Source organism: Mizuhopecten yessoensis, unplaced genomic scaffold (genome assembly GCF_002113885.1).
Source record: "Mizuhopecten yessoensis strain PY_sf001 unplaced genomic scaffold, ASM211388v2 scaffold7647, whole genome shotgun sequence".
Taxonomy (NCBI): domain Eukaryota; kingdom Metazoa; phylum Mollusca; class Bivalvia; order Pectinida; family Pectinidae; genus Mizuhopecten; species Mizuhopecten yessoensis.
In genome coordinates, this window is record NW_018407152.1 from 29,092 (window position 1) to 169,578 (window position 140,487).

Sequence of the window (140,487 nt, forward strand, 5' to 3'; positions counted from 1 at the left end):
TGTAATGACTGTAGCCTTTTGTATTGGTTTGTGATATCCTCAGGCAAGATGGAATGGTTTAAGTCAATGTATTTGCCACTTACCTTGCGTGTTAAATCGCATGTCCCGGACCAGATCGCGAGTAGAATAGCACCGTGTGTTTTTACAAGCAGGTCTACATTTTCGAAGATGAAATTTACAAGGTAACTGGTACCTTTTCCTGGTTTGATGTTCCAGTTAATTTCTGAGACACCGTGTCCCTTTTGTTGGTCACGTAGTTGCCTCCCTTTGCTGTCCGACACAAACACAAGATGGCGGGAAAACTGACTATTTTTGAACAGTCTTTCGACGTCTTCTTCGGTTTTGTCCAGATATTTCGAGAGCCTGGATAGACTCATTTAATAGGTTCTACTGTGTCCCGGATATATGAAGTTGTTGATTTTTGGTAATTTACCAAGTCCCGATCGTAGTATGCACCTGACTAGTCTCCCGCGACACGGTGCTAGAAAGGTAAACAATGGTCCCCTACACCTTATCACGTCGTCATCTTTATTTCCTTGAAGAGCACACCTTACAATGACTTGATGTATCTCTTTATATATGTATTCTCTACATTCTCACCAAACCTGACGTTCGATCAATTATATTATATGTAGTTAAACTACTTTTCTGATGAGAGTCGTTGCCGAGAATTTTCTTTCAATCCACCATTTCTGCGTGCGCAACCGGAAGTCAAAACGTTGAACTACCCTCAACGGCCCAGGTGTAACTATAATTTGCACTACGATGTTGAATGCCCAATACGCAATACGGAAATGACGACACGGTGTGCATGCACATTTCGATGTTTTAAAATGTTAATATGTTCCCATTCCCGGCAGATCAGACCATTTCGGGCCGGCCCGGAAAAGGTCAGTCAATTGTTGTTTTTCAATCTTTTTTGTAAAATTGCGAGATAGTAATTGATTTTATATTAATTATCAATTCAGTAAACTTTTCTTGTGTTATTTTGTCATAGACTATGCATAAACTGATCTGGTTTAAATATTAATATAGACGTATCATTGTTAACGTAATTGATTATACCGTCACAGCATGTCAGTGAAACAATGTTTATTTGCATGGCATTGTCACTACATAGCCTCTTTGAAAGCTGTGTCGTTGATGGGACTTTAATTACCATGCATCACGAGACACAATTCTTAGCGTATTAATAAAACACTGACCGGAACTACAATCTCCAATATAAATAAACATGACGGCTGCTGAGATATCGCTGGGCATTGTGAGATTTGACAATGTCATTGTAAATTTATGTGCAAAATAAAAATAAAAATAAAAAAACACTTTTATTACAACGAAAACAAGACCAAGTTCTGCAATATCGTACAAAATGCACATCGGTTGAAATCACTAATGCCGGCAATGGAAACAATTAAAACGCTCATGCAATTACTTTCGATCTTTCGATCCATGTCCGACATGTGTGTGAAAGTGACGATTTGTTTCTAAAATATCAGTTTGAAGTGCGCTCTGGGCGCGGGGCACATATTTCCCGCATATTATAAAGGGCGGAGTTCTGACGTTAATCGACGACAGACCGATATGAAAAAAGTCGATAAAACCTCAGAATAATTCGGACTAAAGTTAATGGTAATCATTTTCACTTAATCAAGATAATGTCCTTAAAATTAGTGTCATAGGTTTATCAATATAAAACTGCTTATTACCAGAAAAAAAGTAATGATCGTAGATTAGCTCACCTCTGAGTGAAGGACATGGAAGTGTCTTTTCCATCTCCAAAACGTCCTTTCAATAGTGATCATTGTCCTTGTGTGAGCCATGTTGTAACGCTGTTGTTGAGCGTTCTGGAGGTTATAAGGTAAGGGGTTAAAAGGAAAGCTCGGCAGGGATAGCCAGAATCTCCTAAAAGAACCCCATTCTCCCAATATTGGTGCTGCTCAAGTTGCAGGCAAACCTGTAGAAATAAAATATAAATTCAAAATCTTTATTTAAAACAAAATTGCAAACTTGATCGGCCGGATAAAAACTTTGGTATACCACTAGTGGTATATGACTTTGTGGAGTTTTGATTGGCTGAACTTTGACCAGAATTATGTCACTTCTACATGTTTATTTATGAAAAACTGGATGTCAAATTTAAAACATGTTCATCTAGAGTACTTCACATTTGTTATGTGACTGTTCATAAATTAAAAAAAAACTTCTCTGATGTTATTTATAATCTTATTTCTATCAGTATTCCTCTTCTCTGATGTCACTCAGTGTCTTACTTAAATTAACCATTAAAACCATCATTTTCTTTCATGTATTTCATGTAGACCAAAACTTTTTCTCATGGAACATTTTTTTGTGTCAAAGGTCAACTTTCATTCTTCATTAGGAGTCAAAGTTCAAATTGGCTTTTTGGTTAACAAACTTTGAAAAGCTTGTTCTCAAGTTCTTTATGGGTTAGGTTTTGATATTTGCTTTCAGATTTGAGTAAAATAAGTGAACTTGATTAATTTTCAAGGTCACAATGTTAAAACATGTGCGAATACTTTAACAACCTCTCCCAAATAAGGCAGAGGTCTAGGTCCATGAGGTTTGACAATAAGCATTCCTGAAAGGAAGGGTTTAAATATAGTTTAAATGAATGACCTTGACATAGATTGAAAGTGTTTTGAACTGTAACTTCCAAAAATCCATCTTCATATTTTGACAAGGTTGGCATTGTATCAGTACTTTCAGTACTTTGATTTATATCAAACTAAAAACAAAAGAATTCTTTAATTGAAGTTCTAATCCTGTGGTGACATGACGAGTATTGTATTTCACTTTGTTAACAAGTTGATTTCCACATCACATTGCAATAATGAAATTGAGCTACCAGTTCCTATAATATAACTCGGGTGACTGCTTAAAGGGACTTGGGCCTCTTGTCTATTGGGGAGCTGCTCATTTTTAATATGCTGTAAATAATGTTATTAATATTACTGTTTAAAAAAGATGTAAAATGTTTTCTCTGTTTGTGTTGTTTGTTATTCAATTATATCATTTGGCTGAGGTCTATATCTGGATTTATCAACCCTAGAAGAGATATATTGAGTTTATATTAAAGGGAAATAAATATATTTTCAACTATTTTTCTTTTATATCAATTTGTATTACATAATAAACTCCCATATCTGATCGTTTCTGAAGACATGTGCATCATGTGAGCAGCCAGGCCATGCAGCATTAATGTTGAGGAATTGCCTATTAAAGAAGAAATATTGAAGGGGATTAAAATGCTACAAATGATATTTGGTAGTTATTGTATTCATTACATAAACTATTTCTCAGTAAAGTCATCGATATGATATAATCATTGCTAAGATGAAAGGAAAAAATATTTGTTTCACTGGATCCACATCACTTTTGCATAACAGAAAACATTAAAATTTCATCAAATATAGTGCCAGAATAAAACAATGTTCATAAAATAATACTTGTAGGAGGTTTACATGTGAATAATATAGTCACTGATTTTAAAACACCCCCATTATAAAAAAAAAATGTGCAGGAATAGGTAATTGAAAATGTTATGTTTGTTTTTTTTATTTCATTATACATCAGAGTGTTCCTGTAATTGAATGTGATTTGATAAATTTAATTACATATGTACTCAAGTTTTCTGTACATGCAGCTACATATTAGCATGTTTACATGTAGGACTGCATGGATATTCTGAATCAGATGTCACAGGTAACTCATTTTGATTTTAACACTACCTGTTACAAACTATTTGTTCTCTTTCAATGCTTTTTTGCTGTTTTGAATCAATATATCAGTTGTTAATGTGTGTGACACTTGAATAAATTAATCATTCAATATATAACAATTTTAATATTTATACCTTTGATTTATGTGTCCCATTTAAAAATTAACAGAAATTATTCCACAGTGAATAAGTTTTTGGTAAAATTATACCCAAATTCAATTGCTATAGGGCCTAGCTGAAAAATAAAATAACCCAACTATGTTTTATTTTTTGTAATTGATTAATTTTAAATATGAATTAATCAAGCTGTACAATTTCCAATACTAATGCAATTATAGACTACTTATTTTTGTTATTTTCATAAACAAAAAACTATGTCTGGACAACAGTACTGTGTCTTTGAGAGGAGTTATGGACTTTTTGAAACAGACTGTAGGTCAGTTTTTATCAATGTTCTTATCGCCATAAACAAAGTTTAAGAACGCTGAGTACAACATGATAACTTACCATCAGCATCACTTACAGCTTGCACATTGATGCTGTGATATCCTTTCCTATTAAAATACGATGGCTCATCCACGTGAATAGAATAGAATTATGTGGTGCCTGCAATTTGATGTGGGTGCCATCCACTGCCCCAATGACCGAGGGAAAGCCAGATATGGCAAAGAATTTTGTCTTCCCTCGTTGACTGTCGTCCAGGGAAGGCCACCTAAGTACATGGTCTTTGAACTGGCACAGAGCTGCGCACACATCCCTGACACATCTAGACACTGTGCTTTTGTCCAATCCTTTCAATGAAATGACAAAGTTGTTTACAGTAAAACAATTGAGATTTTATTTAATGAGATTTTTTTTCTGGCAATGCAAGGAAAGTATAGTCAATACTGTGACACTTAAAGTGACTTGCCACTTCCTTTTAAAACAAAGGAGTGTAACCTCAAGTTAATAAGTCAAAAGTACTTACTAACTAATAGATCTAAGTGATATGATTATTGTAAATTGGTTATTGTTGGCACTGTTGGCAAGAAGTATTGTAACACTTGAATACATAGAGTTTTATTCTTATACTTGTTAAAGGGGCTGGTCGGGGAAAAAAATACAAAATAAATGGGTCTAAATGCGTTCTCTGGCCTTCCAAAAGTTATCCCAAGGCAATATGATGGTCGAGTTCTGCTTGCAATGTCCAGTTTTGACCACTGAAATCTCGGGGAAGCCCCGCGTAAATTTAGCGCAGATCTATTTATACATGTCACGTGGTTGTTTCGAAAGTGAGGCAGTGACGATAGCAACAATAGCACGCAGTCATATGCCATGTCGGACTCAACTAGCGGACAAGACAGCAATACTATACGTAAATAATTGTTTTCAAAGGTCATGTATGATACAAGTGTAGTATTCCTACCTATATGTTGTTGTTATATATAACAGTATTGATACCTCGTACCTGTCATGACTTTTGCATGCATCTTTTTCTTTCGGCGCGATGTTTACATTTGGCCTTGTTGATGACGCGCGTGCGGTAAAATTACATCACTGATCTGGGTCAATTGAGAGTTTTAGACTGTCAGGTGACGATTTAGGATTTCTTTAATATAATTATAATTTTTATTCTTAGGGAGTGAATTTCAGCAAAATTTGAATCGGTATATTTCATAAGAAGGTATTTTAAACATGTGTATGCCATTTTAGCAAATATGACATTTTTTCCCCGACCAGCCCCTTTAAGCATTCAGTATAGAGTAATAACAGATGAGAGCACTGCTGTATTGATGAAAAATATAAGCCATTTAAATAAAGAGAAATTAAAGTGTACAAATATATATATACAAAATTAGTACTTTAAGTACTTTTAAGTTTTATATCCAAGTTTTAATGTTTATATAATTAAATACCTGTAGTGTGCCCAACAACTTGCAGGAAGCTGCCACTTGCCAAAAACCTCAGGCTGCAGGCTACCTGCTGCTCAACGGATAGAGCATGATTTCGCCTGGAACTTCTGGTTAAGAATTGTCTTAACAGGCCATGCCGGCCAGACACAATCAAAATGGATCTAGGATCTGCTGGTGCCTATATATTCTATTTTTCCTCTGAGGAGGCACACTTACTAGCGCTAAAGCGGCCATATTTGACGACTCGTTAATTATTTAATCATGGATAAGAGAATGATTAAAGTTAACGAGTCGTTAAATCTTAACTTTTTTTAACAACAGTTCACGACTCGCTAACCAGAGTTTAACGACATCGTAAGTCTAACGATAGTCTTTAACAACCGGGCCCAGGTTGTGATGGGGCCTAGAAAGCACTTTAAGTTGGAGCCTCTCCTTGGGCTGGCTCTCCATGTTCTGTCCTACGCAGACTGGTTTACTTCTGCGATCCTGGCTGCGAGCTGCAAGCCGGTGGATCAGCTCCCCAGCAAGGTTGGACTGATGGAGCGCCTCAGCCAGGCAATTTGCAAAGCACATCTTGATGCGATTGCCTTTCTGTCGGCTGCCATATCACACCTTGTTGTTGCCCGCCGGTTGTCAGCCAAACCTGGACTGCCAGTCGGCGATTCCTATCGGGCTTCCCTTTGGAGGCTCTCTTGACTGGCGAGGATTTGTTTGGCGGGGTCCTTCCATCAGTGCAATCTGAGATGAGGTTGGACCCGTTTGCGTCTGAGGATGCACGCCACAGTTCTTCATGCAAGGGCGCTGGCAGGAATAGGCAGGCTTCTGGCTCTTCCATAAGTAGGAGGAAGAGGGTAAAGACTGCTGCTTTTCAGCAGCAGGCTACCCCTCCGACTTCTGCTCCGGCGGAACGTCGGAAATCTTCCTTCCGCGGTAGGGGTTCCCATAGGGGTCGAGGCAAAGTGAAATTTTCCATAGGTAGGAAGGGTTCCTGACTCTTCCTTGCCCTTGATAACTTCTTGTCCACTGTCTGTCGCCGCTCCCTAGCCCTTAAGCGTGGGAGGCTCCGCCGATGTGGTTTAGGAAGGGCTAGATTGGCCCCTTCCGGACTTACCAGTCGGCGGTCGGCTATCCCATTTCGTATCTCAGTGGAAGGACATCACATCAGGCAGTTGGGCCCTAGGGGTTGTGTCCAATGGTCTCTGCATCCCGCTTCTTCGGGATCAACCTCTGGCGCGAGAGCGTATCTTTTTTCCCTTCTCCGTCCGATCCGGGAAAGGTGGAGGCTCTCAGGTCGGAGGTTCAGGCCATGATCGCGAAGGGCGCGATCGAGGAACTTTCACCGGGCCGGTGGTCTCCAGGGTTTTACTCCCGGGTCTTCCACGTGAAGAAGAAGTCCGGTGCATGGAGGCCTATTATCGACCTTAGTACGTTCAACACGTACGTCGATTCCCCGCACTTCCAGATTGAAACGCTACGACGCATCATTGCGTCAGTGCGTCCAGGGATGTGGGCTATGTCCATCGATTTGAAGGATTCTTACTTTCACATCCCTGTCAGGAGGTCGGCCAGGAAGTTCTTCAGGTTCACTTTCGAGCAGAAGGTTTACCAGTTTCGCACTATGCCCTATGGCCCTTTATTTTTCACCAAGTTGTTGCAGGTAGTAGTGGGGCACCTCCACAGTCTCGGGGTAAATGCACACATCTACTTCGACGACTCCCTGTTGCTCCAAGTGGACCCAGTTATCCTGTCCCGGAGTACGAGGTCGGTTCTTTGCATCCTGTGCCGCCTAGGATTCATCCCTTCTAGGGAAAAGTCAGAGGTTCTCCCCTCCCAGGATTTTGTTTTCCTCGGTTTTCGGTTCAGAACCGATCTTGGGTTGGTCCTTCCACCAGCGTCCAAGTTCTAGAAGGGCACTCTGTTGGTCTCCGTTCTGGTCGGTGTTGAGCGGATTCAGGTTTGACGGTTCCTTCGATTCCTCGGCTACCTGAATTCACTGGCGGATGGTGTTCCCTTGGGTCGGCTTCACATCCGTCCGCTCCAGCTGTTCCTTCTGTCAGTTTGGTCTCCGGTTTCTCGGCAGAGGGATGTGTACATTCCTCTGTCGGAGTCGGTGAAGGAATCAGCTCGGTGGTGGACTCCCGAGAGCAATGTCTTGGCAGGAGTTCCTCTGGTTCGGGCATCTCCTTTTATGACCCTTTACACCGACGCGTGAATGACCGGTTGGGGTGCATACCTTTCCGGTCAGTCGTCGGGTGTGGTCGGGGGAGCAGCTTTCAGAGCACATCAATGTTCTTGAGATGCAGGCTGTTCTGTTGGCCCTTCGGGGCCTTCGACCCTCCCTGCAGGGCAAGGCCATTTGTCTGGTGACAGACAATTCCACTGTGGTGGCATATCTGCAGCGCCAGGGAGGCACCCATTCCCCGGCTTTGTGTACTTTATCCACCCAGGTCCTGTTGCTGTGTCAGGAGATCAGTTCTCACCGAATTGACCCTAAAGCGTTCGGTGTTCCTGTCTCGTTGCCTGGTTTGGGACAGACCCCATGTGGATCTGTTCGCCACGGCTCTGCAATTTCGACTCCCTACGCTTGTGTCTCCGGTTCCAGATCCTATGTCCATGGCGGTGGATGCTATATCCAAGAACTGGTTGGGAATGTACGCGTATGCGTTTCCTCCCTTCAATCTTGTGGGCAGGGTGTTGGAGAAGATTCTTCTACACCCTTGTATTGTGTTGCTGGTTGCACCGCTCTGGCCTCTACAACCTTAGATTCCTCTGTTGCTTCGGCTTTCCGTGGACCTCCCACGCATCATCCCACCCCTGTGGGATCTGCTGTCTCAACCGAAGTCCCGGCAGTTCTACTCGGGACCAGAACGGCTCCACCTTCACGGTTGGATGCTATCTCGGGAAGGCTCACTCAGACTGGCTTTTCTCGATAAGTTGCAACTCGCATCCCAGGATCACTAAGACCTTCGTCTTCCATTCTCGATGGTTGGCCTTCGGTGATTGGTGTGTCGGACGGTCGATTGATCCAGTCTTTGCCTCTGTTCCCGTTGTAGCCGACTTTATTTTGTCTCTGTTCCAGGACAAAGTTCTGTCTCCGGGCACTATTGCAGGCTATCGTTCAGCCATTGCTAATCTGTGGGCTCGGACGCTCCATTGTCTGCTTTCATTAGGGGCTTCTATATTGAGAAGCCTTCTTCGCGGCAATTGGTTCCTAGATGGAATTTAGCACTTGTGTTAGATTCCTTGTTGAGGGCGCCGTTCGAGCCCATCCAATCAGTCATTGTGGGTGTAAGGGGTTAGGACTCATGAGGTTCGCACTTTAGCTACTTCATGGGCATTATTTAATGGTTTTTCTGACGCTGAGGTTATAACAGCTGCTGTTTGGAGGGATCATTCTACGTTCACGGAGTTCTATTTCCGATCTTTGTCGGGACAGTCTGACGGGTTGTATTATTTGGGCCCTCTTGTGGCTGCCAAGTCCGTTGTCTGTCCCCCATCTTCTTTTGTATGAGCCTCATTATGTGTTCTTCCGCGTGATCCGGAACGCTGGTCGTAATCAGGCTGTGTCACAAAAGAAAAGATGTTTTGAATTTTTCCTCTGGGGGTATTGGTCCCATATTTGGAACCATTCATCGCTCTACGGAGACACCACTGCGGTAAGTCGAATTCGCATTATAATGACTGTGGTAACGTATTTTGAAATAGAATTGTGAAACCAATTTCTATTAAAAATACTTTCCACAGTCATTAGGTGAGTTCCCTCCATCCTCCCCTTGTCTCATTGGCTCTCATTTTTTGGGGCTTTGAAATTATGAAGTGGGAAACAGATCTTCGTGTCTGATCACGTGCGTGAATACTGCCGTCTGATTGGTGGAGTTCTCCAGGGGTTCTCCTGAGGGGGGATTCTTTATTTTACGTATGTAAAGAGCCAAGTTTGGTTGAAATATGCATTATAATGACTGTGGTAAGTATTTATAATAGAAATTGGTTTCACAAGAGAAACCCCAAATTGGTGCGTCGTGGACCTCCTGCTGTCAGCACTGGACACAAGTGTGTTTAGTATTATTTACCTGTACTCAAATGTCACACCTAAGTAGCCTAAGGGAGTGGATTGAGACGATTTCCATTATTGAACCAAGATGATAAGATATAACTTTGGTATATTACATGTTTATGAAGAGAAAATGTTTGAATCTCATAATTCAATTATATTTTTGAGATAAATATAATCACGGAATTAGATTGTCTTAGTCCGTGATATAATTTAGCATCGCATACAGAAGTACTGTATTGTATAAAAATAAATGTGTGTTGGTATTTTGCTGTTTATTTGAAGTGTCGACCTAACCAGAGACGTATATACTACTGGCTTTATATGTCTCTTACCTAATATAAGGAAGACACAATAGCGTCGATTTGTCATTAAACGGTAATACTGAAAATATGACATACATTTTATTGACTTTTAAAAACAGCACATGCCAACGTTGAAGTTATTTTGTAAGCATTTTTCAATGATACATTTCCGGTGGGTTTTTTACCGTAGCGGTGCCGCAGAATGTGACTGTAGAGCAGATATTATAAAGTGTATACGTCTGTGTAGAGTATAGAAAATAATTGCAAACTGACTTTCCAGCTAAAATGTAGAATCATTTTTGATCGACAACATTGAGAGTATTTGCGTTTATTCGACAAATTACTCGTCAGTGGTCAGAATCAGGACACGCAATGCTTCCAGGGTGTGTTAATAATAATAATAATATACAGCATTTGATATAGCGCTCTATCTAGCTATCATATAAGCCACTCTAAAGCGCTTTACAGTACATAGATATACAATTAATACAATTAGCATTTACATTACTCAATTCAACTTTGAGGAATTCGCAGGAGCCTCCTTATCAGGCGCTAGCTACTAGTCCTATGCCACCTGGCCAATATCTCCCTATGTTTGTATACCTGCGTGTGTGCTGGAGATGCGATGTGTTCTGTTTGTAGTGGGACCGTGCTTCCAACGGCATCATTTAAAGTGCCACCTCACTTGAATGCTACAGCAAAGATACCGCAAAATCCACCCCAGACCATTTTATACTCCACCTGGGTTGTCGGAGTTGTGTGGGTAGGAGAAAAACCCTTTCTCTAATATTCCATGCGTGAGACGACTTCGAGGATCGAACCCCGGCCGCCTGCGTGGAAGGCCGAAGTAATTTAATTTTTTTAATTGTTTGTGTGAAGACGTATTCGTTTTTAATGGTGATTGTTTTAAAGCATTTCCCGCAAAATAGCAAAGTATGTAAAGCAAGTATAATCACTTCGAAAAATAGACTTGTCTACTGATAAAAAATATACAACAGGTTCCAACGAATTTCGAACCCGTGACCTTCTGCGTGTTAAGCAGATGTCATTTGTTTTTTCTTTTAAAAAATGATCTTTTATTAGTCCCAGCAAATAGGACCTCCGGGGTTGGGTCCCCGTAAGCTCCTCACAGTTCACATAAAACACATATATAAACAATAAAAAATCACAGAAGTACATTCCTACATGAAATAAGCATGGTAATAAAAAGTATGTCAACGCTTATTTACAAATGAGTGGAAAAAAGACAACTTAATCATAATGATAATGCATCAGATGCGTTATTTTCAGTGCCTAGAGAAATATCTACAGCCTTCAACAGTTTATTGTCAGCAACAAAATATTTCTTGAATAGAACACATTTCTTCTTCATGAGGTAGTAGTGTTTGATATAATCAAAATACTTACAAATGTAAACATAAGAAAACGTCTTTATAATCACTTTGGTCATTTTATTTACCACCAGATTACGCCTTTTAAGAACGCAAAAAAAGCACTACTCCTAGAAAGAAGTTGATGAAAAAAGCATTCGTATGTTTAATCTTCCTGGTATAGCCCAGAAGAATAAGTTTTCCGAGAGAAAAATCAGAAAGGTAACTCTGATCAGCATATGAAAAAAGTTTCTTTGTTAACGTATTGATATAAGCCAAAAAATCAGAAAGTTCTGAACAATCTACAAACAAATGCAGTAAAGTTTCCGTCTCAGAATCGCACAACAGATGTGTATCGCTATCTACTTTGTTCTTTAACTTCTCCATCGTAAAAATGGAGTTATGTGCAATACGATAATGAACATAAATTATATCAGAAGGTAGAAATGGCATATACATAATTGAAAAAACATGTGGAAGATAAACATTATGAAAAATCTCTCACCAATATCCCGATGATTTCGGACTTTTGAAGCAATAGCGAATGAAACAAGCGTAAATATCCCGAGTAGTCCTTGGATTTAACTGTACAGTAGTCCCATTAACATCTGTATAAGTAGCATATGGCCTGGACTCTGTTCTGATATTTGTATGTACATTAGTTTAAATCACTGCTGGAATGCATCCCATAACAGTATTAAAATCAGATAAAACCACATCTGTAGAAATATCACAATTGGTTTCTTTAACAACATCAGCTACAGCATTTGAAGAAAGAAACTTGGACACAACTTCTACTGTCAGATGTTTAACTTTAGTTATACCCGCTTTTACGAAAGACTCAATACAAATAGGCTTGTAATTGTTCAAAAAGGTGGAGTTAAAAAACAAAGGCTGTTCATAAACAAAAAATGTGTCTATATTATAACAAACTTCATTCACTGCCTGAAAGGCATACTAAGCCTTCAACATTTCACGATAAACAATAGGCAATGATCTTAAATACTTATCTGGAAACTTGCAATGAAGTACTTCAGTGTCAAGATTTAAATCGAGTATTTTGTTGAGAAAATAATTACACATATTCTTCCAGTCTGCTGTACATGATATGCCCAATCATCTAAACAAAAACTTTGATCGAAAAGATTTCAGTTTTAATTCAATATCAGGTATATTAAACCACCATCCTTTCTTTCACCAATAATAGGGTCATATGCCACCAAATGAGCATCACTATGCCATAAAACATCAATACATAACTTCTTAATATCCCTAATAACTGTCAGAGGTACAGTCTGTGAAGTAAGACAATACCAACATCTGGACATCAATAAGGAACTAATTACAGTAGCTCTTCCTTGAAGAGTTAGCTGTCTTTGTGACCACATTCTTATAATATTTCTGATAGAAACAACTTTATTTTCCCAATTCTTTGCATTACACATATGTAAATACATATATCTTTGTCGCATAATTTGATACGTAATTTTTCAAGTTCGGCAATTGTAAAATTTCCTTTACCAATACATAGTATTTCTGATTTATCTATATTTATCTTGGCACCAGAACCATTACTGTACACCTTCAATAGGTTAAAAGCATTTACAATAGACGCTTTATTCCTAAGTGTCGAAGTTGTATCATCTGCATGTTGATACACCTTTGACTCAAAGTCTGTATGAGGAACCTTAATACCAGAAATATCTGTAGACTTTAAAATCATTCTTCCCAGGGGTTCCGCGGCTAAAACGTATAGCATTGCCGATATTGGACACCCCTGCCGAACTGATATTTGAATGGAGATAAACAGCTTTAAGTCTATCAGACATTACTCGGGCTAGAATTTTGTAGGCCACATTGAGAAGACTAATTGGTCTCCAATTCTTCAACAGAGATTTATCTTCACTTTTCTTATAAATAAGGTTAATAACACCCTTGTCTCATAGTTCTGGTCAATTCTCTATCATCCCAGATACTTTGTACTGTATGAGGAAAAATATATCCTAACTCATCAAAAAAGTGACAATAATATTTAACAGCCAACCCATCCAGGCCAGGAGTTTTACCTTTAGACATAGTAGACAATGCATTTTTTATTTCATCAAAAGTCACAGCCGATTGCGAATCATTAGTAAGTACGAAGAATAGAACTGAAATAACTCGGTATATCCCTTCAAATCACTGCAAGTTCGGGGCCAAAGTTTGGATGTTGGCGGAGTCTTTTACATTATACATTCTCCATATGACCGTCTACAGGGGTCGCAGATATGATCCCGTCCCGGGGTCTTCTGCTGTGTTTGCGTTATTGGAAGCGGCGGGGTTGCTGCACAAAGGTTATCATTTAGTAATTGACAGTATCTTTTCTTCACTAGATCTGGCAAAAAGACTATGTCAGGTTGGTACGAACTTTACTGGCCCTTTACGTGCGAATAGCAAGGAACAACCAAACACAATTAGAACACCAAATGTCAACGCCGGCCAATCTGTCTACATGAGACAAAGAAACATATTACTTTGCGCATATAAAGAACGTCCATACAGAAAAGCCGTTCGTCTTGTATCCAACTGCATGGCAGTAAAAGATGGAAGACGGAAACCGGACATTGTCGAGTTCTACAACAAAAATATGGGCGGTTTAGACTTGAACGACATGCTGACTCTAACGTATGACGAGAGCCATAAAACTCTTAAATTGTGGAAAAAGATCGTGTACAACGCATCCATAGGATATTGTTATTCCCAAAATACACATTATTTCATTCAGGATATCGTGTACAGCCTATGTAGTGACAGTTGGATGAAAGGGAAACCGAACGACACCTGGGACGGTGTCGTTTGATACATCTACGACCACATCAGCAGAAGGAGTGTGTCGTCTGCTCGCGTTGCAGGGGCAACGAGAGGCGCCGTGCGAGTACAGCATGCTCTACGTGTTTCCGTGGAGTACATGCGTTGTGTCTTGCAAGACGCAGATGTCGTGAAGACTAAATAAATATACAATCATTATTACTATGCATGTTTTCTGGTTTTCTGTTTGGACAAATTAGTACATGTAATACGAACAAAAATCGTTGTTTCCAGGATTAATACCATTCCATTAGGGAGCTTTTGTAATAAAACCTGAAATTTGACAAATAATACATAACAATACATGTTACGCATACTTTCATTGGTTATACATTGACCCATTAACCAACGTAAACAGTTGAAAAACAAATAACCATTTTGTGACGATTTTCATTCTAGATACTTCAGGTTTACATAATGACATGACGTCATCGCTTGGCCCATTGTTCAGTTGTTCTACGTCATATATTTTCAAATTACATTTTGATAAAAATTTGGCTTTGTACTCTCTAATGAGATTCCTGTGGCACTCAAAGGGAATATATATATTCTGCATTAGCTGACAGAAGCTACACAATGACGGAATAGCGCCCAACATATTATCGTCATTCCGGTCATTGTACTATTATAGCTTATAGACCATATATATATTAGCTTGTACAATAAAATAGGATTAAATGTCCATGTGAAGTAAGTAATTACAGAAAAAATAAGATCTAACCACCGACTAAAAAAACTAGCTCTTTCACCCTTCACAGGGCTCATCAGGTTTATTTCAAAAGAACAATGACGTCACAATTACATGTCATCACACTACAATAGTAACGTGACTTCACGAAGTAAAAAGATTGGTGGACAAACTGACGTAAAATTTTACTGTGGTCTGTTAAAACTTTGTTTTTAATATTTTGATTGGTTGGTCTTCTTCCTTTTCTCTTAGAATAGTGTTTTATGAAAATAATTGATTGATACAAAGGTAATACATTAAATTTATCTCCGGTACATTCATGAATATGTTTGTTAACATGCAGATTTCGTAAAGATTCAGTTCTAGTTTGTTTTCTATGTACATTAATGCGTGTTCTGAGTTCATTGCCAGTTTGACCGATGTAGAAGTCACCACATTTAGAACAAACTATTGCATCAATTACATTTCTTGATTTACAATTCATATTAACCTTCCTGTAAATTTCAAACCATTCTTGACCAAAAAAGTATTACATTCGATAAGCATAGGACATGTACCACGTATTGGTGTCTTACATTTGGATATTTCTGGTGTTACACAATACTAATCAAACTTAGAGCATGACAATATACATTTTAAGTGCTTACGTTGGCGTATTCTATGTAAAATATCATGTTTAATAAACAGGTTTCTCATACGCCTGCTTTTTTGCTTTAACTCTTGACATTTGTTATTTAGCACAGGAAAAATTTGAAAAGCCGTGGATTGGAACAAAAGGAACTAACTTTGATTCATCCTTTTGATATGATTGGTGTTATTTTAAGAAATATTTAGCAGTTTCTGCTATTCTAGTAATCTATCAAGCCGTTCCACTTTAGCTGTACAACTGTCATGTTTGTTGCAAACCTCACATGAGCATGGAAATGTCGTCACCGTGCAGAAGATGTCATTTCACATTTTCGCGGCAATGATGTCGACATCCAAACTGATTACCAACGTTATAGTCCCGCAGCTGGAGTACAAGGTTCTAGATATCGTCATGGACACAATCGTATTGAAAAACGTCGATTGGAAGGTGGCAAAGAGAATATCTATAAATAACGTTTGCAGTGTATACATGTGTAAATATTCTGTAATTACGCTTGGTTCCAAGAAAATACGGACCGGATCACGGGAACGTCTTCAAAAGATCAGAAATTTCTAAAATCTAAAATTTCAAATATATGGGCCAGATATACAAATCTGGATATAGTTCACAATTGGGTCGTCAACAGTGTGAAACAGTTTGGGTGTGGTGTTTTTAGCAACCAAAAGGACCAAAGCTTTCAGTATTCGGCAATGATAATTTTGCTTGGTCCAAACAGAACAGAAAAATAATTTTGCCTACGCAAGAATGAAACAAGAACACATGCTTGAAAAGGATTAAGTGACCATCAAATGAAGAAAGTAATATTTATTTCTATATACTCAGTAATGCTTACTCGATCTTCATATGTCATCCAACGGATCGATAAGGTATCAAAAACTCAAAATAACGAGATTGTTAAATGAATGTTAAAAACATACACCGTAGCTTATCTCTTTTATATGTACAAATTTATTAATCCTTGACTTCGTTCGTTTCAGTTGAATATATTTATACTCGTGTTGATACATAAAAACATTTACCTAACTTAGGTTTACTGACGTTGAGCATCACTAGATAGTCCTGTGCCCGTTTACATGAAACCGTTCTCATGCTCAAGCATGGATTTTGTGCTCAAGCTTAATTACTTGGTCTGGTTATAAATTCATAAACAAATCTTATTTTGCAACAGATTTCGATTTTCTTTAAAGAGACTTGAACCCGAATACTGTTTTCAATGTTTACATTTGACATTTTGATCGGTTGACATGATTTAAGTGAGTAACAAGAAAGTTGGTTTGAGCACAGAATCCATGTTTGAGCATGAGAACGGTTTCATGAATACAGGCCCAGATCACGTTTTGTATTTTTGCATTTTGATAAGTAAGATTTAAATTCCATACCTTGCGCTTCTGGGTACACGGAATTCAAAACCTGCCATGTTCAGTAATATACATGATTAGCTACACCCTCATACGATTGACAAGTATAGGGTCACTCAGCTGTAGGTTATGAGGTGAGATCAGGATAGATAAAGAATACAAGTTAAATCTAGAAAAGTACTGTAAATACGCTAGGCTTCGTCACACGTCTCCCCCACTCCCCTCCCCCACGTCAGGATATTAGTATGACGCCTTCCCAGATGACTGCCTCAATATTCTAAATCGAATACCACAGGAAGAAAACAAAGCTCGTTTCGTTACAAAGAATGTTACAAAATCACACAAAACGACACATTTTTGACTTGTAGTTTATTAATATGAAGGTTTTGTATGTTTTTCTCCGTTAGGAAAATGTCCTGAACGACTTCCTTTAGTAGTACCTACATTATACCGCCATACAAATGTATAGCAACTGTTAAATACATAGAGGCCTAATTAAAAAAATAAAACTTGCCGAAAAGATCCAGTCCGGTATCACTCCAACTTCGTGAATACAAAACGTCGAGTTCGGAATCTCTTTAAAGTTCACTAACTAGATCGAAGTTTAAATGTGACCGGGTGACAGATAGACGGAGTCAGTATGTAGAACGTGCTCCAGTTGATCAAGTTGTTATCACTATAGTGGTCTTATTATCCTTATTTACTGCAACAGACGAAATTTGACTGCGTCGTACCTCAAACATGGAAGTGTTCCTATCTGTTTTGTTTGTAGTCGTAATCGTTCTGGTTTTAGGCTGGATTAAACAAAACCGTGGCCTTCCTCCTGGCCCGGGAGGTATACCAGGTTTATCTGGAATAAAACTAATGGCATCGGACAAAATACCTACGAGAACATTCCGGAAATTGAGGAAAAAGTACGGAGACATTTTCAGCATCCAGGTCGGAACTCGACTGCTTGTCGTCCTAAATGGTTATGACGTCATCAAGGATGCTCTGGTGAAAAGGGCAGAAGAATTCTCAGATCGTCCTTGTTCCCTAGCTAACCGTATGATTGTCAAGGGCAGAGGTAAGGGGCTATTACTATCTATATACTATCGTTACCAAACACTAAGATAGTGTAAACGCACTCTCTTAACTCTTATCAGGCACAAATAAATTACACTTTGCACCATATGATATCAATGTCAAAATTGATGGTCCATTTTCAACAAAGAAATCGTAATAAGTGTGAGTCTCACAAACGTTTATCTCTACGATGGAGTCAGATACAAGCTGGGGACACCCAGTGATGAGGCATATTCCTTACGGCTTTTTACAGACCGTCTACTTGGCGGCGTTATTTTAACATGTGATTAATTGTATGGCTGATTTAAAGTACGTTATAATACAGCTTACGGCTTTCAGTAGAGTGTGTTATTAACCTTACGTCTTATTGCAGACGACGCTCTCTACACGATGGAATGATTGTTATAGTATAGCTTACGGCTTTCATGAGAGTGTGTTATTAACCTTATGTCTTATTGCAGACGACGCTCCCTACACGATGGCGGTTTTTTTTTTATCGACTTCATTAACATTATCCAAACGGCTTATTTCAAAGAATGTTTTCTATAACACTTCACAAGTGCAATCCCGTTTTCCTACGGAATGATAAATCTGTCTTTACCTTTCTGTGGAAGAGACAGCTGACATGCGCCATTATTCTGAAGATATCACCATCGCGTCATCACTTGATGCAGTGTAAACAGGGTACCAGGTACAGATCAGACGTTTAGGTGTATCACATCTATCCGTGGAGCCAGACCTAAATAACAGACAAGTAAAGTTGGACAGTTATTCGCTATTCATCGTTATTAGGAATAGGTTACACAGACAGAGGGTACAACAGAGATCATTTACACCGAGCTTAATCAATCAACGTCATAATTACATTAATGCGTATTACTACCAGTAAGCACTCTATTGACAGTTTTGGACAGATACATTCCGTTTTTCCTGTTTGCTTACGTTTTTTGGTGATGTCCTCCCGATAAATGCTGTATATTCACCGGCATTTCTGCTGGAAAATAGTTCCGTTTTGAGCAAAATCATGTGACCTACCAACGTGTTTTCATAAAAATTATAAACAAAACATTGTCTTTATTGGTACCAGTCTTCTCAACAAACCGATAGCGTCTTCAGTTCGTGACTCAAGAAGTTGTTTTCAATACCTCCACTAAAATCTCTTCTATTAGCGTCTCTAATCGTGTTTTCTTTTGGTAGACGAAAGATTGTCCATCCCAAATTAAATTGATGTAACGTCAAATGAGTTGGACGTATTGCCAGGCATTGATTGCATCGCAATGATGACGTGGCATGGAGTCGTATAGCGATGAATGAAAGGGAGATAGATTTTGTGGTATTCTGTTGTTTTGTTTTATTTACAGGACGTTAGCACTACATTTCATGTGGACTTTATACAGTGGTCAATTCTTTATATATGTAGTTAGAGGATGAACGTTTTCGCATATACGGTAAAATAATAATCAGAAGATTATTGAAAGATTAGGCGACATCGCATCGTGGAAAATATATGGTGAATCTACTACGCGGTGATTTGTTTTTAGTATTTTCGTTGGACAACCTCAGGATGCTGCAAGAATAGTTTACATTTTACATATATTATCGACCTAAATCGGAATAAACGTATAAAGCTCTTAAGAAATATAAAACTATAAAACTGTTACTGACGACCGATTAAATTTAATAACGATTCGCCTAGTGTAAACAATGTTTGTCAAGAAATGCTAATCACTTATGCGAATACTGCTGCTAGCAATTGAATGTAATTGTCATTGAAGTCCAGCGGACAATAACTGCATTTTCGAAGTTTCATTAAATTATATCTATTTAAAAATTAACTTTATCGTTACAGGTTTACTTGCAAGTTCGGGAGAACACTGGAAGCAAACGAGGACATTCTCATTAACAGCTCTCAGAGAATTAGGGTTCGGCAAGAAATCACTAGAGACAAAGGTCATGGAGGAAGTCGATGTATTCTTGGATGTCATTGGACATCAAAATGGAAAAGCATTTGACATCAGCCCTTTGGCACATTCGAGTGTGTCGAACATCATCTGCAGTATTGTGTTTGGACAACGGTTTAACCACGACGACAAGGATTTTAAGTGGCTCCTAAGTAGGATTGATGTACAAGGAGCTAGCCCGACAAGTATTGTCTCCACGTTCCCTTTGTTACGCTTCCTACCAGGAGATTTGTTTGGTATCAATAGATTTTTGAAAAACTTTGAACATCTCAGAGACTATTTTCAAACGTTGGTAGAACTACACAAAAAGGTGTTTGATCCGAACGCATCGCAAGATTTAATAGATGCTTTCATTAAGGAACAATCGAAACATGACAAGGACAATCCTGCCTTCAGGTGTATGTATTGCAATCTATTGGTTTTTTTCAATAGGCGGTTGGGCTTATTACTATCATTTAATGTTGTAAGCCATGTATGTAGCATTATTAATTTACAGGAAGTTGAACTTTCACTACGTTTATAAAACAAGTAACTCCACCAAAAGTTAGTCAATATACTTTACAATTGTAGATAAAGGTTTTGTTTCCAGAACCAGCTCGCACACAACTATTAAGGTAGTTTTGAATCAGTGTATTTTTGACGCAAATATATACTAAATAATATGAAGGTGAATGGTTGTTAAGGTCGGTCCTGTCTCATCCATATGTATTCTTTGTATCATTAGAATATTAAAAAAACAGTGAAACACATGGCCACCTTGGCAAACGTATCCAGAACATATTGCCTCTCTTGCCTGTACTAAAACAACTACAGTTTATTCTAAAAGTATTTTAGGACAAGGAAAATGAAGATTTAGTTACAGTAAATCACATCAAGAAGCAATTTTGCAATTGGTGTAGTTTATTTGTATGTGGACATCCATATATATCTCCCTGTCTCATTAACAAAACTAAGTAGCACCAAAAAAATAATGTATGCACTTTTATTATAATCTATATCATTTGGAGCTCTAGATCGGATTAAATTAAAGATAAGTGTCTAATTGTCTTTGCCAAAATAAATTTCAAAATCAACTTCACCACACATATGCTTTTCATATTTCAAAAATAATTGATCAATTTAACATTGTTGCCATGACTTACTAGCTGATAACGTCATTATATATTTGTTACGGTGTTTCGTTGAACCGCAGATGAATAATTTAGTAGATTACAAAACCACCTTTACGTCGGATCCCAGCTGATGAGCCTCGGCTTAGCTCACATTTACAAGTGTGCTCATCACTATGGATTTTATTGGAAATGTTTTACTGGTTTTGCCACATGAACATGAATAACGCATATATTTAAGAATATGAAGAAACCTGTCCTAAATACCTACAGTGAAACATTGAGGGATTACCTGATTTGTTATGGTATTTGTGTCTTCATGAGCATGATATTATGGTCATCAAATTAAACAAATATTACAACGTATAAGGTATAACTCCGACGAGTTGAAATATTATTGAATTGATAATGTTGTATTATCCTTGACTGAAAAAAACGAAAATATCACAATGGTATTTTACCAATTAAATTGTGATACATTCAATCAGTACGTCAAATAGTGTTGTTCGCGCCTTGATAATTGAAATCCTAAAACAAGAAAAAACAATTGATGTTATTGCATAAATTGACATAATGTTCTAAGAAAATTGATGAAATTTGAACCGCAGTCATGATTATTTTAATGGGATAGTTAAACGATGGCATACGTTCTTGTGTAGTTTCGCAGATAGTTTTTTTCATTTAAATTATAGACAAAACTTTATTTATAAAGCATACTTCAAACCAAATACGTATTTATATTTCAGATGATAATTTGGATTTCATTATTCTTCATCTATTTCTTGCTGGAACAGAAACAACGTCTACAACTATTCGCTGGGCCATTATTTACTTACTTCGAAACCCGGATGTTCAGGCCCGGATGTTCAAAGAAATAGAATCAGTTGTTGGCTCGTCACGCGCACCGATCATTGCTGACAGACCTAGCCTGCATTATTGTGATGCAGTCATCACTGAAGTCCTACGCATTGCCAATATAGTTCCCCTGTCGGTACCCCATGGAGCCCTGAAAGATATTTACTTTAGAGGATATCGTATTCCAAAGAATGCAACCATTCTTCCCAATTTGGACTCCATTTTAAGTGATCCAGACCTTTTTCCTAACCCAGAAGTATTTGACCCAACCAGATTTTTAGACAAGAAAGGGAAATTCTGCGGGGCTGAAAAAGTCGTTGCTTTTTCTCTTGGTAAATATTCTTTATTTCACACTTCGGAAATATGATAAGATTTTTCCAATGGAAAATATTAAGCATTTTCTTTTTCACATTGTCAATATGTTTATACGTCAATCGAAGTATTTGCAAAAAACAACCGAAGTATAAGAAGAGTCTTACATGCTTATCGCACGAAGGCTTTCGGTGTATATGTAAAATGCACCCACTACCAATACAAAAACAGACCCAATTGTTATGCGTAGGAAGCTATTAGAAACATATGTAAAATACAACCTCTACTGTTGCATGATTAGACTGAGATTAATGTACTTAAATAACCACTATCTACATACAACAACGTGTTATATCAAACTGGGAAGTTTCCATTACAGTTTCTTACAGTAACGTTTACAAAACAAGTTTGAAAAACGTATCCATGTGTTTGGGCTTATAAACTCAAGCCAAACGAGAAATAGTACAAACACCTGTTTACGTTTACGGGTTTTCATTTTTGTCTGAAAATAATTGTAAAGATGCTAAAAACGAAATTTAAAGATGATGATGATATCATTGGTTTATTTTGACCCACAGGGAGACGGGTGTGTCTTGGAGAGGCCTTAGCACGGATGGAAATGTATCTGTTTCTAACCTCCCTTGTCCAAAGGTATGAAATACTACCCGAGGACCCAGATAATCTACCTTCACAAGAGGGCATCTTTGGAATCACCTATGGTCCATATCCTTACAAGTTCCGGGCTGTGGCCAGAGTCTGATATATCGGTAAGCATAGACAAGTGCGTTATGATGTAAACAGTAGTTAACTTAGAAATCACAAACACTCTCTAGTATATTCATGTACGGCTTTACTGGAAGGTGTTTTGTTCTTTCACTTGTTTTAATATTTGAAGTTTGAAGAAACGGTTAAATGGCGAATCGATTGATTTCATTATGAATAAATTGAAACGGTAATTGTCGTCTATTAAATACAATAGTGACACATCTATTCTCATAAGCTGTATAATGTCAGTATTATTTCCCATTTCATAGGAAACATATTGAAAAAATAACCACTTCATTTGGGTAAGGTCGAACAGCAAAATTGCTACGATCTACCTGAACAACCTAATGGTGGATAATGACATTGACAGAATTTAGTTTGTCATTTGAAACTTGACTGTACAACGACAAAACACATTCAAAAAGTATAACTGAATGTTGTTTAAACCTGAAATTGTATAATTCAGACACCCGTTCCATGGAATACGTTTCCATACGATCATGTGCATTCGTTAATCATTATCAAACTCGAAACATGCTCACGCGTTAGATGCCTTCAACAGCGTTTTTAGTAACGACTTGATGCATCTTCGATACCTTAGGGATTCGCTCTCTGTACACATATCTACTCTACTCTATTTGAATTGTCATGAATAAATCAAAGGCACGCGGCTAACTGTTTGATTGGTTTCAAGTATAAAATATGGACCAATTACTAGGCTGATACCTGCCCTTTGACGATTACGGATAAGCGACACCTGACTTCGAAGCTGATCAATGTTGAAGTAATTAGGCTGTGCAATTCTTTTGATGTACATCAACATTTCATAATTGTTTACTTATTTTATGCAATATTGCGCCGATAGAGCTTTCAACTCTACCATGACATATTGTGATGGTGTAGAGAAAATCGAGAGAGGAACCTCTATATTTTAAAATTGACATTGGTGACGATTTGTCATATCTGAAAACATTGCGTAGTGACATTATTATAAATGAAGGTAAGCTATGATCTCCAAATGTCATGTTTCTATTATCCAGAAATTTTGAAAATGCGACCATTTCCTTAGGAAGTTGAGTCGTTGTATTTAAGAAGATTCACCACGGGGTTGTTAACTTATATCTACACAAAGTCAAGCACTATTTAAGCACCTACCTGCTTCAGTTAGCGTTCAATACGAAACTCGAAAGGACAAATTCTTTAAGCGTGCATTTGAATGTTTATTTAAAGCAGCTATAAATGCAATTTTATATCTATTTAGATTTAAACACGATAAAAGATTGAATATTTATAAAAAGTTAGCATTGTATTACATTTATATATTGGTATGCATGTAAAAAATATATAAAACAGGTATCTTCCCGGCATCTTCTTTTCCAAATCCCAACTTTTCAATAAGCCATTATCGTTAGAGTTGTCTCCCATTACATAAACCAAACTCACCGTAAAAAGACAAAAGATCAAGTTGAATCCAGCCAAATCAACTTAATTTAAACTGGTATCGTCGTTCTCAATGTTTATAATTAAATAGATATCAATATCAGTGTAGTAAATGTTCGTGTCCGACAAACCCTTACTGATTAAACATTATATTAGAAAACCCTGGATGATATCAGTTCCTGGGCAAATGTAAATATACGTATTATTAATCAGAACTAATCGTCTTTCAAGAACTGCATCGAAATTATGCACATTCTCTCTTCGAAAAAGTATCATCCATGTCGTGAAATGTGTTATCATTTACACCAGATATTTAGGAACCCATTTCACATTCATGAGGTTTAAATACTTCACGATTGTACGTTTTTAGCGCAGACGTTTGGTTAAAGTGTTACTATAAACAGTCTTGAAATAATAATATTTCTCCTTATATTCACACGATGATCTTACAGATTCTATAATAAATGTTTAACATTACCTATTTACAGGAACACAAATTATGGAGGAAAACGTTTTTGTTAAACTGACAATTTGTGGCACAAAATCGTTCGCCTGGCCGGCCGAGGAATATCTTCAATTGACCATTATACCGCCGCGGTCTCCTTAAAAAGAGGTTTTGATGCTGCATTGGTCAAAAGGCCGACACTCTGGACATGGCCATAGTGACAAAATGTCTAACGATGACACGAGTACCTGGATCACAATGTATAATTATCTACACAGATACGAATTTCATAAATATTTTAACCGGTATTACAGTTAATGTAAAATGCATCATTGGGGGTTTTTTCGCTGTGGAATTGCATAACTCTGCAGCTGTTCAAAACTATTATCTACGGATACTCGGTGTGTTATTTAATGATATATTAAGCAGTTTTGGCTATTTTCGCAATTTTACCAAATTCAGTTTTTTGTTTGCTTTTGTCTTTAGACTATAAGGTCGTTGCACTTTATTTGCAAAACTGCTATGTTAGTTTGCAAACTTACATGCGCATGGCAATGTCGTCACAATGCATTAGATGTCAGCTGATACTTTGGCGTCAGCGATGTCAACATCCAAACCAGTTACCAACGTTACAGTCCCGCACCTGGAGTACAAGGGTCTATTGTCAGGTCAAAGGTATCATCTTGGATACGAACTTTTTAAAAACGGCAATTGGAAAGCGGCAGAGTAGAACTTCTTTAAAAAAGATTGTATTGTAACGTGTGCTACTATTCTGTTATTACGTTGAGAACACAAGCATGATTTCCAGAAATAACGGACCGGACTACGGGATTGTCTTCAAAAGATCGGAGTGGTAGATATTAATACTTGAATTTCAAGAATATTGGCCCAATATATGTTTCAGGCTGACACAAGATTGAAAAATTAAATCTACTTATAGTTCATCCATGTGTCGTCAACGTTCTGCAAAAGTTTGGCTTTGGTGTTTTTATCGACCAATAGTACCAATGCCCTTAGTGTTCGGCAATGGTGATTTTGGTTGGTCCAAACACAACGACTTTTGCCTACATAAGAATGAAACAAGAACATGTGCCTGAAAAGGATAAAGTGACCATCAAATTATCAGTAATGCTTACTTGACTTTAATATGTCATCAAATGGGTGCATAAGGTGTCAAACAAAAGTATGAAAAGCGAGATTGAAAAAATAACTGTTAACAACAAACATTTTAGCATTTTTGACTGTTTAATATGAGGATATATCAATTATTGGCTTCGTTTTAGTTTAATAAATCTACTATACTCGTGTAATATATGAAAACATTGACTTAACAGACGTGTACTAACGTGGGAGCAACACTGGATTGCTCAGGCCACGTTTTTATGTATATTGATAAGTACACTGTAACACCCCAACCTTGCAATTCCGGACGCACGGAATTGAATACTGCTGTGTACAGTAATTTTTAGCTATAGTCTTATACAGTGTACCAGTAAAGGGACTCCCCGCAGTAAGTGAAGGGGTGAACTCGCAAACTTAACTACAAGTAATATTATGTATAAGTAAGGAGTACAAACAGTACAATACGGTAAAGTACTGGAACTACGTTAAGGTTAAAGATATAACATTCTAATCAGAATACCGCAGGAAGATAAAACATTCTAATCAGAATACCACAGGAAGATAAAACATTATAATCAGAATACCACAGGAAGAAAAAACATTCTAATCAGAATATACCACAGGAAGATAAAACATTCTAATCAGAATACCACGGGAAGATACAACATTCTAATCAGAATACCACAGGAAGAAAAAAGCATTCTAATCAGAATACAACAGGAAGAAAAAACATTCTAATCAGAATACCACAGGAAGAAAAAACATTCTAATCAGAATACCACAGGAAGATAAAACATTCTAATCAGAAAACCACAGGAAGATAAAACATTCTAATCAATATACCACAGGAAGATAAAACATTCTTATCACAATACCACAAGAAGATAAAACATTCTAATCAGAATATACCACTGGAAGATAAAACATTCTAATCAGAATAACAAAGGAAGAAAAAACATTCTAATCAGAATACCACAGGAAGATAAAACATTCTAATCAGAATACCACAGGAAGATAAAACATTCTAATCAGAATACCACAGGAAGATAAAACATTCTAATCAGAATACCACAGGAAGATAAAACATTCTAATCAGAATACCACAGGAAGATAAAACATTCTAATCAGAATACCACAGGAAGATAAAACATTCTAATCAGAATACCACAGGAAGATAAAACATTCTAATCAGAATACAACAGGAAGGAAAAACATTCTAATCTGAATACCACAGGAAGATAAAACATTCTAATCAGAATACCACAGGAAGATAAAACACTCTAATCAGAATACCACAGGAAGATAAAACATTCTAATCAGAATACTACAGGAAGAAAAAACAAATAGTTGAAAGATGTTACAAAGCACAGCTAAAGACGCATTTTAAAGTGTATAAATATGAACGTATTGAAACTGCAACGTTAAGAGGCCTTATCCCTATCCCGCGACTATACAAAGTACCTCAGTAAGTTTGTCTACAGGTGAATATAAACAGCAATACAAATAAATATAGTATTACCGATTATTCCTTGAATTATAAACCCCTATATTTTGAATAGCAGCCTGTCTGATCGAATCTGAACTCTCCATCTTTTGGATAACAAACAGGCTGATCAAATCTTAACTCCTATATTTTGGATATCAACCAGGCTGATCAAATCTTAACTCCCTATCATTTGGATAACTTTGGTAACTCTTACATATTAATGGAACTTGAAAATGTTAATTCAAATAGAGATAAATTTAAATAAATTATTTCATATAATTTGGTAATAGAGATATCTTAAAATGTAATCGAGCATGGTTTTTAGGGGAAATAAACATAGTATATCGCTTAATAAAACAATATCTCCTTATTTCATAGAAAATTGCTGTTTTGTATTTTTTCGCGTTTATGTTATGCACCAGTGTAAATATGTTATAAAATAACTCATAATTGAAAACCTAAAGAGTAAACCACTTCAGAGTTAACGGTATCTATAAAATAGCCATCATAAGTGGATATCCTGTACTGTGACGATTTTGAGGAAACAACTAAACAGGGGGTATTGTAAATGCATATCATCCAACATACAGATTATGTGTGTGTCATTGTTTCTGTCAAATAAGGAAACAGAGCGAGTGGGTTACTCAGTAGTGTTCACCGCCCTCGATAAACATGGCTGCGTTCGAATCACTCGATCTTACGGTGGTGTTGGTTGTTTTTACTGTGTTAGTGTTAAGTGTGAAATGGCTGAGAAGACAGAAGAACCTTCCCCCGGGACCACGCGGATTACCCCTGTTTGGAAGTATTGGACTCATGAAGACAGGAAAACCAACAGAAATCTTCAGGAAACTTCGTCGAAAATACGGGGATGTGTTCAGTATCAAACTGGGCAGCCTAACAGTAGTCGTCATCAACGGATACGATAACCTCAAAGAAGCCTTTGTGAAAAGAGCTGATGATTTCTCCGATAGACCTGGGACTTACGTCATAGTAGAGCTTTCTAAGGAAAAAGGTATACGTTGACACTATAGGTCTAGTAAGTTAATATTAAATGCAGATTTGACATATTTATCACAGTTGAGATTTTATGAAGGCTTAATACAGTTGATGCTACAGGTCTGGTACAGTAAATATTAAACATTTATTAAATATCTAATTCAGAAATATTATAGTTGAGGCTGTATGCTTTTTTAATACAGTGGAGGCTGTATGCTTGTTTAATACAGTTGAGGCTGCATGCTTGTTTAATACAGTGGGGGCTGCATGCCTGTTTAATACAGTGGAGGCTGCATGCTTGTTTAATACAGTTGAGGCTTTATGCTTGTTCAATACAGTGGAGTCTGCATGCTTGTTTAATACAGTGGAGGCTGCATGCTTGTTTAATACAGTGGAAGCTGTATGCTTGTTTAATACTGTGGAGGCTGCATGTTTGTTTAATACAGTGGAGGCTGCATGCTTCTTTAATACAGTGGATGCTGTATGCTTGTTTAATACAGTTGACGCTGTTTGCTTGTTTAATACAGTGGAGGGTGCATGCTTGTTTAATACAGTGGAGGCTGTATGCTTGTTTAATACAGTGGAGGATGCATGCTTGTTTAATACAGTGGAGGATGTATGCTGGTTTAATACAGTGGAGGCTGTATGCTTGTTTAATACAGTGGAGGATGTATGTTTGTTTAATACAGTGGAGGCTGTATGCTTGTTTATTACAGTGGAGGCTGCATGCTTGTTTTATACAGTGGAAGCTGCATGCTTGTTTAATACAGTGGAGGATGTATGCCTGTTTAATACAATGGAGGCTGCATGGTTGTTTAATACTGTTGAGGCTGCATGCTTGTTTAATACAATGGAGGCTGCATGCTTGTTTAATACAGTGGAAGCTGCATGCTTGTTTAATACAGTGGAGGCTGTATGCTTGTTTAATACAGTTGACGCTGTATGCTTGTTTAATACAGTGGAGGATGCATGCTTGTTTAATACAGTGGAGGCTGTATGCTTGTTTAATACAGTGGAGGATGCATGCTTGTTTAATACAGTGGAGGATGTATGCTTGTTTAATACAGTGGATGCTGTATGCTTGTTTAATACAGTGGAGGCTGCATACTTGTTTAATACAGTGGAGGCTTTATGCTTGTTAGGGTCCCGTATCGGAGATACGGGTGCCCTATAGTAATCACTCTGTCTGTCTGTCTGTCTGTCTGTCTGTCCGTCCACAAATTTTGTTCCTGGCTGATAACTTAGTCATTTATTGACCGTTGTACATGAAATTTGGTCAAGATGTTAAGTTCACAAAAATACACATTGAGGTAAAAAGTCAAGGTCAAAGGTTAAGGTCATTAGGTTCAAAGGTCAAGGTCAAATTTTAAATATTTTCACTGATGAACATTTTGTTATGACATTATGAAGCAAAGTTGAGCAGAATTAAACAAGGAGTCAACTGACTAAAGTTCAAGGTCATTGGGTCAAAGGTCAAGGTTAAATTTTGTATCTTTTCACTGGTGAACATTTCGCTATGACACTTTGAAGCAATGTTGCTCAGAATTAAACATGGAGTCAATTGACCAAAGGTCAAGGTCACTGGGTCAAAGGTCAAGGTTAAATTTTGCACCTTTTCCCTGATGAACATTTTGTTGTGTTATTATGAAGCAATATTGTTCAGAACTTAACACAGAGTCAACTGACCTTAGGTCCAGGTTACGGGGTTTAAAGGGTCAAGGTCAAGTTTTGTATTTTTTACTGATTAACATTTTGTTATGATATTAAGAAGCAAAGTTGGTCGGAATTAAAGAATAAGTCAACTGACCAAATATCAGGGTCACTTGGTTAATGGTCAAGGTCATTTTGGTCCAAAGGTCAAAGACAAAGTGGATCTCTGACTTTGACCCTGGCTCTTGATGGAGGAGGTATATAAGGTGAAATAAAACAAATCAAAACTAACAAATGGGTATTGCACCGGTATTTCATTTCTGTTAGCCCAGCAAATATGGAGGTGGAAGGAAACAAGGCTCACATCATAGTACATGTAAAATGGATATTTTGCTTCCTTGCGATTCTTTTTGAAGTCAAAATGTCAAACGTCAAGCTCAGCTATATGGGCAGATTGCTTCTTGATGATTATGGGGGATATATTGTCACAAGACGGGGCCCTTACTGACCTGTCAGTGTTCTAGTTTAATACAGTGGAGGGTGTATGCTTGTTTAATACAGCGGAGGCTGCATGCTTGTTAAATACAGTGGAGGCTGTATGCTTTGCATGCTTGTTTAATAAAGTTGAAGCTTTTTGCTTTTTCAATACCGTGGAGGCTGCATGCTTGTTTTATACAGTGGAGGATTTATGCTTATTTAATACAGTGGAGGCTGCATGCTTGTTTAATACAGTGGAGGATGAATGATTGTTTAATACAGTGGAGGCTGCATTCTTGTTTAATACAGTGGAGGATGTATGCTTGTTTAATACAGTGGAGCCTGTATGCTTGTTTAAAACAGTGGAGGCTTTATGCTTGTTTAATACAGTGGAGGCTGTATGCTTGTTTAATACAGTGAAGGCTTTTCTGCTTGTTTAATACAGTGGAGTCTGTATGCTTGTTTAATACAGTGGGGGCTGCATGCTTGTTTAATACAGTGGAGGCTGCATGCTTGTTTAATACAGTGGAGGCTGTATGCTTGTTTGATACAGTGGAAGCTGTATGCTTGTTTAATACAGTGGAGGCTGCATGCTTGTTTAATACAATGGAGGCTTTATGCTTGTTTAATACAGTGGAAGCTGCATGCTTGTTAAATACAGTGGAGGCTGCATGCTTGTTAAATACAGTGGAGGCTGTATGCTTGTTTAATACAGTTGACGCTGTATGCTTGTTTAATACAATGGAGGCTTTATGCTTGTTTAATACAGTGGAGGATGTATGCTTGTTTAATACAGTGGAAGCTGCATGCTTGTTAAAGACAGTGGAGGCTGCATGCTTGTTAAATGCAGTGGAGGCTGTATGCTTGTTTAATGCAGTGGAGGATTTATGCTTGTTTTATACAGTGGATGATTTATGCTTATTTAATACAGTGGAGGCTGTATGCTTGTTTCATACAGTGGAGGCTGTATGCTTGTTTAATGCAGTGGAGGATTTATGCTTGTTTTATACAGTGGATGATTTATGCTTATTTAATACAGTGGAGGCTGCATGCTTTTTTAATACAGTGGAGGCTGCATGTTTGTTTAATACAGTGGAGGCTGTATGCTTGTTTCATACAGTGGAGGCTGTATGCTTGTTTTATACAGTGGAAGCTACATGCTTGTTTAATACAGTGGAGGATTTATGCTTGTTTAATACAGTGGAGGCTGTATGCTTGTTTAATGCAGTGGAGGATTTATGCTTGTTTTATACAGTGGAGGCTTTATGCTTATTTAATACAGTGGAAGCTGCATGCTTGTTAAAGACAGTGGAGGCTGCATGCTTGTTAAATACAGTCGAGGCTGTATGCTTGTTTAATACAGTTGGGGCTGCATGCTTGTTTAATACAGTGGAGGCTTTATGCTTGTTAAATACAGTGGAGGCTGTATGCTTGTTTAATACAGTTGGCGCTGCATGCTTGTTAAATACAGTGGAGGCTGCATGCTTGTTTAATACAGTGGAGGCTTTATGCTTGTTAAATACAATGGAGGCTTTATGCTTGTTTAATACAGTTGAGGATGTATGCTTGTTTAATACAGTGGAGGCTGCATGCTTGTTTAATACAGTGGAGGCTGTATGCTTGTTTAATACAGTGGAGGCTTTATGCTTGTTTAATACAGTGGAGGCTGCATGCTTGTTTAATACAGTGGAGGCTTTATGCTTGTTTAATACAGTGGAAGCTGCATGCTTGTTTAATACAGTGGAGGCTGCATGCTTGTTAAATACAGTGGAGGCTGTATGCTTGTTTAATACAGTGGAGGATGCATGCTTGTTTAATACAGTTGAGGCTGCATGCTTGTTTAATACAGTGGAGGCTGTTTGCTTGTTTAATACAGTGAAGGCTGCATGCTTGTTTAATACAGTGGAGGCTGCTTGATTGTTTAATACGGTTGATTATACATGATTGTTTAATGTATTTAAGACTACATGTATGTAAGAACGTAAGTTATATGCGGTTGATGTACAAAGTGAATTGGTATTTGTTTTTCTCATTTGCGATCATCGGAAACATAATCTAGTATTGTTTCTCTCTATATTTTACACTTGTCCCACCTTCATTTTTTCAAGGTCAAGAGTATCAGAGCATGACAATGTGAAATAATGTGTATTATAAATAAATGTATTGACAGGTTTGCTGGCAAGCTCAGGGGAGCTCTGGAAACAGAACAGAACATTCGTCCTCAAAACATTGCGAGAATTTGGATTCGGAAAGAAATCTTTGGAAAGCAAGGTACGGGAAGAGGTCGACGTGTTAGTAAACTACGTCATGGAAATCAACGGTCAACCGTTTGATCTCAGCAAAATTGTTCATGTCAGTGTAGCGAATGTGATCTGTAGTATTGTGTTCGGCGACAGGTTTGATCACTCTGATCAGAAATTTCTTCAGTTAGTCTCTCTATTGGATGAGGCTGCAACGATAAACAAACCGACAGGATTGATCAGCTGTTTCCCTGCCCTACGACATTTACCAGGCGACATGTTCAAGATAAAAAGATTCAAGAAATTATTCGGCGAGTTCTTGGAATACTTTGCGAAACAGGTTCAAAATCATCGCGACACTCTCCATCAAAATGAGACGAGAGATTTCATAGACGCTTTCCTTCACGAACAAAACAAATGTGGGTCAGATACTCAAGTATTCACAGGTAATGTCAATATATATATATATATAAGTGTGCTCCAGTATATGATAAGCTCACATGCATTGATAATATTAAACCAGTCCATATATTCAGAAGTATTTTTAAACATGTAAAGCAGGTTTCGTTAAAGGCAAATCGTATAAGGTGTTATTACAAATATATATATATATGTGTAAAAAGACTAATCTGTGATATAAATTGAACTCAGTAAAAATTGTACTTATTCAATCTTCTTTGTCTTCACCAGATGACAATCTGGTAATAACCCTGTTACATCTGTTCGCTGCCGGAACTGAAACAGTAGCCACCGCCATCAGATACAGCGTCCTTTTCCTCCTCCATAACCCCGATAAACAGGAGAAAATGTTTGAGGAAATCAACACTGTTGTCGGCCAATCACGTCCCGTGACTGGGGCGGACCGATCCAAATTACCCTACTGTGAAGCGGCGTTAACTGAGGTTCTCCGATGTGCCAATATAGTCCCACTTTCCGTGCAGCACGGAGCAAAGAGAGACATTCCATTTAAAGGATTTGTCATTCCCGAAAATGCCATGATAATCGCAAACCTGGACTCCGTTTTGGGAGATCCGAAAGTATTCCCTAAACCGGAAACCTTTGACCCCACCCGATTTCTTGATGAGGACGGAACTGTGCTAAACGACAATCAAATGATAGCCTTTTCCATAGGTGAGTACGGTCTTATTTTTTTTTATTAAATATTTGATTATGAGAATACGATTCGTAAAGGTCGCGGACAGTCATCACCATAAACTGCAGCAAATATTTTACTGGTTCCTTGTCGCACATTGTGTTAATATTTTACCGACTTTACTTTTCCTTAACTATAGTGTATTGCTTGTTTGTACTGGACTTTTATAAATTTCTTCAATTAATGAAGCTTTTCTTTCCTCAAACAGCCAATTGGTTTCAATATACTAGACCAGGGGGAAAGGAGTACCCTAAATGTATCATATAATATTGACAGGTTGGTTTATTAAACTGAATTTCAGGCGCGTACAGCTGTCATGTAAGCAAATAAGCAGATGTATGTACATTTAAATTCTCAGAAGTACTATTGAATTTGTATTCATTGTTTGAGGTCAGAAACAGTGTATAAATATTTGTTAAGTTTAAACCGGCATATATGTTCATAGCGACTGTCAACTATCAGTATTGCGTATTCGGAATCGAAGGCGCTGGATGCCTATAATACTGTTACAAAATGTATCCTAGAATTATTTTTGTCATGTCAATAACAATTCACCTTCTTTTTTCTTTCAGAAATTCTGAAAAGGGGCGACTAAAAATTTAATAAACTAAACACTCAAACATTTACAAAGCCCCTAGATCATACCATAGAACTTCTAGATTCCATTTTGCATGATGCACATAGATAACATAAATGCCGAATTAGTCTGTCGTGTAATAGTCTTTTATTTATATTATACAGGCAGACGAGTGTGTCTTGGAGAATCCCTAGCCAAGCTGGAGATATTCTTATTTGTGACGTCACTGGTTCAGAAGTTTGACCTTCGACTTGAGCACAGTGGTGTGTACCCGTCATTGGAGGGACGACTGGGATTAACGAGCAGTCCACTGCCGTACCGTTTCCGCGCTGTAACTCGTAATTAGGCCATCAAGGGGACTATACTGAACTTCATCTTTAAAACTACTCCATATTAATTTGTGTAGCTTTCGTTTGCTGTTTTACTCTATATCACGTGCTATTCCATTTAACACCACGTTACACCACTCATTAATGGAATGTCTTATATATTACATATTCGTTCTACGTATATCAGAAAGGGAGTTTGTCATGTTCTTTATTCTCATCTTGTCAGATTCTCTTAAACTCGAACTTCAGGCAAGTTTGTCACCAGAAAGAGGCTGAATATCAAGGTTCCTAAATCTCAAATAGCATCATACTCCTTAAACGCAGCCGGTCCAATTGAACTGAATTATTTAATCCCAAAGTTAATAGAAATATAAATAATGAATGCTATATTAAGTGAAAAGTGTATACCGAGTGGGATTGAGATATTTAACCGTAGGGGAGCCTTACATAATGATGACTGCCGCGAAGAGGGAAGGGTATGTTCGCTTCTAATTGTCGTGATTTGGCCGGAGTTGGCCTGCCTTCTCTATAAAGCATTTACATCTAGCTTCATTGTCATCATGTGGCAATGGACAGGTTAAAAGGTAGGCAGTTGATTATTTTGAAATAAACACATCGAAAAAGAGCCAGTTGGACATTATTGGATAGAGCTGGGACTGCTTATTTTTCAGTCGTGCCGTGTGGATAGCAGGTTCGCAAAATGTTGTCGCCCAAACTTTGGCAATAGTTGATGAGAACAACCTGCATCCCATGTCATGTATGGCATGACATGTTAAAACGTCTTCTGCTTGATGGAGCAGCTGTGGCTGTCATTCCCGAGATAAAAGGGCGTTTAGGTCTCATCGACATACTGAATTTGGCACAAATCACAAGTGATCAGGTATATCACATTGCCTGACTGACATGACGTAAGCGGTTACTTTGTCCGGTGACTTTGCATTGAAATGTGTTTGTGTATGTACAAAGTTTGCATATCGCAGTGACATGTTAGGAAACAACCAGTAGCAACCGTACTAGTATGGGTATGCGTTGGTAGCTTACCGCTGACTAACATATCTGCAAGATTTTTTATGATTTGTGGTAAGCAAGCACCGGTGGTTCTGGAAAGGTGTTTCTTACTTAAATGCAAGACGTCATATAAGTATATCGACCTCTCTTTTTTCTTCACTCTGTCGACCAAAGTAGGTTTGAGCCCCGTGCAAAGAAGGTGGGGCCTACAAGAAGGCATTATTATCCAAATCCAGTTATCTTATTTAGCGTTTGGTGATCGGTGTCGGTAGGTTTTCAACACAACCTGTTGTTACCATGTTGGTGTACATGTGTGTGGAGCAGCTGTACAAACACAAGCTTTTTTCTCCACCGAGATCTGCTGCTGCTGTTCATAGGATGGTCTAGTAAAATTAATTCCCAATACTAACGGATAAGTCAGTGGAGTGGTTTTGATTAGGTATCTGTAGGTTGCTTTGATTCTAAGTGGCCACTATTATACATCGACGTATGATTAGTAATCTTGGTACCCATGGCTGCACCAAGGCCATGTAGGTAGTGTTCTCCATTTAATATAAAATAGTCTAACGTGAAAATAAACCTGAAAAGTTCTACATGTACCGAGCTCTCTTTGGAAGGACATTCGACTTCATGTATGTCTCACGCAAGCACGACAGGCTAAGATGCCGTGTTCGTGTGAGATATTGGTGTAGTGGGAGCCAGATCTTATAGATAGCTTGGTAGAACTAGACAACCTTTGAGGAATTAACTCAAGAAAATCTGTCCCATTGGAGGAAAAAACCAGATATTTTCTTAAGTTTTTGTTTCTCGGAAAATACGGAAACTTTCCCTCTAGTTTGTTTTGGATATAGCAAGTGGAGATGGGCTAGGGATTGATCGCTGGCCTAGTAGTATACTTTGTTAGAGCTCGTGGGGATGGGCTAGGGATTGGTCGCTGGCCTAGTATTATTCTTTGTTAGAGCTAGTGGGGATGGGCTAGGGGTTGATCGCTGGCCTAGTAGTATACTTTGTTAGAGCTCGTGGGGATGGGCTAGGGATTGGTCGCTGGCCTAGTAGTATACTTTGTTAGAGCTAGTGGGGATGGGCTAGGGATTGGTCGCTGGCCTAGTACTATACTTTGTAAGAGCTAGTGGGGATGGGCTAGGGATTGATCGCTGGCCTAGTGGTATACTTTGTTAGAGCTCGTGGGGATGGGCTAGTCCATCCCCACTATCTCTAACAAAGTATATTACTAGGCCAGCGACCGATCCCTAGACCATCCCCACTAGCTTTAACAAAGGATACTACTAGGCCAGCTATCAATCCCTAGCCCACCCCCACTAGCTCTAACCAAGTATACTACTAGGGCAGCGATCAATCCCTATTCCATCCCCACTAGCTTTAACAAAGGATACTACTAGGCCAGCTATCAATCCCTAGCCCGTCCCCACTAGCTCTAATAAAGCATACTACTAGGACAGCGATCAATCCCTAGGCCATCCCCACTAGCTATAACAAAGTATTCTACTAGGCAAGAGATCAATCCCTAGCACATCAACACTAGCTATAACAAAGTATTCTACTAGGCAAGAGATCAATCCCTAGCACATCCCCACTAGCTCTAGCAAAGTATAGTACTAGGACAGCGACCAATCCCTAACCCATCCCCACTAGCCCTAACAAAGTATAGTACTAGCCCAGCGATCAACCCCTAGCCCCTCCCCACTAGCTCTATCAAAGTATACTACTAGACCAGCGATCAATCCCGAGCCCATCCCCACTAGCCCTAACAAAGTATAGTACTAGGACAGCGATCAATCCCTAGGCCATCCCCACTAGCTATAACAAAGTATACTACTAGCCCAGCGATCAACCCCTAGCCCCTCCCCACTAGCTCTAGCAAAGTATAGTACTAGCCCAGCGATCAATCCCGAGCCCATCCCCACTAGCCCTAACAAAGTATAGTACTAGCCCAGCGATCAATCCCTATTCCATCCCCACTAGCTATAACAAAGTATACTACTAGACCAGCGATCAATCCCTATTCCATCCCCACTAGCTATAACAAAGTATTCTACTAGGCAAGAGATCAATCCCTAGCACATCCCCACTAGCTCTTGCAAAGTATAGTACTAGTCCAGCGACCAATCCCCAGCCCATCCCCACTAGCCCTAACAAAGAATACTACTAGGCCAGCACAGAATACAATACATTAGCGCTAAGAAAGTATAGTACTAGGCCAGCGCTCAATCCCTAGTCAATCCCCACTAGCTCTAGCAAAGTATAGTACTAGTCCAGCGACCAATCCCTAGCCCATTACCACTAGCTCTAACAAAGCATAGTACTAGGCCAGCGATCTCAGCACTAAAATTTTAGTGCTGAGATCGCTGGCCTAGTAATATACTTTGTTAGAGCTATTGGGAATGGGCTAGGGATTGACCGCTGGCCTAGTAGTACACTTTGTTAGAGCTAGAGGGGATGGGCTAGGGGTTGATCACTGGCCTAGTACTATTCTTTGTTAGAGCTAGTTGGGATGGGCTAGGGATTGATCGCTGGCCTAGTACTATACTTTCTTAGAGCTAATGTATTGTATTCTGTGGTTCAGGATTCGAATCACGATTTTACAAGTTTCCGATTCGCTGATTTATTTTATTTTATTTTTGTTATGGAGATTTTTAGACGCAGTTTCTTTCATTTTAATGAAGATAATCCTTTGAAATTACTCAAGATAGCAAAACAAATATATTCAATTGAGAGGAAATTACCTACATTTGTATGTTTTTAATTCTTTTCAATTTTGTTGACATAAACCTGATAATCGGAGCTTGGAAACACCAGAAATGGACACTACTAGAGTTATTCAAAATGGTACAATTGGTAGGTTTTCACTTTATATTGTAGCATTGTAGAGATCAATGAAATATTGTTCATGATTAAAAAAAATCATAAAATGTTGTTTATTGTTTATTGCACAAATCCCTTAATATACTATTTAGTATATCAAAAGAAAAATCTCAAACATTTCATGTACATATTGTGCCGACATCTATAACATGTACATACACAGGGTAACTGGTGGGATGATATATTGTGAAGACATCTATTAAGGTAAAGGGTACCATTGCATTAGTTATAATGTGAAGTAAGAGTTCCACAAAAGAGTAGTTTACTGAGAGTAGTCTCCCTTCTTTATATAAGATGAACAGAGAAATTTTCCCCTAAACAAATGTATCTTTCTATGTCCATTGATTTCATAGACTTTGCAGCTTGAAATTGGTGGACACTCATTTGATCCCGTGTATTTATAACTCCTAGATGGCAATGTTGGTAAAGAGTAGGCTTTGAAATTTTATTTCTGATTTCAAACATTCAAATTTAAATTTCAAACATTCAAACATTCAAATGTCAATTTCACACATTCAAACATTCAAATTTAAATTTCAAACATTCAAATTTCAAACATTCAAATTTAAATTTCAAACATTCAAATTTCAAACTACCAAAATTCTGTTATATCATAGCAACAAGTAATATTTATGATTTATTAATAAATATTTAACAACAGTGACAATGGTAGTCCATGTAGTACAGTTTAACACACTGGTACCCTTTACTTAAGAGTCTCAAAACAAAATTCAAGTAACATAACAAACACAGTCCTCTCCAAGGAGCCAGAAACACATAATTGGAATGTTAATTAATCTGACGGCCCCAAAGCAGTTATATACAGGTACTCTAAATATCACATTGTGTCAAAGAAGAAATAAATTAACCTGAAAGTATTTCTGTCGGGAATGGAAATAATTATTAACACAGAAAATCGTCTACCCAAGCTTATCACAGGATTGGGACATGTTATACTAGGGACAGCAATATACATGTGGTTCATCATAGTTCTATACCACATTTGTAAGTATTCTCACTACCGGCTCCCATAATGTAGTTATTCTGTATCAACTGCTCAGCCCATTTGTCTGTTAAACCAGTAGTTAATATAATACATTTGTAAAAGTGGAAATTTCACAGTGGGGAAATGCTCCCACCTTTTTGTATTATATAAATTAGCATGAAAATCCACATGCGAATATTGATCAATAGATTATGTAGATTTCAGATCCATTGTCACCCAGCCATCAGTTTCAGGAGCCACAACCCAAAAATGTCCACTTTTACAGTAATCTGACATGCTTTACTGGAGAACATAGTTTCATGGCATTATTTTGATTTCAGCACTCGATACAAAAATATTGTGTAGTACATTGAATATTTTCGCAAACATTAATAGTACATCGTCACATCTAGAAAGTCTTTTGATTTAAGAAATCTATTATGACCATCCAAAATCAAAACATCCATCTGGTGACAGATTGAATATTGACCCATGGCTATTTCCTAGGCAGTCAACTGCATGAGTTCCGCTTTTAATAAAACAAATTGGACCATATCATTACACAGAATATATGTATACAACATAAAATACATAGTTATGAAATGTTAAGGGCGAAATTAACACTGGAAGAAAAATTGATTTCTTGGGCAAAGGGCAAAAGTTCGACTGGGTAAATAAATAAAGGAATAGCATTTCAGAAAACCGCTGAAATAGGATTACCAATAAAATAAGTACCATATACAATATTTGATCGTGGCAATACAGAATTACTGTCAAAAGCTACATCATCTGCATAAAGAAGATTTCCATTGGATATCCAATGATTGGTGTAGAGTCCAGTCGTTGTAAATGACATGGGAGATTAAGCCAAATCAAGTTAAGAATCAAGAGCCACTGAATGTAGGTTAGATCAGGGCTAATTTGGGACACACTTGCTGTATAGGCGATAGAGGGTCCCGAAATGTTTTGATGATTGCTTGGAATAAAGTTCACCAGAACATATTGACAAAATCTCCAGATTTGAAAAGGGTTAAAGGACTTAAAAGTGATAAATTAAACTCTTTAATGTTGCCATGACAACCATTACCATCATAATGTAAGGATTTCTGTAGAGGACGATGGTATCTCCATTTCATTCAGCTCTGGGCATATTTCCATCAAAACTACTTCTAACAGAATCTACAAATGAACAAAAATTAAAATAAATAACTGTGAGCAATCAAGCATTCAAAGTTATTATAAATCACAAAAAAAATAATTTCTATATCAGTACAAGTTATTAAAATCAAACCAACATGATTCCTTTAAGTTTTGGTTTGTACGGATTTCAAATATCAAAGTTCATCTATTAAAGTTTTCTCCACAAAGTTTAAGATTCTCAAGTTATTCTCATTATTTTGATAAATGAAGATATTACAGCACACCTGTTATATTTATACTTACATAAAACAGATGTTTATTTAATCTGGTATCCTGGAGGACTTCAAACACTTTGATAGAGCCTCTTCGAGCATTGTTTTCACCCAGCAGAGACTTCAGAGCATCTGAATACACAATTTCGCAAATATTATCACTTCTACCCTAGTAATCCGCTTGTAAACCTACGCTCAAAAGAAAATCTCCAAAACATATTTGTTTTTGTTTTTAGAGGAGACAATTGTTTTATTTAATAGAATATTTTAAACGTCATATACTGGCTGTACACATTGGGGTCTCCACAATCACAAGGCAGTTGGCATTAACTCCCTTGTGGCATACATACAATTATTAACACGGCGCTAATCTGTTTTAAAAAAAAATCATTCCCTTGTTATTGGAAGTTATATATTAGGTTTTCAAAAATTCACTCTTTAAGCTTGTCAATGAACTAATTATAAGCTAATGTGAGGAAGTTTCAAATCATTCAATCAATCAATTAAATACTTATTGTTTTAAACTTACCCCCAGATTTATAAACAGTATTGTGTAGCCCACCAGTTCAATTTCAGTGGATTTTACAGTTCGAGAAATTGTTTTCATTAAATGTGAGTGCTTTAGCTTGATATACTTTCATTTTGTTTTTGTATCTGTAATATTTATTTATCAACAGACTGGCAACACTTTTATCAGGCTGAAACCAGTTTGATTAATATTCTTTTTAAATTATTGTATAAGTGCACAAATTCTGAACGTCCCTGAACAAAAATACCTGGAATATTGGTAAGAAATTTCTCCTTGGCCTCCATCCGTGTCCGAAATTTCTTCTCTTCACTTTTAGCCTCAGCATAAGGAGCCAGCTTGCCCTCTGGCCACATCGAGTCCTTGAACATGCGTACATAGTAGATGACCATTGGCTCAGAGAAGATCCAGTCCACAGTATCCCTCAGCTGTCTAATGAAACAAAATATTCCCTACGGTTATTACTGTCATAGTGGTCAAATCGTATTTTTGAGTTACTGTACATCTACTAAATCTGTACTGATTTTCTTGACTGTGACCGATTTTCAAAAAAAAAAAATTCAATTTGATGTTAGTGTTAACAACTGATATTAAAACACTCAAATTTTAGTGCTGAAGTGAATATCTGCGCCCACTTGTATAAAACATCTCAAAGGTAAGGGAAATCTCAAGCAATGTATTGTCTATGGGAAATCGTAGACTTGAGGAAATCTCAACAGTTGAGATGTTTTATACAAGTGGGCACACTGTTTCCTTCAGCACACATCTACATCACATGTACTTCTATGGCAAGTGCTATTTATAAATTGGTGATCAGAAATACTGTGAAAGGCATCATGGTATAAATACTGATAAAATAGACGCAATTACAGTGTTGTATAACAGATAATGTAAACATACGCTAAGTTTGTTTTGAACACAATCAGTAACTGAAAACTTATTCTGAAGCTTTCGAAAACAGTTTAACTTCCACCTCTATGATGACGGTGAATTGATCAGTTCGACCTCTTTGATGACGGTGAATTGATCAGTTCGCCTGAGTATCTGAGTTTATGTGGTAGATGTAACAGCTAACCTGAATACCCCAGTTTATCATATGTTGCTTACCTGTTAATAGATCTACCAAAGCTGACTTCTACAAAGGCTATGAAGCTTTTCCTCAGCCACTTAAACATGCCACGCAGCTCAAACACTTCATTCACCAGATTGTAGAAAGGTTCTGCTATGGAGTCTTTGCTTCTGTCTAGCTTAGAGCTGTAATTATGAGTGAGAAGATATTATTTTTTCAAAATGTAATTCACTATGAAACCTCTTTTACGATAGTACATTCCTGTTAGAACACAATCCATTCCTAGGCCATCCTCAATATGAAATATAACACTCTTGAAATACCAGGTAATAACTATTCATAGACGACTAATTTTAAAAAGTTATTATGGGATATAATTTACCTATTAATAAGAATCTTTGACTGCTACATATAGCTTCTTCATGAGACATACTCTGCATCATGTGAAAGGTTGTATACATGTATATAAGTTTAATATAAAAATAAATTATTATAGGAAGACACTCCATAGAATCTAAATTTTATATGTAGAGTTGTGCCGTTAATGTTCCTGGAACGCTAGGCATGGCCCTTTCTATGGTCTATGCGCTGACCAGGTTGCCAACTTTAACAAACTTTAATACAAACAAAAACAAAACTTAAGAGTACAAACACTATGACTGCATCAATTGAATTGCAGACTCCTGTAAAAGACTCCAAAGTCCCTGTTTCCATCAGTTTATTATTTTCATCCTAATGATAAGTTTCGAAAAAGTTTAATAATGAGAAAAGCTAGTATATGATATGGCAGACAATGGTGAATTCTGTGTAGGAGACTTTTGCTCAGGTTAGGACTATTCCATAATTTATTGTATAGGGGAGGCGGGAGGCACCTGTATTAATATACAGTAATCCCTCGGTATAATGCCCCCCGTTATAATACCAACCCTGGATATCGCCAAGTTTTCCAATGGAACGGATTTCCACACTATATAAACCCCCCGTTAATAACGCCATCCCCTGCATACCGCCTTCCCCTGCATACCGCCATCCCCTGCATATCGCCATCCGCCAACCAATTTCAAATGCAAAACTGTTTTATCCACAGACAATACCCCCATTGTTTACGTTTTGGTCTGATAATTGGTCAATCAAATATTATCATTAATGATTCAGTGATACCTGTACAGGTGAACGTGAGCATTACCCCGAGTTTACATAGTAAACACTACTCACCTCAAATGCTTTTATGTGTTTTGTGGTTGTTGTTTGTACATTTTATATTTCATTTTCGTAATTTTACTGCTATGAGCACACTGCGAAACATAGCTTCTGACATTGAGACGGTTTGTTATACGTCATCAGAGATACAAATTGATCCGATACTGGCGGATTGAGTGAAATAAGAAGTTTTCAATCTATATATTTCTTATAACTAACGCCTAACATGAGTATAATATTAGCAAATAATGCATGATCGTTGAAATAACTGAACTGTACTGAAATCAAACAACTACCGCCATGCCAGATCACGCGTGATGTTTTCTCAATTCCTGTTAATTTATATGGCCTACATCACCAAATATGGTATTAATACTTGTGTCACCATATTTACTTCACTTTCAATGTTTGGTCATGGCGCTCATATATAGAATTCTGACCTATATCAGAAGAGAGGCGGAAGTTTCCATCATGGCGGTCAATTCAGATTTCAATTACCACTGCTACATAAACTTGATAATTTTACAAATTCATACACGACACAACGAAACACGACATTAAATGTTTGAATACACTGACAGATAAAATGGTTCCCACAAACCAGTCCACTCAGGTGGGAGGCGCCCCGATCTAAACATGTAACGACCAAATGTGCCCATACTCTGCATCCCAGATTGTGTTACAACTCAGTGAATTGTACAAATAATATTTTTTTATTAACTTATAATGTCTTAAAGCTACAAATGATATACATTATGTGTTTGCATTCATTTCAAAATAAAAATATGTGTATGTATATGCAGTGTTAGTTAAACGGTAAGATTTTATGGGTGAAGGGGTCTCTAAAAAAGTGCCTCCCGCCCCTCACCTTTGGTTAAATCTGGAGTACTCTTTATACTGTAAGATATGTGTGCATATCATGTATACAAGGACACTGATACACTTTATTACAGTAACAAAACAAAATGGTAGTTATTTACTGTATACCTATCTTCCACAGAAAACAGCAGTTCATCCTCATTCTCGTGGGATTCCTGGCCAATTTTAGGAAGGCTTAAATTAGAAAATAACAACATTGCAATGAAATAATATTCATTTTACAAACGTTTTCCTGAGTGTACCTCAGACCAATAATTCAAAGTCAGTTTCTGTGAAATCATCCAAATCTTTTGCAGATATTTTTTTTTGTCTCGAAACGTCATTCAAGTATGGGATCACCCTCTTTTTAAAGACTGTTCTACATATCCAGTACTTCATAATAGGTAGTAATAAAGGGTCAACTTATAAAAGATAACAATTCAACAATTCATGTTTTATGATTCGTGTGAAATAGGATTATATAGAAAACAAGTTTTGACATCAGCGTGCTGCGTTGTAATTCATCAACTGACATCAAGAACAATGACATCTTCGTGAAAACAATAAAATAAAATTGATTGTTTAACTGGTTTAATGTCTAATCATGACATTGGTATATGACAACAAAATAAAAGAATAGAAGAAGCTGACGATAACACATAATGATTGCTAATAAGAAAGTTTCTCTAAACAGGTTCTACAACTGTACTTTACATCCAAACATACTTGTAGACAATACCTTTTGAGCAAACTGCCAAGGAAGAATGTATTCTTTTTTGCTGCGGTCTCCTGTTGTTTAAGGTAGTCAGGTGTCGGGGTCAGGAATCGGCACAGAACCTCACTCTGAGCCATCCGCTCATCCTTTATCACTGCCTGGAATCACATCGGAGCAAAGACATTATTCAATACATGCTTACTTATATCAATTAAGTTACACTGATTAGCGATTACCATATGCTGTCTTGTTTGGGTCCAACATATAAGGTCATAAGAATACAGGTGCGCTGAGAGACACCACAGAAAAGGGAGTATAACTCATGATCAAATACAGAAACGTCAATCACTTTCATCCTATTTCAGGTCTTGAGGTACAAGAATTACAGGTAAAGTTTTGTCAAAATTGAGAAGACCGAGAATTCAGCTTCAAGAAATACTGGAACAAGAAACTGAAAATAAAGAGAAGAGAGAACCAACAATCCTGAGATGGTGTTTTCAAGGAATATCATCAAGAATTCATTAGAAATCTACATCTTCTGAAGATTATCCACTCCTAGATCACTTAATAATGATGACTTACACTGAGATATTCATTGATGGCCACTTTGCTCTCCTGTATAAACTTGTCATCTACTGTTGTGAACCTTCCTATGGTAGGCAGGTCCTTCTTCTTCAACCAAGATCCAATCTGTGTACAAATAGGTGTTCATGATAAGTAAATATAATGAAAGTGGTGGCATTAGTGTCGTACATGCAATACTGCATTAAGCTACACCGGGTTTACTGGGTTACCTAACACGTGTGTTAAAAATGGCATTGGGGTGTTATGTAATGCTGCTTGCAATATACAACAGTAGCTTATAAATGTATGATGTTACAAGAGAGGGTGTCAAATCATTTCTGTAGGTTAACACCTAAGTTCTGGTCCCAGTTGCTCAAAAGTTGGTTATCTCTAACAAGTGGGAAGTGAAAAAAATCGAATACCAGGTAATTGCCAATAATTGCAGTGAAATGATATCATATATGTTCTTGATTTATTGTACTTATTTTCATTTTTATTTTTTTTTCTAACCCGGGGCCTGGAGATTTAATTAATAGTTTGATTCTTGATGGTTACCATTAGATTTTAGAGCGTTACTGGTTGATTCTTAAGGATTGTTAATTTACTCTCAACAGTAACCAGTTAATTTTCGAGGAGTTGACAGTTAATTTGAGTGAGTTAATTACATGTTAATTTTACAGAGTTACTGGTTGATCCTAGGGGGTTAACGGCAGGTCAACCCTAGAAAGTTATTGGTAGATTTTAGAGGAGTAAACTGTTTGATTCTAGAGGGTAACTGAAAATGGACTACCGACATACACCTACACAATTAATGATAATGAATAATAATTACCTGTATGAGCTGTCTATGCATCTTGTGAAATTCCGGCAGTGTACGGGAGACAACCCATCCATGACTACTCTTCTGGAGGTTTTGACTCATACCGGCCCCCACCAGGTGTATGATCAGAACAAACACTGGTGTCTTCTTCTCTCCCTCCTCAAATGTCTACAGGGACCGATTTTATGGAAATGCATAATTATCTATAAAGGCAGTTTCTTTTTGTTCACATAATCACAGAGTTAAAACAGAAATATAACTACATTTTCCCCTACTTTAATCACTCATACCACGAGTATTGAACATGCATGTCCTTAGAATTCCTAAACTGCTGTTAAATATTGAATATTTAATACCCTATAACTTTCACCAATGTATGTATTCTACGGTAATATATATATGACAGTTCTTTTTCACAGACGTAAACTTGACCTATAGATTTTTCAAAGACAGGATACACTATATACTGTACTGTTTCTCACCTCCGTTTCGTACACATGGGCTCGCCACTTGCCCTGGTTCTCACACCACTTCTGCATGCGGAGGATATGAGCCTCCAGTTGTTTCTTCTCATTCATTAAGTTCTCTCTCTCCTTCTCCATATCCTTCTCTACTTTACCAATCTGTCAAAATAAGAAAACGCTGTAATATTATGTCCCTCAACTGTATTTTATCATATGTTCTAACATTCAATGTTGTTTTTTTTATTATATTTATTGCTGAATGACAATATTTTTGTTTTTAAAAGAAAAAAGAACACTTCATTTTCTGAAAATCTATTAAGGTGACGATATGGGGTGTTAAATGTCCGAAGTTTCATGTTTAGTATAACCTCAACATCCAATCCTCAGAATTATCTTGAAAATTTAACATCAGAACACTGATTTTAATGTGATACCAGTATTTAAAGTTTTCATGAGGCAAAATCTGTTTTGTTTATCTGCACAGTTGTTGTAACTGAGATTTTGTTGGGTAGAGAAGAATCTGGTTAAACAGGGTTTCACAGTAGTAATTCTACGCTAGATGATTTGACTGATCGTAAATGGCTGTCTTAGTTTTCTACAATAACAACATATTGCTACAACTTTTTCACAGAGTTATTATCAGATGTAATATATTACATATCATTCTTTTAATGTAGACCTAAAAAAAAACATAAAAAAAACAAGATTGTTGGTAAGGGCTGTTCCAGAATAAACCATAGGGGAAGGTGGGAGGAACTGTTTTAGAGACCCCACCACCCATAAAATCTGAATAGTGATCTAATATAAGGACACCTATGCAGATCATACATTGTATATTAATGGTTACCTCCCATCTCTCCGGTACAATTAATTAGGAATGACCCTAACTTAAACAATAAAATTGAAATAAGACAAAAACACTAAAAGACTCCAACATCAGTGTAAATTTGCATTAAATTTCACCCTTGCATCCTCTGTGATAACAAAAAATTTCATCATCTTCCACTGTAGGACACTCATTTAAAGGGAGATAATAATAGGCCTCACCTTTGCATCGTCGGTTTTCTTTGATGTTTTCACAGCCTGAATGGCTTGTGTCTTGTTGCGGATCTTTTCATCCAGCGTTTCCAGTCTTTGCTGAGCTGCGTATGACTCACTAGCAAACAGATCTCCATTTTCAGAGTCGTCCTCATCTTCTGGTTCCAGGAAACTTTCAGTGGGTCCAAAAAAGAACTGGTCTGTTTTAAAATTAAAACACATATGTAGTACATTTTTTTTTATATATGTATAACAATGTCACATATCACTGATAGATAAGTTTTGATTATATGAATTCATTCACAGAATGCCTCACATTTAGAGGTTTAGTACAATATGCAGCATTTGATATAGTGTCCTATCAAGCGAGAATAAGCCACTCTAGGGCACTTAATAATACACAGATATACCATTCATACAATCAATATAATTTGATAATTATGCAGGAGCTGCCTTATCAGCCACTAACTACTGGTCCTATGGCACTAATTTCATACCTCCACATTATTGTGTATATGTGCTGGAGGTATATACTAGGTGTTCCATTTTTCCATAGTGCCATCTAACTTAAATGTTACAGCACAGACACTGTACATCCACTCTAGATTCCACACTGGTTATTTGAGTATTAGTTATTAATAATAATTTCAGGTTTTTATATTTATTGATTATCACACTTTGTTTTCAGAGTTTGTCGTTCGAACATTTTCTTATCGCGATCGGTGGACTCGAGACTTTATCCACATGCTCATGATGAGAAAATTGTTCTCACAACAAACCCTAAAAATACTGTGTGATAACGTATTTATCATTTATATACTACCACCTTATGTAATTCTTCATTTTTAAAAAGTCAACTAAACACCATATTTTCCAAACGACTTCTAGGCTCAATGGTCATTGATCGCAAATCCTCGGTCTGTGACAAACGTTAACAAATGAAAGATTTGCGCAACAAAATACAATGAACCTTAAAAAGATTTTTAAAACAGTCTTTTCGTCATTGGCTTTTCCATATGCACACTTATGCTTAAAATGGTGTTGTTTTTCTCACAGTATTTTTTCGTAAATTTTCATTGATATGTTTATGACAGATAATTTTCTTACATGGATCACTTTTGTGTGGATACTATTTCTGGTTAGGACATCATCCGGTGCGAGCAGCATTCTTTTTTGAGAAAATACGTTCCCATATGCTGGGAAATGGGAAAATCTTTTCTCAAGTTGTTATCAACTTTTTTCATACGGACAACCCACGATAATAAATTTATCATGCTACCAGTAGGTGGTATAAAGTAGTATATAGATGATAAACCGCTTTATCACAACTTAGTTTGTAGGTCATCTCAAAGCGGTTCACAAATTATTATCCATGGTTATAGGGCCTTTGCAGCCAGCCAATATCTTTCTCAACTCCCTGGGGAGCATACAGCCGGTGCTGCCATTTCGGCGCTCACAGCTAGCATTCTACAACTCTAGCACTGCCAAACCATGTACTCATTTACAGCTGAGTAGATTGGAACAAGCGGAGTAAAGTATCTTGTTCAGATACAACACAGTGCCGTGACGTGACTCCAACCAGCAACCCTTGGGTCGCAAGCCAGGTATCCTACAACTAGACTTCAGTGCCTCCTATATTGTGGGAAGGAGGAAACTTAACTCCAGAAAATCTGGGCAACAACAACTTCGCTAATTGATCCTGGCCATTTTGGTGAAAGGCTGAATGTTATCCTATGGGCCAGATTTGCATATTATTAAGTCTACAGGAACAGCCTACATGCATTTAATACAAGATGCTTTAGTGGATACAAAAACAGCCTCTGGACCATCAACATTAAATATTACATGATATTTTGGTCTCACTTTTAGAGGGTACAGAAGCTGCCTCGTGACCATCAACATTAAATATTACATGATATTATGGCCTCACCTTTAGAGGATACAGAAGCTGCCTCCATACGTTCATCATCGTCACTTATTATAAATCGGTAATAGATGTCACTCACAAGGAAAGAAGGGTAGTGATCTTTCTGAAGCACCTGATAAACTTGGTCCTGAGCTTCATAGAAAGCATCTGGGCCCTGATTGTGGACACAAACAAAGAATCAACTACATTTAAGACCCGACTGAATAATGTTATCTGAAATACTTGTACTGGTACAGGTAATTACAGGACTTTGTGGTACCACCTGTAAATTCTGTCACAAAAAAAAGGTGAATACTTAAGTTAATATCTTCAAATATTAGATTTCAGAGCTTGAATTTGGCAATATCTTGTCTTGTTTCGACAATTTTAATCCTATAATTAGTATTCTACAGAACTATTGTTATGTACACATGTTTTCCTTCAGTTCCTTCTTGAGTGTAAATTCTAATCTTCATTGACTATGGACCATTAAATTTTACTTTAAATTGCACCATGTGAATCCTTCTAATCTAAAGACCCTTAAAAATCAGCCCCTTCTTGAGTAAATATCACTACTTATAAATTATTTTGTCTAATTTTTAAAGAAATGTCTTATTTTTCATTTTACAATAAACAAGTGTAAATGAAGTTGACACTATCGACACTACACTGGATAGGTACTTACTGTGTCCCCCTTGAGGAAGGTCTCCATAGTTTTGACAAGTGACCGGTCAGTTTTGACCACAGTGGTGGAACTGGAGATGTACTGGTAGAAGATATCGCTGCCAAGCTGGTGGTATTGTCTCTGTGGTAACAATCAACCAATTAAAACTAATATCTATTACTTCATACGAAATGTTCTACTGTTAGAAATCAGTACCAACTACATCCTCTATCAGAACACAGTAATTATACAGAGCCTCTGTATAATTTCTGTGTACTGTAGGCCAGGTTATTTTCATGGCAGTGTTATTTTGTACTCTTCATGATCAGGAAAGGATTCAACCACAAATTCAACAATGCAGCAATTTGTATCAGCTCTAGACTTTATTGTAGGATGTTGTTTGAGACTAAGAGACCAAGAGTACCAGTTTAAAATATTGGGGTATAGTTACTCAGCAATTTGTATCAGGTCTAGACTTTATTGTAGGACATTGTTTGAGACTAAGAGACCAAGAGTACCAGTTTAAAATATTGGGGTATAGTTACTCAGCAATTTGTATCAGCTCTAGATTTTATTGTAGGACGTTGTTTGAGACTAAGAGACAAAGAGTACCAGTTTAAAATATTGGGGTATAGTAACTCAGCAATTTCAATTACCATAATTTAACTAAAACTGAGCAGGTGGCAGACACATACATGCATATCCTAGTCTTAGGCGATATCTAAATTATCTTAAGAATTAAAACACCACTTATTCTTGTAACTTTCTCTGTATATCTCTGTCACAGCAGGATAAAATTCTTAGGTAAAATGTTTCTGTTAACAAGTCATCATCTTATGGCAAAATTAATATGCTTTCAAGTACAGCCCTTGATGTTCAATAAACTAACAAGAAATACTTTCTAGACTTTCTTTAAAATGACACAAGACATATTCCAGTAGCCTTTCTGATAGCATTTATAATACAACCAAAACATTTAATATAAAACATGATAATGAATTGCCAAAAAAAAACAATCTACACTTTAGATTTGGAATATATTTGAGATCACTGAATCAGCCATTATCATATAGGTTTGAAATGATGTTCACCAGTAACCATTATTATCTAGGTTCATTTCTTACCTTGTCAGCAGATCGGAGCTTCTCAACAGCATTCCAAAATCTGGATAAAACAAAAGTAAGAAATATGCGCCTCTTTGAAATGTTAGACAATTCTGTCTCAATTGTCTCCTTTTTTCTGAATCAGTACAATACATGTAGTTATATTTTCAACAGGAGATCCAAATAGGTTTTAAACTACTGATCATGCCAGTTTTATTTAGATTTTTCTATCATGATTCTTTTTGTAAATCAAGTGCTTTTGGAAGACATGCAGGTTAATTCTGCTCCTGAATATTGAGAGTGGGGAACAAATTGTCTTCTCTAACACCAGTGAACCCAAAGCAATACACTTGTGGGAAAGCAACCCTAGAAATTGACATGTAATACAAAAATATGTTTTGGGTGGTCTTCACTTCTCTTAATATAGATTTGACTGTAGCTGAAGTTTGTAAGTTATATTTAACATCTTAATCGATAATCACTCGCTGTATATACACCATATAACATCATGCCAGGTAACGTATATATAAATCTTTAACATCAAACATAATCTTATCAACCATGTTAAATTTTTAATAGCGACTTGATTATTCAAATTTCATACCCTAATAAGGACTCATTATCATCTCGTTTGAGGAACTTGAAGAGCTCTTGTCTAGCCAAGGGAGAATCCATCACTTCGCTAAAAGTCATCACCTGAAATAGATTAATTAGATTTCTTCCTATTTTTTTCTTCTTATATTTTTGTCTCAATTCATTGCTTAAGACCGATGAATCTTTTAATATGGAAAAAAGTGCTTTCCTGCTCTCCAATATACAGTGTGTTTATAGCTAACAATAATAGCTCTAAAGTTATTGGATTGTGAAACAATTCTGAATACTAATAAAAGATTAATTAAATATCAGAAGGGAATTCTGACATCCTACATACTGGTTGAAGATTAATGATAGCTTTAATTTAATATTGGGAACTAACTGTATATTGTTTATATATTTATCTTAGGAATGTGCATATCCATTACTGTAACTAACACACTGTGACAAACATTGTTTGTTAAAGCTTTCAACAAAAAGGATAGAAGAGAAAATATTAAATAAATATATCTTTGTATAATTTAGAAACCTATGATCAATGTGGCTTTTAAACTGACACTTACAACTTTGAAAATGGGTTTTGTGTTACTCATGATGAAACGAAGTCACAGTATGTAAATACAAACCTTCTCGACCTGACTGTCACCATCAGCATTGTCTGTGTAGTACTTGTAGTCTGGACCGCCTAGGGAGCGGATCCTCTTCTCACACTTTGACTTAGCCACGGTCAGCTAAAACATGACCATTAGCAGTGTTAGAGAATAACATTAGGCAAGTCATACAAAGTTCTTATAGTGACATCTGCAATGTCATACACATCATATAGTTATGCCAGAAGTGTCAAACAAACTTATTGTAGTAACAACAGTGTCATAGACATCTAATAGTCATGCCAAAAGTGTCATACAAACTTCTAATAGTAACACCAACAGTGTCATACAAACATATTGTAGTAACATCAGCAGTGTCATACATACTTTTTGTAGTAACATCAGCAGTGTAATACAAACTTATTGTAGTAACATCGGCAGTGTCATAGACATCTAATAGTCATTCCAAAAGTGTCATACAAACTTCTAATAGTAACACCAACAGTGTCATACAAACTTATTGTGGTAACATCAGCAGTGTCATACATACTTTTTGTAGTAACATCAGCAGTGTAATACAAACTTATTGTAGTAACACCAGCAGTGTCATACAAACATATTGTAGTTACATCAGCAATGTCATACAAAGTTATTGTAGTAACATCAGCAGTGTAATACAAACTTATTGTAGTAACACCAGCAGTGTCATACAAGCATATTGTAGTAACATCAGCAGGGTCATACAAACTTATTGTATTAATATCAGCAATGTCATACAAACATATTGTCGTAACATCAGCAATGTCACACAAACTTATTGTAGTAACAACAGTGTCATAGACATCTAATAGTCATGACAAAAGTGTCATACAAACTTCTAATAGTAACACCAACAGTGTCATACAAACATATTGTAGTCACATCAGCAATGTCATACAAAGTTATTGTAGTAACATCAGCAATGTCCTACAAACTTATTGTAGTAACATCGGCAGTGTCATAGACATCTAATAGTCATTCCAAAAGTGTCATACAAACTTCTAATAGTAACACCAACAGTGTCATACAAACATATTGTAGTAACATCAGCAGTGTCATACAAACTTATTGTAGTAACATCAGCAGTGTCATAAAAACTCATTGTAGTAACATCAGCAGTGTCATAGACATCTAATAGTCATGCCAAAAGTGTCATACAAACTTCTTATAGTAACACCAGCAGTGTCATACAAACATATTGTAGTAACATCAGCAGTGTCATACAAACTTATTGTAGTAACATCAGCAGTGTCATACAAACTTATTGTAGTAACATCAGCAGTGTCATACAAACTTATTGTAGTATTATCAGCAATGTCATACAAACATATTGTAGTAACATCAGCAATGTCATACAAACATATTGTCGTAACATCAGCAATGTCACACAAACTTATTGTAGTAACAACAACAGTGTCATAGACTTCTAATAGTAACACCAGCAGTATCATAAAAACATATTGTAGTAACATCAGCAGTGTCATACAAACTGATTGTAGTAACATCAGCAATGTCATACAAACATATTGTAGTAACATCAGCAATGTCATACAAAGTTATTGTAGTAACATCAGCAGTGTCATAAAAACTTATTGTAGTAATATCAGCAATGTCATACAAACATATTGTAGCAACATCAGCAATGTCATACAAAGTTATTGTAGTAACATCAGCAGTGCCATACAAACTTATTGTAGTAACAACAACAGTGTCATAGACTTCTAATAGTAACACCAGCAGTATCATAAAAACATATTGTAGTAACATCAGCAGTGCCATAAAAACTTATTGTAGTAATATCAGCAATGTCATACAAACATATTGTAGCAACATCAGCAATGTCATACAAAGTTATTGTAGTAACATCATCAGTGTCATAAAAACTTATTGTAGTAATATCAGCAATGTCATACAAACATATTTTAGTAACATCAGCAATGTCATACAAACGTATTGTAGTAACATCAGCAATGTCATACATACTTATTGTAGTAACATCAGCAATATCTTACAAACATATTGTAGTAACATCAGCAGTGCCATAAAAACTTATTGTAGTAATATCAGCAATGTCATACAAACATATTTTAGTAACATCAGCAATGTCATACAAACTTATTGTAGTAACATGAGCAGTGTCATAAAAGGTTCTTATAGTAACAACAACAGTGTCATAGACATCTAAAAGTAATGCCAGAAGTGCCATACACAATCATTGTAGTAACATCAGCAGTGTCATACAGACATATTGTAGTAACATCAGCAGTGTCATAAAAGTTTCTTACAGTAACAACAACAGTGTCATAGACATCTAATAGAAATGCCAGAAGTGCCATACACAATTATTGTAGTAACATCAGCAGTGTCATAGACATCTAATAGTCATGCCAGAAGTGCCATACACAATTATTGTAGTAACATCAGCAGTGTCATAGACATCTAATAGTCATGCCAGAAGTGCCATACACAATTATTGTAGTAACATCAGCAGTGTCATCCAAACTGATTGTAGTAACATCAGCAATGTCATACAACCATATTGTAGTAACATCAGCAGTGTCATAGACATCTAATAGTCATGCCAGAAGTGCCATACACAATTATTGTAGTAACATCAGCAGTGTCATCCAAACTGATTGTAGTAACATCAGCAATGTCATACAACCATATTGTAGTAACATCAGCAGTGTCATACAAACTTATTGTAGTAACATCAGCAGTGTCATAGACATTTAATAGTAACACCAGTAGTGTCATACAAACTTTTTTTTCTTATTCCAGGTAATCACACCAGCAGTGTCATACTTATTTCTATTGAAATAGTTACACCAGCAGTATCATACAGACTTCCAATCGTAACACCAGCAGTGACAGTCAGTCCTTTCAGTAATGAGCAGTACTAATTATAACTGTAATTTTCTGTACAGAATGTGACATTCATATTTACCTGATTAATATATCTTTTCAAGTTTCTGGATTTTAACAACTCTCCCTTAGCCATGCCTTTTGGTGACCCAGGTTTCCCTAGAAATGCAAAATACAGTGTAAATAAATACAATTGATACAAGATGTTGAGAACAGTAATATACAGTGAAGACAATACAGTCCCAGAAACTGTTCAGTTGTTGGAAGCTCTTAAAAAAACACTTATGATCTACTGATGTGGGTCTCTACATATTGTGGTATTCAAATTAAACAGTGCCTGAATGTCGCCATTGCAAAGTGCTAAGTCTGTATCATTACAGTGTGTGAAAGTAACAAGCAATGGTAGACTGATAGACGTTGGCTATATGTGAAGACGTGACGGTCTATGCAAAACGCCAGTATGATAGACCTAATGTCTATTCAATTTTATCAACATGAAATATCAAGCACAATTTGACAACAAGTGTAATTTTGATATCATTGTATCTGTCTTTGGGACATCCACCATGCATGTTGAATTATATAAATATTGCATTTCCTTTCCTTCCCAAAAGATTGGAATCATCAGTTTTGATGGGTTACACATTTTTGGTCGAATAAAGTTCCCAAGTCCTGTTTTTATACCATCACTGATTTAAAAATATTTTGTTATATCATCACAGAAGGGGTAAGAGATTTTCTGTTTACCAGTTTAACCTGTACCAGCTCTGTGTACCCGTCAGTGACAACATATGTTAGCAATACCAATACCGGTTCTGAGTACCAACCAGACTTACCTGTACCAGCTCTGATTACCAGCCAGTTTTATCTGTACCAGCCAGAAATACCTGTACCAGCTCTGTATATCCAGCAGGACTTACCGGTACCAGCTCTGTGTACCAGTCAGATTTATCTGTACCAGCTCTGTGTACCAGCCAGATTTACCTGTACCAGCTCTGTGTACCAGCCAGATTTACCTGTACCAGCTGTGTAATAGCCAGATTTACCTGTACCAGCTCTGTGTACCAGCCAGATTTACATGTACCAGCTCTGTGTACCAGCCAGATTTACCTGTACCAGCTCTGTGTACCAGCCAGATTTACCTGTACCAGCTGTGTACCAGCCAGATTTACCTGTACCAGCTCTGTGTACCAGCCAGATTTACCTGTACCAGCCTGTTCCTGCTGTAGGTTCTTGATAGTAGTAGCCTGTATAATTTCTGTTATAATGTTGTATCTGAAATAATCAGGACATGCAATGTACTCCAAAGGTGGAATATTTTATGTTGAGATATTAACATAACATTAACATAAAAAATACTGACACAATGTCCTGGTGTAATTGATCTATATCTATAAACAATGTAAGGGTCAAAGAAGTAATATAGAAGGTAAAATCCCATATAACACTGGATCCTAATGGAGGTATGTCCGTAGGATACGAATTACTTAAGGAAGTAATTCCAACAGTGTGGACAAGTTTAGGTTGTCAAATTTTCGTAGCAATCATATACAAGAAGATAGAATTGATATACTATAATTGAAAATATAGCTATGTCCTCTACATCAGCGTTCCTTGTCCGCGATGCTCTCAGCTTAATTGCTGCCTTCGGCTGTCTTTAGCCGAGAGGACTATTGGTTTTATATAATAGCTATATTTTCAATTAAAGTATATCAGTTCTATCTTCTTATAATATGATGTATATGTACATGTAACTGTTCTGTTTCACTGTGTCTTGAAGAAGGAGCGGATTGCTCCGAAAATTTGACAACCTAAACTTGTCCACACTGTAGGAATTACTTTGAATTAAATCCTGAATTAAGAATTGGGTCAAATGAGTAAATAACCAGAGAAGCGTACCTGATTTGCTTTAAATGCTCAATGTCTTCACATTTGCCAATCATCTTGACAAAGTCTTCATAGTTAGCAGCGTACAAGTAGGTACGTCTAGTGTCCTCTGAGACCTGGCGCCGGTAATCAATGTAAGCAATGAGCTTCTCATTGATGTAGTCTGGGTCACACACCATGTCCACCATTGGCTGCAATCCTGTTATCAGGGTTATATAAACACTTGTAACTACAGACTATATCATTATCATGATCATTTACCAACACCATTGGCTGCAATCCTGTTATCAGAGTTATATAAACACTTGTAACTACAGACTATATCAGTATCATGATCATTTACCGACACCATTGGCTGTAATACCATTATTAGAGTCACAAAAACACTAAAATTACTAGCTGTAAGTACTAGCATCAGACACACAAGACTTCACAATACCAGTGATAACACAGACATAAGTTACACAGACACCACATTGTCAGCTAAAGCAATGATTCCGAGAGACATACAGACACTTAACAAATCTACCAAGCTAAGAGCCAATTGTATGGTCTTTTTTTGTAAACACAAAAACATTTTGATCATTTTGAAAGCTTCTTACTACTTAAAATAATTTCAGGACAAAAGCGTTTTTATGGATTTGAGACCAAGACAACATTTATTCAGATACCTGAGGAAGTGATGATTTCGCGGAGGATATGTCGTATCGTGGTACAGCCATGGTAGGAGTCGGGGAGGAAAATGAGAAGTAGTACCTCACACAGCTGGCTCAGGAACTCACGCTCTGATGCCTCACTAGCCAACCAGGGGTGTAGATTGAATGCTTTCCCATCCCCAACACTGCTGTCACTACCGCTGTCAAATATTACCATAATAACTCAATACCACTACATAATTATAATACTGTATAGCGCTTTAAATTTGCGGGCTACATATATTTTACTGTGCACCCAAATCCCATGTGTCATGCAAAGTATTTTGAGTGTCCTCAGTTAAGGGTTAAACCACAAAATACAGGTTAACCGTTTGAAAACACTGATCCTGAGCATCATCAATCCCCAGTCACTTCACTCGCCAGAAAATCAAATGCGTATGTACCTTTGTAGGAGTAAACCGTAATCAGTTAATCACCGACTGTGTACACATACATAGGTTGTGGCCACTTATGTGTAACTGTTGCTTTACCATGGACTGGCCAGTTGTCCAGTGATAATCTGATTTGATTTCATTAAGCTTGCATAACAGCGTTGGGTTATAATTATAAGTATTTTCAACATGTTGTGATAAGGTGTCAAAGTGGTTAACATTTTCGATAATTTCGCTGGTGTTTAGAATTCGCCGATATGAGTCAAAGCACGAATATAGCAAAAAATAAAAACCCCGAGAAATATAACCGCTATACAGTAACACAAAATCATTTTGTTACTTTTATTTACAGATTTTAAAAGTGTCAAATGAAAATATAATCCATTTTTATCAACTTGATATCTCACAATATCATATCACCTGCAGAAGTTGATGTACATCAAACAACATCATCCTATTTTTTCAGACCCACAGGCTTTGTGTGTTACTATTTTATAATTAAATAAGCCTAACTTATTTTGCAGAAATTACTAACAAGTTTTTCAAACTCAATTAATCACTCTTGTTGGCCTAGATGGAAGTGTGCAGGGGTTCTGAATATGGGAGGAAAGCGTAGTACTCAGAAAAACTGCCGGAATACTCAGAAAAATTCTTATGTGGTAGATGTTTCACTCCGAAAGGCGAGTGCACCATCCAGTGTGCCACCTGACATCATTGTGGTATTTTTATAAGGTATCTAAGTGTTTCTCTGTATACTAACCTCTTGGCTGCAAGCCGTATCTCTGTGAAGTGAGCGTGAAGTTTATCCACCACATCCTGTGTAATTATCTTCATGGTGTCTACCTTAGATAACCTGGTGCTGAGTCGTTTGATCAGGATCCACACATCACCCCTGTTAACAAGAAAACCCCTGGTACATTGTATTACACTTAAAAAAGCATGCAGGCACTATGTTAATAGACACCACAATCAAAACACTTACACAGCCTGCAGCATCAACAATACTGCTCTTATGCCTTTTTTTCAAATAAGTCGAGTAAAAAAAATTCTCAATGTTTAATTTGCATAAAACAAATTACACCTGCACTTAAAACATGTGTCCTTTAATACCTGTATAATCTAGATTTTTTTTCGTGCAGGAATTATTTTTCAAATACTGACAACCTTACAGAAACATACAAATACATATCTCACACACACACACTGTATTGTGACGTCTAGTAACGAAATACAAACTGAGAACCCCATTACAGTAACAGTAACACTACATAGTAAAGGTTTGGGGGACAAATTTCTGTCCCTTTCCTAATGGAAAGCAATTGCGTTTATTTCACAATAATTCTTCAAAATTTCCCATTTGTTTAGAGAATGATGCAACATCTAATAAGAAACAATATATTTGTCAAGAAGGGCGTTTCAGTATAATTCTGAAAATTGCTAACTCGGATTGCTGCGGCACAATTTTCCCAATTATGAAGTCACATGCTCCTTCACAAAAAGTGAGAAAGAATACCTGGTAAATGTTTTTGTATAAAACAATTTCAACCAAAAAATCGTTTAAGTGTTCCCTGTCCCTAAAGTAGTCCTGCTCCATGACAACTTGATATAGCAAAGAGAACTGCAGTCTCCAGACCTTGGCTGAATAGTTGTACTTACTTGACAGCAGTTAGCAGAGATTCCTGGTCTCTAGACAGGTCTTCATACCAGGTGAGAACGAAATCTCGCAGAGCCAAATCAATAACCTCCTGTAGGGCAAGGTCAATGTTCCTTGATACCACAACTTTTTTTGGCTCCCCTCTCTTGTCCGCTTTTCTTTCCTGTTAAACATAATCCCTAACATTATAGTGACATTTACCAATGCAATGTACCAGTAACTTATATGGCCTGTATAACAAAGCTTTTATACCATCCATATGTACACGAGTCATAAGTTTTGTCAAGCAAGCATGAATGACATCAGATTTTGGTACAGTTAAAAGATGAAGGACATTCATCATGAACCTTTCACACGTTTATATACATGTATGTACCAGTTAATAAAATTTAGCTTCCTTGAAATTTTCAAGGTATCAAAAGAGAAATTTGTAAATATATCTATTTTTCAATGGTTCCTTGCAATTTATAATAAACCACAATAACATACACTGTACATTTTGTAATCGCAAAATATGTACACAAGTTTGTATCTAGATGTTCACAATAGTTCTGTAATTATATCATGGGAGCAATTCAAGAGGTGAAAATGTTTGATGAAAATGTTTTATGTAAATCAAAGTTAAAATCATATTATCTACAAGCAGGTCTTGATAGATTGTATTACCATCAGTTTTTGTATCAATGTGTTGACCATCAATTCTTCGGGAGGAGCTGATGTTGGTTTGTACTGTTTCCCTCGCACCAGTGACCATGATGTCCCAAGAAATATACCAGCCCCAATTACAACTAAATGAAGGATTACAAATGCAGTGGTAAAAAGGCAATCACACTGGTAGAGGACTGCCAACACCAGTCCACCACACCCCAACACTACACTCTGGACTGTATTCATCTCCTGACTCAGCTCCTCGTCATTGACAGGCCATGTCCATTACATTATCCACAACCTAAAATTATCCATAAAGCTTGGATATTAAACTTCATAAAACTGCAGAATACAAAACAGCATTGAATCATACATATAAATTTCTTTTAAGTATTACTGATAATTAGGGGATATTATTAATTAAGAGATGCCACGATAATTCAAGTTTGGCATTTGACATGAGAAAACTATAAGTGGCAAAGAATTGATAAATTCCATCGTGCTCAACTTAAATTATCATCTCATTTATAATAATCCTATACATAATAAGATCATGTAACGAGGAACTTGAAAAACTGCACATGCATTTGTAAGGCCTAAAAAGAAATAAAGAATACTGTTTTTTAATCGGAATATTACAATACAATTTGTGTCATAATTGTAATGCATAGATCTCCAAAAATAATCGCTTAACCAATTCAGGTTGTCAGATAACAGATGTTTGGTTCAACAATACTTGTTGTAATGCGCTGGTCTTCTTATGTAGTTTTCAAAATAAAGGGGCAATAGCATCATATTATAAATAAGGCAGGATGTTGGAATTAGTAACTTGCAGGTTTGATGAAATTAAAGATTCAATTCACAATCACTAGATGTATACGTTTCAACTTTTAAATAACATATTTTTCATATCACTTTATTGACTAATATGAATGATAGTATTGACAACATTTCATTACTTCTGATTCCATAGTTTGGTCAATTATCAAATTTTCCACAACAAATGAACCTTTTATCAGTTTATTGTGATACTGAAGCTGTCAATTTGCATCGATGAATCCTGATGATGAAATATAACTAGCTATAAGAATTGTTCTTGTCAACTGATTATATATGCAGGCCAACTAACATTCCAGAAAGGTGGCATTAACACCTCAGTACCTGCTAAAAATACATATGGCGAGACCGGGGCTAACAAACTTCAGTTTCCGCCAGGGTTCAATGATCTTCATGTGGGCATGTTTATTATTATGTTCTCGCCCAATCACGTTTGACAACGAGATGTGAATAAGTAGTTGGAGTAAATTTCAAAATATCACCGTGGCTCCAGGTTATACAAAATGTATATGCAACAGATGTGAAATTTGTTTATTGTATACGAATGTTTATTTAAATACTACTGGCTGGACTTTATTCAAATTTTCGACCAGAATGCACTCATTTAAATTCAAACAATATCGTTGCTTTTCGTTTGAAATATCATTTTGCTTATTGTAAGAAAAGCCGGCTTTTGGCGTGAAGACGAATGTTGATATTTGCAGTGGCGGGTGAAAATAATCGCTCGATTCAAGCATTAACAAGTAACTTCTCAACGACTGGCACCCACCACCGAGCACCGACATCATTCATGGATGAGGATCGCGAATACGATGATATGTCTTTCTCAACCGATGAGCTGTTAAAAACACAATTTCCATTGCACCACGCTTGTCGAGACGGTGACCTAGAAACAGTGTCGAACTTGCTATCGTCTGGCGATTTCAATTTATATGAAGAAGACGGTCTATATGGATGGACACCCGTACATTGGGCGGCCCATTTTGGGAAGGTAGGTATTTTGCTTGAAATTGAAATTCTTATATGATAAGTGTTGCGAGGGTCAACAGGTTTCTTTTGTGTCACTACCCTCGTTTTCAGTTTTATTCTATTAATAGCAGACAACCTTGGTTATCACGTGATTTGACTACTTTCGATTTGTCTAAAAGAGGTTTGGACAAGGGGTATTTTCTAAAAAATATTTTTTATTTACGATATAATATTTTACAAAACACTTATTTTTATTTTAATTCCATAAAAATACTCACTTTGGCAGCTTGCTTAATTAATCAAACTACAAAGGTGTCCATGCCATATGAAACTGGATTTTAAAAGCAAATAGACATCTTATTGGTTTTAAAAGTGATACAGCAATGTATCAATAATTTTGCTTGAATAGCAAATTTCGTAGTAATTAGTTCTTAACTCCAAATATATATATATATACAGAGGAAAAACTCAGTATTGATGAGGGTATACAGTACATATGTACGTACCTCTGTTTTTTCGGACTTTGCCACTTAATTTGAATAAACTTGTGAAATTTCACACTTTCCATAGTAGTATGTCTCAAAGAGATAAAAACAGATAATGTTTGAATTAGTTCCAAAAGCAAAATAAAGTCCTGAAAAAATCATCATCAAAATCAGCATTTTTTTACTCCTAATTGTGACATTGAAGCGAAGCTTAGAAAAAAAACTTTCAATAAATCACAGTGTCCTATTATTATGCAGAGAATTAGAATAATACAATGTAAATAAAAGATATCAATGCATGTTCTGGAGTAATAAAATCATACATACTCACACAGAATGAAGAAAAATATGACATTGAAGGAAGTCTTTTTGTTCGTAACTCTTCGTGTCCCTTTTCCTGTTCATATTCTGATAAATCTTGTTTATGCAAATAATGATAGTTTCATACAGAAGTTTACACAAACTGCATCATAATCACTAATAAAAAGAAAGGAGGAGGCATTCTTTTACTGTCAATTTCGTTAAACTTAAGACAATCATGCAATGAACATCGGCACCCTGATTGCCATCCAAATCAATACGAACAAAATGTGTCTCTGTCTCTCAATAAAAGTAACTGGAAAACCTAAAATTTAAATATAGATCGACCTAGATGGCGCCTGCAGTGGGTTTTTTCCTCTGGCGGGTTATAGACCATGCCCACTTGTTTGATATTTTGCGTACTGGCTTGAATGACAACCGTGTCCTGTCCAGCGGTGATATGTTACGTCCGTGACGGGATGTACATGTATTTTGAACTTTTAGGTAATTTTTCTCGTGATTTGAACTGACCAATTTATGCTATCTCACACGAATAGCAAGAAAGTGTATGACACTGTTTGTTTGCATTGATATTTAAAAATGACATCCGCTTTTGATGTCTCCTGGCGGTAAATTTGTGATGGTCGTAATGACAACGACATTTTAAACATGGTGTCTTTCAGCAACGAACAAATATTATCTTACCGCATGGTGAACACCATGATTTGCGATCTAAATCTATCAAAATTACTTTATTTCGTGAATTGATGAAACCTGTGGCATGCTTTATTAGCACAACATAAAACTGGCTACCTATAAATTTACAGTTGTGTTACGATCGTAACATGCATGTACAGGACACACACTTTCTCCTGTTTTTGTTACGATCCAATATTAAACATGGTCCATGCATACCCTCATCAAAAATTGGTATGAAAATGTATTTTCTCACTGTGAACTCAACCGCAGCATCTGTTTTCTGATTGACAAGATGGTGGTTGTATACTAGCTTCTGCATGATTGGTAGAAATTCGCATACCTTTTGATTTTGCTCAAATTTTGTATATTCATGTAATCTGGCACTGCAACTTCCGTTCTCCTATTTGCGTTTGTTTTTCCGAATACAGGAGTAGGTTGGGGACATCTGTAATGGCCTGCCCCCATTACAACTACCACTTGTTCCTTTTATACCTCCATGTTGATGTATTGCCAAACTTGTTTATAAAATGTAAACTTCCCAACTTCTGCTCAGACTTAAAATGCTTGACACATTGAATCTTGTGCTCAAATCGGGGACAGGCGAGACATCTAATTACGCGTAATTCTTGTATATTACCTGTAACTGTTGATATTTTGTTGTTGGGTTATGTACTTTTTCAATGGAATTCACAGATAAATAGAAAGGTCCTACTGGGTATATGATAATTATAACACATCTTCTGTATGGTACAATTTAATAATAATGTTTTTTGGTCAAAATGCATGGATTTTTTTTGTGTAAAATTATTAATATGAATTAAGTCAAGTTTTGTTCTACATTTCAAGATACCTGTTTTACACCATAAAATAATTTTAACACATTATTTGCAGATGTTTAGCTCGCCTGCCTCTGGAATAATCATTAGGATAAAAATTGAATATCAGTAACCAAGATTTGATCTGTCCTTGACTTGCTCTTTTGTTCTTTCATTTGATCTGGATGAAGACCTTTGAAGGGCAGCTATTCAGGCCCTTTGACATCTTGATTTATGGCATTTCTCATATTTTCTCAAGAACAAATTAAGAACTTGAATATAGTTAACTAAAACATTTATGACAGCTATAGGCAGTATAGGCTGCCAGAAGTTTCATTATCTTTTTTAATAGAAAGTACCTTCTGAAAAGCAGGAGGTACTGTCTTATGTGGGCCGCAGGGCCACACAGAGGCTGTAGGCCTCCGCCGAGGGCCACAGGCCCGAGTCAGGGGGAGGGCAAGCAGGCCCCCACACCTCCCTCTTCTCATAAGTGAATTGAGGTTAATAGGAAAACAGTCCGAAAATTGAAATACTTTTGAATGTCTTTTTATTGCTATTATTGTTGGCCGGATTACAAATGTTTTTTCATTATTTTTATCAGACTATTCATCTATGTGAGTTTGATTTATTTCTGTATCAGTTAATAGAGTGTATGTCTGTATTCAGTTAATAGAGTGTATTTGAATTTTTAGTTGACTTGTTTGATGCGGCTTTTAGAACATGGTGCAAGTTTTGACTCGGCTACCAATCGCTTCAATCAGACGCCTTCACATATTGCAGCATTTGGTGGAAAGGGTCATTGTCTAAAATGGCTGCTACACTGTGGAGCAATGATAGATCGTCAGGTAAATTTACTAAATGTTAGAAAAATAATAAAATTCTTTTTGTGATCGGACATTAATATGCTTCTCTTTTTTCTCTATTGCCCTTGTAGTTGGCTTGTTTGAGAAAGCTGACATCTTTAAGTAATGACGGTAAACTCTGTCACCTCGCTACCTCACGCTTCCGACAGAGTCCTCTGCATTTGGCGTCTCTCAGAGACCAACCTCATTGTGCTCAATGGATAATTCAAAGTGGAGCTAATATTGAAGTTCAGGTACATTCAACTAGACATTCATATTGGTAAATGAATTCCTGGTAAATAGGATGTTCAACCCTCCACTACACGTTAATCTACGTGGGATTATATGCTGTTTACCATGGTTAAGAATAACATAACCTCATAATCTCATTTATATTTGATGTAGGTCAGTCTTCCAAAATCTAGCTACTTGAATAATAGAACAAAAAACATAATACATGTACTTAATATATATTACTTGCTAAGAAAGTATAGTGGGTGTTTTTTTTAACACATTAGTCATAGATGTTATATTCTTTAAAGCCAACATTAAAATTAATGCTAAATTACATAATTATGACTGTCACAAATTATAAACTATATGAGGTTAAATGTTACAATGTTTGTATAATTCCAGGATTATCTAGGTGAGACACCTGTTCACAAAGCTGCCAGAACAGGTAGCATGGAGTGTGTCAGCCTACTCGTCTCACAGGGATGCAACCTTAGGTAAAACCCAGATACTTGTTTAATTTTCTTGCACTAGGAAGATTTTGGCAACAAAGCACATATTTACATAAACATGTATACAATTGGATAATAACTGACAGGGAATCCTCTTGCTCTGAAATGGAGATGAAAGGCCCTGTTCAATCCTGTATGAAATTTTGGTGTGTTTTTAGCTCACCTGGTCCGAAGGGCCATGTGAGCCTATGTCGTACTGCGGCGTCCGTCCGTTAACCTTTTCTTTTGAACGACTTCTGAAGAAGAACAGGAAGACCTAGGGTCATGATATTTGACCAGTAGGTACCTGGGATGGGGTGCTATAAAGTTTCCTCATAAAAATGACCTTGACCTACTTTCAAGGTCACAGGGGTCAAATATGTTAAAAACTTTAAACAATAATATCCTAAGAACCATTTGGACTAGAGTCATGATACTTAGGTATGTTATGAAGACCAGCAGTGCAAATATTTTCTTTAGCTACAGTAATGAGGTCAAAGGTCAACTTTAAGTGCTAGTCGGGGGTCAAACATTAACATGGGTAAAACGCTTTAACAATTTCCAGAAGGCCCAGGGTCATGATATTTGGCCAATAAGTACCAGGGATAGAGTGCGATAAATTTCCTTATTAAAATGACCTTGACCGACTTTCAAGGTCACGGGTCAAATATATATGTAAAAAACTTTTGGTCTAGAGTCATGAGACTTGGGTATGTTATGAAGACCAGCTGTGAATCTTTTTATTTATTACAGTAATGAGGTCAAATGTCAACTTGAAGTGCTAGCCAGAGTCAAAGGTTGACATGGGTTAAATGCTTTAAAACTAAAATTTTAAATTTCAAGCAACAATATCTTCAGAAGTTTGTTTGTTTGTTTATGTTTAATGGCCCATCGACGGCTGTGGTCATTTAGGGCCATGGTGATTTATTTATTTATTTTATTTTTTTAACAAACATGTGAGTAGCCAAGATAAAATCAGATAAAATGGTTCATTTCAAAAGCATTCGCATTGTATGTGTAGATAATTAAAAATAAAAAAGGAATAGTTAAATAATGCCTTCGAGTCCACGGAACTGAAAAGAGTTTCCATATCCGGGACTCGAAAGTAGTTATCACAAATGTGTTTAAAATCGGTCTGAAGTTACCTATATGTCTGTTTCATGTAACAAAATAAACAGGTGAGCGGTACAGAACCTCTGGGCCTCTTGTTTGATATTTCTTATTTAGAATAATTAACCACAAATACTGCAACACTGTTGTGCTCAGGAAAGAAGTTCTAAGTCTAAAACAAAGTCTCAAAAACATAATATACAGTGACTTATTTTACCTAGTTTTACAGCCAAATACAGGCTGCTACCCTTTGCAAAAATGTTCCTCTATTTTCTCAGTTCATGTGGAAACAAGCTGTTGTAAAATTAAGGAAGACAAAAACACTGATATATACATATTAAGTTCATTGAATTACCATTAAAATAGAAAGGTCTTACATACTTTCAATGCCATTAAGTCATTTCCAAAAGAGTGTGTTTTAATGAAGAATTATATTTCTAACAGTATCAGAAACCACAATAGCCAGACCCCTAGCCAGTTAGCGGCTGAGTGTGGATACCATGAGTGTGCCAACTACTTGGAGAGAGCTACCCAGATCCAGCAGCAAGCCCAGGGTGTGTACAGTGAACTGAGAACGCCCGTTACCCACACCAATCCAAACAGTTCCAACATGATTCCAAATGGTGTCGGTGGAAACCGGACTGAAATTGTAACAGATCCTTGCTTCACTATGCAAGGGTTGAATGGGGGCATCGTACCGGGCGCTGCAGGGGAAGGCAGCACCATGGCAACAAACGACTGTGATATGGATATGGCCGAGTCAATGGGGGATGGTTATTTACAAGGAGAGGCTGCCATGTTCTGTAGAGCAGGTGTTAAAAGGGCACGGGATGACTTGGACGAGGAATGCTTCAAGAGAATGAGAAGGGCTGGTAAGTATTAGGGGAAACAGTACTAAATAATTTAGATGCTAAATTACTGGTCATTTTCAATAACTCTTCTTAATTAAGTGAAAGAACTTAAATATGTCTTGATAATATATCAGAAAACTATGTCAAGTTTTATTCTTGTGTCAAATAGAAAATATCTTTAATTCCATGTATCACCAGGAGTAGTTTTTGCCATCAGCCCTTCAAAGCAAGAGATATTTTTACTGGAAAAAGAAAAAGTGTTTCATTTGCAAGGGTTACTTAGATATATATAAAAATAGAATGGGCCTGATCTAATATAGGTTATTGTGAGAATTTGTTAAAAAAATTGAAGATGGATTTAAACCTTGTGAAATTACAGTTTAGATCTATACAAATTGTAAGGTATACAATAATTTCACAGAAATTTAGTCTATCATTCAGGCACTTTTGTTTCTTAGATTGTCCAGGTAGATCTCTTGTAGCTACATTGAACATTAATATTCAAACATTTACTTTGGAATGTTTGGTGGAATTTTTAAACACAGATTAAGAAAGCATCACTTTGAAATTTTATGATTTACAAAAGTCATGACAATTCCATTTAAATATATACCCCTACCCTTGATGTCACATTTTGAAAAAGGCCTTCATTGGTCAACGAAAGTGTTGTTTTTTTTTTATATTTGACCTTAAACATTAGTGGTTTCTAGCATAATATGACCTGGAACCAAAGTCATTCTTTTTTGGCATCATATGACCTTGAAGAGAAGATACTCTTTTTGGCCAGTTTTAGTAACTAAGTAGTGATGATGATTGAAATAGCTATTCTTGTTTAATAATTCTACACTGTATATAATTAATTTATTAAATACACTTTGGTTAATAATCATATTTTTTGTTTTTAATTAAATGAGATAAGGTTTACAAAATATGATAATGTATAAATACATATATAACCTCCCCTAGATCAATATTAATTCACCACAACACAAGAGGCAAGTAATGCACCAAAACTTGTTATAAATTAATTTCAAATCACAATACATGTATATATATATTGCCACTTAGTTGGCAGCATGTAAAATACATGTAAAACCTGGACATAAGAGATATTTTTTTAGAAACATAGGTGCTTGATTTTTCAATATTTGATCTGAACAGAAGTGATTTTATTTTGACATCATAGATGGGGTATTAATTGCAATGGAATAGTCATATTAGGCTATCAACAGAATCGTCAAGCCATTTAAACAGTAATTTTCTCTGGAAAAAGTTCTGGTAAAATTGAGGGCTGAAACAATACATCAAATCGTGTCATAATGTGATCGATATGTACTTTATTGTGTATCAAATGGTTTTGCTTGGCTTTATCACAAACTTTGACAATATTGAAATTATATATCCTTCACTTAAACACTATAAATTTGAGGTTTTTAGCAGATTTATGTATCATGCTATATATCCTACTGTAGCATTATGACCACAATATGCATCATATTGTGAGGTAGGCGTATCGTTTCAGCCTTGGTACAAAAATCATAGGTGTAGTTAACTGAAGATTTAATGGTGACTACAAAATGGTACCAGTGTTTCTTGCAGACGATAAGCTATATATTTATAGAAGGGTGAACTATTTTTTGGTTTTCCTTTTGGCTTCAGAGCCCATACACCCCATAGTATGTGATGCTGGTAACCATGGCAACAACATTATCAGCTCGTATAATGCTATTTTGTCCATCTCCACTGAACCCTTGCGACTGCCTGATGCTGTTCTCGGCAGTGTTCAGGGTCAAGGTCACACAAGTAGCGGACAGTCTCTATTCTTTTAGACACAGGTTAGTGTAAACATAAACGACGTTGCTGCACGTTTTGTTCACTTCTTTCCCTGTATTTTCCTTCTGTTGCTTTACACAAAAGACAGGACTATATAAAATCAGAGACTCAATCCGATATTTCATCATATATATAAATCATCTTGTACAACGTTTTCATATGAATATAAAGCCTAGCTACTTCAATGCATAATCATATATCTTATTGGTATATAGCTCTAAACAAATTGTTTGTTTCAGGTTTTGTCTATATTGTTTTTCCTTAGTAGCTATATGATGTGGGGTATTAGGGTCAGTAACATGATAAGGAGTATATAAAACAAGCTAAATGTATAACGAAAAAAAATGATGGATTAGGTAAACAGGATATCAGCTGAAATGTGAAGTTAAGCAGCCTGACATGGAGTAGAATCCATTTGATTATGGTAAGCTTTCAGACATCAAAATGTTCCAAGAGTTGCATATCTTCTAGTTCTTAACTTAAAAATGAATTGATATTAATTGTAAAACAATAACACAAAAATTGTTAAAACCATCAAACAGTTCCAATGATGAATTAATGGTAGGTTTTTCTTTCGACGGGGGACCATAATTTGTTCTTGGTTTAAATAATGATCATAATATTCAAGTTTGTAAACTGGTTTTATTATATTTATACATGAATGGTGTTGATGAAGATCTGGTAGTGTACATGGTGATGGTTGCAGAATTAACTTTTTTGTCAGCTTTTTAACCTTGACATGATTAAATATAAAAGAGGTGGGGGGGGGGGGGGGGGGGGGGGGGGGCAAGAGTTGTAGTATAGCAGACAAGATAGTGCACTCTTATGCAGATTCATATAGCACAACCAGTGAAATGTGTTTTTTGTGGTGTCTCAATGACAAGGTTGATATGGACTTCATTACCGTCATCAGTCAAATAATCAGTAAAGTGTATGTAAACAAAGTTGTAAATAGAACAGACATGATCAGGACATTATTTAATTATTTCTATAAATCATATTTTGTCATAGGAAAGATGTGCTCGATTTTATGATATGTTGTTGTCAGATTGTTATCAAGCTTAATCATATATAATATGGATCACATAGATTAAAGATTTTTGTCAAACCAACCATCGATTACAAGACTTGAACTAATCCTCACTACCATTAAAAGCCTGTTTTATGCTTATTGGCATATCTGTTAGAATTTGTAGTAATTTGCAAAGTTAAACCACCAAGCAGAAAGAGATACATAAAAATATTTCCGATATATTGTGACAGCCCTAAATAATATGGAATACACTGTACATGTGAGGACCAAGACCGTCACAAGGGAGGTTTTATAAGTAGCAAGGGAGATGCATGAATACAGGCAGGGGTCGACACTAACGGTAGACCGGAGGACCGGGTCCACCAAAATCTTGGACGGTCCACTTAAAGCTGGTAGACCGCCGGTCCACCACAAATTACTTGATTAGTGTATATATATTTGAGAATATTATTCAGAAATATACTAATAAAGACTTTATTCAATAACATATATATATCAATTTGTTTTGAGCAATTTGATGTGATTTTACCAGGGATCAAGCTATAAGTTGTGTATCTTACTATCTTACTATCTTACTATCTTGCTTCTGAATTCACATTACTTTATTTATGGATGGTGTATAATTGTCTAGAGATCTCCTCCCTTAGTTTTCTACCAATTATCATGTTTAGTTGTGTTTTCGAACTAAGAGTGGAGATACAGCAACTTTTCAAGGAGTTATAATGTACTTTTAGTTCGGCATTTAAATCTGGTCCTGAAATCTCCTCCCTCAGATTTGACCAATCATTTTGAAACTTGCCTGGCTTTATCATTATGATATGTAGTTGTGCTTTCATATTTAAAAGTCTTGATTTAGATGTTTTTGAAACAGTTACAGCACTTGGATATATATTCCCACCATTCAATTTTGATTCAATTTCCTTTATGAAACTTAGTACTGGCCATGGTAAGCTTGATCTAATTGTTAATCATCACAGGAGATTTTTCCATTGTAATTCAGTATTAAATGTCAACATTTGCCAGCTATATGCATGTGCTCATTCAACTTTGGTGCATTGTTCCACCTCTTCAGTGCTCTTGTTTATATTGTATTGTGGGAGAGACAGATCTGAGTAGTGCTAGACTGGCTTACAGAAGAAGCCAAGAGTCATCTGATGACAAACTTTACACCATTCCAGATTTTCTGATGTGTTGCTTTCTGATTAATTAACTGTTGATATACACTGTTTATAAGACTTTTTTTGACTGAATCAAAAATTTGAATATAATATCTATGATAGTGGGTTTTTATATAATAAAGGAATTTAGAAATATGCTTGGACTGAAACATCTTATAAAGGTTAGCACACCACCATGCGTCGTGATCTAGGTAATACCTTTGATTAATATTTTATAGAAATCTCATAATTCAAAGGTCATGTTTCCGTTTCCTTCCCCAGAGTGCCATTGGAATGAGAGTGATGCAGCCTTGTTCTCAATGTCAGACAGTTTCCAAATGAATGGTCAAATCTCCCCTCTAAAGACAAAAGATTCAAAGCCAAGGGAGATCACCTCTAATTCCTATCAACAGTTTCATACCCATCATCATTCAGTGTCCATTAAAGCTCATGAGCTTCCTTCAAAATGCATGGCATTAAGTTCTCACTATATATGACTTGATTGGCACATGTAAGTATAAATCACCCATTTTGTTGGTATATGCCGAAGTGCCAACTTGGATAATGTGGAATATTTATTCCTACATGGATTTTTTTCAACATTTTATGCCAAGTGCATGGATTTCAAACTTGGAGTAGCAGGTCTTATTTTACCAATCAAGATGCATGGCCTTGCATGTTAATTGCATTCAGGTCAAAGTTCAGAATGTCACAAAGCATGATCAGTTGACTAAACATGTGTAAAAGGGGCTACAAATCATTATGTTTTACCAGTTAGACTGCTTCTGTTATAAACAGATTTCCACATAGAATCAAAGCCCATGCTCCATTGGAGAATGTTGAAAAACTGAGATTGACTGATGTTGGGTTTAGTATATTCTAGAGTGGTTTTATTTTTAATTACACCAGTGATAAATCTACATGAGAGTCCCAGGTCCAATATTCATAGAATTTTGATAGGACACGTAGAATTTCCTGAAATACTGAAATCTTACATTGTGGGACCTATTGTTTTTAGCAGTACAGTTGAAAAGGACCCATGAAAATAAACTGTAGATTGATGGCTGATAACACGTGACCTTTGTCTTGAGCTGTTTCATTTGATTTCACCAGGGATCATGCTATTACTTGTGTATCTAGCTTCTTTGTTGTGATACTTTTGTTTTTTTGGTTCGTTTTCTCTTTTGTGTTGGACGACTTATATATATATATAAATATGATTTAAATATGTCTGACGTTGCAAGTTTCAGTATTAACTATTTATTATTATAATTAGAAATAAAAATGAGAATTTAAATATGAAATATGCACTGCTGTCCCGTATGAATTAGAGTAAGGCTGAACCAAATTGTAAAACCTTCATGTTTTATTGTATTCCATATCAACATCATTATAGATTATAGAATTTATCTCTCTATGTGTATATCAAATAGATGTAGTCATCTGGCCGTGGAAAGGGCTTCATTTCACATGCTAATTTGTCGAGTAATCCTTACAGTTTTGAACGGTGTTATAGTATGCTTACTGATTAGTGCTGTATCACATTCATTTCCGAAGAAAAAAAAATGATGTAAAATATTTAAGACGTAGAATCTATATATATATATAAAACTAGACATTCTAGATCAAATTGGATTTCAGATAATTTTCAGTAACAAGTTTGAATCCCTATATACATTTATACAAATATATAAAGTTGATTATAAAGGATTGTTAATGTCAGTGTCTCAGTCTTAGTGATGATAGTTGTCAAGGTGTTCATTGCCTGCTTACCAAATTAATATAATTACACATGACACAAAATTATTATAAAATACTTTAAAAGGCATAACATCATTAGACCTATATACTGTTGAGTGTTGAATTAATTATTTTTTCATCTATGTGAATGTAGGTATATTGTACATGTACAGAGTATAGCCAAGATAAGACTTATCATTCCTGTTGTGTTTACCGTGCGTGATATAAAGAAGACTATATGTTGAAAACATCTGCATTCAGTCTGTCATCAGAGTAAAATTTATATCGGATTGTTACTTCTGTGCGATATATCCTCAAAATCTGACATAATGTTTTTCTCTTGTTCTTCACTACAAATCCATTCAGGACTTTGAGCTAGTTATAACAAAAATTGATTCAATTAATATAAATGTTGCTTGATAAGTTGATATCATGAAGAAATCAATCGCAGCGAGTTGAACTATGCAATTTTATGTAATACTTTTATCTGTATAAGAGTGAATGTGATATATAAAATTCATGCCTTTCTTATTTCTGACTAACCATGTCGTTGTATATAAGAACATTTTGTATGTATTGTAGTTCCAGTGCTGGACAGTGCATGCAGCAGTCACTCACCGGAATCTATAGCAAAGGGCACTTGTAATCCTGCTGAAAAACATTTCCTACATCTGGATCCTGAAAAGATCGCGCAGGGAGTGAATAATAACTACGCCAGCTCCATGGTCAGCTCCAGTGCGTTTGAACACTATAGCTCTGTATCTGTGCAGCAGGGATACGAGACCACCTTTTTGGAATCACTCATTTACAACACCCACGGGTCATGACATGTCACAGTTCTATGACTCACATCAGTGTTTAATGCCTGCCATAACATTATTTCCACATTTTTGGTTTGAATTTCTAGTAAGAAAATCAAGACATTATGATAAGACAGATATGAAGATTAAATCTAAATGGACACCTGTTCTTGTAAAAAATTCAAATCTGTGACAAAAGAATCTATTTGATGATTTTAATTCAGTGTTTAATGTGTATCGATACACGCAGTGCTTTTGAAGTTAAGATATTGCATTATATGCATGTAGTGTACAAGTTTTTTTGCTGGATTATGAAACACATTTACCACACAGCGGTTCATTTGCACTATGTAACCAATGCTGTGAGTTTCAGTCCAAAAGCAGTTGGCATTTTCACTTTGATAAAAATAAGTCACTATATCCAGATGACCCATTCCAAATTTGGAAACAGATAATGACCTGCATTTCTTCATGAGCTATAACTTACCAAATATATAAACAGGATATTTTTGTCCTGCTCTTGGATGCAGGGTCAGTGCTATATCTACAATTACTGTACTTTCTCAGTTCTGAATGGCTGCTGATCGTTCTGGACAATAGCTACCACCCCCTGTCCTCCGTCCCCTCCACACACACACACCTATGCATGGAAAGTAAGGGAAAATGTTGGGTGGGCTTATTATGAGGCATGGGCTTATCAGCAGTAAAAAAAACCAGTAAATATGAATGGATTGTGACCTACATAAATAGGAATGGCTGCCAAAAAAAAGTAAATAGGTATAAAATTATTAGTTCATATTAAGTTACACAAATATGATTGTGATTGTTTCAAGTTTTCCGGGAATGGATGTGTATAGAGCTGCAGGGCCTTTGTATTATAACACTCCTACAACTGTCAGACCCTCAAATGTTCTCATTTAGGACTTTGAGTGACATTTGTTCTATATTTTTGTTCTCATTTTGGTAAGAACTGTTTAAAGCCTGTCAAATTTTCATTATTCAACATGAATTCGTAACATTCCATTCTTTACAAGTACAGTACTTAAACTCGTTTTTTTTTATATTGTCAAGATTGCATAATATACAGATGTATATTGGATGCTTTTAAAAATCAAACTTTTTGGTGTGATAAAGAACAACGTGACTGTACTGTAAAGTTTCAAAGGATCAGTTTTAATTTTTGATGTTGACCTTGATTTCTTATTGTGTGTTTCAGAAGAAATTCTTTATTAATATGTTTGACAATGAATGTTTTTCTAACATGTGAAACTTTTTTTTTTTTTTTTTTTTTTTTTTTTTTTTTTAAAANTTAACTGAGATACATCATAAAATACTGATATTGTACCACGCGTGATGATCAAACAGATGTTTTACTATAAATCAAACTCATCTCAACACTTTCACAGTGGCTATGATCAATTCTTTACCACCTTGACATGTTTAGGGATCGACTGTTTAGAGTAGGCAGACACATCATGTCATAATAGTATTTTATATACATGTATAAATGATAGTTTGGAACAAATGAAAAAGTTGTTTTAAAAAGAGATCATTACACATTGAGATAATAACAAACTGCCATTGGCAATAATTATATAATATATGTATGAAAACTGTCATTAAAATCACTGCCAATGTTTACATTACTATAGATTTACAGGTTATAAAGTGTCTAGTTTGATTGATGTATCGTTGTTAACCACATTTACTGACCAGCTAAGCAGCTTTATTGATTCTCCTGCCATGGTTTTATTCTGGTTACATTTGAAATCAAATGATGACACTATTTATAACACTTACTATATTTGTAAAGTGAAGGATTTGAATTGGTTTCAAAAATAATGTTATTGACAATCTGACGTGATTTCCATATTTATGTTAACATGTTTTATTTCATTAAGGTGCTACATGTGTGCTTCTAGTTTAGTTTACAGAATCAATATTAACACAAAACCATATTTAAAGTAACATTACAGAACAAGCGTCTTGGCACGACTTGACTGGGTCGGACACAGTAATGCTTTATACTTTGTATACGTTGTAGCTTTTTATAAATGTTTTATTTCTATTAACGTTTTTAACCAACATCTGAAGCCTTTGGATTAATTGTTTGTATTATCTATTACCATAAGTTAATACTTCTACATGTGTTTTTTCTTTTTTCTTTTTATCTAGAGTTCACAAACGTTCAAACCTTTTGAAAATCCTTTGAGTTAATTGTTTTCTGGTGGAGTAAGAAGAGTATTACATCCTTTTCACTGTTCTTTTAGAAATGTTTCAGAAAAAATCATATTCATATAATTAATTTTCTAGAATCTGTCTCAATATGTTTATTTTGATGGTACACAACAGTATTGTCACTGTGTGTCCTGTGTTACGCAGGTGTTGAATATGTGTATTACCCATGTTAACACTTCATTCTCAGAAGTTTTTTATGTATACATTAAAACTTATTTAATACAACTATACAGAGAATTTTAAATGATTTTACACGTCACAAAGTGTTTTTATTGTTATGGCATATCATTTAATTTACAAGTTAATGTACGGTAAAAAATATTAAATATATTGGTGAAATTCAATTTCTCAATTTCTTGGATCTGAAGAGTTTATTTTAAGATTAATCTGCTGGGCAGATATGCTTGTTCTTCTCACCATGTGAGAAAGGAGTTTTCTGTTGGGTGTGAGAAATTTGTTTTCTGTTGGGTGTGAGAAATGAGTTTTCTGTTGGGTGTGAGAAATGTGTTTTCTGTTGGGTGTGAGAAATGTGTTTTCTGTTGAGTGATATCAACTGTTAGTGTATGGTCAACCTTTTGGTTAACATAGAAATCTCATTTTATCAGATATCAAATGATATTGTTTTACAAATGAAAGTCTGTGGTATATAGCTGCCTTTGCTTTGTTTATATGTACATATCTTAGGACTAGTAAATCTCATATTTTATGTAGAGGTGAATCAAACACTACAACAAATTCCTTGGTTGTCCAACAGCATTTTGGCATTGGGGGAGGGGGGGGGGGGGGCATAAAGGAATTGTTAAGAAGAAAAATGAACCGTGAAAATATGTGGATGGTTTGCAAGGTGACAAATTGAAATAAGAAAAGAGGTATTACATCAAGGGTTTACTGTATAACCGACTCACCATTATCTCGGACAGTTCTTTATGTTGTTATGTACATAGTACACAAGTACCTTGAGGTGTCTGTTAGCTGTTTAGTAGAAGTATTACATTTATAAGTTTGAGATATTTATTTCCACTTTATAAAGCTGTGAACAGGGTGTCTTTTTTTATCCATCTTCTTCAATAAATATTTATGTTTCATATTTTTTTTCGTAATAACCACAGGGCCCGACATGTAAAAGCTATCCATGATAAGGAATAAGTTGGAGAGTTGTATATGAAATAGTCCTGTGTGATTCCACTCCTAGATATTTGCTTTGATTTTTAGGGCACTTTTCCTCCCCCACACCATTTCTTGTTGGCACTGTTCTTCCTTTGGGGGTTTTCCCACTGGGAGATACCTTATGTGAAAACATGTTGCCCCATCATATTGCATCAAGCATGAAACGTCGGCCATTGCTTTCTGTTTTGCCCTGTTGACACAAACAATGGCAGCACTCAGAACAAATGTGCCATTCTGGTGAGTCAGTGCTAAAATATATTCTACTTAATGGAAAATTGATTTACTCAAATGGAAATCATTTGTCTCTACTAGCTATACTCTTTGTGATTTTATGACCATTATATTTAATATAATGATCAGTGGATTCTAATATTGATTTTAATGGTTACAGGATTGGAAAAATATAATGTATAATATTCTTTATATGTTTTTAACATTTTCAGCAACATTTTGTATACATTGACTTAAGTTAATATTGACCATGTACCTAGTATGGTAGTTACATGTCTGGTCACTCTGCTCTTTCCATATTGTTGATCAAATTTTACCTTAAAATTTTCAATAAAAAATAATAACAAGGTTTAGAGCTAATAAATATGTGCATTGAACAAGTTTATTTACTTCAGGATGCTGAATCATTTGTCACACTTCAGATCAGATTGACCATAAAAGATTAAAAAAAAAAAAAAAAAAAAAATTCCTCTTTTATCCACTGCTTCATATACAATTTCAATAGATTTAGGATGATTCATAGAGAAAAAAATTACATTGGTGTCTTTTTGAAATAATTTTGGCATGAAGCGCTACCCAAATTTTGATCGGTGACGTACAAAGCAAGACATTATTCATTTTGTACCTATTATATTTATAATGTGTTACATATTGGCGGGTTATTAAAAGTAACGCCAACAGTGACCGATTTCTACATTGTGTTAATGTTCAGTCTTTTCTGCTGTTTTATTATGTTATTATATCTTATTATGTTATGAAAAAGTTAAGCAATGTTGTAGTAAAGTACGTGCAATTTAGTTCTTTGATATGCTGTTCTAGTTGTCATTTTTTAAACATCAGAACTGTCACTCTAAGTTTATTCATCTCACAAAGTATATGCTTTAACCATACAAAATTAGCTACTACAACAAAACTTAGGTGTTCGGAATAATTTTACACGTTTTAGGGGTTAAGATCAACTCTCGGTGAAAATACCACCCGAAATGATGGTATATCTCATTATCTGAAACCCTAAAGTCCAAATATAGCTGTAACAACTTCACAGGTCCCTGTGCTTCTCTATACACTGACGGACTTCTTAATGCTGCAAACTAAAGACTAAAACCCAATATTTACATTCGCTCCCATTGAAGCTGTGTAAACCGTGACTGCGTATACATTACCGTATACGCAGTGAGATTCCTTGGAGACCATTGTTTCCTATTGATGACGTAATTTACATTGTGACATCATAATGGTAACGTTGGAGATCCATCGCTGCTCGCAGGCTGTAGGCTGTTCATTTGTTTGGATTTACGCACGTTACGGAGGTTTTGTACCATTATAAAAGCAAATGTATTGGAGTTAGCTTTATTCTGAGTGTATTATCATAGTAGGAAAATATGTAAATATAAGAATTGATCTTCAGTTTGACTGCGTATACGGTAGTATGAACGCAGTTGGCAACGAACATATTCTTTATGGAGCGCTTACGCGCTCCATAGAATATGTTCGTTGCCAACTGGGTATTTCGGGGTTAAGATCAACTCTCGGTGAAAATACCACCCGAAATGATGGTATATCTCATTATCTGATACCCTTAGCTCAGTTTGACTTCGTATACGGTAGTATGAACGCAGTTGGCAACGAACATATTCTTTATGGAGCGCTTACGCGCTCCATAGAATATGTTCGTTGCCAACTGGGTATTTCGGGGTTAAGATCAACTCTCGGTGAAAATACCACCCGAAATGATGGTATATCTCATTATCTGATACCCTTAGCTCAGATTGACTTCGTATACGGTAGTATGAACGCAGTTGGCAACGAACATATTCTTTATGGAGCGCTTACGCGCTCCATAGAATATGTTCGTTGCCAACTGCGTTCATACTACCGTATACGCAGTCAAAATGAAGGTCAATCCTTAAATGAACAAGGCGGCGATCAGTTGGTCGAGAGTAGATCAAGGAGGGTTACAAAAAAGTATGGCATTATCATACCAACCAAGGATTAGGCCACATAGTGCTAGCATACGCCTGTTTGACGTATAATCGAGAATAAACTAAAAGGAAAACCTTCGTTGCCCGCGGTGAGTAAGAAAGACCAAAGGCTGTTCCGCAAAGACTTGTAAATAAAACAATAGGCAGCCCAATTTACGTTTCATCTTGATCGGCTTTGAATGGTTTCCTGATGTTCTAAAGACCCGAATGTGTCCTATACAGCGAAATCTACCCAGCATGGACTTGAATATCATTTTATTCCGTGGTTCCATCTAGTTTTGCATACTTAGGTTTGTCCAAATTATGAAACACCCGTGGTGTACCAAGTACCGTTGTCATTATTTGTCGAATATCAGGTCCGAAAATTAAAGGAGATTGAACAAAGAGTGAAACCTGTCCAATCATGTATCGTGATCATAACTGGCAGTCATTTAAAAAGACAAACACGTACAACTCGTAATGATATGTAAGAGGAAGATCTAGAAATGATGGAGAGGAGAGAAGTGTTCATGTGGTGGCGCACAGAAAATCAAATGTTTCATACAAAAATACGGACACAATCCATTCGTCTTTCACGATTTGAGGGGTTACGATTCCTATATCACCATAGGTGATAATCAAAATGAAAAGAGATCAAATGCATACCGAACAACAAAGAGGAATGCACCTCCTCTCATAGGAATGAAACGATTTCATACAGCTTGCAATTTCTCTGTACATCTTTGAAGAAACTGTTAAAAGATTTAAGCTAAGTAATTACAGGTTAAAACTTTCACAATAGTGAACCCTATCTCGAATAGCCTGGTGAAGAGTTTCTCAATTGCAGTTTTCTACTAGCGCTTACCCCTCCTCCCCCTACTTTAGAACTCTTAGAATCAGGTCAGACACGAAAGTGAGCAAACTTAATAGTTATTTTTAATCGTGTTATTTTTCTAAAAAATCTAGAGACTGGTGCGAGTCCATATCTCGATCTGTTGTGACAGAAACAAGCTCTAAAATATACCCTTTCCACGACTTTAACTTACAAAAGTATTACATAGATTCCATGAAGATCAGTGAAACCCTCATTACAATATAAATAATAGTTAGTCTGGTATGTCTGTATGACAGAGGAGTTTATGACCTTGACAAATGTGTTTAGTGACTTCCAGATTAAGAATTTCGCAGAAAATTCCTCGTGGATATATTTGAGAATTTCAGAAACCAATGTCTTGGTTCATCCGGTGTAGACGTGGTCCAGGTTTTGCGTCTCCGAGCTTGACATGCGTCCAGCTAGAGCCTCTCTCAAGGACACTTAACATGCCTTTGTTGAGAAAGGTCCCTTACGTGGTGGCATATCAATGATGACCCATTGACGCAACGGCCAATACCAATAACGAGTATGTCACCAAAAAAAAAATCAACAAGTACATCACCAAAACCAATAACGAACAGTACGTCACCAAAACCAATTACTAGTATGTCACCAAAACCAATATTAAATACGTCACCAAAACCAATAACAAGTACGTCACCAAAACCAATAACAAGTAAGTTACCAAAATCAATTACTAGTATGTCACCAAAACCAATTACTAGTATGTCACCAAAACCAATAACAAGAACGTCACCAAAACCAATTACTAGTATCTCACCAAAACCAGTAAGAAGTGTGTCACCAAAATCAGTAAGAAGTATGTCACAGAAACCAATAATGAGTAGGTCACCAAAACCAATAACGAGTACGTCACCAAGACCAATAACAAGTACGAAACCAAAACCAATTACTAGTATGTCATCAAAACCAATAACGAGTACGTCACAAAAACCAATAACGAGTTAGTCACCAAAACCAATAACAAGTACGTCACCAAAACCAATTACGAGTACGTCACCAAAACCAATAACAAGTACGTCACAAAAACCAATAACAAGTACGTCACCAAAACCAATAATAAGTACGTCACCAAAACCAATAACGAGTTAGTCACCAAAACCAATAATAAGTACGTCACCAAAACCAATAACGAGTACGTCACCAAGACCAATAACAAGTACGTCACCAAAACCAATTACTAGTATGTCATCAAAACCAATAACGAGTACGTCACCAAAACCAATAACGAGTACGTCACCAAAACCAATAACGAGTACGTCGCCAAAACCAATAACAAGTACGTCACCAAAACAAATAACAAGTAAGTTACCAAAACCAATTACTAGTATGTCACCAAAACCAGTAAGAAGTGTGTCCCCAAAATCAGTAAGAAGTATGTCACCAAAACCAATAACAAGTACGTCACAAAAACCAATAAGCAGTACGTCACCAAAACCAATAACGAGTACGTCACCAAAACCAATAACAAGTACGTCACCAAAACCAATAACAAGTAAGTTACCAAAACCAATTACTAGTATGTCACCAAAACCAATAACAAGAACGTCACCAAAACCAATTACTAGTATGTCACCAAAACCAGTAAGAAGTGTGTCACCAAAATCAGTAAGAAGTATGTCACCAAAACCAATAACAAGTACGTCACAAAAACCAATAACAAGTAAGTTACCAAAACCAATTACTAGTATGTCACCAAAACCAATAACAAGAACGTCACCAAAACCAATTACTAGTATGTCACCAAAACCAGTAAGAAGTGTGTCACCAAAATCAGTAAGAAGTATGTCACCAAAACCAATAACAAGTACGTCACAAAAACCAATAACAAGTAAGTTACCAAAACCAATTACTAGTATGTCACCAAAACCAATAACAAGAACGTCACCAAAACCAATTACTAGTATGTCACCAAAACCAGTAAGAAGTGTGTCACCAAAATCAGTAAGAAGTATGTCACCAAAACCAATAACAAGTACGTCACAAAAACCAATAACAAGTAAGTTACCAAAACCAATTACTAGTATGTCACCAAAACCAATAACAAGAACGTCACCAAAACCAATTACTAGTATGTCACCAAAACCAGTAAGAAGTATGTCACCAAAACCAATAACGAGTTCGTCACCAAAACCAATAACAAGTACGTCACCAAAATTAATAACAAGTACGTCACCAAAACCAATTACGAGTACGTCACCAAAACCAATAACAAGTACGTCACAAAAACCAATAACAAGTACGTACGTCACCAAAACCAATTAGGAGTACGTCACCAAAACCAATAACAAGTACGTCACCAAAACCAATTACTAGTATGTCACCAAAACCAATAACGAGTACGTACGTCACCAAAACCAATAACAAGTATGTCACCCAAACCAATTACTAGTATGTCACCAAAACCAATAACGAGTACGTACGTCACCAAAACCAATTACTAGTATGTCACCAAAACCAGTAAGAAGTGCGTCACCAAAACCAATAACGATCGCGAGTACGTCACCAAAACCAATAACGAGTTCGTCACCGGATATGATCTGAACAAGAGGAGTGAAACAATAAAGGAAAAGAGATTCTAGTAAGATCTTGGCGCCCTCCATCAAAGAATATGTATTAGATCTACAAAAGCTGATAGTTGACCTCTTTTACTCGCCTTTTCCTTTACATGTACTATTACCCATTCCCATGTTGGAAATATGAATCTTGAACACTGACTTAAACCTTGTAATGCCACAATATTATGTTATTTGCCTCAAAGACAAATGTTATTGTATAAAAATTGCATGTTCCTTTATACATGTTATCTAAAAATAAAAATATGCAATTCTTGCATGATAAAAAATTCTGTCAGTGACGGATGAATTCTGACCAGGGCCATGGATATTTCTAACAAGGCATTTTCGATATCAAGGGGTTACGCTCACTTACGCTCTCTGTAGAAAGCGTAAATGAGCGTAACGTCTGGATATCGAGGATGCTAATTAGGGTAGCAGTGTACAGTAGAAATGGCTTGACCCTAAAAATAAAGGGCATGTCTCAGATAAACATGGATAGTGAATTTCAATCTGCAAAAACTATTTTCCCCAGATTTGGGACTTGTGAAAACCATGGTTAACACATAAAAAACCCCACCAAAATATGCAAAATAACAAGATTTTAACCCAAAATTTGACCCCCGCAAGTAGTTTTTTTCCCCTTAAAACCCATCTGAAGTTAAATACCGCCTACTCGGTAACAGAAATACTCACGTTTTAGCAAAGGTCATACCGGTGGATTTTTCACAATATTTACACATGTGCTGAGTACAAAAATAAACTACATGAAAAGCTAGCTTTTGTTGTGTAGACACAGATTTGTAAATGCCCAAAACTTTAGTCTCAAACCAAATTCGATTTTTTTTTTAAATTATGAAGCCCACATAGTCCACTTCATCATGTATATGCCAATTTGAGTGCTGTTTTTTTTTAAATTTTAATACATGCTATATTACAGGGGTTATTCATGGTATAAAAATATCACCCGTGGCCACCGTACGCTACTGTACACTGCTACCTAACAATGGGACCAAGAGGAAAATTGAACTGCAAAAATTCAAGATGGCTGTCTGGTGGCCATCCTGTTTTTCCAAAGCAGTCCCTAAAACCAACATGCATAAGTATGGACCATTGGAAACCTTCGTGTAAATTTGAAAAATATCTCTAATACTTTCTGAGAAATAGTGCTGAAAATCTTTAACTCGATCTTAAACTTCAAGAGGACTGCCTGTCGGCGATCTTGGTTTTCCGATCAGTCTTGAAATTAAAATATGCATAACCACGAAATTAGATTAGTTATCTAAGTCCGTGGCATAACTAAGGACCATGGGAAATGTTTATGTGACATTTGAGAAAGATCCCTTCAGCGCTTTCTGAGAAGTAGGGCTAACAAACTTTAACTCTAATAATTCAAGATATCCGCCTGTCGTCCATGTGTTTTAAAATGTAGTGTTTTTGCGTGAACTTCTATGTCTTAGTCCGTGGTCAGACACATGCTCCATTGGCGTACACAGCTAGACAGAAAGATACGTATAAATCTTCTAAAGTCATCATATGACAAATGCAAAGGTCACGCACTGTTTAATGATCGTTTACTACAAATCTAGTGTTTCGGGATATGAAGGATTAGACTTTTGGTAATAAAATCCATGCCTTCGTTGGATTAAAATCTAATATGTGCAAGTGTAGGCCTACTTTTATGGCATTATAACATATAACAGTGCATGGACAGGATCCGTGAGGTATAGCAATCATATATCCGTGTCGGAACAAAAACTGCAAAAGACGCCAAGAAAAGAAAAACCGTCATTAATACGAAGACATGAGCAGTTTCTCTTTGACCGAGAAGTACAAATATGAAAAATTACACAGATCCACAGTTACGACCACCAACTATAGAAGCATGAACAAAATTGAACAATAGTCCTTCGACGGCAATGCTATCTGCTCCCCGAACCAGCCTATACAAGGTATCGCCTTGACATCTAGGAGGAGCTACATGTAGTATATGAATGCCAATAGCCAGAACATCTTCATGGCGGGAATCCGTCGGCTGTTTTATATCCACTGGTCAAAGATATTGGTAACGTGACGTCATTATCCGTCCTGGATGTCGTTTTGACCAATTTGTTGTTAGGGGTCTAGGGCAACTCCAACCATACACTTGCCCTCAGGCGAAATTTTGGGTGTTTCCAATTTGAGAGAGCAATTTAGCATTATAATTCCACCAAATCTTACATATATTTTTCACCGTAATATATGCATGTTCAGTGAGATCAGTAACTTAAATCAAATTCCTATTAAATGTTTATTAAGCATTGTAGAGCGTAGCAGGGACGTATATACTGTCCCTGAGCGTAGTAAGACATTGTATTTCTCCCCAGTATTGCGCAACCCAACTAAAGACAGGGGGGACCCAGGAATTAATTTTGGGTGTTGCCCAAAATTTTAAACTCAGAAAAAGACTAAAAAAAACCTAATAAATTATATTTGTCATGTCGGTGTATTTTTTTTACATCACAGATACCGCAACATCCACCCCAGACCATTTTATACTCCACCTGGATTGTTGGAGTTGTGTGGGCAGGAGAAAAACACTTTCTCTGATATTCCATGCGTGCGACGCAATGGTAAAAATGTAGGTTTTTGGTTAAAATGTTGATGTTTGTGTCATGCCTTTCATGTGCATGTAGTTTAGGCGAGCATTTTGGCAATTGAATATTAATTTATTTTGTCATAAATATGAATTATGATTTGACTATCTTTTATTGTGAATTTGTATGCATGCATATGTACAAGGGCAACACCTGTTAAAAAGGATATATATATACATGCCAGGCTTTTATGCTAACATTGGTTGTTTTTCACCTGATAACGTGATGCTAAGGTGGATGCTTTATTGTCTTTGAAATTTTTGAAATTTACATTTTTTAACACTCCTGGTGATCATGTGTACATGAAACCACAGGTGAAAATACAGGTTTATCTATCATGAAATGGACTCTACCTTTGAGATAACAATTAACATATTTATACCTTATTCCAACAGATGGTTTTATCCTCTCTCATCAGTGGACAGCGTGATCACCACACCGTGACATTAGAACAATACAATTAGGCAGACAGTCCGGTGAGCCTTCACCACTGACCTGACTGGAGACCCTACTAATATATAAACAAAAGAGGATTAACCCCCTATTTTTAGAGTTTAAGTAGTGGACTCCTTGTTTGGGCAACTGCACCTTTAAGCATATATAGATATTCAAACTGCTGCTTGCCATAGAAAATCATAGTTCACAGGATGGTTGATATTAGATGAAAATCCCATATGAAAAAGAGGAAAATATTCAAAAACCTAAGTCCAGATTATTTTTGGACACAGAAAAAGGGTGTTTTATGTTGTGTCAGATTTTTATTAGTTTAAGTTATATACCAGTACATATACCTACATATAATCAATTATATACTATTTCTGGCTCTGTAAGGGAGAGAGTTCATAAAGGTGGACAGAGTTGATATGACCAACACCGAATCAGAACTTTTTCCAAATACAGCTCAGTCGGGGTGTATGTTACTATATAATAGGTAAACAATCTTCAAACTATTATGCCTTTTACCTGAATAAATATTATTATTATTGTTGCCCGGGCAACTAGGGCAACACCCCTGGGTCAGCCGCTGAAAGATGTGAAGTGTCCAACTACTACAACTGTCTTTTTTATTGAATCCAACTCCCTTGCAATTATGTATACGATAATGTCCAGGTTCCGCCCAAGCACTAATGATTTAGAAAATACTCGTGTCAACTTTTAATGGCAAGTATTTACAAGAATCTAATAAAAAAAAATAAAAAAATTAAACATATACGATAGAAACGAAAAGGCAAGAAGGAGATGTCTAATTCATGTGGTATTCAAAATGAAACACATTTTTTAAAATTCTTATTTGTAGTTATAATTATCATCACGGACTTGGATCTAATTCCGTGTTATTATAAAGATTTTTCAAAAAATTAAACAATTTAGATGCTTAAATTTGTCTTTCAGTTTTGAGTGTTTATTGGGCATTTAGACTAGCTGAGTTGATCAGGTTCACTTCATTTGGACTTCGTAGATCTAATTAAAGGACGAGGGTACCTACTAAGGGAACACGCAACTCGATCATATCATATTCCAGTGGTAGGACGCCGGGCTCGTGAACGAAGGGTTGCGGGTTCGCGCCACAGGTGCTCGGGTTCTGGAATATATGTGATATAATCGCACCCACTAGATATCGCACCCCCTTATACTAATAAGTCATTTATTAGTATAAGGGGGTGCGATATCTAGTTATTAGTATAAGGGGGTGCGATATCTAGTGGGTGCGATTATATCACATATATTCCAGAACCCGAGCACCTGTGGTTCGCGGCACGGCACGGCAATGTGTTGTATTAGTACGTGGTTGGGCAGTGCTAGAATTGTTGAATGCTAGCCGTTAGCGCCGAAATGGCAGCTCCTGCTGTATGCTCCCCAGGGAGTTGAGAAATATACTGGCTGGTTGCAAAGGCCCTATAAACACGGATAATAATTTGTGAACCGCTTTGAGACGACCTACAAACTTGTTTGTGATAAAGCGGTATATAAGAACCTCCAATTATTAATTATTATTATTAAATTGAATCAGAGACGTATATAACATATAACACGTGTTATATACGTCTCTGATTGACAGCACTTTGACCACGGTCTATTTTCTTTGTGTATTTTTTATAGTTAATGAGCATATGTTGAGAAAGGCAAGTAATATTCCGTAAAACCAGACACGTATAAAGCCATGTTATATACGTCTCTGGTAAAACTATGATTAAATTTGTGTATCAATTTTAATTTAGAAAAGATACGTTCGTACAGTCAGTTAAATGAAAAGTAGATCACTTTAGTTAACGCGTAACACTGAGGTTTATATAGCATTTATGATTAATCTAATCGAATTTTCATATATCTCTAACTGGTATGATCTAGAATCTTCTCCCGAAACGTTAGGATCCGTCACTCTTATTTATAGACCATGCATGAATCCCCCCTAATGAATTTTCCCCTTTTCCTAGATTTCATCATATCAAATACACTACCATAATGGCCTGTCTAGAGGAACTCCGATAAGGTGGTATTCCGAATTACGTAGAACCCCGGATGTAAACGTCACAGATGGAGAGGTCATAGTCACATAATAAACATTCACCACTTTGTTGTTGAAAAGTACTTTGATTGGGAGGAATCTGTGATTGTATTTTCTCTATTTTTTTAAATCAGAAATGTCAACACCAGCAAGGAGACGCCTCATGCGGGATTTCAAAAGGTATGGGCATATATTTTACTGTATTTCTACTCGTACTGGAACAGATGATATCCAAAATGGCTACTTTGTAAATGTTTTGATACTCCTCATACTACTTAAAATGTGACACGCATTAGTATCACGCATGTCGTATATATTATCGTTATGGTTCGATATTGCAGATTACAGGAAGACCCACCTGCTGGCGTAAGTGGTGCACCAACAGATAATAACATTATGTTATGGAATGCTGTTATATTTGGGTAAGTTCAGATTCTTCATAACAAGCTGTTTGAACGTTCCAATGCTTTGTGTTTATTTGGCTTTCGTTCAATACGTTATTACAACCATTTGTCCATATATACAAGTTGATAATACATTATCAATGCTTGGTCACATGAATGATTGAGATTCAAAATTTAGCTCACTAGTTAAAACTGACAATGTTGGTTTTGTATTCTGTATCATGTAGCATGTGTACAGGGATTTCCATCGAGGTACAGTATGTTTCGGTACGACGGTAATCCCTGTTTAATCTCCGTGACCGCTATGTCGACACATGAAGCACTGCTATTATTTTTCGTATACATTGTTTATATTATCAATTGTGACATCATACATACGTGCCATTAGTGATCATATGATATACTATTCGTTCCTGGTCGGTTTGCCCCATTGTATAACTAGACTGTTTTGGATTGAAAATGGATCTCCGTCGAATTCTTCAATTGTAAACAATGAATACAGTAATAAAAAAAGAGTAACAACAGGTGATGTATGAAACTTCTAAGTTAGACAAACATGTATAACCTTTTTTTTACTTTCCCCTTCTTTTATAACAAATGAGAAAATCACCTGTGCACAAACATATTTCAAGTTAATTCCTGGTAGATTGAAGAAGGAACAACATATATTTTAACTAGATCAGAAAATGTGATATACCATATGATGATGTTACAACAGTTCAATTTTGACAGATTATATATATTGTAAATATCCTTTTTCATTATTCATTAATGATTCAGACTCTTCAAACTATGTTCTGGTTTGTTTTCATAATCAACGTTCAGTAATTCACCAAAAATGACCATATACATATTGTATACCAAGCCATTATCATACTTGCCAGCTCTCCCTAATTTAGAGGGTGAGTCCCAATATGGACCCTAAAATTAAGAATTTCAACCAGTGAATTTGCTAAACTTTTCCGATTTTGTTAGATCTAATTATTTCACCTGAAAGAACAGCTCGAAAGATGCCATTTCAAAGTGTTATTTTTCTTATGGTGTAACACATTTACTTTGTGGTGTTAGTTCTGAGCATGCATAAACTCCCCATTGGAAATTTCCAAAAGTTGGCATGTAGCTAGATATACATTATCCTGAATGGTTCTGTATGTATGTGTATACTGAAATGAAAGTGAAAATAGTAAAATCCAGAAAATCCAGCAGTACAAATATGTATGTCAATAAAAAATTGATATGCGATTAAGTGATAAACAATGGTTAAATTCATTTATAAACAAATTGTATTGAAAGATTGGGAAAATTTTGACATGAGATATATAATATTCAAAATTTATGAATATGTCTATTAGAGTCTTACAATATTAACCCTTTCACCACTGTAGACCATAATGGACTCATCCAGATCATGCATGGTAGAGTCTACTAAAGTTACATAGGGGTGAAAGGGTTAATGTAGATATATACTTCCTTTTAGAATATGCAGCTCTTGAATCTGATCTGCAGAAGATTCTAGGAAAGTTGGATGGTCAGAATATATGACTGGATATATACATGATTGTATATGATCATTATAAACATTTCGCATCATAATTTGTGCTGTACTGGTGTATTTGGTGTAAAAATGTTTAATGTATATATTTATTTTCACTATTTCAGGCCTCATGATACACCTTTTGAAGATGGAACCTTTAAATTAACTGTAGAATTCACAGAGGAATATCCTAATAAACCACCAACAGTACGATTTGTATCAAAAATGTTTCACCCAAATGGTAAGCAAGAAAAAAATGGATATCTTGACGACAAAATAATACATTTTATAGCATATTTCAACTTAATAACTTAAGAACAATTAATTGGCTTATAGCCTAAAGTAGACAAGACAAGGTTTATCAAACAGGTTTTTGGGGAAGGCTCTAATGTAGTGAAGTATTAGCAATAATTAAAATTAACTTTTGAGTTATTGTCATACATTGCATGTATACAGTATCACAACTTTGATGTATTGTCCATGTCAAAATACTGTATGGTTCGTTAAAATCTGTTTCAGTCTATGCAGATGGCAGTATATGTTTAGATATTCTACAAAATAGATGGAGTCCAACATATGATGCCTCTGCCATATTAACCTCTATACAGGTAAGTCATCTGTTAAAGTTTTAGGGGATCTTCTAGCAGTCACTTGACAGTTAACTATAATTTAAAGGTTGTTACTGTTATGTTCAATTAATGTTCCTGTTACGTTCATTGTAATATCAGAAACATATGATTGAAATCTAACATGGCAGTAACTTGTCGTAATGGATTTCTATCACCAGATATAAGACGTTATTAAAATTTGTCGTAATGGATTTCTATCACCAGATATAAGACGTTATTAAAATACAGCTACTGTTGAATCATGTATTTGTGTACCAGTATGTTAATCCTAAACTTTTTTTATCCTAAGAAGTTATACCCCGGTAGTGATAGAATGGAAAATAACAACAGTGTAATTTGTCAAATTTTCAGACTTCAATACATAAACTAATTTACTATAAAACTTGTCTTCAAACATACGTATAAACCCAGCTTTGAGCCAAAGACTGTTGAATTTGTACGCTCCAAAAATGGATTTTGTGATATATATTGTTTTTTTTGCTTGAAACCTGCTGCGAGCAGAATATATATTAAACACCAGTGTTACATTTATAATGATTAATAATTAATATACAGTAAAACCCTGTGTAAAGCCACCCGTTTAGCCGCCTAACCAACATATCGCCATTAATTTACTCAGAACGGATTTCCCCCCAACGTTTATGCACACGTTGTAATGCCAAACCCGCATACGGCCATCCTCCATCATATTCCCACAACAAATGCTTAAAATGACACTATTTTGACCTCGGTAAATACTGCCAATTTGAGTTGAGTATATCCGGTGACAGGAATGTAACATACATGTACATTGTATTGTTACATGTGACTGCCGACTGACCAGATACTGCTAAACTTGTTATACCGCTAAAATCACAGAGGACAGAAGGTGGCGGTATAACAAGGTTTTACTATTAGCGTGAACCAGTTCTTCTTTATATAGAAGCTTGTTTTGGCTGTAACTTTTATAAACCATAAATGATATCTTTATGAAACTAGAAGTAGGTCAGAGGTTACTTAAATTGAAGATGCCAATCAAATATCAACATTGACTATTGAGAGGAGATATATATACAAATGTATATGTTTTAGTTCACACCCCCAGCCCACTTCAAAGCTTATTTACATTTATATATAATATGTTTCCCAAAAAACGTACAATTTTTCAGAGTCAGTTTTTTGTGTTGAAGAAAAACTATCAAATACTGTCACTAACTTGTTACAGTACTTATAAAACCTATATCATAAACTATAACCTGACAAATTGAACCTTGTATCCTAAAATTATTTCTTTACAACACTTCATATATATAAACTCCTGTATATAAAGAATCTATACCTAATACAAAAGCTAGTTTGTTTGACTGGCTGCTAATTATTTCAGTTTTTTAAAATTAAATTACCCATGAATGTTATGTTTTTATTATTAAAAAGAATTATGTAAAAAAATAATTGAAATACAAACTATATGTACAATTAGTTATGCATTCAGGTATAATGCGATGTTAGTTTTGGCAAATTGCGTTGATAAAAAAGTATGTGTGAAGAATGTTTTATCGCGTAATGGTTTAGCCATTAAGGCAACACCCGAAACAATAACAGTCATTTCTTTTGCATTTTAGTCTTTACTACATGATCCCAATCCTAATAGCCCTGCAAACAATGAGGCTGCACAGTTGTATCGAGAAAATCGTCGGGAATATGAGAAAAAAGTTCAATCTATAGTTCAAGAAAGTTGGACGTCCGATAGTGAAGATGAGGAGGAACCTGATAAGAAATCATAGCATTTCATGAAAAATATAAACAAAAACTTTATTTGTGCAACTTACAAGCATGTTCTCAACTTTGAGAATCATCATGCCGATTTCGGAGGCCTTTTCCCCCCTCCTTTTTTGAAGTTGAAAGTGGTTTTTGAGCAACTTGAACTGTTGGTTTGAAGGAAGGACAGTTTTTTGCTGACAGTTAAGATTTTTCATTTGAATAATATGTGCACATGTTAATGTTTTTGAAAAAGAAATTAGCATGTCTTATAGATTAAACAATATATTACAGATTGGTGATATTTCCTTGCACTGCATTAAATATTGTTGAGGAGATCGTTTGTATAATATCAATATCGCAGTAAACTTAATACTTACATATAATATGGATATGTAGTTTTCTTTTTACAGTTATTTTATTTATTGTTTTATCTGCTTAACTTTTTTCATTGTCTTGTTTTTGTGTTGTTTTTTCCATTTGTTTGAAAAATTGATCATGTATTTACCATGCAACATTAGTATATAGATGTCGTACAAGAGTTTTGATGGAAAAATTGTCATTCCGTGATGAATTTTATGTATTACATTTACATTCATGTCATGGAATTGCCAAAACAAAGAACCTGTGATAATGCATACAGTTTACACGATTCCATAGTGTACAACTCTGAAAGATGATTTTCTCTGTCGAAAGTTTAGATACAAATACTGTAATCATCCTGAAATATTATACCAAATTTACAGATATAAAGACTTCAAACTTGAATTATTAAAATTGACTTATTCTCTGGAATAAACTTTCTGAAATTTAAGATCCAGTATATTGACTTTAACAGAATCTGATAAAAATACAGATGTATTGTAAAATGTTTTGATACAAATTTGCATCACACAAGTTTATCAAGTATAATCTACAAGAAAATGACCAATTGAAAAAAAAATAACACTCTCTGAAATTAGAACCTGAAATTAGAACCTGAAAGTAAAAACCTTCAAGTTTATATACTCTACAATCTTTGACTTTGATAATGTTGCATCGATTTGGATCGACGAAAAAGTAAGAGAATGCGATAACAAATCTTACCAAGGGGAAAAATTACCTTTATTTCTGTTCCTTTCAGTCTTTGTTAGATGAACCCAATCCTAACAGTCCTGCAAATAATGTCGCGGCACAACTGTATCGGGAAAACCGTCGTGAATATGAAAAGAGAGTTAAAGCAGTGGTCGAGGAAAGTTGGATTTATCTGGGGGATTAAACACCTTCATCGTCATCACCTTTCTCATCATTTTCATTTCACTTGTACCTTTGCCATTTTGTGATGTACATGTTCTTGTCATTTCAAATTGTTTTGTGAAATTCATTGTTAAGATTTGTTCGAGTTTCAGGAAGCTTGAATATTGTTGCAAAATTATAGTTAATGGTTGGGAAATGTTTCTGTGGCAATTTCTTTACCTTTTGCATAAGATTTACCAAATATATTAGTAAGAGGACTTCCAAAAGTGGAAGCATAAATAATATTGCTTAAATTTGAAAATGCTGCGTGATGAAAAGTGTGCTTTAATTGTGATGAACAGTGTATAGGTATCGGAAGTAAGGTGTGTTATTATATTTAAGTAAGTATATGTCTAGTTATGCTAGATTTACCAACTTTCTTAGCTTGTCAACCAAAGTCAAAGTTGATGAGAAATTATTTCAATGGATTGATTGTTGACCTAATTAAGAATGGCTTGTTACTATATAAATTAGTGAAAATCCACTACAGGGCTCATTTTGTTGTTCAAACAGAACCTGCATTTGTTTTAAGCCTTCTTGCACATTGTGTTTTAATCTGGAGTCTGTACAACAAGCAAAATATTTAATAGGGCTGCAACGAAATGCATTCCTCATGATATGATACAAATCGCGGTGTGATGCTTTCAATACGATTTTTATCACAATACAAATATCTCCTTAAAGGTCAACTTCATAATGATTGCGTGCAGAATTTTGTCAAAGACTAAAATAGTAAATACATGTACTATTGAAATATATTTTTGTATAATTTCTAGTACTTTTGGGTATGACTGCACAGTGGACCACATCTTTACTGAAGGATTAAAAAAATATAAGTTCACTTTTTAGGAGTTTGATAAAAATTATTGATAATTTATGTACTGTTAGTCTATCACGATACAGGAAAACAAAACAATTTGGTACGAAACACAAGAAAGTATCGTGATACAATACAATTTGGTATATTGTTGCAGCCCTAAATTTAAGTGTTGCATACGCTGCTATTACTTATCTGTATTTGATTGTATACATGTCCAATGCCAACTGATGTATGTACTGAACATCGGACTCTGGCATTGTGCTTGGATGTCCAATATCTACAATTTGATATAATCTACCTGTATTGATGTATTAACACATATTTCAACAAATTGGTTGCAGATTGAAATCTAAAAGGAGCACATGTATGTCAATTTGTAATACATGTAATAAAATCATGATTTTGATTAATGTTTTTTTTTTAATTACCCGTAGCATCTGGTGTGGATTTGAAGAGAAACCTCTTTGTAAGAGAATGTATGGTTAAATTTCATTTTAGAAATAATTCAGTTTCATGTTTTTTTTTGTGCTGAAGTAATTTTCCAAGAATGCAGCCAATTTATAATTAATACGAGATATCATTACATTTCTACCTGTAATAAATGACAGATTGATAATTTTGTTTTTTCTCCCCAGTTTTACATGGAAAAAGACAATCCATTTTGACTATTTCCTCATTGTGTCACTACAGCATACCGGTTTCCTATTTCTGAATCTCGGTCTCGGGTGGTCATGATTGCATTATTGCAAGAGTCCCAAAACGTAAGATCATTTGATTGAGCTGTTGGGCCTTGGCAACATGACATGTTACAAAAGCTATGAGCATTGATGTACAGTGTTTTCTTACATTTTCACTCTTGTTCATTGCTAGATTTTTAGACTGGGAAGTTCCTTCTTTTTGATGTTATTGTAGAAAGAGGCTGGCCAATTTTTGTGCTAGGTGCACTTAAAGTGTTGGATTGTGAAAATCCTTGTTTTTGTTTTAATCTTGAGATATATAACAATAACTTTAGTATAACATGATTTTGGTTATTTGAATTAAATCGGTGCAAGAGAGATGCTTTTTTTGTGTTTATTTATCAGTGTTTTCACTACTGTATAACTTGATAGACATGTGTTTACACGGGAAGCGCTATTGTAAATGTAAGTCATTTAGCAGCACCAGCCTTCACATAGTTCTGTCAGAAGAACAATAGATAAACGAAAATAATTTGCATAGCTTGTCAAAAACAATGAAATGCATCCAATTTTCTTGACTGTCATGCATAGATTTGTCTAGTAGAAACATTTGTTCTCCAATTTTTCATCTTGATCACTGTATTTTATCATATATTTACACTGCATTTGTCTAGTTGACATTTTGTTAAAAAAATGCATCTGCATGATTTTAAAGCAGTTTGTAGATTCTGTTATTCTGTGTGAAATCTCCACATTTTGTATTTGAAAGAGATATTGAGAATAGCATATGTATGTTCACAGTAGACATCAGACAATGATATATCAAGACATTTCTAAACAGTATTTTATTCACTGGATCTTTTCTTTATTATTGTCAGCATTGTAATTTTCTTTGTTAAGTTACCGTTATCTACACAGGAAAATCAAAGAACAAAGGTGATATATGTGTAAAGAAACATCTTCCTTCCTGATCGGGTGACTGCCGTTGCACGTCATGTAAATGTAGTGGTATGTATAGCCAATGTGTGGATGTACAGACATCTCTGTTTATAACAGAAAGTAGCTTTTGCTAATACTTGTTGTCTTGTCATATATTCCGTCTTTTCGTATAGCAGTTATCTGCTCTTGTGAGTAGGTATTGATTGTTATGTCATTAGTTTGTGAGAGTAACATCATCAATTTTTGAGAAAACAACGTAATTTTCTCGCACACCAATGACATCACAATCAATACCTGCTCACAAGAGAAGGTAACTCTGCAATATGCAAAGGCAGAATTGTAAACAGTATGACAAGTGTACTACATCATATTATCAAATGTAAACAAGTCACTGCCGACAAGTTCTAAGCCTGTGAAGTTTAAGTCCACCTCTATTCTAAATACCAGACATTTATATTTGAAAGTCCTATACGGATCAGTATAATAAATGTATGTTATACAGATAAGAGCCTAGGTTACAGTTTATCAATGGGCATGCTCGTTATCCTGGATTCTACTGATGACGGGGTATGATGTTCCTACTGTCCTATAAGTAGCATGTCTGTATGACATACATTAAGCTTATATAGGCAGAACATTATAGGTAATGGTTCTGTGATCTGAGAGTGTGAACTGATTAGGCTTCCACTGTCCGGATATTACTATGTATTTGTATAGTAATTGCATGTATTATTGGACATGTTATTGATAACAATCCACTCAAACTAATCATATTGTATCAACACATTGTCTAGTGTGATCATTGTCAAAGTGCAAAATGAAATAAATTTATTTAAATACTTATTTGGAGTGATTTTTCTCTCTCTTGATAAATATACTAGTTGAGCAGATTTTGCACAAAGGAGTTTATCAAATAAAAACAAAAAAACAGGAGTTCACTTGTGTAAAACTCCCTACCCCCAGAAAGTGGAAAAGTGTGGCCTTCGACCTTTTAATCTTGACCAATGACCACCAAATTTAATCTGACATAGAGCTGGAGGTGATTATACTGTGGTGTTAATTATGAACTACTGTAAAAGTGGAAATTGATTCAGTGTTGAAAAACTTGCATCCAGTAAGTTAGCATGATAATATTTACGTGATAAATATTGTTTTAAGAACCATTGCCAAAGTGAAAACTACCACACTGCGATCAACTTAAAATTTCCACATTTCCAGGGATTCATGACATCTTGTACACAGACTTCTTATTTAACAAAATTTAAAAAAAGTTCAGGTAGGAATGATGATTTCAAGAAACAGAAAAATTGGAAAGATTCAAATCAGAGAACAAAATTCAACATTTTATTGGAAGATAAATTAAAGTATAAACAAGTGTTTTGCTTCCCTTAAGTCCCACAGAAATAACTTCCTCAGAAAGGAAGTAAGCTGCACCTATCTGGTGAGTATTTATAACCAGGGTTGTCATGTGATATCATCGTCAGATGGCTAACGGCCTTTGGGGCATACACAGGTTGTAATGGGCGTGCTGATCCCAGAAGTCCGGTCCTTTCCAGCCACACCATCCCTGGGAAATGGAAAACGTGTACAGATACATCACTAGTACCATAAATATAGCGCTCTTATGAGAGTAAGAGTACTAAGACTTCTTATAAAACTTAAATTAAGTGTACTTCAACAGAAAAATAGGTTTACTATGAACTCACTGAATTAGAATATATATATATTTGGGTTATATCAATTCCAATTGAATCACATCAAGGAATTGCCACTACAACAAATTTTGTTTTGCAGAAATGATCCAAGTCTCATGATGTATATTATAACTTATGTTTTACTAAAATCATAATTACAAAACCTAGTGTATCATTGTTTCTTAAAGTAAGCAGCTTCTTCATGTTTTTTTTTTTTTATCCATGACATAGTTCAAAAGAGTACAACAAAACACCCACAAACATTGGCATTATGTATTTAATTAGTGCCATCTACTTGATTTAAGTAGGAGATGCTTCATTATAAGTTTTGCTGACTTTCTAAAACTCCTTCAGCACACATGTGATATTTAAATTCCACTGCTACTAGTACTGTACTACAGATCTCACTAAAGACCAGGCAGAAGTGGGATGGACCTTGTCCTACACATCGACCACTAAAACATGTACACTGTTCACAGCAAAGTGTTAAGTGTAACAACTGTTACTTCCCCGAATCATTTTATGAAAATGATAACACACATATTTGAAAGCATAATTTGTATTTCTATGCATCTAAACAATTTTTTTCTTAGAAGACATGACACAAATACACAAATGCACAAAGTCAATAGCTCAGCAAAATTAAGAAGATTTACATACTTTATCCAGAATGACTTTCAGATCTTCAGCACCAGTATAATGAGGATCAAGGATGAGGAATTTCAGGTCTCCAGTCACGTCATTGAAATCCACCCCTAGGATGGTATGAGCCAATACACCACCACCTACAACAGGTTAAAACAGGGTCAGATAGGCTATTTTACATGTGTTTCAATTAAATGTACGAAAAAAATACTTGCCATGATTTGCAGCAAACTCTGACAAGGCAGAATGTCAATAGATCCCACAGTGTTCTGTCTTTCACAAAAGCCACATTTAAAAAATTAGTATTTTGGATATGGCAGTTAAATTATTCAGTTAAAGTTAAATTTACCTATCATGATTGGAGTCCCTTGTGTCTGAAAGTGGAGAGCCAGTTCTCTCCCTTTAGTTGTCAGCTCTGCACCAGTACTGACAAACATAATCTTTGAAGTTACCTGAAAACAGAAAGTGAAACAATAAGGAAATGTTAAATAGGGACTTGATCATTATTGCATCTAGCTGTAAAATACAAAGAAGCTAAAAATAATGTTAATTGGAAGCAGGAAAATAATCCTGTTTGTAAAATGTCTAGAACTCATTCAAATCTGTAAAATGTTTCTCTGAACGCCTACACTAAAACCTCAATATAATGCCCATTGTTTCATTTACTTCCTCACTTACTGCCAACATATTTCAAGGTCCCTTTTTCTTTCCAATTCTTTTATAGGATTATCTCAATTTTTCGCCAAATGCCTTTAAAAGGTTGAATTTCTCTGGACAAATGACACAGCAGTACATTAGGGTCTTATTCTACTTCGAGAACACAACCTAAAACTTTGTATATATCTGTTTGTCAACTTAGGCTGACAACCTTGTACATGTACTTTGTAATTTAATTTGTCAATAAAACCTGTGGATATTAGTTTAATTGGCTCTGCAATAAGATGGTTCTCGTGTAAATGTATGTTGCATACCCCTAAAAGGTGGTCCAGACAGTAGCTGACCTCCATTGACCCGATCCACTGGCGTGACCCCACAAATTTGGGATCCTTGTCCCCAACATCAACAAGAGCCTGAAATAAATACCACACTATTCAATGCTAGTAATATAACGTGTACACATTCTACTACTGTATGACAAGTAATCGTGAAAAGACTAAAACGTCAACTTGCATTTTGTATACTTATCACTTAATATTTTCCTTCTACATTTAACTGAAAAAGTATAAAATCAATGACACTGTTAACAGGAGTGTTACTTTTCCTAGCTGAAATGTGAAGTGGAAACAAGATGCTTCTCTCGAGATCAAGGGAACAGTCCTGGATACAGTTTTCACTCCAACAATATAAACTTCATCTTCCTCTCTCAGCGATATCAAACATCAAATTTAATGTTACACAATTCTTTTCAAAACATTTTTGATATTAGAACAATCAAACTACGTGTTTACTGTTCAGAGCCCGGACCCTCTGCCGACAAGATTTAAAGGGATTCTACCCCTTTGATTTTAAATGGAGACTAATGTCATCAATTGGAACATATTTGATAGCCATTACTGCCAGCTAACTACTGATTAATATGATGACCCTAAGTCTTCTTTAACTTTAGACAAAATCAATAATATATTTTAAAATATGTGACTGAATGTGACGTAGGAATGCAGGTCATCTACTTTAACAAATTATAAATCTCTATATAATACTCTCTAATTAAAATCATGTCATGTCTCTATAGCTAGCTTCATTTAGAATCAATGTGATATGTTTCGACGTAAAAAAATCAGGGCCCCATGTCACTGCTTTTTACCTTCTTTAGTAAGGTAGCCATTGACACACGTACCTGCTGCACTTCTTTGTGACTTGCGACAGGTTTTTCTGTGTAGCCCTGCAGCTTGAACCAGGACATGAGAGTTTGCAGAGAGCGGTAAGCACAACCCCACTTGTTGTCATCAAACCTGTCCTGCATGTAATGGTGGTAGCTATAGAGACCATCCACTAGGTACTGTGTCCCTCCCTTCACTGTAACAAAGCTCATTGATAGATACAGGTTCTCAATTGACAACAAGGAGCCAAAGCTCTCAATACTACCAACAGTGTTTCTGGAATTAGTCAGCACTTTAAACCTGTCATTTACTGCTTCATTTACTGCTTGTTTTCTTTTCTAATCTTTGACTTGTGATGCTAACCTTCTTGACATGGAATGCTAACCTCTTTTACTGGTAATACACATTCCCTGACAGGTGATGCCTACCTCAATGACAGGTGGTGCTCGCCTCCCTCACATGTGGTGCTTACCTCCCTGACAGTTGATGCCTAACTTAATGACTGGTGGTGCTTGCCTCACTGACAGGTGGTGCTTACCTCACTTACAGGTGATGCCTGTATAACTCACTAACAGGTGATGTTTACCTCCCTAACAGGTGATGTTTACCTCCCTAACAGGTGATGCTTACCTCCCTAACAGGTGATGCTTGCCTCCCCGACAGGTGATTCTACCTTCCTGACAGGTGGTGCTTACCTCCCTGACAGGTGGTGTTTACCTTCCTGACAGGTGATGCTTGCCTCCCTGACAGGTGGTGCTTACCTCCCTGACAGGTGATGCTTGCCTCCCTGACATGTGGTGCTTGCCTCCCTGACAGGTGGTGCTTACCTCCCTGATAGGTGATATTAATTAAAGTACCTCCCTGACAGGTGATGCTTGCCTTCCTGACAGGTGGTGCTTGCCTACCTGACAGTTGGTGCTTACCTCCCTGATAGGTGATATAAATTAAAGTACCTCCCTGGCAGTTGATGCCTTCCTCCCTGACAGGTTGTGCTTACCTCCCTGACAGGTGGTGCTTGCCTCCCTGACAGGTGGTGTTTACCTCCCTGACAGGTAATTCTTACCTCATTGACTTGTGATGCTTACCTCCCTTAATTGTGATGCTTACATCCCTGACTTGTGATGCTTACCTCCCTGACAGGTAATTCTTACCTCATTGACTTGTGATGCTTACCTCCCTGACTTGTGATGCTTACCTCCCTTACCTCCTTGACTTGTGATGCTTACCTCCCTGACTTGTGATGCTTACCTCCCTGACTTGAGATGCCTGTATGAGGGTTGATCAGATACCCATAACTGGAGCGATCCTCATGAAACATCACAGCATTGCATCTCCTAAATAAGGGCTGGTTTTCTGGCAAACCCAGCATTCTGTGGACCTCTGTCCGTCTTTGTACTGCCAAAGTAAAGGTCAGTTTAGTTCATGCCCTGGTGACAATAACACTGGCAGCAGTAGCTATTGTTGTTGCATCCTAGTTCATATAGAAGGATAAGGAAAGTGTACACGTTTGTGAAAATCATGTAAGTTTTGTTTCTTTGGAGAAAACCTTGGTTGTCATTGATCAACAAGTAAAGAATAAATAAGTAAACAATACAAACATAATCAAATTAAAAAATATATCTACAAATATTGTTATTAAGTTAAACATGTGGTTACCATCAGTTGGAATGATCAACAGATTCTATTGAACCTGTATATGTCCTGGTACTTAATATATCACCTGACTGTTCATCTGACATACTGCATGTGGGGTTCTTAACTGAACTTATGCCATACTATACTAAACATATCACTTACCTAACTGTTCCTCTGTCATATTTTGTAAGTACACAACTGAGAATATGGCCTGTAGACCACCTGGCTGGAAGTGGTAGGGAACAGGTTTACTGAACTTCTCACTTTTTGCCTGAAACAGATTTTTTTTTGTAATTTTCATATTAATTTCCGCTTTATATGATTTCATTACAACTCAAGGTCAATTATGATTCATTATATCAGAGACCTACCTCCTCAAATAGGGTTGTCAGTGACCTACAACTAGATAATCATTGATCTTCTCAAATAGGGTTGTCAGTGACCTACAACTAGGCCATGAGTGACCTTCTTAAAAAGGTTAACGTTGACCTACAACTAGGCAAATCTGACTTACTTAAAAGGGTTATAAGTGACCTACAACTAGGCAATTAGTGACTTACTTAAAAGGGTTAGTAGTGACCTTCAACAAGGCCATGAGTGACCTTCTTAAAAAGGTTAACATTGACCTACAACTAGGCAATTGGTGACTTACTTAAAAGGGTTAGTAGTGACCTACAACTAGGCCATGAGTGACCTTCTTAAAAAGGTTAACGTTGACCTACAACTAGGCAAATCTGACTTACTTAAAAGGGTTATAAGTGACCTACAACTAGGCAATTAGTGACTTACTTAAAAGGGTTATCAGTGACCTACAACTAAACTAGGCCATAAATGACCTACTTAAAAGGGTTATCAGTGACCTACAACTAGGCCATGAGTGACTTGCCATGAGTGACCTACTTTACAGGGTTAACAGTGACCTAAAACTAGGCAATAAGTGACCTATTTAAAAGGGTTAAAAGTAACCTACAGCTAGGTTATAGTTGACTTACAACTGTGTCCTTTATGATACAGGCGGCCATGGCTGTGAGCTGGTGACACACAGCTGTACTGAGAACTGTGTGTAGATCTGTGACCGGTAAGTCTCTGCTGACCACTGCCACAGCATCCACAGGCAGGGTCATCTCAACGCTCTTATAGTTGCCTGGAAATACATATCATATTTGTTCAGTGGTCGCAAACAAACTTCTGTATATATTAACTTACCAACAACTTGGCAAAAATTACTGAATTATTCTCATGAAAGTTAATAATAAAAGACAGTTTTGAAATACCCAAAGTTTGAGAGTTACCGTGTTCTATAATGAAATCAGTTGAGTGATCGATATTGACCTGGTTATTAAACAAAGAAGCTGGCAGCACAGAATTTCATCAGAAGTAATGTTTCTTAAGTTGTATTTTTATACTAAGTGACCTTGTTTCTGACAAAAGAAATTCAAAAGGTGAATTCATACATGATGCGATGTTTGTGTAGACATATACTGTATGAAATTAACAAGGAATATAGTTCTATTCAAATATACATGTAAATGCAGTAACAGTGACATGAGTTGATGTTTGTGTAGACATATACTGTATGAAATTAACAAAGAATATAGTTCTATTTAAATATACATGTAGTAACAGTGACATGATTTGATGTTTGTGTAGACATATACTGTATGAAATTAACAAGGAATATAGATGTAGTAACAGTGACATGAGTTGATGTTTGCGTAGACAGATACTGTATGAAATTAACAAGGAATATAGTTCTATTTAAATAAACATGTAGTAACAGTGACATGAGTCGATGTTTGTGTAGACATATACTGTATGAAATTAACAAAGAATATAGTTCTATTTAAATATACATGTAGTAACAGTGACATGAGTTGATGTTTGTGTAGACATATCGGAGGTTTGTGACAATCAAACAACACATGATGACTGTCGTAGTTTTGTGCACTGTACACATATATATATATACAGGCAGATCCCTATCTACCCTCAACATCTCATTCACAGACTGTTGTAGTGTTGTGCACTGTACATATATATATACAGGCAAATCCCTATCTACCCTCAACATCTCATTCACAGACTGTTGTAGTGTTGTGCACTGTACATATATATATACAGGCAGATCCCTATCTACCCTCAACATCTCATTCACAGACTGTTGTAGTGTTGTGCACTGTACATATATATATACAGGCAGATCCCTATCTACCCTCAACATCTCATTCACAGACTGTTGTAGTGTTGTGCACTGTACATATATATATACAGGCAGATCCCTATCTACCCTCAACATCTCATTCACAGACTGTTGTAGTGTTGTGCACTGTACATATATATATATACAGGCAGATCCCTATCTACCCTCAACAACTCATTCCCAGACTGTTGTAGTGTTGTGCACTGTACATATATATATACAGACAGATCCCTATATACCCTCAACAACTCATTCCCAGACTGTTGTAGTGTTGTGCACTGTACATATATATATACAGGCAGATCCCTATCTACCCTCAACAACTCATTCCCAGACTGTTGTAGTGGTGTGCACTGTACATATATATATATATACAGGCAGATCCTTATATACCCTCAACAACTCATTCCCATACTGTTGTAGTGTTGTGCACTGTACATATATATATACAGGCAGATCCCTATATACCCTCAACAACTCATTCCATAGTGTTGTAGTGTTGTGCACTGTACATATATATATATACAGACAAATCCCTATCTACCCTCAACAACTCATTCCCAGACTGGTGTAGTGTTGTACACTGTACATATATATATACAGGCAAATCCCTATCTGCCCTCAACAACTCATTTCCAGACTGTTGTAGTGTTATGCACTGTACATATATATATACAGGCAGATCCCTATAGACCCTCAACAACTCATTCCATAGTGTTGTAGCGTTGTGCACTGTACATATATATATATATATACAGGCAGATCCCTATATACCTTTAACAACTCATTCCCAGACTGTTGTAGTGTTGTACACTGTACATATATATATACAGACAAATCCCTATATACCCTCAACAACCCACTTCCAGACTGTTGTAGTGTTGTGAACTGTACATATATATATACAGGCAGATCCCTATATACCCTCAACAACTCATTACCAGACTGTTGTAGTGGTGTGCACAGTACATATATATATACATACAAATCCCTATCTACCCTCAACAACTCATTCCCAGACTGGTGTAGTGTTGTACACTGTACATATATATATACAGACAAATCCCTATCTACCCTCAACAACTCATTCCCAGACTGTTGTAGTGGTGTGCACAGTACATATATATATACAGACAAATCCCTATCTACCCTCAACAACTCATTCCCAGACTATTGTAGTGTTGTGCACTGTACATATATATATACAGACAAATCCCTATCTACCCTCAACAACTCATTCCCAGACTGTTGTAGTGTTGTGCACTGTACATATATATATATATACAGGCAGATCCTTATATACCCTCAACAACTCATTCCCAGAGTGTTGTAGTGTTGTGAACTGTACATATATATATATATACAGGCAGATCCCTATCTACCCTCAAAAACTCATTCCCAGAGTGAAGTAATCTTGGATTTGGTTTAATCACTTTGTATAAAGTTTGAGATGGAGTCAAGTCTTACCTAGTGAATGTTTTATGACGGGACAACACGATGGAACAGCATGAAATGAAGACTTTTTGTTTATCTGGTGATACATGGAGAACTGTAGTGTAGACTGGAAATAAATAAATATCCTGGTAAACAAGTATTATTACTGTTCTTACCCTGCAGTATAACGCTTCTTCCTTCACCAGAAATGTCAAAAAGCAACTGACTGAATAAACTGTAGCTCCTGTATTTATATACTATTCAAATTAAGTCCATAATTACAGAGACTTCTTGGTGTAAAAGTTCTTTTGAAAATCAGGCAGCTTTACTGAAGGTAAAATATGATGTTCATCAGGGATTTTGAAACAAAATATTTTGCAAATTGAAACAATAATAGAATACATGGTTATAACTGTCTTAAAATATAATGTCTAGTTGTGCTTCAATTATAAAGATGAAGTTGCACCACTTTTTTTATCTATCCTTAGCCTTAACCAAATAAACCTTGTTTGTTATGATGCAATGTATTGACAACACATGCCCAGTATGCTTATTATGGTAATGATCAATCACATCAGATTAAACTGAAATAGATTATACTCAATTTCTCATATACATATACACAATGAATATAGACCTTATGTTTTTCGTTTTAGCTTAATGATAGAATGTTTGTTGTATATCAATTTATAATGCATTGTCTATAGATATGACAGGCCATGACAACAATCAGAGAATGAGATGCGATCCATTACCAGTTGTTCCTTTTTTGACTTTCTGCCACCTTCACCGAACCCATCCCCAGTTTTGATATGGGAGTGGAGATCAGAACAGGAAGAATCTCGGGACAGACCACATAGCTGGTCTGATCCCACCAGGATGTCACTGTCTTTAAGATGATATAGCACACTCCTGGACTGTGATGCATTGCACAATTCATGTATTTCCTTCTGAAGATTTGCCTTCCATATATCTGAAATAACGAGAGACAATGGAGCCTGTATCACTGTAGTCACACGATACATTTAGGTTTACAACACTGGACCACTTTATGGCATTATTTGCCGTAAAGTGTCATCCAGGTCTTTGCCTATAATGAAAATAAGGTACATTGTATGTGTGTAGGGTTTAATGTCATTATTGTGTATTATTGTATGATTGGCCTATTGGGGAGGATAAGGCATTTGTTTTTTTTATTAAAAGTTATAGAAGTGTGAGTAAATTTATTGTTTAATAACTAAATTCACTGTTATTTAATGGTGTTGACAAAATATAATTAAGGCTAATCTCAGCAAATTTAACAGATTATCTGACAGTCATACAAAATTTCACCATTTATTAGACATTATATTAAACTGCCCTGCATTCCAGCAAGCTACAGGTCAAGAATCTGTACACCAAGCATTGTGGTTCTTCAGAAGAACAGCAATTTTCAACCCATTTGATTTTCGACCTTAAATAGGAGTCACTATCCCTCATGGTTCATGCGAAGTCATTTAAGACATTTGATAGTGACCATGAATGTATAGGTAAGTGATATTGAACACAATTGATAGCGCTCACCTCAGCAAGCTACATGTAAAATGTCATTGATTCAGGCCTCATGTAGCATTAAAAGAATTTGAAATATTTCGACACAACTGATCACCCATGTGGTTTTCAATATAAGGTTATCAAACCCTGAATGTAAAACCAGGTCATTTGGTAGAACACAATACATAGCCCTTCACCACAGTGAGATATATGGAAAATGCCATGACTCTAGGAACTATGGTTCTTGAGAAGTAGTCAGAAGATTTCAAAACAATTTGACCCATGCACACTGGAATTAGTGTGAAGATATATTATTGAAATACATTTGATAGCCTAGCTGCCACCCTAAAACCTAAAGGAAAAAATGTCAAGGCCACAGTCTTTTGCATTTTAAGAAGTTGTTTAAAATGTTGAAGATTACTAGATGATGAATGCTGCATCATGGAGAAAGCCAACAGTCACTTTGTGTCCAGTGAGCAGCTGATATTTCAGTATAATTGTAATCATAACATCATCTACTAAAATTGTACAAAGTCAAACTTCAGGCTGTATTCTAAATGAATAAAAAAGTGTCCTTTTTAAATATCATCCAAATGTATACTGGTAATCTGAGAATCTCTAGACTTGAGCATGTTTCATGTTTCCCATACAACCTTCTGATAAAAAAAGTGGCAGTCACATCCTGCTACAGTGTACCAGCCTCACATATAACTACATATATAGGATGCCGGCTGTACCAGTATGGTGCCTTTTACAAATTGATTTCAGTCTCCTACTTCAAAATTTAGTAAAAACCATGACACAGATGGTTTTGTAACATAATTAATAATTCTTATATATATATCTCCTATTATTAAGCAATATGGCAGGTCATTTTTGTCATCATCTGCTGGTGATGCAGACATTTTTATTAGTTCCATCAAGATATCCCTACCAGTTAAACATTTACAAGCCTGGGCTAGATGTCACTGAAAAACAGGAGAGTCAGAGCCAAAAGAATAAGGACTATTACACATGTCTCACTTTGATTCAAATGGGAAATATAATAATCTACATGTATGGCTGTCTGACAAAATACCTACCAGCTTTTGTAACAAGTTCAAAACTCAAAGGAATGGGACATTTGATCCTAATAGTAAGGAGACTGTCTAGACTGCAGTCACGTGATATGCTGACCGTTGGTATGGTCAGTGTCTGTCCGTCTGTCCACAAATAAAAGTTCTCCTCAGCAACAGTGTCACACTCAATTCCAATGGGACATACCACCAAATCCTCTCCCTCCACCAGAATCTGGAAAGACAACGCATGATAAGCTTGTCAATTAACAGGACATCATGATACATACAAATTTACTTTTACAGTAAGCTTTACTTAGTTCATACATAATCTAAATCTATTAATTCTAAAAAACATGACTAAAAATCCTTAAAAAACACCCTGTATAGCTATTAGTCTACAGTTATAAAATTTTAAAAAGGGATGCCAAAAACAGCAAATTGTCATGAACAATTACGTACATTCATGATGATGAAGACGTTATGGTGTTAACCTTGAAACTGGAGTTTATAAAAAACATATTGTCAAAACGCCGTTTCACCCTATTTTCATAGGGCCTGTATCGCTCACCTGTTTCTTTTGTTACATGCAACTGACATATAGGTAACTTGAGACCAAATTTGGTAACTAGAACACAAGACATTTTAACATGTCTTAAACGGTTCTGAAGATATTGTTGTTTGAAACTTGAAATTTTAACTTTAAAGCTTTTAACCAATCTTGACCTTTGACTTCCGACTTGCACTTAAAGTTGACCTTTGACCTCATTACTGTAATTGAGAAAAATATTTGAACTGGCTGGTCTACATAACATACCCAAGTATCATGACTCTAGTCCAAATGGTTCTTAGGATATTGTTGTTTGAGGTTTTTAACATACTTGCCCCCAGTGACCTTCAAAGCAGGTCTAGGTCTTTTTAATGAGGAAACTTTATTGCACTACATCCCAGGTACTTACTGGCCAAATATATTGAACCTGGGCCTTATTGAACTTAAGAAGAAGATTGTTAAAGCTTTTAACCAAAGTTGACATTTGACCCCCGACTAGCATTTAAAGTTGACCTTTGACCTCATAACTGTAATTCAGAAATATATTTGCACTGCTGGTCTACATAACATACTTAAGTATCATGACTCTAGTTCAAATAGTTCTTAGGATATTGTTGTTTGAAATTTTTAACATATTTGACCCCTGTGACTATGAAAGTAGGTCAAGGTAATTTTAATGAGGAAAATTTATAGCACTACATCCCAGGTACCTACTGGCCAAATATCATGACCCTGGGCCTTATGCAACTTGAGAAGAAGATTGTTCAAGCTTTTAACCAAAATTGACATTTGACCCCCGACTACCATTTAAAGTTGACCTTTGAACTTTGACCATCATGACCCTAGGTCCTACAGTTCTTCTGAGGAAGTCGTTCAAAAGAAAAAGTTGATGGCCGGATGCCGCAGACTAAAAACAGTCAGGTACTGAATCTAATTCATATTATAGGACATGATGAAATTTGTGTTCCAGTACTGGAATTACTGGAAACTTTACCTCAATAGGATATGACAGTTATATATAATTACAAACCATCCAGAAAATAAAATAAATATCAAACTTACCTTTTCCAATCCAAAACTGCCCAAATCTCTGACAATACTGCTAGTGTCCGTAGCAACAGCATTTGAGTAAAACACACCAATAATATATATACCTGAAAATAACAACACAAACAAATAGCTAACATGGAAATACAATGTCTGTAGCACACCTAGCCTGGGTATCTACCTATCTCTTGTTCCTATATCTTAGGTCTGTGGGTTGAAAACTATCCGGTGCTATCCAAATAGCAATGTGTAAGAATCATGGTTACAGCTGTGTTTATGTGTCCAGTATACATACACATTTTATTTAACAGAACATTATAATAATTTGTGCTGAATGCTTTTGCTTCATTGAAGCAATAATATGTGTTCAAAACATGAAAAGCTGTTAAGTTAAATGTTAAAGTGACTTTTCTGAGTGTAGGGGAACAAATATCACAGCTGGTAGTGTGTCAGCTAACTGACTGGAAGTTTGAAGGTTTGTGATTACCCAAGGCAGCTAGATGTGCCATATTTCCTTGAGCAAGACATTTTCTCCTTTGTTGCCCAAATCCAGATGCTTAGAGTGAAGTATAATTTGGTTTCTGAGTCCTCATTCTCTAAGTACATGTGGGACACAGACCATGATTTTTAAATTTAAGATAAATCAGGATACAATGGCCAAAATATTGTACTTTCGGGTGGGAATAAGAAAAGACAATTTTGATGTGGAAAATCATATTTTATGGTGGCTGAATGCAGATGACCAGTAAATGTGTTGGGACGAACGCAGACAGACTAATTTCCAATTTTCTTCAAATTAACTGAATCCTACATTAAATAAATTGCTTTGAGTACTCACAAACGATAGAATACTATGATCAGAACACAAAAAACAAGCCAAAAACCAAATCATTATTCTTTAAATGCAACAAAACAGAAATGTGTTGGGACGAATCGAGACAAAATTAAGTCACCATTTCAAGAATTTTTTGAATTATGAATTAAATTTATTTTATTTTAAAACTATGCAGTACAAGAATCTTCAATAAAATTGTCTTTTTTATCTCTTCAAATAGATTTCTTGGTTGCTGTAACAACATTTGCAATAATAATGGGTTATTGTGAATTTTAAATTATGAATTTTATAATATTTGACTCTTATTGGCACCTTTATGAATAAAGACTCTTCTGTGCTTTAGTATTTAAGCGGTATGGCACTATAAACTAGCCATTTGAAATACTGACACAAGTTACAGAACACCTACCGGTATACAATATAGTATTCAAGCGGTAAATTATTGACACTATAAATGAGCCATTTAAAATACTGACACAAGATTCAAAACGCCTACTGGTATACATACTCCAGCACTCAAACACATAGCGAGGAACTATAAGGGATTCACTACCGTTATACTGCATCTGCTTTAAATTCCCCCGATATGTTGAACGTATATATATATCATCCCTTGAATGTTTAGTGCACTGAATATAATTTTATCTTGAGATGTTAATACCGTAACTCAGGAAGTAGTTAAACTTTTGTCATTTTTGCCCTCCATAGTGACTGCAAATTTATCATGACAGCGAATATAACGTAAGTACACATCATACCCTATAGAAATTACATGCAAATGGCAAAACACTGGGCATTTATGGATTAAACGGCAAACGGCAATATGTGGTGACTGGGTGAAAATGTCCAGGTATACAGTAATTAATGGTACAAACCTCCTGGTAAATACTGCTTAATGTCGTTTGTGTTCCAGCCATCCTGACATTTTGCACATGCAACAACTTCATAGTTGCTACTATTTCTGTATCCGAGCAAGCATCCTTGAGTCTTCTGTTTTGAGCTACATATATTTGATAAGACCTTAAAAGTAAATACAGATTAATTTCATTGTAATCTCCATTGCCTTAAATTTGATACAGAGGATAATAACTTATGGACAGAAAATCTTCGATTTTTCTGTTCCATTAATCAGATATATATACATTTTGTATGTGAAAGTGAGAAAGTGATTAGCTTTAAATAACATAAATGACAAGGGCTAAACTCATTCACCCCTGAAGACGCATTTGAACTCTTCCAATTCAAAGGTTGGAATAGTTCATTATGAAACTTCAGGGGTGAATGAGTTAAAGATAAGGAGTGACATTAAGAAGGTATATCATGCTTTCAAGAAAAGTTAGATACCAGTTATGTTTATACCAAGATTGTAATTATTTTTTCCTTTCATTTTCAAGGGTTTCAAGTGACGATTAAGGATAACGTTACTACAGTAGATACAATGATAGATCACTTATTAAAGGATAAGATAAACTGCAATGTTCAGGGTAAGGGTTAAGCTGCATATAACTGCAGATTTTATATGTTTAAATACATCTGAAATACCTTTATCTCCTTTTAATATTTTTATTTTTAGGTCACCTGAGACAAAGTCTCAAGTTTTGCAGAATCCTTCCATGGCCAAAGGTCAACCGAAATTGTGAATTATATGGTACCCAGCACCCAGGGGCAGGGCCAAAAAGGGTCAAATTGACTAAAATTTCAAAAATCTTCTCCTCAAGATCCAGATATGGTATAATCAAATACTCCTCATAGATGGAAGGGTCTTAAGGTGTTCTACCAAAATTGTGAATTTTATGACCCTAGGGATCTCACGTTTCCCCTTGGGGAAGGGGGGAAGGGGCAAAATTTATTATGGTTTATAATGGCAAATGATACTTTAAATATTACATGTTGATAACTTGATTGGAATTATAACCCTGAGTTGACAGTTTGATACTTTGAAAATTTTGAGCCAGCCCCTACCCCCAAGGGCTGTAGGGTGGGGCCCAAACGAGTCAGTGTGCTAACATTCTTTCATTTTTCTTGTTTAGAATCAGAGGTGTTAGTTTCAAATACTTTTCAGTCTTAAATCTGTATGCTTGATATTGAATAAGGTGGTTTTATTGTTTTTTGGCACTTTGAATAATATTTCTGTTCATGTTTTAAAATAAAAAAAATCAACTCTCTGTATAAATAGCAACAAATTAAAATAGGAAAACACTGGCATAATATTTTTGGCATACTATATACGGTATAAATGAATTAACTTCTATTGTTTATATAGATATGAATTATGATATAAAGTTACTCTTGTTTTGATATTTTTTTTAAAACTATAAGATGTTTTGGTAACATTGTATTTGGTTTGCATGGAAATTACGAAACGTTTGACTTTCTACAACCTACGCATCATTCAGTAAACTTTAATTCATCTACAAATCAATGTCAACAAAACCCTTATCATCATCATGTGTTTTATGTATTTTAGGACCGGCGTCCTAAAATACATAATAATGAGACTAGCACATGATAGATATGCTAATGAACGCATATGCTGTTTAAATTTGAGGACACAAAAAGACTATTTTGACTAAATCATCTCATTTTTCCTCGAAGTTTAACAACATGACAAGTTTGCGATATGTATAGGAACTAACATCACACAAATAAAGTAACATTTTACCGATAAAGCTTCGTGGTGTACCACGACTTTCTTCGCCATACTTAACGTACGTTCAACTTCCGGCATATGTGTCCTCGAGAAAAGTTCAATTTTCGTTTTAAATTATACCCCCACATTGTTACTTCTAATAATTTATTTTTATATTCCTTTTAAATAAATAAATCTTGACGGTTTATCGAACGAAATAATGAAATATTGATAAATATTACAGAACTGGATAACAACTTCCGGTTAATCGACTTTCTACTTTCACTTTGTCAGAAACACGCTGTAAAACTTATAATTCATGAAAACGCTACTTCGTCAACGTTGGTAACCAAAACATAATTATTTTCATGATCCTGTTGACAAATATTAGTTGTCTATTATTATTTAATTTGTATTATCTAATATTTGTTTGTCTGTCACGTGTGGTAGTGTTACATCTTTTCACCCGTAGGTCAACAAATGTAACGGTAGAAAACGTCCATTACTTATTTTTGAATTGTCCTTTATGTTTTAATAGCACCGAGATGGTAGACATTGCACAGAGATGTGTAGGGGCAGTTGTTGGATCTTTAGTGGCAGATGCAGCAGGTATATAGAAAATATTGATGAATAACATTGTGTAACTCCAATATGAAACACACTTTCTGTTCAAACACAGGGTCTCGTTACAAATGTCTGAAATACACATATGCTATACTGATATGGGTCACAACACACATGTATGACTGTCATACATGTGTGTTGTGACCCATATCAGTATAGCATATACATGTGTATTTCAGACATTTGTAACGAGACCCTGTGGTTCAAATGTCCCTTGTATGACTTTCAATGAAAGGAATATTGCATTGTTTAGTTTAGTTTATTTTCCGATACAGGATCTATGATCCTCCTCACCGGATTCAAACATGTTTCTTTTTTTAAATAGATAGGTGAATGAACAAATACATGTACCATATCAATATGCAAATGTTAATCAATTAAAGAAATGTAAATGTATTTTCATGAAGGTTTATTTTGAGTTGGGATTTATTTTTACCTTAATCCTATAGCCTATAATTTTCAAACTTTGAAGTTGTATAAAATTGATGTTATATGATATCCAGAATATTTCTCATGTTATTATAAGCAGTATGTAGCATATTTACAGTGTATACCAGCAGCAATGTGTGCAGCGTGAGTTGCTGCAACTTAATGCTGGTTGTGTTTGAAAAAGCTTCATTTGCCTTTCATTTCTGCTTGAACAGCAACCTTGCAGCAACTATGTGCTACAATTAAGGGCTATTTTTCTGCAAAGAGTTTGCTTCTGTTACACAGTCAAGGTCAGGGCTCAATACATATAGGGGCTGTCAATACATTTTGAATTACAATCCAGTATATCTCGTGGCAATGAATAGAAATATATTGCTGCCTTAATTAGTCTGTGGAGGAGCAAATTTCTCTGTTTATTTTTTATTTTTACTAAATTTGTTTCCATAATGTGCTTTTCATTTCTGACGAAAAACAAATAAGAGGAAAACTATGAAACCAGGAAATCACCTATTTTCAAATTTTATATATTTGCATCAATGCATTTCAACTCTATATGTATCTTATATGTATAACATAGACAAAAAGAAATTGTTTATATGAAAGAAAAGATATAGATCCATGCTAGTTGTTCTTTTAAATCTTATAACCACCGTGGATGTATGTACATGATTAACATCTGTTGTAGCTATGCCAGTACACTGGATCTACGATGTAGGGAAAATGAAAAAGGTTGTAGAAGATTGTCAGCAGAAGCCAGAGTTCCTGCCTGAAAGTCGCTGTCCTTTTTACTCTCTCCCAACTGGTAGATACAGCAGCTATGGGGATCAGACATTTGTTTTGCTGAAGTCTATGGTAGAAAACAAAGGTAAGTTTGGTACTTGTAGGTCATTATGGCATTGATAAGTGTATTACATACAGGTATATACTATATACACTGTACACACACAACATTACATGGAACCAATGTTTGAAGCTGCTACAAACATAAATGATAGGGTTATCTTTTTTTTGTTTAGCTTTCCATGGTAAGCATTTCAATACAATACCATTTCAGGAGAGACAGAACCTATAAAACGTTACAAGAAATGTCTAACATGTTGTTTTATAATAAATGGTATAGAAATCATTATAATGTACGATAAATAGAGAATAATAAACAGAATAAAACATGCCTTTTTCCATATCGCACCAAGTATCAACCCTCGACCAATATCAGCCCTCGGGCCTTAGGCCCTTGGGCTGATATTGCAGCCTCGGGTTGATACTGGCTGTGATATGGAAAAAGTCGTGTTTTATTCTGTTTATTACATACTTACTAATAAAAACTACTATCTTATTATTTATTTTTATTTTTGAAATATTGAAAAACGATTTTTTTTTCAAAAGGGGTGTGATATGGGTTTTGCGGGCTGTTACAGGTTTTGGGGTGTGATACGGCGAGGGCTGATATGGGTTAGAGCAATTGTGTCGTATCGCATATACAAAAAACCCGTATTTATTAGTAAGTATGTAATAAAGATAAATATCCTTCCAGTTTAACTGCAGGGATGATCCAGTTTGACAACAAATTTTCAACTTTTTAGGATTAAACACAGACCATTACAAGAAATCCCTCTATGAAAGGTTTGGCCCCAAATCTGCTTATGAAATTGACCTGGGTCATCCTAGAACCAAAGACGATTTGCCAATCCCAGGGCCCTGGAGACCAGCATCACTGACAGAATTTATAAAGAATTATGACGAAGGATTGACCAAGACTGGAAAAGCCACTGACGCACAGGTAGATTCATAAACATCTTTTCTTTTCTTAAACATCTGAATCAGCTCCGACTGACAAAGAGGCCCAGGGTATGATAGCATTCTGAATGATTTGATGCTTTCTGTTCCTTTTAAAATCGTCTTCATCAATTGTTATCAGTTATTTCAGTAGTAAATGGTGAATTTAATCAATGAACACGGTTATTATTTAAAATATTGCTAATTAATTGGTTATTATTGTTTGTTTACCTCCCTTAAATTAAAATCTTTCTGTCATCTGAAATGTAACAATTCATATCTTCAATATCTTCTTAGGAAACATTAGACTTAAGACCATATTTGACCAGAAGTTAGCAGATATAAGAAGATATCAAAATTGTTCAAATAAATGACCACATAAAGTGTTTTTAAACAAGTTTTTCTAAATTCTCAAGAGGTCTAGGATAATATTGTTGGCTGCAATGAATTACCTTGATCTCCTTTCCAAATCACAGGTGTCAGATGTGTTAAAAGCTTTAATTTTATTAACTTTTTAAGAGTATAGTCATAAGGCCTCGAGTCATAATATCATATCTTTGGGAAGTAATTATATAATATGCTTAGTTTGAGAGAAATTGCTTCTGTAGTTTTTAAGATTTGCATGACAAAATATTCTGGACAAACAGGGTGATTCCAATATACCCCACCCCCTAACGTTCTTGCAGGGGGTATAATTAACGTGTGGATCAATGATATTTGGCTTGAAGCGAATGCTAGGACAAAGGCCTACTTTTTTTTCTTTTTCAAATGAATGAGCTTGGCTGTGGTCAAGATCACAACTCTGAAATCTTTTTAAACATTTTAAAAACATTACTATAATGATCTCTAAGAACTATAGATTGCATATTGTACATTTATTCAGGGTCACAGACGTAACGAAAGTCATGATTTAGCCAGTATTGCATTTGATCTCAATTCAGGGTCAGACATAATGTCATGATTTAGCCAGTATTTCATTTGACCTCTATTCAGGGTCATAGACGTAATGTCATGATTTAGCCAGGATTGCATTTGATCTCTATTCAGGGTCACAGACGTAATGTCATGATTTAGCCAGGTTTTCATTTGACCTCTATTCAGGGTCACAGAGGTAATGTCATGATTTAGCCTGGCTTGCATTTGATCTCTATTCAGGGTCACAGAGGAAATGTCATGATTTAGCCAGGATTGCATTTGATCTCTATTCAGGGTCACAGACGAAATGTCATGATTTAGCCAGTATTTCATTTGACCTCTATTCAGGGTCACAGAGGTAATGTCATGATTTAAATTAGCCAGTATTTCATTTGACCTCTATTCAGGGTCACAGAGGGAATGTCATGATTTAGCCAGGATTGCATTTCATCTCTATTCAGGGTCACAGAGGTAATGTTATGATTTAGCCAGGATTGCATTTGATCTCTATTCAGGGGCACAGAGGTAATGTCATGATTTAGCCAGGGTTGCATTTGATCTCTATTCAGGGTCACAGAGGTAATGTCATGATTTAGCCAGGATTTCATTTGATCTCTATTCAGGGTCACAGACGTAATGTCATGATTTAGCCAGGATTGCATTTGATCTCTATTCAGGGTCCCAGAGGTAATGTCATGATTTAGCCAGGATTTCATTTGATCTCTATTCAGGGTCACAGAGGTAATGTAATGATTTAGCCAGGATTGCATTTGATCTCTATATCATGGTCACAGAGGTAATATCATGATTTAGCCAGGATTGCATTTGATCTCTATATCATGGTCACAGAGGGAATGTCATGATTTAGCCAGGATTTCATTTGACCTCTATTCAGGGTCACAGACGTAATGTCATGATTTAGCCAGGATTGCATTTGATCTCTATTAAGGGTCACAGAGGTAATGTCATGATTTAGCCAGGCTTGCATTTGATCTCTATTCAGGGTCACAGAGGGAATGCCATGATTTAGCCAGGATTGCATTTGATCTCTATATCATGGTCACAGAGGTAATGTCATGATTTAGCCAGGATTGCATTTGATCTCTATATCATGGTCACAGAGGTAATGTCATGATTTAGCCAGGATTGCATTTGATCTCTATTCAGGGTCACAGAGGAAATGTCATGATTAACCAGGATTGCATTTGATCTCTTTTCAGGGTCACAGAGGTAATGTCATGATTTAGCCAGGATTGCATTTGATCTCTATTGGTTACCTTTATGGTACAAGGTTCTGATGTAGACATGTGGAAACAAGACACTAGTCCCCTTCAAACCTATTCACATCTCATTGTCAGTTGTAAATGCTCCTGATCAATAGTATCAACTATAACAATCGACTGATCAATAATTTTATACATTCTTGTTAAAAAGAAAGAAACATGGGCAATATAACAGTCACTGTACAAGGTTCTGATGTAGACATGTGGAAACAAGACACTAAATGCAGTTACTGAACAGCTCCTCAATATATGAAGCAGCTTCATGTTCACAAAATATGGTATCCCAGAAATATTCTTATCAATTTATCAGGCAGATGGATTTTCCAAGGTGGCACCATTGGTAGCACTGTATGCAGGAAACACTGCCAAGCTTGTCCAGGAAGTGGAAAAAGCAATCCGGGTCACTCAGGAGGATGCTATTGCTGTTGAATGTGGATTGGCTGGTATACATGTCCTATAAAAAACAATAATTTTAAAGAATGTTTTTAACAATTTATATCATACTTACTTCTATAAATACCAGAAAGAATGAGGTGACAGGTGATTGTAGGAATTTTGTTATACTTATAAAGTAACTGAACAGAATTATACCCTTTTACCTGCATTTCTGTTTTTATAAATTGTACAGCTAAAGATGTTCATATTTTAGTCCCCTTTCAACCTATTCACATCTCATTGTCAGTTGTAAATGCTCCTGATCAATAGTATCAACTATAACAATCGACTGATCAATAATTTTATACATTCTTGTTAAAAAAAAAGAAACATGGGCAATATAACAGTCACTGTACAAGGTTCTGATGTAGACATGTGGAAACAAGACACTAGTCCCCTTCAAACCTATTCACATCTCATTGTCAGTTGTAAATGCTCCTGATCAATAGTATCAACTATAACAATTGACTGATCAATAATTTTATACATTCTTGTTAAAAAAAAAGAAACATGGGCAATATAAAAGGTCATAGGGGTCAAATAAATTAAAACCTTGAACATATTCTTCTGAATTCTGTGTCTAGGGTGATAATATTTTACCAGCAGCATGAAGGGCCTTAATTGATCCTTATCTAAGGTCACAGGTATCTATGGTTAAATCTTAACACAATTTTCTCTGAATAAGTAATAAGCAAGTGATGATGATATTTTGCAAGTAGCATGCTTTAATGAAGGTCTATTGTATTTGACTTTGTCATACTTTCAAGGTCACAGGGCAAACATTTGTTAATACATAACACAACTTCTTTTGAATACTCCCGAGGTTTTTGGCTATGATATTTGGCCATTGGCTGGAATGGAAGGCTATCAAGTTTGTTCAATTAAAAGACCTTGACCTATATTCAATTTACATGGGACCATAAGCTACTTATGAATAACCACAACCCCTGATCATGATGTGATATATGGCCAGTAGCATGCTTTGATAAAAGGCTATCTCATTGGTTCAAATAAATTACCTTGACCCATATTAAAGGTCACAGGAATCAGATAAATTATAACATTCTAATCTAGTGCCTTCTCCTGAATAACACATAATCCAAGAAGGATATTTGATTGGCCAGTAGCTTGCTTGGATAAAGGGCTATCATGTTTGTTAAAATAGATGACTAACTGTAAAAAAAAAATAAAAAAAATAAGTTTTTCAATAACCTAGAGGCCCAGAATGATGATATTCAACCATAAGCTTGTACACGAATATACTGATATTAGCACTTACTTACATCAACCTATAACCTGTCTGATAGTAATGTATACACGGTTGTTTGTTGCATGTGATCATTTTCATATATGTAGTGTTATTGTCTTCTTCACATGTAGCTGCCAGTATACTGGAAAAGTGTGTCCTTGGGAAATCCATAGAGGTGGCTGTCCGTGAGACACTCGAGTCCAGCAATACAGACGTAAAAGCTTACATACAGAAAGCTATCGATGGCAAAACAACACCTCATACAGACTTTGTACATCAAGTTGGATCCAGTTGCAGTAAGTAGTAGTTGACCTGTCCTGATGTATTCTCTTGCCATGGACATGATCCCTGTTTCCTCTGAAAACACACTATTTTGATCTTCCAAACTTTTTGCAGTCATACTGCTGCTTTTCACATACTCATGAGGTTGACACCATTCACCCTACACTCCTATTGGCTTGTAATTTCTTGAATCTATGTAATAATATGTTCTTTGCAACCCTCCTCATATATATATACAGTCATTGGTGGTGGTTACTGAAAGTTACCTTAAACCCCTTAAAACTGTCAGGTCCCTGTACATGTGCTAGCCACGCATACAGTTTGTTACAAGGGTTGGACACATACAGTTTGTTACCAGGGTTGGACACATACAGTTTGTTACAAAAGTTGGACACATACAGTTTGTTACAAGGGTTGGACACATACAGTTTGTTACAAGGGTTGGACACATATAGTTTGTTACAAGGGTTGGACACATACAGTTTGTTACAAGGGTTGGACACATACAGTTTGTTACAAGGGTTGGACACATACAGTTTGGAGAACACAATGAATGTCTGTCTCTGTTGGGATCAAACCAGCTTCCCCAGCCTTTCTAGTCCTACACTAACCATTACCCTCTAAAAAGGAAAATCCCTTTGGTTCAAGCTAGCAAGGTGACTTTGAGACCAAGTGAAAGGTACATCTTGTTTTATTTATAACGCATTGGGTTACGCCAAGTCTATCTTCATTTATGTATATTTCATTTGATTTCAAATTTTGTTTTGTTGAATTTTAAAAGGCAAACATAAACGATGTATACATATTGTGTTTATCTATTACAGAGGTCCCTGGTAACTTTACCAACTCGGTTCACTGCCTACTTAACTCTAATGGAGAGTTCCGTGACACTGTCGTCATGACAATAGTCCCCGGTGGCTGTAACTGCAGCAGGTGTGGCTTTGTGGGGGCTACTCTGGGGGCCGTCAATGGATTTAAGGCTATACCAGAGGACTGGATCAGCAAAACCTCCAACGGACATGACCTGGTCAACTTTGCAAATCAACTTGTTGGTTTAAGAGAAGGCTAAAACAATTTTTCATTTCAATTTATGGAAGTTTTCGCTTTAACATATAGACAGTACCTAAGGTGACAATACCCTAAATGGATCACCAATCTATTGTTTTCTTCATTCATTGAAAATTCTGTGGATAAATTATATAAGTTTATGGTTGTATCAAAAGAAGGATTATCCATGGGTGTTCTTAGCAACAAAATACTCACCCAGGGCTAACGTTGGAACGCTCTGACTTCACCAATAATCATTTACGTTTTTTGCAAATGTCAGTACCAAGAACGGATCACGGCTTTATTTTGCACTACAAATGAACATTTTTGTCAGCATTTAACATTTTATAATGATCTTTGAAATTTGTATGAATCCAAATATTTTTATAGTTTGAATTACTTCTACAGTCTGAAACAAAATGTATAGTAGTACTCTCGCATGCCATTTTCTAACAAGGTGAACATAAAAAAAAAAAAAATTGAGTTTGAAATACATCTTCTGATGCTATTTGAACTTAAAAATTAACAATCTCTAAACATTAAATGATGCATAACTATATATTATAAGAACACATTATTGTAATAACTTTACTGTTGACACATCGGTTATTTCCGGAAGGATGAAAAACAGCCGGAAAATCTTGTAACAGATGTCCGTTGCATTTATCTCTTTTTCTGTGCCTTAGGTCTTTTTATTATTTCTGTTTTTGTAACAGGCACAAAAAGTAAAAATGTGAATATTTTCTGAAGACCCTCTTTGTCATCAACCAGTTCTGTTAATATTTCTATCGGGAGATATCTTCATCTTTCTTCTTCTAATATTTCATCAGCTTTTGATTTCTAGTTGTTGAGAATATGAACGAAATAATTAACATTTTCTAAAGTCTTGTTATAGTCTTAACATAATTTATTTATGCATCATCACTCGTAAGAGAAACAATATTGCATTTACGTTGAAATCAACAATGATTTTCCAGACCACCAACCCAAGTTTAGCACTCCTTTTCTTACCCAGTATTATCTCATTCTGAACAAGTAAATATCAGATATCAACAAATTTTAAGTGCAATGCTCTTTTTAGGCTTTGCCTTTTCATATTATGTGCAACTATGACAATTTTAATTTGCCATGGACTTTCAAAACAATTTTTACAAAACTTTTCCATCCAGATGTTTATTCGTGAATGTACCTGTCTATACAGTGGTAATATGCTTTAATCTAACCAATGAATACCTTTACAATTGTTTTTCCTAAATAAATTGCTCTTATAAAAAAGATATGATTTCGGTTTTTTTTTATATCAGACTTGTTACTCTCTGATCGTGGATTTTCAATCATGATCATGACCATGATAAACTGTAGAGAACCACACCTGATGTATTTCATGTTTGAAATCTGACTGAAAGTATATTCCGTCTTTTCGTATTGCAGAGTTATGTGCTCTTGTGAGCAGGTATTGATTGTTACGTCATTTGTTTGTGAGAGTAACGTCGTCAGTTTTTGAGAAAACGACGTAATTTTCTCACACTAACCAATGACGTAACAATCAATACCTGCTCACAAGAGAAGATAACTCTGCAATACGCAAAGATGGAATATATGCTACCAGATATATCCCAGCATACTTGATAGAAATAACATTGATAAATTGTACTAAAAACAAAATTGTTCAGAGCAGTTGTGCCCTGCATGGATATCTTAAAATTGAAGCCTGTTATTTTGGGAACAATATACATGGTATTGTATAATGTTTGTAGACTTGAGTCTTCATAGTGAAGTTGATTAAACCTTGAGACTGACATGTTCTAATTGCCAGTATAGACGAAAACAATGTACCACCTTAGTAATACATTACAACTTTGATCGCCCAACATTTGGATCGGGATTGGACAAATGCTTAAAATATCCTGTCATCATGCATCCCACACTGAGCATACCAACATTACTTACTATATTCTATGAAGAATTCTGTTGATGTCTTGTAAAACTTATACAAGACAGTGTTAATGCATATGAAAAGTTCATTGATAGTTTTGGATTGCACAAAACACTGATCAAATATTAAGTTTGGTACAGAATTCACTTAAGTGCACAGAAAACTTTCAATGTAGTTTTTTTTTAATAAAAACATTCGCGACTTCCCTTGAGTGTGACTTAATCCCCTTCAGATGCTGAAATACTAGCAGTGCTTCCAACCGACTTGGTTAAGGAGAATTTCTGTTTAGCTCGATTGGCAGAGAAGATGATCCAATTAAAATAATGTGTTGCAAAGAAATCTTGATCAAACCGGAGGTTTTACAAACAAGAGTTAATATATGTATGCAATATGATTCACAAGCATACATTTCATAAGTTATCAGTATCTTGGCATGCTTATTTTCACTATACTAGCAAATACTTTCCAAAACATGAAAACGCCCACAATTAAGGCCTACAGCTGAAATTAATTTATCAAAGAAAACAATCCTGCAGTTGCACTATTTTGACATCATTTTATAAGATTCATCACACTGCAGTCACGTAAGATCAGAACCACACATACCATCTTGATATTCACACAGTCATTATACAAGTTAGGTTTGTCTGATGGGAGTTCAGTCGCTGAACTGTCCTGCATAGCCTCACTTTGGATATTGTTATCAGTAAGCGTTAAGATTTCACTCGCTGAACTGTCCTCCATAGCCTCACTTTGGGTATTATTATCTGTAAGTGAAGGGAGTTCACTTGCTTGGCTGGCCTCCATAGCCTCACTTTGGATATTGTTATCCGTAAGCGTTAAGATTTCACTCGCTGAACTGTCCTCCATAGACTCACTTTGGGTATTACTATCTGTAAGTGAAGGGAGTTCACTTGCTTGGCTGGCCTCCATAGCCTCACTTTGGGTATTATTATCTGTAAGTGAAGAGAGTTCACTTGCTGGGCTGTTCTTATCACTGTCGACGGCACATTTATCATAAACTTCCTTGTCACAATCCTTCACACCAGTAAAATGTATGTCAATGTCTTCCCTTTTACTCTCAGTAGGATTCTCATTTAACTGTATATTTCCTTCTTCCTTGATATCATCCAACTGAAATAAAAGAAGGAAAAACTCACAAGCCTAAATGAATTGTTTATTACTTTTGGATTTAAAACTCAATTACTGGTATACGGTAGATACTTACCTAAGTGCTAGCAACAAATGGAGGCTTGTTTTAACATGAATTATCAAGCAACTTGACAAGGTCAAGTTTGTTGTAGTGAAAGGGATAAATAAATGACTCGAGTATTTTTAGCCATCATCCTGGCAACTTTAATTTACTACATTTGTATGACCTCTAATGGTGGGTCCAGCTCAACGATGGCTTGGGCCATTTAAAATGCTATGAAAGTAAGAGCCTTGAAATTAAGATGCACATGCATTTCACGCTAAATGGCTTCAAAAATAGGCTGTGTCTTAGTTTTTGAGATTCTAGGAAATATGCTTGGATTTGTATTGCATATGTTCATATGAACTTTGAATATCTACAGAACAAACCATTGTATTCCTAGACGTACTTACCACTGTACGACTGCTCTGGATGCTACTTTTACAAACAGAATCACCTTGGTGAAGATCCACAGATGGCATCTGACCTTTCTTCTCAGTTGTAGATGAATCGCTTTTGCAGGTCATCCATATTTTTTTTTATCTGTTACAAGATTGCTGCCTAACATTCTACCATCACTAGTAAGGTGTTTGGAGGAAACATTAAAACAGGTCAGATCTTCACTTTTACCAGAAGAATGCAAAGGTAAGCATTCCTTTGTTGAAACTTTAGTCCCTGTTTAGTATCTGTTTCTGGTGCCGAATTGGAATTCAGTCTAGAAGGAGCCATCAAAAACTGTTTACAACCGGGTGCAACATAGAGTAATAATGGTAATGATTGCTGTATGGTTTTGCTGGCATTGTTCAGCTGTATCGGTAACATTTGCTGTGAACTGTTGGCAATATTTGGCTGTGTTTGTAAACTTTGCTGCAAAGTTTGACTGGCAATGCCTGAAAGTGTTGGCAAACTTTGCTGTGTAGTTTTGTTGGCAATGCTTATATTTGTTGGCAAATTTTGTTGTGTAGTTTAGTTAGCAATGTTTGGATGTGTTGATAGACCATTCTGTGAAGTCTGGCTGGCAATGATTGGATGTGTTGGTAAACTTTGCTGTTATGGCTTGTTGGCAAGGATTAGCTTAGTTCGTAATCTTTGCGGCGTATTATTGTTGGCAATGATAAATTGTGTTGGCAAACTTTGCGACATATCATTGTTGGCAATGATTGGCTGTGTTGGCAATATTTGCGGCGTATTATTGTTTGCAACGATTAAATGTATTCGCAAACTTTGCTGTGTAGCCTTGTTGGCAATATTTGCGGCGTATTATTGTTGGCAACGATTAAATGTATTCGCAAACTTTGCTGCGTAGCCTTGTTGGCAAACTTTGCGGCGTATTATTGTTGGCAACGATTAAATGTGTACGCAAACTTTGCTGTGTAGCCTTGTTGGCAATGATTGGAGGTGTTGGTAAACGTTGTTGTGTAGACTTGCCTGCTATGTTTGGCAGTTTTTGCAAATTTGGCTGTGTAATCGGATTGGCAAGGTTCAGCATTTTACTGCTTGCAGAAGTTAAAGAAACATTTTGTTGTAAAGGTAGCACATGTAATGGTTGACATTTGTTGTTTGTAGATATTGAGCTAGATTCCGTACAAGGCACAAGCAGGTATGTTTTGGTTGCACATGAAGTTTTGGGAATGCTGTTTTTGACTGGTATTGGTTTGTGTGTAGGGGTATACCATACCTTTTTGTCAGTGCTGGAAAGAAAATGTCTCTTATTCGAATCTGAAGTTGAACATACCTTTGTTGAAGCTGAAGCCAACTTATCTACTTCTAGTGCTGCATTGGTGTTTGGGTTAGAAGGAACTACACATGATTGGCTATTTGGTGGGGATAGTAACACCAATGGTAAACCTTGTTCCATTCTCTTGTTGACACTGTCCAGCTGTGCTGGTAACATTTGCTGCGTAAATCTGTTGGCAATGTTCAGATGTGTTAATAAACATGTCTCTGTTAGCTTGTTGGCATTTTTAAGTTGTGCAAGTAATTTTTGCTGTGTACTTTCAGTGCCAACTTCTGCCTGTGTTGGTGAACATTGCTTTGGAGTGTTGGTGGAGATGTCTATTTGTAAACTTTCCTGTGTTAGCCAACTGGCAACATCCAGCTGTGTCAGTAAACATTGTTGTGTTAGCCTATTGGCAAAGTTCAGCTGGGTAAATAGACTCTGCTGTGTATTCATGTTGGCTATATCTGGCTGTGTAATCAAACTTTGCTGCGTATTCATGTTGGCAATTTCTGGCTGTGTTTGTAAGCTCTGCTGTGTATTCAGATTAATTATGTATGGCTGTGTAACTGAACTTTGCTGTGTATCCATGTTAACTATGTATGGCTGTGTAACTGAACTTTGCTGTGTATCCAGGTTGCCAATGTCTGGCTGTGTTACTAAATTTTGCTGTGTGTTTACATTGCCAATGTCCGGCTGTTTTAGTGAACTTTGTTGTGTGTTTACATTGCCAATGTCTGGCTGCTTTAGTGAACTTTGCGGTGTGTTTACATTGCCAATGTCTGGCTTTTTTAGTGAACTTTGCTGTGCATCAATCTTGACAATTTCTGGCTGTGTTTGTACGCTTTCCACATAAGACAATGGGTAACTTGTGTTTCTGTAAAGTTGTACTGGTATAGGCTTGGTTTCAAAGTCTTCCTGACTGCAGTCCTCTGGTAAATCAGGCACTGTAATATTGGGGTTGTATTCTGCATCTTTAGCAATCTCAAATCCTGAATCACATGGCTCGGATCTGTTGATGAAATGTAAAAATTGTAATTAATTAGGAATTAATGTGTAATATCTCATGAATAAGTGTTAGAAATGAAATGTTCTATAGCAAATTTTAGTAATTCAACATTAATAAAGAAACCAACCATAATTATTTTTTCATCACTGCACTTAAATTATCATCTTTTAATGTTGGAATATCTTTATTCCAAGGGTGAAAATTGTTGAATTTTTTTTTGTGCAGAATCGTAAAGGAAATATTGTACAAAAACTGGTGAAATCTATAAAACAGGGTTTTTTTGACACAAGGAACATTTATGGTATCTATCATCATGGTAGATCAAGGATGTCCAAGAGATAGGAGAGGCATCTACTTTAAACGGAACCCTCCAAAAGAGGTTGCATGATTAACCTGAACAAAAATAATCCCTGTCCTATCAATGTAACTCCAAAACTTGTGTTTATGATGTAAATTTTGTCATAATAAATGTTTTACAGCAAAGAAATGTAGAATAATTCGATCTACAAGACTTGGACCTTTAACCTGAATCAATGGACACTTGGGTAAATGCTTACAATACTGCTTCACAATGACGATACACAATGTTTGTCTTTCTGAAGACAACTAATTTAAATTTTCATTTTATTTAACATCTAATCCCCTCGACAAAAACAATTGCTCTATCCCAAATTTAATAAAAATTCCTTCAACTAGTTTGGACGGCTGATTATCACAAAGCGGTGCACATACCTATTTTCCTGCCAAATATTATATCCAATCGAGGCTAGATTGCTATGATTTCATCTTGATCCGTAAACCTTTATGATCAAGTCAAATTTCAATTATATTTCTTAGTCGAAATCACAATTAACCATGATGATAAGGTCGATAAAACAATATGTGGGACAGGCAGAGGGACAGACAGAGGGACAGACAGAGGGACAGATAGAGGTACAGGCAGAGGAACAGACAGAGGGACAGACAGAGATACAGATAGAGGGACAGACAGAGGGACCAGACAGAGGGACAGACAGAGGGACAGATAGAGGTACAGGCAGAGGGACAGACAGAGGGACAGATAGAGGGACAGACAGAGGGACAGACAGAGGGACAGACATAGGGACAGACAGAGGGAGAGAAAGAGGGACAGACAAAGGGACAGAAAGAGGGACAGACAGATGGACAGGGAGAGGGACAGACAGATGGACAGGCAGAGGAACAGGCAGAGGGACAGGCAGAGGGACAGACAGAGGGACAGACAGAGGGACAGATAGGGGGAAAGACAGAGGGACAGATAGAGGGACAGACAGATGGACAGACAGAGGGACAGATAGAGGGAAAGACAGAGGGACAGACATAGGGACAGGCAGAGGGACAGACAGGGGGAGAGAAAGAGGGACAGACAAAGGGACAGAAAGAGGGACAGACAGAGGGACAGACATAGGGACAGGTAGGGGGACAGACAGAGGGAGAGAAAGAGGGACAGACAAAGGGACAGACAGAGGGACAGACAGAGGGACAGACAGGGACAGACAGAGGGACACGCAGAGGGACAGATAGAGGGAAAGACAGAGGGACAGATAGAGGGACAGACAGATGGACAGACAGAGGGACAGATAGAGGGGAAAGACAGAGGGACAGGTTCTATGTCTCTGATCTATCAGAAGATAAATGCAATTTATTTTCACCATTTTGCGCATGTGGCTATAATATTTGATCAGAGACATACACCTCTCTGTTTGAACGTTGTTTCAAGACAATGTACGCACAAACTATACTTTCCAATACTAATATATATCACCAATAAAACTTTTTCCATAGCCCTGTCTATCTAATATTGTTATTAGCTACCTTGTAATGAAATTATGGTACGACATTGTCAAAGACAGGGGACACAGGAATTAATCGAGTGAGGCGTAAATTAGTTTCTGGGTTTCCAAGTTATATTTTATAGAGTATTTATATTTTCTGTCGGTAAAAAAATATATGGTAAAAATGTGTATTTTTTGAATATGTTGATGTTTGTGTCAGGCCATTCAAATGGTCACTTTTCAAAGTTTAGGGGCGGGGAGGGGCTCTGTACTTTGTAAATTTGCAACCGATATCATGTGTCGAAAGACTTACGGTAATAAAAAACTTGAGTTTGAACTTAACGTATACATTTAGTTTATGCGAGCATTTTGGCAATTTAATATTAATTTATTTTGTCATAAATATGAACTATGATTTAACTTTTTGTATTTTATTGAACAAGGGCAACACCCTTACAAATAAAATATTATATATATTAAAAAAAATCTAATCAAAAGGATGTACACGCCAAGCTTTTATGCTAGCATTGGTTATCGTAACCTGATGAAGTGATGGTAAGGAGGGTGCTTCATAGTATTTAATAATTTCCGAAATTAATATTTCTTAATTTGTATAATAAATCATTCCTGGTGATCATGTGTACTTGAAACCACAGGTGAAAATACAGGTATATATGTTTATCATGAAATAGACTCTACCTTTGAAATAACACTTTACGAATAAACCTAATTCCAATAGATGGTATAGTGTTTTCCCAACTGTCAGGGTTATCACAACACCGTGACAAAAGATTAGGTAGAATCAGTCTGACGAGCCTTGACCACTGACCTGGCCGGTCGAGACCCTGCTAATATACAGTCAATGGAGGATTAATCACGTATTGTTTAGATGCCTTCAAACTTTTTTTTATTTGTCTCAACACCTTTGCATTTATAAAGATTTCATGTACAGTAATTAGCATGCGTGGTTATATAGAGGGATACAGTATAATAGAAACGGAGATGTACTGCAGTTACATATAATAAATACTTTCATGCAGGGGAACAGACAGGATTTTTTTTATTGATAAAAGTACATATTTTTTTTAGGAATGCTTTTCTTTTAGATGACATTATAACCTTAAGCGATAATACACTATGACGTCTAATTAACATAGAGGATAGAGAAATTTTCCTTTCATTATCTAATGCCGGACATTCAAATATATAATGGAATTCATCTCCGATATCTCTTACATTACACAATTGGCAAATACGTTCATGTCTTGGTATATTACTCCTAATTCCGGCTTCTACAGGTAAGTTACTATTTCAGCATATTTTTTTGAGAGAATATTTAAGTAGTTTTCGAACACGACTTCTTCGTTAAAGACTCTGTATATGGTGGATTTTGGAGAGTCTCTGCATATTTCTGCCCAGTTTTGTTTGAACTGATCAGTCAAGTTAAGTTTTATTTTTGAAACAAGCCACTTTGGATTAATTGGATTTTGGTTTAACCAGATATTAGAGAGTCCGCAATTATTCAAGGTACTCTTTATGCTTTCTATCCATGCGAAGGAACCATTTTTTTCTTCGTTGATAATAATTGATAATCTATACAAAATATTACTTACTTTACTTTCTTTACCTCAAATCAGTTTTGACCAATATGATATCATTCGGGTCTTAATTTCTATACCAACAGGATGCCTGCCGAGCTCTCCATAAACCATGATGTCAGGGGTAGAAGATTTAAGGTGAAGTAATAATTTGCAGAATGTTTGAGATGGACTCTTTCTATGACGGTATTATTAGAAAAAAAACATGCTTCACAACCATATAATAAAACTGGTGTAACCATTTAGTGGACTCATTGTTTGGGCAACACCCTAAGGAATACATAGATACTGCAACTGCTGGAAAGGGGAAGCCATAGAAAATCATAGCAGGTCAAGGGATGGTTGATATTAGAAGGAAATCCCATATGAAATAAAGGAAAATCTTCAAAAACCTTGGTCCAGACAGAGACGTATATACTACTGGCTTTATATGTCTCTGGTCCAGATTATTTTTGGACACAGAAAAAAAAGAGTGTTGCCTGGGCAACTAGGACAGCACCTCTGGGTCCGCCAAAGACTGGCTTTCTAAAATATTGTTTTAAACCAAAAAATCACACACAATGTCGGGTTTCTTTTAAATGGAGGGAGGTATCAATACTACAGAAAAAAACACCGGAAGCGTTGGACCACTGCATTATAGGACAGGGGAATGCACTCGCATTTGTGTTCAGCTAACGAATTGTTTAAGCCATTGTCTAAAGTGTTTCCCTGCTTTGGTAAAATCGCAATATCTTACGGAGACTTGCGTCTTGCATTTGTATTTTCAAACTAAACCATCTAACTATTGTTCTGTTATTTGTCTTCTTCTTTATTGGAGGACAAAAAGAAATGATAATTGAAAGAAAATCAATCTTAATTATCTGATGAAGTAAAAAAAAAACATTAGCAGAGCGAGGTTTCGATCCTCGGACCTCTGGGTTATGGGCCCAGCACGCTTCCACTGCGCCACTCTGCTCACATGCAGAGCGTCTTTGTGTATGTTAAATTTAAAGTCATTGGTAGCCGGAGCAATAAAATTAGGCTATATCTCGCAATTGTTTTGAAAAATATATCTACAGCAAATGTGCAAAATTTCTTGCTCTTTTAAAATCTTCATGCAAGTAGACTTACTGTAGTTTGAATTTCAATATTTTTAATATAAACCAAATAACACGGCCCTCGTTATAGCGCGGAAATGACCGCTTCGACTCTGAACCTAAATTAACGTTTAAGGTGAGTTTCTTGCATTTATAAGCTTGACGTTAGATAATCGCTCATGAAACAAACGGAACATTCATTTTCACCTCGAATGCTTATTGCTAAGGGGGCAATATTTCTTCATAAGCCTTCGAAGCGTGACCCCAAATGTAAATAAAGTCCCATTGAGCACAGGGCCAGGTTACTTACGCAGGTAACTGTTAGGCCTTCTTGACACGTGATGTGCACTGATACTTCAGATCAGTGTGTTAATCACCTAGCTGTGGCCTTCCTTTAATTAATTTAATTCTCAATTTATGAGAAATATGATTTCACCAGGGCAACCTCCTTCGCTAGCTTGGCGGCTCAGGAGGACTGTGGAGAGGTACTCCTTCTGGGCGGGGTGGCCAATTATGCCTACCCCGACAGCTGGAATAGGCGCCAGGGCCAGGTGGCTGGTGACCCAAGGGTCAAAATAGCCATTGGCCTACACCCCCATAAGGTGGGGAGGGGATTCCACCTTATGGGGTTCCTGCAGCAGCTGCGGGACCAGGTCTGTACCGCTATAGAGGTGATAATCCACTGTAAGGATGGGGGCAGTGGCCGGGCAGCACAGGAGGCCCTCGGATGTTTCCGAAGGGTGCCAGGGTGGCACTGCTTCACTGGGTACCGTGGAGGATATAGAGGCTTGGCGGCAGCTGCTGCCAAAAATCTATATCGGGGTGACCGTCTCTCAGAGCCCCCTCCACGCAACTGGCCTTGGGGGGCTTTGACTCTAGCAGATTGTTGCTAGATTCAGATGCTCCCTACCTGGTGCCTACATGGGCTGGGGTTGGAATTAACAGCCCCTGGCTACTGAGGCACACGCTGGAGGAGTTGGCCTCGCTAAGGGGGGACAACGTGTACCTCCTGGCGAGCCAACTCAACGCCAATGCCAGGGGGTTCTACTCTTTTGAGTAAGAGACCTCCTGGCATACCAATTGTCGCTACCTGTAGTGTGGGGAGGGAATACTTCCCCACCATTTTTAACCCCGAACTCTGTGCAAGTAACTTTTTAGCACATCTGTAGTACGGTTGCAGTGAGGGGAGGGGGATACTCCCGTCCTTAACTCCAAACTCAAAGAGGGGGGCTCTGAAGCAGCCCCCAGATTTCTCTGTGGTACCCACAGGCAGGGGAGATTAAGCTTCCCCTGTCATCTTCAAACGCCAAGTACGGTGGATAGTCATCCTACATCTTTCTACAATTTGGGAGGGCATTCTTCCCTTAAACGCTTTACTGACACCCCGGGTCTCAATATTTACACCATAGCCGATATTGGGCCCTGTCATGGGGAAACTATTTCCATGCTTAGCAAGGCACGGGGGGACTGTGCTTATTTGATAGGATTATATCCATAACTGTGGTGTACGTTCCTTGGAGAGATAAACCCAGCAAGGCTAAAGCTTGGCTTATTGAGGCCTTATCAAACACTGGCCTCCACCAGTAACCTCCTTTCCAAGGGGTAGGTAGGACTGTACTCGACAACATATTGTTACTTAAGGGGGTACTAAGCAACCTATCGCTCAATTCTATCTGGATGTAAGCTGTACGCTCATTCTTTGAGAAGAATATTGCATCTAGTTTCATCAGGAAATCACAATTGCTGGCCACATTAGCTTAGGCAATGATGTGTTGTACAACTTCTTCCTTGTTTACATGATTGTCATCATTGATGTGAAGTTCCTGAATATACACTGGTTTGTTAGCAAACACACTGGAGTACATGCCAGTCCTTGAAATCTGCTGCAAGGTATTGTAAATCCACTTAAAACGGGCCCTGACCTCTGAAAAATACTGTTCGCTTGGGGTTGGGAGGTCCTGACCTTCACAAAATATTGTTCAGTTAAGGGGGCTATTGACCTCCACAGTTATTAACCTCTGGCCAAGTCGCCAACAGCAAGGCGGTTTTTCATCCTCCGACCTCTTCCTGGTCATGGGCCTTCATAAAACAGGGAGGAGTGTGGTGAATTTCGGGAGAGTTAGCTCCCTTGGACCGTGGACCGCACCGACACGAGATCTCGTCGAGCTACGCGAAAACCTCGCTGTGTCGTATTGGCGCGGTCTCTTTACATCTTGACTTTGAACCAAACACACGTGAGTGATTTTCCTTATTACATAGATTTCGGGAGCTAAGAGCAGTTCCAACTACTTGTTGTGACGGTGTGAAATACTACACACCGAATTCACGACAATACCATACGTCCATACTTATAATTCGTACATAATAAAACAAGTATATAAAAACCAACTTCAGCCATTAAAAATCAAAAACACAAGAAATATGATTTCAGTCCATGTTGTATGGACTGAAGTATTAAACCATATTGTGTACATGTACGTACACCACATGATATAGGGTTTAGCTTGATCGACTGGGTTAATCGCTGATGACTGGGTAGCTCATTTGGTTGAGTATCTGTCGAGAATTAAGAGAGATACAGGTTGTTTCAAGTACTGAGTGTATTTTTTATGGCCAAGGGATACCCGGACCTGGGTTGTGTGTGTCTTCAGGGGCGAAGCCCAAGAAAAAGAAGAGAGGAACTAAAGTCAACTAGACTGGGGTGTTCATAGGCGACCAGGTATCTCGCTTGGTAGAGTGTCCTGGGTTAGAATCCCCATCTGCTTAGTCCTTTCCCCGCTCCTGTTAAACTATTATGTAAGTGCTGACTATACATTTACTGTATGTAGTCCGAAATATAGTATTTAATAAAACTACACATTATATGCATTTACATATTTATGAGAAATGAGATTTCATTAGATTACTATATGGACCCAAACATATAATTTCAAAATTGACTTTAAAGTATTCAATAAAAGAGTACTTTGATAATTGAAAATCAAATAACTGTACACATATACATATTATTTCTACCTACGAGGAGTAATATAACTGTAAAAGTTTGTAAAAGTCAATGGTACATGTGTTGTAGACATTCCTGTGTTGAAATGGTCATCACACTTGTCACTTGGTGACAATAGTCCCAGGTTCAAATCCTGGCAGGGATTATAACACAAGCACTTTACAACTTACTTTTTAGCCCACCATCAGATGATGGTGGGCTATTCAAATCACCCTGCGTCCGTGGTCCGTCTTCCGTCGTCCGTCCTTAAACAATTCTTGTTATCGCTATTTCTCAAGAAGTACCAGAGGGATCTTTCTCAAATTTTATATGTAGGTCCCCCTTGGTCCTTAGCTGTGCAGGACAACTTTTGAGATTAATCGGATAAACAACATGGCCGACAGGCAGCCATCTTGGATTTTGATATTGAAAGTTTGCTAGCGCTATTTCTCAAGAAGCACCAGAGGGATCTTTCTCAAATTTTATATGTAGGTCCCCCTTGGTCCTTAGCTGTGCAGGACAACTTTTGAGATTAATCGGATAAACAACATGGCCGACAGGCAGCCATCTTTGATTTTGATATTGAAAGTTTGTTTTCGCTATTTCTCAAGAAGTACCAGAGGGATCTTTCTCAAATTTTATATGTAGGTTCCCCTTGGGCCTCAGCTGTGCAGGGGAATTTTTGAAACTGATCGGATAAACAACCTGGCCGACAGGCAGCCATCTTGGATTTGATAGTGTAGGTTTGTTACTGGTAGGTATTTCTCGGGAAGTACGGGAGGAATCTTTCTTAATTTTATGTGTAGGTTCCCCTTGATGCCTCGTTGTGCATGTTATATTTTGAGACTGATCATAAAAACAAAACGGATTAAAAGAAGAACTAAACAGATCTTTCTCATATTGCAATGATCGATTCTATTTCTTTCACATTAAGTACTGTACTAGTAAATATGTGAAATGACAAACTCACTTTGAAGGTTGGCTTTCATACCCATCAATATTAAGTTTAGATCAAAAGTTACCTCAAGGTGCATTTACTGTTAACATGACTCGATTAAACAGATTAGAGGAAAGAAGAGAAAAGAATCGAACTGACAAAGAACTAATGAGGATGGTACAACGGTGGGCATCAATATCCCTCTGGGATCTTTTGTAAATTTAAAGAACCCAGCTAAAATTCTTGAAATTTTATTCAGCTTGATTTGCTAAATGTGTTTGTTAAGTCCATTTGATATATACGCAGACTAGCAGAGGCTGCCGAGCGCGCATCATGCTGGTTGTGGAACGGGCGGGAGGAGAAAGACTGGAAGCCATCCATTGACGGGCAGTGAGTTGATAGCCACTGTCGACCCACCATCATGAGGACGTTCTGGGACAAGGGTAGATACGAATAGAGGCTGATGATGTCAATGGATTCACAGTATTACACCAACTGAATACATTTTGTAGGATTATTTTAGCTCATTTTTATGTTATAATAGGGTGGTGTGTGGCATGCATTCACTAGATAAGGTCAATTTATTGACCTCAATAAGACCTAAGACCTTGTCTTCAAGCACTCAAAAAATGGTTCCAGAAGCACATCTCAGCAACTGTTTTATGAATTGTCATCAAATCTTGTATGTATATATACACGACCTCAAGTGTTTGACCTTCATTTCAAGTACTAAATTCAGTGTAATTCAGCATATCTTAGCTACTGTTTTATGCATGGGCTCCTAAACTTCTTAAAAATAGGGTCAGCTGAAATAGCATGGTATCTATGAAGCCCACATTTTAAGTAAAATCTAGTTTATGTTACTATTGTGATTAATTTCTAACTCCAGTGGTTCAGTCTATTTTGAATTGTAATGGTAATAGACGAGCCGAATACAAGTTTAGTATCTTTTAAAAGTTAATTGATTAATTGCAGTATTTAGGATAAATTTATATGGAGAAACGGGTCAGGATTGCTCTATGCCTTTTGGAAACAAGTTGTGCCGTTTTTTTATCACAATTAAATAGGATAGATTATTTTATGGTATTAAAAGAAGTAAAATATGTGAACAAAATATGTTTTACTCCTCATTCAGTGATCATTGAATTTGTTTTGTAACTATAGTACGTAGACAGCTTTACTGAAAGTAGAGGTCCAGCGACTGGACTTGGATATATAATAATGATAAGAGATTGTTTCGCTGCCATTGTGGGAGGTAGAATGTTTAACATAGTAATAAGAATGAGGACTTACAAAAATTTGTAGAGTTGAACACAAGAAATCCAGTTACTTTTCAAGTCTGGAAATATTTAAGCAAAGCTGTAATACAAGCATGGGTTGTCATCCTGCCAATAGTGGTTTATTAATGAATTGTGAAACAATATTTTTGCAACATTTGAGATTTTTCCATTTTATAATAATCTGTATAATTGTGTTCAGACTAATGATGATAGTGTATAATTGTGTTCAGACTAATGATGATAGTGTATGATTGTGTTCAGACTAATGATGATAGTGTATAATTGTTTTCAGACTAATGATGATAGTGTATAATTGTGTTCAGGCTAATGATGATAGTGAATGTGTATATTGAAGAAAAAGAGTAACCAGCTTCTGTATTATCATGAAATTAAGGATGCTTTATTTGGTAATTAGGCAAAGAACAAAAACCCAGGTCTAGATGGCTTACAGGTTGAATTAAACTGTTATAAGGAGATATATTTTCCTGTTGTATGGTTGAAAGTATAAGGAAGGTACAGAATTAACAGGAATTAGAAAACTGGGTGTTAATATCTTACAGTAGTGTAGTTTAAACACAGACTTATACAGCAATCCAATTCTGTGGTTTATAAACAGTATAATAAAATATACATGTATTAATCTTATTTTCAGGGAAAAGGTTGACAAGTCCTTATTGCAAAATTGGAAACTTATCAGTTTATAATTAAAACAGCACCATTACATTTTTATTTTTCAAACTTTTCTAAATTTTGTAACAAGATTAACTGAAAAAGGTGCAATCCAATTTTATAATTGCTCAAAAAATACTTTTTTATCACTCTCCACATTAGATGCAAAGATATTTACTACATAACATTCAATAGATTCAATGTTTATCCTGATACGTAAAACTCTTCCACCGTAAGTTAACCATCAAAATCAATTAAACCATTTTTCAAATAATTAAATATTAAAATAGCACAACTTTTCCTGTGGTCGTTTCTAGTATTAACAACAATCTTAACTCACATATATATGGCTTATTTTATTGACAAATGCATCATCCCAAAATGTTTCTTGTAATTCTTTATAATTATTACGATATACTGAAAATATTCAAATAAATTTCTAACTTTGACAACATCAAACATCGGACGAGAACCGGGGGTGTTTTCAACGTGATATATATGGCTGTAGACATTATCTAGCCAAAGTTATCCCCTTTTGTACCTAGGTTTGTGCATGTGCCCGGCATATTCCTTTCCTTAGTCTGAAAGACATTACAGGCCCCCAAACGGTTGGCAGAGGGCGAATTTGGACTCTAATTTGTTTCAAATGCATTCACAAACAGTAAATTATACGTAATTATATATATTTATAATAGAATCATTGTAGAATGCACGGCAATCTGATTAAAACCAGATTGCTGATTCCAATTTGATACCCCTACGTTCACTGCTTGTCGACAAACAGGTAACTACAGACAGCTACCCGGTATATGCCCGACTTAGTGCCAAGAACCATAACTTCTGCAGTATCTGGACTTTTATAATACATTACTCTTGACTTAAGATCAAAAGCCAAATGGGCTGTAAATGGTGATAAAAATACCAGTTATTTTTTAAAACTAGAGAAACAGACAAAATTGCAACACTATAAAATGTTTTTACGTGATATAGATGGAAATGTATTAACTACGTGTGATAAGATGTCTAATCAAATAAGCCATATGTGGCAAGGTAAGATTATTGTTAATAATAGTAATGACCACAGGAAAGGTGTTGCTATTTTAATGTCAAATGATTTTAAAAATGGTTTAATTGATTTTGATGGGTATGACGGAAGAGTTTTACGTATAAGGATAAAAATTGAAGATATTGAATGGAATATAGTAAATATTTATGCACCTAATGTGGTGAGCGATAAAAAAGAATTTTTTGAGCATTTAAAAGATTGGATTGCAACTTATTCAGTTAACCTGGTTACAGGGGGTGATTTTAATACTACTT

The 140,487-nt window shown here is 36.2% G+C and overlaps 7 protein-coding genes and 1 non-coding gene across 14 annotated transcripts; 4 read left to right on the plus strand and 4 right to left on the minus strand.

Annotated features, from left to right (window-relative positions):
* The first annotated feature begins 17,355 nt into the window (after window positions 1-17,355).
* LOC110454048 (cytochrome P450 2J2-like) lies at window positions 17,356-37,085 on the plus strand. The gene is made up of 8 exons (XM_021503381.1): window positions 17,356-17,968; window positions 19,817-20,326; window positions 21,784-22,224; window positions 22,783-22,961; window positions 28,114-28,474; window positions 32,756-33,271; window positions 33,516-33,956; window positions 34,720-37,085. The coding sequence occupies exons 1-8, from the start codon at window positions 17,644-17,646 to the stop codon at window positions 34,899-34,901; spliced, it is 2,955 nt and encodes a 984-aa protein (XP_021359056.1). The 5' UTR covers window positions 17,356-17,643; the 3' UTR covers window positions 34,902-37,085.
* A 2,216-nt stretch (window positions 37,086-39,301) lies between these two features.
* LOC110454051 (sorting nexin-25-like) lies at window positions 39,302-62,726 on the minus strand. 2 transcript variants are annotated; one of them, XM_021503385.1, is made up of 24 exons: window positions 62,625-62,726; window positions 61,482-61,764; window positions 60,818-60,978; window positions 59,922-60,053; window positions 58,746-58,930; window positions 58,087-58,273; window positions 57,392-57,462; window positions 56,270-56,346; window positions 53,320-53,424; window positions 52,704-52,795; window positions 52,121-52,160; window positions 51,018-51,137; window positions 50,357-50,507; window positions 48,436-48,626; window positions 47,407-47,547; window positions 46,937-47,092; window positions 46,123-46,230; window positions 45,565-45,698; window positions 44,955-45,020; window positions 42,806-42,952; window positions 41,949-42,130; window positions 41,204-41,304; window positions 40,848-40,939; window positions 39,303-40,289 (listed from the first exon to the last, which is right to left on the minus strand). In XM_021503385.1, exons 2-23 carry the CDS (start codon window positions 61,707-61,709, stop codon window positions 40,850-40,852), a joined length of 2,865 nt encoding a protein of 954 aa, XP_021359060.1. In that variant the 5' UTR covers window positions 61,710-61,764; window positions 62,625-62,726; the 3' UTR covers window positions 39,303-40,289; window positions 40,848-40,849. The 2 variants fall into 2 exon arrangements, with proteins under 2 accessions (XP_021359059.1, XP_021359060.1); XM_021503384.1 differs by having other exon boundaries at window positions 39,302-40,939.
* A 47-nt stretch (window positions 62,727-62,773) lies between these two features.
* LOC110454053 (ankyrin repeat domain-containing protein 10-like) lies at window positions 62,774-80,098 on the plus strand. 5 transcript variants are annotated; one of them, XM_021503388.1, is made up of 6 exons: window positions 62,774-63,291; window positions 66,503-66,664; window positions 67,047-67,138; window positions 68,687-69,114; window positions 73,399-73,627; window positions 75,439-75,524. In XM_021503388.1, the coding sequence occupies exons 1-5, from the start codon at window positions 62,989-62,991 to the stop codon at window positions 73,611-73,613; spliced, it is 1,200 nt and encodes a 399-aa protein (XP_021359063.1). In that variant the 5' UTR covers window positions 62,774-62,988; the 3' UTR covers window positions 73,614-73,627; window positions 75,439-75,524. The 5 variants fall into 5 exon arrangements, with proteins under 5 accessions (XP_021359063.1, XP_021359066.1, XP_021359065.1 ...); XM_021503391.1 differs by lacking the exon at window positions 75,439-75,524 and adding an exon at window positions 70,753-70,928 and having other exon boundaries at window positions 73,399-73,482; XM_021503390.1 differs by lacking the exon at window positions 73,399-73,627 and adding an exon at window positions 70,753-70,928 and having other exon boundaries at window positions 62,775-63,291; window positions 75,439-75,525.
* A 9,755-nt stretch (window positions 80,099-89,853) lies between these two features.
* Window positions 89,854-98,703, plus strand: LOC110454047 (ubiquitin-conjugating enzyme E2-17 kDa). 2 transcript variants are annotated; one of them, XM_021503379.1, is made up of 5 exons: window positions 89,854-90,025; window positions 90,187-90,267; window positions 91,909-92,024; window positions 92,303-92,391; window positions 94,014-98,703. In XM_021503379.1, exons 1-5 carry the CDS (start codon window positions 89,982-89,984, stop codon window positions 94,173-94,175), a joined length of 492 nt encoding a protein of 163 aa, XP_021359054.1. In that variant the 5' UTR covers window positions 89,854-89,981; the 3' UTR covers window positions 94,176-98,703. The 2 variants fall into 2 exon arrangements, with proteins under 2 accessions (XP_021359054.1, XP_021359055.1); XM_021503380.1 differs by having other exon boundaries at window positions 95,273-98,703.
* A 479-nt stretch (window positions 98,704-99,182) lies between these two features.
* Window positions 99,183-115,043, minus strand: LOC110454054 (ufm1-specific protease 2-like). The gene is made up of 14 exons (XM_021503392.1): window positions 114,971-115,043; window positions 113,184-113,328; window positions 111,489-111,580; window positions 109,904-110,111; window positions 108,044-108,261; window positions 107,322-107,415; window positions 104,647-104,798; window positions 103,817-103,925; window positions 103,268-103,414; window positions 102,037-102,215; window positions 101,171-101,269; window positions 100,549-100,651; window positions 100,215-100,339; window positions 99,183-99,427 (listed from the first exon to the last, which is right to left on the minus strand). The coding sequence occupies exons 1-14, from the start codon at window positions 115,034-115,036 to the stop codon at window positions 99,341-99,343; spliced, it is 1,824 nt and encodes a 607-aa protein (XP_021359067.1). The 5' UTR covers window positions 115,037-115,043; the 3' UTR covers window positions 99,183-99,340.
* Window positions 115,044-115,191: 148 nt separating this feature from the next.
* Window positions 115,192-124,262, plus strand: LOC110454050 (crystallin J1A-like). The gene is made up of 7 exons (XM_021503383.1): window positions 115,192-115,282; window positions 115,476-115,546; window positions 116,676-116,855; window positions 117,574-117,770; window positions 120,275-120,407; window positions 121,780-121,944; window positions 122,755-124,262. Exons 1-7 carry the CDS (start codon window positions 115,257-115,259, stop codon window positions 122,997-122,999), a joined length of 1,017 nt encoding a protein of 338 aa, XP_021359058.1. The 5' UTR covers window positions 115,192-115,256; the 3' UTR covers window positions 123,000-124,262.
* Window positions 124,263-125,465: 1,203 nt separating this feature from the next.
* LOC110454049 (protein PF14_0175-like) lies at window positions 125,466-131,886 on the minus strand. The gene is made up of 3 exons (XM_021503382.1): window positions 131,861-131,886; window positions 127,841-128,834; window positions 125,466-126,047 (listed from the first exon to the last, which is right to left on the minus strand). Exons 1-3 carry the CDS (start codon window positions 131,884-131,886, stop codon window positions 125,466-125,468), a joined length of 1,602 nt encoding a protein of 533 aa, XP_021359057.1.
* Window positions 131,887-133,105: 1,219 nt separating this feature from the next.
* Trnam-cau lies at window positions 133,106-133,177 on the minus strand. Its single transcript has one exon. It is a non-coding gene; the product is annotated as a tRNA-Met (tRNA).
* Between the last annotated feature and the right edge of the window lie 7,310 nt (window positions 133,178-140,487).

What these genes read in the sequence shown, in the direction of transcription:
- LOC110454048 (XM_021503381.1), top strand. Translation starts at nt 17,644, where the DNA reads ATGGAAGTGTTCCTATCTGTTTTGTTTGTAGTCGTAATCGTTCTGGTT. An exon ending in AGAGCTTTCTAAGGAAAAAG is followed by an intron (nt 28,475 to 32,755) that starts GTATACGTTGAC and finishes ATGTATTGACAG; the next exon opens with GTTTGCTGGCAAGCTCAGGG. An exon ending in AATGATAGCCTTTTCCATAG is followed by an intron (nt 33,957 to 34,719) that starts GTGAGTACGGTC and finishes TATATTATACAG; the next exon opens with GCAGACGAGTGTGTCTTGGA.
- LOC110454051 (XM_021503384.1), bottom strand. Translation starts at nt 61,709, where the DNA reads ATGAATACAGTCCAGAGTGTAGTGTTGGGGTGTGGTGGACTGGTGTTG. An exon ending in TGCATAGACAGCTCATACAG is followed by an intron (nt 46,231 to 46,936) that starts GTAATTATTATT and finishes ATTTGTACACAG; the next exon opens with ATTGGATCTTGGTTGAAGAA. An exon ending in ATTTCTTACCAATATTCCAG is followed by an intron (nt 41,305 to 41,948) that starts GTATTTTTGTTC and finishes TTGTGTATTCAG; the next exon opens with ATGCTCTGAAGTCTCTGCTG.
- LOC110454053 (XM_021503386.1), top strand. Translation starts at nt 62,989, where the DNA reads ATGTTGATATTTGCAGTGGCGGGTGAAAATAATCGCTCGATTCAAGCA. An exon ending in GGGCGGCCCATTTTGGGAAG is followed by an intron (nt 63,292 to 66,502) that starts GTAGGTATTTTG and finishes TTGCCCTTGTAG; the next exon opens with TTGGCTTGTTTGAGAAAGCT. An exon ending in TCACAGGGATGCAACCTTAG is followed by an intron (nt 67,139 to 68,686) that starts GTAAAACCCAGA and finishes TATTTCTAACAG; the next exon opens with TATCAGAAACCACAATAGCC.
- LOC110454047 (XM_021503379.1), top strand. Translation starts at nt 89,982, where the DNA reads ATGTCAACACCAGCAAGGAGACGCCTCATGCGGGATTTCAAAAG. An exon ending in TGGAATGCTGTTATATTTGG is followed by an intron (nt 90,268 to 91,908) that starts GTAAGTTCAGAT and finishes TCACTATTTCAG; the next exon opens with GCCTCATGATACACCTTTTG. An exon ending in CCATATTAACCTCTATACAG is followed by an intron (nt 92,392 to 94,013) that starts GTAAGTCATCTG and finishes TTTGCATTTTAG; the next exon opens with TCTTTACTACATGATCCCAA.
- LOC110454054 (XM_021503392.1), bottom strand. Translation starts at nt 115,036, where the DNA reads ATGCCGGAAGTTGAACGTACGTTAAGTATGGCGAAGAAAGTCGTGGTA. An exon ending in GCAGTTTTGGATTGGAAAAG is followed by an intron (nt 110,112 to 111,488) that starts GTAAGTTTGATA and finishes TTGTCTTTCCAG; the next exon opens with ATTCTGGTGGAGGGAGAGGA. An exon ending in GTCACAAAGAAGTGCAGCAG is followed by an intron (nt 101,270 to 102,036) that starts GTACGTGTGTCA and finishes TATTTATTTCAG; the next exon opens with GCTCTTGTTGATGTTGGGGA.
- LOC110454050 (XM_021503383.1), top strand. Translation starts at nt 115,257, where the DNA reads ATGAAAACGCTACTTCGTCAACGTTG. An exon ending in ACGCTACTTCGTCAACGTTG is followed by an intron (nt 115,283 to 115,475) that starts GTAACCAAAACA and finishes ATGTTTTAATAG; the next exon opens with CACCGAGATGGTAGACATTG. An exon ending in GAAAAGCCACTGACGCACAG is followed by an intron (nt 117,771 to 120,274) that starts GTAGATTCATAA and finishes TCAATTTATCAG; the next exon opens with GCAGATGGATTTTCCAAGGT.
- LOC110454049 (XM_021503382.1), bottom strand. Translation starts at nt 131,886, where the DNA reads ATGAACGTATTTGCCAATTGTGTAAT. An exon ending in GTATTTGCCAATTGTGTAAT is followed by an intron (nt 128,835 to 131,860) that starts GTAAGAGATATC and finishes TTTCATCAACAG; the next exon opens with ATCCGAGCCATGTGATTCAG. An exon ending in TGGCTTCAGCTTCAACAAAG is followed by an intron (nt 126,048 to 127,840) that starts GTATGTTCAACT and finishes CTTTTATTTCAG; the next exon opens with TTGGATGATATCAAGGAAGA.